We start from the raw sequence: 144,179 nt of genomic DNA on the forward strand, positions 1-144,179 counted from the left end.
ATTGCTTAAATCACCTTTCTTTCCCATTCTGACATTCAATTTGGAGTTCAGGAGATTGTCTTGACCAGGACCACACCCCTAAATGCATTGAAGCAACTTCCATGTGATTGGTTGATTAGATAATTGCATTAATGAGAAATTGAACTGGTGTTCCTAATAATCCTTTAGGTGAGTGTAGATCTACTGTGTCCTAAATCATTCATCCTCACTAGGATATGACTGAAGAATAACAAAGTATTGAATAATTCAATACAATACTCAAAGTATTGAGTATTGTATTGAATTGGTCGTCAGATTTACGGGCAAATTCCTACTCTAGTTGCATCGGGATAACCACGAAAAGGTCCGGCAAACGGAATTAAATGTATCGACCTGGGCATTGGACAACCGACACATTACCCACATGCCATTGCGTTACAATATGACATAACTGAGATCATATCGTCAAGTCCCGCCCTGTGCCTGGATCTCCACCCAGTCCCCCACCCACTTCCCGAACATTTGCTCAAAGTGGGATTACCTCTTGGTCTGTGTGCGCTTGAATGGTGTGTATGGAACTGACATGGTTAAAATGTATGGTCAGTGCTCAGCCAAGAGGCAGCTGTGGTTACTTTTCTGTTTGCAAGTGTGTACAGTGGCAAAGTTAACATATTGCTCTTTGATTGTGAGATGGTAATGGCAGAAATATTTCATAATAAATAAAAGCAGGTCATTTTAGCATGTGTATTGTGTGAAGATACATATTTTTTTCTATGTGACAAATATATACCATATCACTGGTATGAGCAAAAACGGCCCTTGTATCTGTCTTGTGGTTACATTTGAGCTGAACAGTTTCAGCAGTGGATGTAGCCAACACCCCACAGGCATCGACGCTACACTTGATAAGGTGTGGTATGGGTAAAGTGAATCCACATCCTGTCAAAATAACGAAACAAACGCTGAAAACCAGAATGTCTCCTCCGGTCTTGTTTCATACTTTTTTGTCTGTAAGTGCTACAAAGTAACAAAGAATGTCCTGTCAAGCTTTACCACTTGCTGTGTAACATGACTAGTATCTGGATTTCAATACAATTCCTTTGACGTTAAAGAGCCCATATGTAGAACGTTATATGCAGTATACATACAAAAACATATATTATAAGAAATTGTCCATAATTATCTGGATTAGTACTACATAAGTGCATACAAAAAAATTGTCAAAAGAAGACAGACCAACATTTGTTGCAAGATGGAAACGCGTCACTCTCATCAGGCAACATCACTGAGAAGTGACAATCTCTCCTCAAGCTCATAAATGAACAATGGCAGACGTGGGCAAGCAAAATCTACAAAGTTCACTTAATTTCTCTTTAAGTTAGAAAGTAAACCCCAATAATGAACCCAAAAACAACAACCTTTGATTTAGCAAATGTTTCTATGTATGGTTGAACATAATGTCCTCTAAGGGCATATCAGATATTTGCTCTTGTTGTAATCTTTCCAGGAGACCTTCAATTATTTGTATTATTATATTATTTTTTATTTAATTTAGTTGACTGATTAACACATTCTCAATAGCCACAACCCAGAAGCAAATAGGGGTTTCTTAAGGACAGGATATTTTTTCTACCTTGCTTGCACAGGGATTAGATTACTGGTCAGATGCTACAACTGTAAAAAAGTACTCCTGCCCATCCCTGGCATAACAGCTCCCTAATGCAGTGGTTCCCAACCAGGGGTACTAGGACCCCTAGGGGTACTTGGCCTCTCCATAGGGGGTACTTGAAAACACTCATGACACCATAGACTTACTAGTGAAATTAACATGAGGGGGTACTTCAGGGGTACTGAAAGCAGTGCAAAAACATTTTGGGGGTACAGTAACTGAAAAAGGTTGGGATACACTGCCCTAATGGATGTCAGAGTTGTTGTAGTGCAAACCAAACTACACCCTCTGAGAATTATTTTGTTTGAATTAGTGTTGTGTATGAATTAACAACACATAAAAATTTGACTGAATAAAATGCCCAGAATTGTTATTTAGGGCCCCTCTCCCCTAGCAGTCTGGGCTACTGTGGCTGTCGTGGGCCCTAAGGGACCTCTGGCCCAGGTGAGATGTGGCCTCTGGCCCAGGTCATATACAAGATGCTGAGGCTTCTTTTTATGATTTTTACCGTTTACCCCTATTAAAAACACCTTTTCCCTCTGGGTAAAATGCATGTTTTTTAATGACAGTGCAAAACTCAATGAACAATTATGGTATTTGTGTATTTTCAAGACACTTCAGCACCCTATCCAGACAATGTGGAGTTTATAAAATGATATGTGTAACATATCAATTTTTGTGAATTTATTTCAGTTGATATCATTCCTCCATTTCTCAATTTCATATTTTAATGTTGTTGTATCTGATATTTTCACATTGGAGCTGGAGTCAATTCAATATTTCCCATAGCTAAAAAACACCCTCAACGAGGGGGCCAACTGTCACGGTCGTGGGATGAAGAGGACACAGGCGCAGAGTAGAGGTAGGTAAGGTAATCCATGTTTAATACAAAATAAAGAAAGCAGGACTCCAACAAAACAAAAGGCAGCAACCAGTGACGTGGGTATTCCTTACACAGGATAAACAAAACCAAAATGAACCACGCCTTGGGGCCTACAAACTAAACTTAAATAGGGTCCCCAATTGGAGGCAATAACTAACACCTGCCTCCAATTGGGGAAACCAAAAAAAGGAGTAGAGGTGGCTAAAGGCCACCTCCTGTCCTGTCCTGGCTATGCCCCGAGCCCAGCGCAGAGATGGCTAGGGGCACAGCCAGGACGTGACACCAACTAGTTTTCAATATTCTAAAAACGTCAGAAAAAGGTTGACCGGATCTAGATGCATTTTGTCCATAAGGCCGTAAGGGCTACCAGAAAGTTTTTAGATGAAAATGTGACAGACAACATCTTGAGATGTTGAAAGACATTAGTCACCATTCCTGTGTGCTGTGACAATGTAAAAGCCTTTGACAGAATGTGGCACACTTTCAGCCAAGAACCTGGGTGTACATTTCAGAAAAATATGAAGTGGAAGAGAGTCCTAACACACCCCTTTAAGTACTTTAAGTAAGTAAAAATTATAATTATTATTAGGCCTATTGTACACACAATCTATATATTCTACTTGAAATGGCTACTGCTATCAAGCTAGCTAAAGCATGCACACAAGCTAGCTGATGCATACACATAAGCTAGCTCAAATTTGCTTACTACGATATGCAACTAAAAGTAAATACTCACAAGATGATACGGAGAGTCTTGAAGATACTGCACGCCAATCAATTTCCTTCCTTGGTAGGGCACACACGGAATATTTAATGTGGCATGTATCAGCTCAGTTAAGCAGAGTTGCGCGCGTAGACGCAATCAAATCTGAATCAGAAAGAGTTTCATTGCCAAGTAAGTTTCACAACAAACAAGGATTTTATTCTGGCCCATTTGTGCAACTACTTATACAAAATAAATTAAAGAAATAAAAACAAATAAGAACAGTAGACTGAGCATTAATAAATTACTAGAAAAATATGTAATTGTGCAAGATTTGTCCACTTGAGGATTGTGTATGTATGTGGGGAGGGGTTATAGTCAGTTTGGTACCGGGGTCATGTTCATGGGGCCTACTGCTGTAGGAAAGAAACTGTTCTTGTGGGGAGAGATTTTGGTCCTGATAGACCTCAGCCTTCTGCCAGAGGGGAGAGCTCAGAATAGGACATATCCAGGGTGAGAGGGATCAGCCCCAATCATTGACGTTCGCCACACCTGGAGGTGTTTAAGTCGTGAAGAGATGACAGATTGCTGCCAATCACCCTCTCTGCAGAGAGAATGACACTTACCTTTGAGCGGATGACACTTCCCGTCTGGCAGTGGCTGCAGCGTGCCCTTACCCCTGGCAGTGGCTGCAGCGTGCCCTTACCCCTGGCAGTGGCTGCAGCGTGCCCTTACCCCTGGCAGTGGCTGCAGCCTGCCCTTACCCCTGGCAGTGGCTGCAGCCTGCCCTTACCCCTGGCAGTGGCTGCAGCCTGCCCTTACCCCTGGCAGTGGCTGCAGCGTGCCAGACGGTGATTGAGGAGTGGCGGACTCGTCGCCATCAGAAATAAGTCTGATGAGGGTGGTGTCATCCGTAAACTTCAGGTGCTTGACATAACAGTGCAGCTGATGGGGTAGAGGGAGATAAGTAGGGGGGACAGGATGCAGCCTTGGCGTAGGTTCCAGGGGAGTCCAGATGCTGGAGGATGAAGTGAAGAGCCATGATGACCAGTTGGCTCTGTATGCAGACTGCAGCGGATCTAGTAGAGGGTTGGTGGTGGTTTTGATGTGGGACAGCACAAGGCACTCAAATGGCTTCATTACCACAGAGGTGAGGGCAACGGGTCTGTAGTCATTAAGTCTGGTGATCACTGACTTCTTGGGGACTGGGATGATGATGGAGTATCCAAAACAGGCCAGAATGCAGCATGTCTCCAGTGAGGTGTTAAAAATATCTGCATAAAGCTGATCTGCACTGTGCTTTAGGGTGGATGGGGAGACACCGCCAGGCCCTGCTGCTTTGCAGGTGTTCTATCTCTTGAATAGACTGTTAGTGTCCCCCGCCAGGATTGATAGACTTTGTTTCTAATTTAAAGTGCCATGACGCTGTTGAGGTGCTGACGCTCGCAGCCTTTCTGTGCTCTTTCATTCATTCCCATGCATTCTGTCTGCATATAAGCGCACATACCAGAGTACGTGGGCCATGTAAAATGGCCTTAAGTGTCTGCCTACACACGCACTGTACAGACAGTGACACAGAAGCCTGCGAACTAATTAGCTTTCATTCCACATCAAATGATATTCATAGTAATAATGTGATAACTATTTATTAAAAGGTATTCATAAATGTACGCTGCATCATTTATGAAAACAGCAATTGCTTGTATCAGCTCATGTCTCACATCAAATGCAAAACTGGTATGAATCAATATTCTGATGATTTAATATGTACATACAATACTTCTGTGGAATACTGTATTTTATTTTTATTTTATTCAGTTTGGGCCCGTAAAAATCAGTACAGGACAGTAGATTTCAGAACAAATGGCCCAATAGAGGCTGTGAGTTAAAAAGTTAGCTTTGGAACCTGTGTGATTTATTAAATTCAAGCCTTAACAGACTCCAAAAATAATTGGACGGTGACACATTTTCTTTCTTTTTTGTTATTGGCACTGTATTCCAGCACTTGACAATTTGAATTGATATTACTTTGTGGAAAATTTACAGACACAGTTTTCATTTCATCTAAGCCGAAGAACCTAATTCCATCACCCTAGGGACAAAAAGTTTTTTTTCAATGAAGAAAATTGACTTAAAGTTTTAATTGGCTTTACAGAATCCTTAATAGGCAGGTGTGCTTTTGTGGCATTAGTGATTGCACAACAGAGCTTTTAATGTCTAGTCTTAATTCTAGGCATTGCATTTGTGTCACCATTTGCTGGTGTCTGACAACATAAGTTACCCAAGGCTCCGACCATTCTTCAAGAGCTAAATGTGAGCCAAGAGTACCAGAGTGATGTCACACAAGAGCTACACCACGCACAATGAGAGCTACACCCCTGTCAATGAGAGCTACACCCCCTGTGAATGTGAGATACACCCGTCAATGAGAGGTACACCCCTGTCAACAAAGAGGAGCAAAGCGACGTCACTCAAGAGGTAAATCCCTGCATGTAAGAGCAGCAAAGCCATGGCACCTGAGTGCTGTGCCCCAGTCAACTGTGAATGTATACTGTGTTCAACTTTCCTATAAATAAAGTGTGCTAAACAATATATTGTCTTTGTGTGTATCCTGGGAATCAATCAGAACTCTGGTGTTGGTGACACGATGACTTGAAATTAATCGTAAAATTAATCCTCCCTTGAAAAAAGTAAAACAGTGCCCAAAGTCTGGGAACTATAATGATTTGGTGATGCATCTGCAAGAGAATGAGCAATTTTGACCATACATTTTTACTACCCCAGAGTAGAAAAAGGAAGCAATGCAAGCCACCCCCATTGTGACAACTCAACTTCCTCATACTTAGCAGAATAACAAAGTACTGGAGGTTGGGTGTGAGGTTTTTCCTAAACCCAAAGAATATAAAGAGACTGCATCAGTAACTTAGAGTGAAGACCAGCAAGCAGAGTTCATGGAGCCAAAACTAATCAAAGAGGGATACCTGGTAAAAAAGGTAGGGGGTGAAAGATGAAAATATATTACTGTCAAACAAACATAAGGCTAGTTAGTGTAGTCCTTTGTGTTTACTTTGACAGATGCTTTATACTTTTAATGTGCTGTGGATCGCTCAGTTATTAAAGAACAAATGGACTAACATTTGACAAGGTTTGCGACAATATCTATTGATGTCAAGTGTTATCATCAAATCAACTGGTGCTATGCCCTGCTTCATCCGTCAGTCATGAGCTAAATTAAACTAAACGTTAGTAAAGTACTTCCACTATTTTCTGTTCGGGTGAGGCTTGTTCACTCAACTCAGCGTAGACAAAGAGAGCAGATGGCAAAACAATTTCCTCAACAAACCACATTGTGTACTTTATCTATCAAGTCATTACCATAAAACAGATAATGAGCTGATTTTGAGACATATGCCAGATGAAGATAGCCTATTTTAAATTTCATAATCTAATTTGCGTAATCTTATCACCATCTAGTGAGTGGAGGATAATTCTGTAATTTCACTCACCAAATTTTTGGCATTTCAATCTTCATCTGTTCATTTCATGTGGTTTTATGTCTGTAAAATATAGTTGGATTACATTTGTAGGTTTAACTATGGGTATCCCCGTCTAATGACATTTATTTCAATGGCATATCTAACTTCCTGTTCTGCATATTTTTTCATTTGCTTTCTTTAGATTTTCTTCTAAAAGCAACTTCCTTTTTTATGAGGTTTGACCTACTCACTCACTTTTCTTAAGACTGTTTGCTGATTTGCTTATAGTAGCCTATGTGAGGAAATACAGTATGTATGTTATAAACAGTGGCAGACAAATATATTTGATAAGAGGCAATAAATTGTTACTGACATAATATTTTATCGTTTTGACCATTTTGCAATAAAGGATATTTATTGCTCATAGTACATTGTTTTCTGTACCTTCCCCAAAACTTCAGCATATTTCTTTAGCTGCTGGCACTCAATCTTTTAAACATAGTTAAAATTTCTCTTTAGAACTTTTATTTCTATGACTGATCAAAACTGTATTCCATGGCTCTCTTGTCCCTCTTCAGCAGACATGTGCAGAGCAATATGTGTTGCACATTGCAATAAAATCGCAATTATAAATTGCAATTCATAAAACATTGGGTAACACTTCAATAGTCAATTAATATATACATCACAGGCTCTCTACAGACAATTAATAACATGTCAATTATCTAATAACATCAATTAATTAACCTTAACCTAAAATCTCTTACGATCGCTACTCATAATCCTTTCCCTAAACCTAACCATAACAATCATTTAATTTATTTTTTGATAGTTTGTCAATGGTATGAATACCTATAAAGCATTTACAGATGGATACATATAAAGTGTGTGTGTGTGTATATTGTCTCTTAATTTTAACCCTTCTGTTCCTCACTGAGTGAGGAATTAAGAGACCACTTAAAAGGCTAATTGATAATTAGAAACCCCTTTTGCAATTATGCTAGCATTGCTGAAAACTGGTGTGCTGATTAAAGAAGAAATGAAACTGGCCTTCTTTAGACTAGTTCAGTATCTTCAGCATCGATTTCAGGCTCACAATGGTCAAAAAACCTTCTACCGAAACTCACCAGTCTATTCTTGGTCTGAGAAATGTAAGGCTATTCCAAGCAAGAAATGGAATAAAGAAATGCTGGTTATAGAAATGTAACCAGAATAGAAAGAGGAGTATGCGACACAGGTGCACCACTGAGCAAGGTAGGTAGGCCTGTAATTTTGGTTACCAATTATAATGACCCCTCATAATGAAGCATTCATGAATGATTTGTAAATATTCATGAATGATCTGCGCATCATGATCCTGTTTAGATATGGCTTCTTTTTTTACCTATAGAGTTTTAGCTGGCAACGGTGAATGACATGGTGGATTGTGTTCACCGACAATGTTTTCTGGAAGTATTCCTGAGCCCATGTTGTGATTTCCATTACAGTATCATTCCTGTATGTGATGCAGTGCCGTCTGAGGGCCAGAAGATCACAGGCATCCAGTATGGTTTTCAGGCCTTGACCCTTACGCACAGAGATTGTTCCAGATTCTCTGAATCTTTGGATGATATTATGCACTGTAGATGATGATAACTTCAAACTCATTGCAATTTTTCTCTGAGAAACTCTTTTCTGATATTGCGCCACTATTTTTCGCCGCAGCATTGGGGGAATTGGTGATCCTCTGCCCATCTTGACTTCTGAGAGACACTGCCACTCTGAGAGGCTCTTTTAATACCCAATCATGTTGCTAATTGACATAATAAGTTGCAAATTGGTCCGCCAGCTGTTCCTTATTTGTACATTTTACTTTTCCGGCCTCTTATTGCTACCTGTCCCAACTTTTTTGGAATGTGTAGCTCTCATGAAATCCAAAATGAGCCACTATTTGGCATGACATTACAAAATTTCTCACTTTCAACATTCGATATGTTATCTATATTCTATTGTGAATTAAATATAAGTTTATGAGATTTGTAAAATATTCTAAACTCACAATTTGTACAGTGTCCCAACTTTTTGGGAATCGGGTTTGTAGTATTTTGAGCATTTATCAATCATTATTGTTACATTTACTAATGTTAGTAAGCAATTCATAAACATTCTTTCATCAATATAATCTATTTTTGACTAACTCAATTTCACACCACAGCCATGTTGGAACGCTAAACGACCCAAGGCCGAGGTAGTTTGACTGCCTTACTGTAAGCAGCACAGTGTGATTGTCTCAGTTTAAAAATAGAAAGTGTCACACAGACACTTCTATCGTTAAGTTGTGTCATGTAGCCTCTGAGTAATCTACCATTCAATAGTTATATGTAACCTTACTACCGTTCAAAAGTTTGGGGCCACTTACAAATGTCCTAGTTGTTCTGCAGAATGAATTGTGTTGTGTCTTTCCTTTGTCCAAATTTTTGACACATTTTGAGATCTATTTGACACATTTAACCTGCGAATTAAGTGAGTAGAGGGCTGTTCAGTTCAGACAGTCAAATCTTGCGATGTGGACGAACACTATTTTTCTGTTTTCAGGAATGTTTATTCATGGTAAATAAACACATTTTGACTTCAACCTGTTGTATGATGGTATATGGAAAGTGCTTGAAAGTGTTTGTTTTGCTGATGATTACGGTCAAATCTGAGAGCACCAACTGGCTGGTTCATCCTGGGCGAGATGCCATACTAATTGACAAGGTACTATTGCGAAGTACCTGTTGCCAAAAATATAAGGTGTAAAGCACTTTAGAGAGCACCAGAATGTATAATGCATGTATTACTTTTGTTTCCTTTCTATCTGCTGAGTCAATCTGTTGTTTCAGCAAAAATCTGTCCCTGAAAATATGCACTCTGCGAAATGTAAGATGTGGAAAAGCTTCCATCAGAGCAACATCAGCGATCTTTTATTTGATTTCCCATGATATACTTCCACAAACGTTTTACACTTGACAATAACTTAGTCATAGCTATTTTGCCAAAACATATTACCAGCATTGTGAAGTTATATGATAGGTTATGAAAGGTTATAATTGTTTTTTGATAACAATACTCTCAAAATATAGACATCGAAAACATAAATATCCCCCATTAACTAGGCTATGTTTGACAAGCTGTTCACCTATTCCACCACCTGGCACTGTGCAAATGAATGGTCATGCAGTGAATACTTTTCCAAACTTTCCTAGAAAAATGTAAGAAAGGACAAAGATGCCCTAACATGTGCATAGGAGCCTCTGCTGCCTAACAGGCTAATGTTTGAGAAAGGTTAAAGGAACCCCGTCCATTTCTTTTCAATCAGCCAATAAAATTCAAACATCAAATATTATATTACCTGTAGCAGGAAGGTTATTACAACATATATCCTTCCTTACTAATTAGTTATCAGAAGGCAGCAGGTATGCCGCAGTCAGCACAATGGTTATGGCTTCGGACTTCTAACTGTGCCACGTGCACTTATGAATCCCCATACCATCACAGATGCTTGGTTTTGAACTGAGCGCTGGTAACAAGTCAATGGTCCCTCTTGTACTTGGCCCGGGGGATGCGGCATCCATGATTCCCAAAAATTATTTCCAGACCACAGGACTGTTTTGCACTTCACCTCAATCCATTTTAAATGAGCAAGGGCCAAGAGAAGGCGGTAGCGGTTCCAGATCTGGTTTATATATGGTTTCATCTTTGCATGGTAGATTTCTAACATGCGTTTGTAGATGCAGCATTGTACTCTGTTCACAGACAGTGGTTTTCAGAAGTGCTCCTGAGCCCATGCAGTGATGTCCACTACAGAATCTTGTCTGTTTTCAATGTGGTGATGCCTGAGGGCCCAAAGATCACGGCCATCCAATATTGAATTTCGGTCTTGTCCCTTGCATACAGAGATTTCGCTGGATACTCTGATATCTTTTAATGATATTATGTACCGTAGATGATGAGATTCCTAAACTATTTGCAATTTTATATTGAGACATTTTATTCTAAAATTGTTGCACTATTTGCCCGTGCAGTCTTTCAAAGTGGGGAACCCCTCCTAATCTTTACTTCTGAATGACTCATCCTTTCTGGAATGATCTTTTAATAACCAATCATGTTGCAGACCTGTTGCCAAATGACCTAATTAGTTGTGTGATATTCCATCAGGTTTAGTTTTTTAGCATTACACAACTTTTCCAGTCTTTTGTTCTGTCTGTCCCATGTTGTGGGAATCAAATTCAAAGTGGGCATTATATATTTCAAGAAACAATAACATTTCTCAATTTCAATCAATATATTTTCTATTGAATAAAGGGTTTAACTTATTTGCAAATAATTGCATTCTGTTTATATTTACATTTTACACAGCGTCCTAACTTTTTTGAAAACGGGGTTGTACTATAACATGTTTCAAATTGCATTGTATTTGCATTTTGGTAACAGTGTTACCCAGTTGTGGTTAACCTGTTGTAAAACCAAAAATGTCTTTGTTCAATTCCTATTTAAGCACTATGTGACCACATTCAATCAACATGTACAATGTTTCCATCTTTATTGTCCAGGGCACAGTTTTGAACTCTTGGAAGGCTGTGTGGGTCGTGTTGTCTGAAGATGGGGTGGAGTTTTTCAAGAAGAAGACAGACAGCACTCCCAAAGGAATGATCCCATTGAAGGGAGCTGTTCTGACCTGTCCCTGTCAGGACTTTAGCAAGAGGACGGTACTGACACATCACCTTTTGCTATTGAAGTTCAAGTCACTGTAATTACTGTAGTTCCAGCCAACACCAGACCTCACAGGTTCATCGACTAAACAGCAACCTCCCTGATTGAACATGGTCATGCAATTTAAAATTGCCATTCTTTTGCAGTTTGTTTTTAAGATCAACACGGCCAAGAACCAGGAGCATTTCTTCCAGGCCACCCACCTGGAGGAGAGAGAGTCCTGGGTGAAGGATATCAAGAGGGCCATCAGCTGTCTACAGGGAGGCAAAAGGTTTGCCAGAAAGTCCACACGCAGGTCCATTCGCCTCCCTGATACTGTCAACCTCAGGTGGGACTTATAACTTCACATACACAGCCACTATTATCCACAAATGCACTTACAGGATTAATGTAGAGCTTGGCCTGCCTTTTCACAGTGAGATTTATGTTCAAATGAGAGACCAGGAGGATGGGATAAAAGAGTTGAAGCTGGAGAAGGAGAAAAGGGTCTACAATCACTGTTTCACTGGTAAAGTAGAGCTATAATATATGTGGTGTTTGGTAAAAGTGGATGTAATTAAAATTGTATTTATCCAGGTCACACCCAAGACCTGGGTGTTACTGAGTTACAGAGTCTGAATGAGATGGATTAAACTGCTTTTGATTCTGTTTTTTGTTGCTGTGTGTTCAGGTGGCTGTGTGGTTGACTGGCTAATCAATAAGGACAAGGCCAGAAACCGGCCTGAGGCTCTGATGTTGGCTACAGGGCTCCTGAATGAAGGTTTCCTACAGCCTGCAGGGGACTTATCCAAAGATGGTGCAGAGGGAGGAGCAGAGTCCGCAGTCCTCGATGAACCAGATGCATTCTACTACTTTGTGAGCGGATGGGTTGATTGTTGTTGTTCTGGGCAGATAGCTGATAGTCATGTCTTTTTAAAGGAGTAAAGAAGTTGAGGAAACCTTTTGTGACATTTTGCAGGCCGACAGTGGCTTCTTCTGTGAAGGCTACTCCAGTGATGAAGATGGGATTTTAAAGGAGGAGTTCAGGGGTAATATCATAAAACAAGGCTGCTTACTCAAACAGGTAACTGGCAAGATGTGTAAACACGTATATAAAATGAAGGCCATGGGTCCTCAAACTGGTGTCTGTTATGAGGAGATAAGATATACAAATTAAATATGATTACTCGACAGTGTAATTTCTTCACCCGGGCAACACTGGCCTGGATGGTTCACAGGCGTATTGGTATCCATGGCATGCACCAATTACCTGTCCGAATACTTTTTGTTCCCCCAACATAAAACTAAAACTAAAATCATAATTTGCATGAACACACTTTTAAAACAAGAACTTGCGAATGTTTCCCTCTGCCCCATGGCAATATCGGTCAGTGAGTAGCACTTTCATTTTCAGAATTAAAACCAAAGACATTTCTTTTTATACAACTAGCCATAAGCTATTAATAGAATGTTTGCGAAGAAGGAAGTGAATGATCCCCGCGTCAGTAGGTCTGAGCAGGTTGCAGTTTGACACATGAAGTGCTCATGCTGTTGTGTTTCTTTACCCCAGGGTCATCGGAGGAAAAACTGGAAAGTGCGGAAGTTCATCCTCCGGGATGATCCTGCTTATATTCACTATTATGATCCGACCAAGGTACAGGACTACCTTTCCCATAAGTATCTATTAAAAAAAGCCCAATGTGACAATGTCTTTTCATCAATGTTTGTTTCATTGATCTGCACTTTTCTGTTGATCTTTTCCGTCCCCTTTCCCTCCCTTCTCCAACCTTTGTCTCTGTAGGGGGATGAGCACCTGCTTGGGTCTATCCACCTACGAGGGTCTGTCATCACAGCAGTGGAGTTTGTTCCTGATGGTGAGTTTATTACTCTGGGACACACAAAGAGCTGGCCAAGTCCCAGACTGACGCAGTGTGATTAGGACTAAGAGGTGCAATTGGTGTTTACTGTCAGAATTCCCTTTTTAACTCATTCTTCAAAACACATTTCTTTTCTATATTTTCTTGGCCAAGCCAAGAGGTATGATGTTGACGGAAATCTCTTTGAGATCATCACTTCAGACGAGAAGCATTATTTCCTTCAAGCAGCTACAGTTGAAGAGAGAAAAGAGTGGATCAAAGCCATCCAGATGGTGTCAAAAACTGGAAAATAATCCCAACTGGAGGCACACTTCTCATGGAGGGATACAGATTATGGATGGACACATACAAACCTTTGTGGCAGAGCTGGAAGTATTCAAATATTAAATACAGCCAAACATAAATTAATGATCCAAACTATGGTTGTATTCAATTTTAATTGTAGCTTTCTTAAATTATTTTTGTAGAATGATGATTTTCTGTACCAATCCAATACTCCCTCAGTTGACTTTCAACTTTTACTATGATGTGGTTAAACTCTAACCTTTAAGATTAATTTATGAGAGACAGACAGGCTATAAAAAACTTTGCAATGTTCTTTGTGTAGAAGGCTGTGAAGTTGTAATGATGTCTGGTGTGGCCTTCTGCTTTCTCATCCAGCTGCCTGTCAAAGATAGGACAGTTGTAAGAAACCAATCATTCCAGCCAGTTCCTATGACTGAACAACCACTCTGCCTCTAAGGACCCCTGTCACTCTGTGGTTTTCATGGATGTTCATATCCCATATCATTTGACATACACATGGTTGGTAATGAACACCAGTGTCTGTCAAAAACTCATGAGGTTTTCTATTAACTCTGTTCTACAGCAGAAGTATTCAACTGTTCCTTACAAGGTCTGGACTACTGAGAGTTCTGTTTTACCTGCAAATTAATTGCACCTATCTTGTTGTATAACTGGTTTTGGAGGCCAGAGTTGGATTGAACTGTCTCCACTCCTCAGCTATTGACACAGTTTTCAGTATATCAGGAATTCTTTAATATCAGTGCTGTTGTAGTCTGGCAAGGGACCGTTAAAACATTTTAATGGATTTGGTTGGATTAATTGGAATTGAAATGACATTTAGGGTAATTTTATATATTATCTTACATATTAAGATAGGTCTATCTAGGCCTGAAAATGTGCTTCTACCAAGCAAAGCTATTTAAAACCCAACAGTATTTCATAACAGGAATAAGGTATATTAATGGTAAACATTATTTGTTGCACACACATACAAAACAAAAATCTCCAGAAATGTTGTCAACTCTGTCTACTCCCATTAGAATTTTTGATCAGAAAAGAGCTGTCTGTATCTTAGGAAGAGATTTTGCAAGAGAGTACTAACATTAGTAAGACATAAAGATTGGTACAAGACATGAACAAATGGATGCCTCTCCAGGCCATATGGACAGTGGTAGAATACATACCAGTCCACAGGGAGAATGGCAAGGCAGAGCAAACCAACAGAAGCCCAGGAAAAAGGCACAATGAAATTGAGCCCTTTTAAAACCGTCTGGGAGATGTTTGAATTGAATCCCGTGTGGTCCAGTCAAGTTACCTTCCAACTAGATATCCAACCTGATGGATGTGACCTCCTCTGCATTACGTATTACAAATACAAACTGCCCAAGCAATTATGGCAGTGATAAGTGATGCGATGTTATACCTCATGGTATATGGTCACATTGCTGCAAAAGTGGGAGACAACGCAGACTGTTGAGTGAGATATCCTGCCATAACTGTGAGGAAAAAAAACAGGGAGACAAATCCATTCTAAGCCATTTAGTTTTTCAATATGTCAGGTAACTTTCAGAAATGCTCTCCATTATGATTAAATAAGTGCTGTGTCTACAATTAGTATTATTGTGAAATCATCAATGAATATAGTCAAATCATTTTCAAAAGTTGAATTATGGAAAATATTTTCTCAATGAATTTGCCAACATTATTTTACAGGCACATGTAGGATTTGCCTGTCATATGTACTACATGGAAGATGCATTGCCTGATTTCAATAAAAATGCAACATTCAGGACCTCCATTAAACCAACATGTCAAACCTGTCTCCTAAATACCATTGCTTTCCTCTCTACCTACTCTCCCACTCAAACTTAATCAGTCTTGCCTTGCAATGCCTGCTTGGCTGCGCCTTTTATGATTCAACACAAGAGGGCACTACATCTCAAAACAAGTTTTCACCAGTTAATCATCTCACATCACACATTGATAAACAAGATTACATCCAACAATTTCACACAGATTAATTACATGATACATAAAAATGTATGACCAGAAAGAAGGAAACAGGATGTGTTGGGACAAACTGTTCCAAATATAGCATGCACCTGACAAATAGCAGAACTGAAATGTTACAAATTGCTAGTACACTAAGCTTTCTTGCTCAATCTTCTTTGTACCATTTCTTTTCAATGTTTCTACCTTTGAATCATCAAATTACAAGTTGTCTAGATCAGAGTAAAACTAACAATTATTGACCTACAAGTAATTGGAGTTGCCAAACAACCCCAGGCAATACCTGTGAGACGGTGAACAATGCACAGCACTTGGCATTGACCAACAGCTTGGGTTAACTTCTCATCAAGGCTTAAATTCATTATCATTTTGATTGTCCAGGTTGCTTAGGCAATAGGTTTTGGAGTGTTGCTTATTAACTAAATGGGGTAAGTGTGGTCATGTTCGGATGGATGAATGTGATTATTTCATAACACATGCTTTCTTAATGCACTGCAAGAACATTTTGTAGAAATCTTGAATAACTTCAAATGTTTTGTACAGCTGTTTGAAGCTAGTTGTCCGGAACTGAAATGTGAATATGCGCCAAATGTAATAAAATGTACTGTAGTTCACTGGATTGGGGAGTGTTGGTTTGAATGTGAACTGTCATTGCTGCAATTTACCAAGCTCACATGTGGAGAAATATTTGGCATATGTTTTCCTTAACAATATAATGCATGTTTCTGACTCTTATCGATGCCACATACTCATTTAATACTAAAGCATTTTGCTGCCCTTCTCTAAAGTGCCTACATTACCAGTCTAAAGGACCAGGGGGAGACAAAATATGTGTCCCTGCAGGGATTATGGGCAATAACAGCAAGTCCTTCGGACACTACAATGTTAATGCAAACCACATTTAAAGAGTGGAGTGTGGGGGGGGGGGGGGGCTTAATACACAAGTGACCTTGTAAAACATCATCCCTCAGGTGCACAAATGAATTTAGTGTTGGGACAGATGTTGCCCCACTCCATCTCACTCTGCACTCAAGGCAGACAAGGAGCCCATTCCCTTTAATAACGGCTGGGTGCCAATAAAAAATAAAAAAAACACATCCTGATGAAATTGAAAAACCAAATGCCACAAAGGAATGGATTTACTCAACTGAAAAATCTGAATGTTGCACAGGCACAGGTCAGCTTTACGAGGGCGTGGGATAATGAAATGATCTGTTCAGAGAGGCCACAGGGAGGGAGATAACCAGGTTTCGGCTGATTCATGACATTACTCAGTGTTGTTCCCAATCAGTAGAAACTTCAGTCCATGTGTCCCAGGGTCCGGCACACAAAAAAGACCGAAAACATTGCAAGGACTACTTTTACCACACAGGTTGATACAGACCCAACAACCAGGAAACATGACTAAGGTGGCTTTTGAAATTAGCTAGGGGGCAACAGTTTCTTTTTTAACGTGATATAGGCTACAAGATTAAGTGTAGTATATGGATACATTTCACTCATTCAAAAAAGCCAATGTGAATGCAGACATATATATAGCTTTGTTGCCATACAATGCAAGTCAAATGCCTGTCAAGTCAATATAAGGAGGCATGCTAATCATAATGACGTTTCCAAAATGTAGGTTACAGTTCAATTCACCATCACAAAAAGCATTAGGATAAACAGTTGAACAAACAGCTAAAGACAAGGCTACTACACTGACATGCAGCAAAGTACAGATTCAACAATGGAAAGGCCAGTTCAGGAATACATTGTGATATGGCATGACATATTACTGTCGATTAAATTCAACCCACATCATTAATGCAAGCCTGCTATTACCAGGTTTCTAATATGTTCAGTGGCATTTTAAATAACAAAATGCAATAAGTTATTGAGAAACCTATATGAAGCATAGCTAATCAATATGGAGCAGGAGCATCATTTGTGATTTTGCGTACAGTATACCACAGTTTAGAACACAGCAAGGCACTAGATATTCATAATTGTACCAACATTTGCAAAGATAGAAAGGCATTTCAGTATCACCAGAGAAAAGTAGCAAGCTTTTGAAATAGCACCCAGCTCTCTCAGTAAACTGTTCTTAAGGCTACACTTAGAGAGGGCGATATGTGCCGTTTCGCTCTATAAGATGGATTTAGCCACTTGCAAATGGAAGGAATATTGTGAAATGGACATCACGACAAAACTAAACAGGCTGACCCTGATGCGGACAGCACATGCCAAATGTCTCTCAAACCTCAATCAGCTGGTTGAGTTCTGTAAGGAGGACTGGGCAAAAATCCCTCGAAAAATATGTCAGACTGATTAGTGGCTATAGAAGACGTTTATTCCAAGTCATCGCTGCTATTGGAGGTGCCACAAGGATTAGAGTAAAGGGGTTCACATGTCTTTGCACCCATGAAATCAGAGCTGTTGTTAATTAAACCCCACTTCTTTGTCTTTCATTTGGAATGTCTTCATTATGAATTGTGGTTTATGGGTTATACATTTATTTTAATATTTCATACAAATATAAGGACATTTTAGGGTTCACATATCTTCAAGCAAAACTGTATATATTAAGGGAAAAATATTAGAGCTGCAACTGCTGAGCAGAATTGACATTGTTATGGAAATTTTGAACTAAGGTACATTTCAGAGAATTTTGTCTCTGTACTCCCTCCTTTAAAAGTTCTGATCGATGAAATTGCCATCACAACACTTACATGGCAGAATGGATCTTGGAAATAATTTCACTCTGAATACCGATTTCATCTGAACATAGCGTATCTGGTCTCTATTCTCTGAGAGCTGAGTGGAATTTGTTACTCTTTTTAAAATTGTGGCTCAAGATTATGCACAGTAGACTGAGATTAATCGATTGAGGATGCTTAACAATCAAAAACAGTGAGATTATTAGCTCACAGAAACCACCTTGAATCAATATCCCACATACAATGCCTTTCACAAAACTTCTATTTTCCATTTTCCATTTGTTTCTGTTGATATGAAATAGGGTCTTACATTGAGTCTTGTGGTGCATATCCACCCATGCCACAGATATTAAGGTTACATGTCATCTGTGTATGCTCTAATGCTTAATGCCCTCCCTAATTTAAAGGTGTTGATATAACATGATCTATCAAATTGTTCGCCCGTAAGCACTAATTGCGCCTGAAAACAGCACCATTATTCATGACCAGTCATTGATTTGCTGTCAGAAGACGTATCTGGCCTTGAAGACCTGCAGGCCAGTCTGAAGAAGAACACAGACATATAATAACTTGAGCAGCGGATGAAGACTGTCATGAACATGTCTGGTTTTACTTGCCTAATATGGCTAAGAGGTGTTCTTAACAACACATCGCACTTAGCCAAGGTACATTGGCAATATATCACAAATGCCTGAGATGCCTTGTTCTTATAAACCGGTTATCAGAGCAAAATAAAGCATTCATATACCATGACTATAAGCCTATCCCCATTAAGGATCCAAACCAAATGTTTCCTCCTTCAGCCGTGGTTCAGCAGGAAGTAGCGAGGACTTGTAGGAGTTTAAGCTGCACTAGATAGAGTTTTTTCAGTAAAAACTAAATTAAAGCATTTCACAATTACTCACCTGTCAGAAAATAGTTCCGCACTGGAAAGGGAATTGGCTAAAAAGTAGCGGCACACTCCAAAAATTATGAATTGACATTCCATTGGCACAGAACTGTCTGTGTTCCTAAACAATCTTTAGAGGGCCTCATTAGCTTACACAACATGTATATAGGGGACATAACTTTTGTTTTGTCACTGAAAAAATCCTACCTTTAAATGCATTATTCCAGTTAGAATTAACAAAAGTAATTGTTATGACAAAAATGATATATTTTGTGTTTCCTATTAAACTATTGTCTTTTTTATTCTAATCATTACAACACATGCAATGTAAAAAAACAAAAACACACCTACCTAATATGTCACCAAGTCTTATCCAATATTATGAGAAAATAAGTCTATATAAACATCAAATATTCAATAAGTATGTTTTGCCAGATGTCCCCATTGTGTTCTCTGCCTACCTAGTAGCATAAACCGATTCCTGTTCGAATTAACAAAAGGTTTTCAATGGAAATCACACAAGCCATTGTTATTGCAAAAATGATATATTTTGTGTTTCCTATTAAACTATTGTCTTTTTTATTCTAATCATTACAACACATGCAATGTAAAAAAACAAAAACACACCTACCTAATATGTCACCAAGTTTTATCCAATATTATGAGAAAATAAGTCTATATAAACATCAAATATTCAATAAGTATGTTTTGCCAGATGTCCCCATTGTGTTCTCTGCCTACCTAGTAGCATAAACCGATTCCTGTTCGAATTAACAAAAGGTTTTCAATGGAAATCACACAAGCCATTGTTATTGCAAAAATTATATATTTTGTGTTTCCTATTAAACTATTGTCTTTTTTATTCTAATCATTACAACACATGCAATGTAAAAAAACAAAAACACACCTACCTAATATGTCACCAAGTCTTATCCAATATTATGAGAAAATAAGTCTATATAAACATCAAATATTCAATAAGTATGTTTTGCCAGATGTCCCCATTGTGTTCTCTGCCTACCTAGTAGCATAAACCGATTCCTGTTCGAATTAACAAAAGGTTTTCAATGGAAATCACACAAGCCATTGTTATTGCAAAAATTATATATTTTGTGTTTCCTATGAAACTATTGTCTTCATTACTCTAAACATTACAACGCATGCAAAGTAAACAAAAAACAAAAAAAACACCTACCTACTATGTCACCAAGTCTTATCCAATATTATGAGAAAATCAGTCTATAAAAACATCAGAAATTCAATAAGAATGTGTTGCCAGATGTCCCTATTGTGTTCTCTGTTTAAAATCTTTTAGTATGTTTTTGGACAAAAATCTCAGAAGTTTTAGAAAGCATCAGTTGCCCATAACTTACTTTAGGATGTATTGTTGTACGCACCCAAATTAACTTTGGGTGAATAAATGGTCCGAAACTCTTTCATTACACCATTACTGCAGAAGTATTATGGTCATTTTCTGTTGTTACCATGCATAGAATTCAACATGCAGCCCCTTTAATTAAGTGGCTGCAGTTAGGAAATGCTTTACCTGGATTTATAGGTATGAAACTAATTGTTTTGCCTATCCATGCCATGAGCCTTCCGTGTAGTAAGTTTCACTCCCCAGCTCAGAATTATGTTCTGCTCAGTAACTGTACATACAGTACTGAACTTCTAGGTGTCGATGGAAACCCATGAGATAAAAATAACATTGAAGTTGCTTTGACTTCCTGTCAGCTTCTTGTGTAATGTTTTAACATGGCAATATGCCATAACTGTCCAGAACACAGACTCAGTGGATTGATTTACCATTTAAACTTTACTCCATAACCAGCCTAAAGCACGATCAACATGTTTATAATGACTGAATTTAAACTTTACTCCATAACCAGCCTAAAGCACAATCAACATGTTTATAATGATTGAATTTAAGCGTTACTCCATAACCAGCCTAAAGCATGTTTATAATGACTGAATTAGTAATGGTCCTCCTCAATTTGAAACAACTGACTAGCTTCAAATTGAATCCATACTAAATGAATAGCAGAGACAATGTGGTTCATAATTCTCGTCTAATTGTTTAAAACTCAAATAACCAAGTGGTATTCATTTTTTAAATAATTGTTTTAATTATACAAGAGCGTTACAAACGGAAAAACAGCTTTGTGATAAATGGTCACGTTTTGCATGACATCAAGCCCCTACAAATAAACAGCGATGCAATAACAAAAAGAAACTTGAACGAGATTGTATTTCTGGTTTTCTGACTGACCAAAGCTCCTCAGAGGAAAAAGTCATCATCCAGAAGTACTTCAGGCTCTTCTAAATGAGGTCAACAGTGCAGGACACTTCCATTACAGCCTTATCCGTCTCTTATTTCTCAGGCCAGTTTATTTTCATTATGCCTTCACAGAGGAGACAACACAATTCTATAGTTCTGTATTGTTGTGAGATTCATTTGGTTGTAGTGACTGGAGCTGGGCCTGATCTATGGTCAGGATCCTACAAATGTATAGGCTGTAGCTGTCCTTGTGCCCCTTAGGAATAAGGGTATTTAATGTAGCAATGCCCACATATCCCTTCTTATATAAAAACAGAAAAATGTGAACTTAGTCTGACTAGGTAATACATGAGATTATTGGTTCTATTGGAAATGAATGAATGTCCGGTGTACCAAAGACCATTAATGCTGTAACTGTGATATCATCAAGTACCAGAACAAAATATGACATTTTTAACACCCTCAGAACCAAATGGCATACATGAATTAGATTGTATCATTATTTTTCCAAATGTTTCGCTCTGACACACAGCCTGAGATATAGAATAATCCATCCAGAGTCTTCAGAGGCAGTTGTCTTGTCACATAAACAATCACCAAATGGTTGAAGCTACAAATGAATTAATACATAACCCTGTTCCAATCCGTAGACTCCAGAACATGTTTAGTTTTGCTGTAGGATCCCTGCAAGTCATTCTGTCAACCAAAAGGTAAGGAGTAGTCGATGAAAATGGAAAACCACCCTCATTAACTGCACAGTTACAAATACAGTTCTTAAAAATAAACAGTAAGAGCAAAAATATAATAAAATCAATGATATATGCAATCACCAGGGGTACTCAGCTTTTACCCTATGAGGGCAGGAGTCTGCTGGTCTCCAGTTCCACCTCATCATTAATTGCGCCCACCTGTTGTCCCAGGTCTAAATAGGTCCCTGATTAGAGGGTTGAAAAGAAAGAAATATAGTGGAACTGGCTTTGAGGTCCAGAGTTGAGTTTGAGGGCAATAGAGTCTCTGGAACAAGATCGAGGTGTTTGTTTTGCTCTGGGATGCCCAGAAGCTGATCTACAAAGGTGCAAACACAATATTCTGCTCGAAAAGAGAGAAATAAATATATTGTTTGTTAAATTTTTTGTACACAAAATAAGCAATGCATAAAATACATAGAAGACATTTATTTTTGTGTGAAACTTTTATGCAAATTAACATTGAAGGCTGTCGCTAGTCTCCAGCACGGAACCAATCAGAAAACTATAAAAGTTGCTAGTAAAAGTCAACAAGAGAAAAAATCTATGTGTGTAAATGCATTTAACGAATAAAGGTAATTCTGTTGTGGTTAAAGGCTGTTATTGGGTTACACAACTTTGATTCTTTTTCTGCTTGCAATATCTGATATCGGAAATTGTTACCACCTGTCACTCTACCCCCCAACCACAAAAGCTACAGCAAAAATAAGGCAGAGCCAGAAGCTCAGTATAGTGACCCAGATATATGTCCCACTGGGGCAACGTGTGCTTTTTATTTTACAGGTTGATCTAAAGTCTGACAGTATCAAGAGACCCACCGTTGCATCTTGGTATAAACCTTGGTTAAATGTTGTCTATTTCACATAAGGTCACATAATAAAGTCCAGTGTTAGTGATTATAATATTTGTTTTTCTAAGCAACCTGACTAACAGTCTTGTATACTGTTTTAGTTGTCTCATTATGAGTTAACAAGCATTGTGTGCGCTAAAGCATTTTGAAATACATGATAAAATACATGATAAAAACAGTACAGACAACAGTATGTGTCCGTGGATGCTAATGGCTCTCATAGCGAGAGGAAAGTCAGTGATCTCCAGCTTGTAACTGACAGCCCACCTAAAGGCCCAGCGTCAGAGAGACTGAGACTGATGTCAGCAATAAGCAGTGCCCGTTAAAATGCCAAATTAACAGCTCCCAGTCTCACACAAAGGTGCTGCAGCTGATTAGCAATGCAGGCGACAAGCCCTATTAGCTGCCTAAACGCTAAATGATCATCCGTAGACTGACAAGGATCATCGCACCCAACCTCATTTAAAAACACAAGGGACAGGTTATCCGAGGTTTTGTGAGGTCACTGTTTACTTAATTAACACCACAATATAGTATTGTAACAAATGGATGTTAATTAGAGTACTTGCAGCGATAGTGCAACTAATGAAAAATGCAATGGAATATGCATTGATCATGGCGTGCAGCAAATAGGCCTTTCTAACTTGTTCTTGGTTGAAGCAAATAACTAGCAGTTGTCAATGCATAATGGACACAGGTGTTACCAGTTAGTTTGGCATCCAAGTGCTAACCAACCAGAAGAGCAACTGAGTAAACTTACAATGTAGAGCATGTAAAGTATAAACTGTACAATTAGCGATGGGTCGATAGACAATTTTAGTACTAATCGCGATGGAAAATACTCACAATTATGAAATTGTGGCGAATTTCCATTATCGGGATAATCGTAAATCAGGATAATCCTCACATGAGTGACTTGAAAAAGCTTTGACAGTCACTGAAGTTTCCCTGACTGCTTGCTTTGTTTTACAAGTGGAGCGCACATTTCATTAAATATTCCAATTGGACTCTTAATATCTCACCCGGCACAGCCAGAAGAGGACTGGTCACCCCTCTGAGCCTGGGTCCTCTCCAGGTTTCTTCCTAAAATTCAACCTTCTTAGGGAGTTTTTCCTAGCTACTGAAATTCAACACTACTGTTGTTTGCTCCTTGGGGTTTAAGGCCGGGTGTCTCTGTAAAAGCACTTTGTGACAACTGCTGTTGTAAAAACGGCTTTATAAATAAATTTGATTGTTTGATTGATATATTTATCCTAGAAGACATGCAGCTACCAGAGATGCCCGCAGGAAAAAAACTGTTAAAACATTCCAAATTGTAGAAAATATATATAAAGTTATTATAAAGAATCACCATGTCAAATAGGCCTATCCTTTTGTTGAGACAAATTCCTCTCTGTAATACGATTTACAATCAAAAGTCTTCAAACGTAGTGGCAGTTGGTTAGGTCGATTTATTCGGTTGCACGGGAGCAAGTCAACAGTATGTCAGAATCAGAAGATACACTAACTGCAGAATGGGTTGCTCTAAGTCTTATGGTTACAGGAGGCTTTATATACTCTTGACCAAGTGGTTGATTCTTTGTTTACGAAAGGTGTGAAAACTGGCACCAAATTCTAATGACATCTTCCTTTGTTTTCTCCAACAATGAAACAAAGAAAGCACTCCCACATTTACTCAATTAGTTTCACCCAAGACAAAGCTCTTGGTCTAGTTCTCAACCATCTCTTGATATACAGGAGAACATTTAGTGGTAACAGAATATCAATTACAATATACTCAAGATAACACCCTTGATAATTTCATTCAATGTAGGCTAGGTTAGCACACATTCAATTCTTACAGTTGATTATGATAATTCATTACAAGATAGGAAATAACTTTGATCAGGATACAGAAATTAGGCAATACATGATGACAACAATCAAGGCATACAATGTTGAAATGACATACCCCTTAAACTAGGCTTTTGTAAGAATGAGGGGGTATGAGACAGCCCAAAATCATGTTCTCAACATTTAGCTAATAAGTCACATAATGTGCATGGAAGTGCATGCACCCACAGGTCAATACCGGTCAGAAATGACCTCTATTTTCACACCTGATTCCCAGATAAGTGCCTTGAAAAATCTCTTGCCAGTCACCGAAGTGTTCCTAACTACTTGTTTTATTTAACTGGTGGAGTGTATATCTATATATATATATTTTTTTAGATTAGATTATACTTTATTGTTATTGAACAAGTGCAAGTACAGTACAACGAAATGCATTTAGCATCTAACCAGAAGTGCAAATAAAAGAGGGTAGAAAATGCACTTGCATCAAGTATAATGTTACAGATGCAACATACAGATATGCAAAGTATAGATTGCATTGAAGGCAAATGCAGTACAAATGGCAATTCTAAATGCCACTAAACATCCTCTGCAATGTATTGTGAATGAAGCTGACAACCATATACATTTAGAGATGACCATGTTATTATAGTATTTGTTAATTATTAAAGACCTTCTTTGATATTATTTTATGGTAATGGCTTTTTAATGCACAAGAACAATATTTATGTAATGAAAGATTATCTAATCAGCTGTTTTGAGCTCAAATCCAGATTTGTAATTGGGATTTTTATTAATCTGGATGAAATCGTAAATTGGGATAATTTTGGCCAGGATAATTGTGGCATGAAATTCTCATATCGTCCCACCCCTATGTACAATAATATAATATCTGTCCCAGGGTGCTGGTTGCTGTAACGAGGACGCGCATGGAGGACGCTCGCCATCCCCCCAACGTGGTATTCTAGCCTTCTAGTCACGCCGCTCCTCCTCCCACGGCACGGTCATGTCTTGTTATTGCACACACCTGGTGTCCATTCCCTCATTAGGTAACCTATATTAGTTCCTGTGTTTCTGGGTGTCTTTGTGTGGTATTGTTCTATGTCTTTCATATGTGGAGATAGGCACGTTTGAGCGTTTGTGCGCCGTGTTATAGCGTGCCTTTGATTTTGATCATTCAAGAATACAAGTTTTGTTTATCACCTCCATGCGTTTGGCTCAAAGTTTTTCTACACACTCCACTACACATGCGTTGTGACAGTTACACTGGTCTTTCTTTTAAAAACATTGTTTTTTTCTGCACTGAAGAAAGGGCATGTCCTACAATGTCAAAGTCAATGAGCTTCAGAATATTTTATGAATTTCTTCACTGGTTGTAAACGATAAATGATACTGCACTTGATAGAACATATGACCACTAAACAAGACCAGAAATGTAATTGTCTGTAAATAATTCATCCTTTTTTTTTAACCCCTTAGTAAATCATTAATCTCCCTGGTAAAGCCCTCTTCCTCTTAATCTTGGTCTTTATTGTGTTAAACGGCCTCTATCCCATGGCACAACAGAAAAACATTGGCTCTGACAGTGAAGGTCTATAGACTGTCAATATTGCAGTGTACACACCTTGCAAGATTTAGGTTGTTTATGAGTTGTGTCTGCATTATGTGAGAGGGTTTGCTCTATGTTTGGAAATGTAAACAATTAAAATGTAATTAGTATTTAGAAATGTCAACACTAAGGCCTGAATAATATTGAATGTGTCTTTTAGAATACAGTTAAACAGTTACACAATGTGACCATGACCTCTGCCCAAAACCCACCAAATCTGACCATTACTGATACAGACAAATTTAAATTAGCAAAATAGCTGATGTCAAAGTCAGCTAGCTGTAATTTCAACAACAAAAAAAGGACATGCATAATCAAACCAGTGACTGAATGAACCACATCACTCGCACATTAAACTCACCCAGTCTTTAAGACTAGACAAAAGGACCCCTTTCCCAGCAACAGAGTAAGTCTATTCCTAGACTCAAAGTCAAGTTCCTTGGAAAATGGGAATTCATTTTGAATGCTAGAGTAGGCTGAATCTGTGTCAGGGAAACCACCCATTTATCAACTAGAGTGGGAGCCTCTGATCCTCTAGAAAAGAATACAAATGTTGTTTCATATGTCCACAAGAGGGAGAGGAGCAAGACACATTGATTCTTCCGTAGGAGCACGTAGGTGGAAAGGACAGAACAGAAGGAAGGGGAGCAGCGAGATGGTGCATTGGGAGTGATGGACAGGACCGGTTCTTACAATAGCCTATGGAAAGTACTTGCCTGGCGACATGGGTTAGGCTTCATGATAAGCTTATGAACTGCTCAGATTGTTAATCCAAGAAGATTGCAATACATACCACCTTGTAAAGGTAAGTATTCTGGATAATCTTTCTGTTTCTAATGTACCAAAGCAGTGGTTTCTTTTTTTCTGAACACTTTATCTGACAGTCTGTAGTTCTTAACTAACCTTTTTCCATTTGGGTGAGAATGATATTATTCCCCTGGGAGGAGAATGAGTTGGAGGATGTTTTCTACACCAAGCTTACATTTAGCCTTGCAATGGAACTACATTAGGTTGACAAAAGCTCAGTGTCACATTGACGCTGAGGAGATGTGAATTTCTATGCTATTCAGCATTGCCTCCTCCAGGATTTGCAAAATACAATTTGCAGGGTTGTATTTTCTGGGGAAACAAAATGCCTGAAATGTAGCTGCTTTTGGGGATCAAAACAATATTGATTCTCCCACCTCTGTAGTGTCAACATGACAGGGAACATATGACGACCCAGTGGAGATCCATTCTTACCGTCTAATCATAGAAGAGCACCGACATGAAGTGATTCAGTTGAAACCTCATCGGGGAAAAGGATGCCATAGAACCAAAAAGCATCTAGGTTCAAAATGTTAGAATCTTCAAAAGCACTGATTGACCTAAATTAAATAGAATACAGCTAAACTAAAATCATAGTCAACACTTGGTGAATAAATGCTAAATGAATCAATGTACAGGTTTGGTATATAGGGTGAAGAGATTTAAAATATAACTATAGTAATAAAATAAGCCTTTTTTGCAATATTGCACACCTTCACATTCTAGCCTTAAGAGTATATGTCAGCCTGCAGTGGTTCTCTATCCACTGGCCACAAATCACTATGTTTATTTATGTAAATTGAAGTAACTTATTTTCCATCGTATAATGCCAGGTAATTGACCCTAAAGTTCCACTTTGATAGAGTGGAGTGGATAAGGGTCATTGATCTGAAGCACTGACTAATAATAAAACTGATGAGCAGAAAATAAATGATACACTGGTTTTCTGGCTCAACAACACCCATAAAAAGGAACATCATGTACCCAAAATACAATATGCCCCTTTAACAAAACACAGGTTTTGTTAACAATTATAATGAAATTGGGCATTTTCTGTAATTACTGCTAGTGTCTAAAGTGGGTATAAGGAGATTACAAGTCATTGTAAACTGATAGACGGACCGGCAACAAAGTCTTAATGGGGAATGTTAGTCACTGATTCATTTTGAAAAATATTATTTGAAACTGTATTTTAACTTAAAAATCCTATATATTGCCACTACACATTGCCACAACATAAAACATTCAAAGTAAAAACACTGAGGAGCACATGCAATCATTCACAAAAGGCCACTGCACACAAGATGGCACCAAACAAAATGCTATATTTACAGTATGCTTGTTAGTCCCCGCCTGCATTTTCACATCTGGAATCTTAATTTCCCTGGTGTCTGGTCTGTCTGTGTGTCATGCTGAGAACAATTGTGTTCCAGGTAAAGATGTTCTACTGGCTATCTGAGTGACCACTGTGATCTTCAATCCAGAAGACCCTCCCTGAAGACATTGCTTCTGCAAGAAAATGACACCATGACCCAGACACTTAATGGAATGTTTCCAGTAAGATGTTTACCCACCTTATAGATGGGAAACAAATTAAAACAAGGAAACTAAAGCATCTAAAGAATTCACCATGGGAGAGCCCAATATCAGCCGCTTGGCAGTGGTGTATGCTGAGACTCCTGACCACCTGCTGGAAGAGGACGGTGTGGAACTATTTACGGATACATACGACACGGACTACGGTGTTCCGGAAAACGAGATGCCTGACACAACACAGGGCACAGCCTTTTTCGTTGCCACCATTGTCATTGCCGTGGTGCTCATCTGTATTATGCTTGTATGTGGTGTCGGCAACATCCTGTTTATTGCTACTTTGGCACGGTACAAGAAACTGCGTAACCTCACCAACTTGCTCATCGCTAACCTAGCTATATCAGACTTCATAGTATCTGTGGTGTGCTGTCCCTTCCTAGTGGATTACTATGTGGTGAAACAGCTGTCATGGGACCACGGCCTGGTGATGTGTGCTTCAGTCAACTATCTCCGGACGGTCTCTCTGTACGTGTCCACTAATGCTCTACTTGCTATTGCTGTGGACAGGTGGGTGCTTCATCGCCGGTTATTTGTGTCTTTCTATACAACAGATGTTCGTGTTTACACTGATTGCCTTAGGGTGAGACTGTGCGCTTTTGCTACTCAAGTCAGCTTCTGATTGAATAAAAGTTCAACTAACGTCAGGAAGCCTTTAGAAGTTATATTCTACAAGAATCAATGGGGAAATATAATTATTTATAGGGGTCTGCAGCATCTCAAGATACTCCTACTTTCCCTCAAGGTGGTGATGCCAGTAACTGTCTGTGTGCCCCACTTGCAATAGAGAAATGCACACTGGGAATTTTTATTCCCATGCCCTGGTATTCTGGTGACATTTCCTCAGCTTTCCATATGTGTCTCCATACTAGCTAGCTAGCATCTTCAAGACACTGACACCAGTTAGCAAGTATACAAAAATTACTCTTTTGCCATACATTTTTTTTAAGCTCCACTCTTGAAGTTGATTAATTGCTAAGATGAGGGAAAAGTGCAGTTCAAAACTTTACTTCGTTCACGTGTTTCCACATGAAACATAAATAATGTTGAAATGATCAGTAAGGGGCATGGCTTTGGTCTTAAGTACCATTTGCTAAAATGGAAATCTCAGCATTCAATAAGTTGAAACACATTGGCAAAAAAAAATATTAGGCAAAATGTTACTTTTCCTAACCTTGGATAGATGTTCATTTTGTCTAATTGCCAAGTCTAATAAAATTCTATACAGTTTCTCTCCCCTACTTGTCAGCATTGGCTGTCCTAATTTATTTTGCTTTTTGTATCCAACAATGAGAGCAGGGAGGAGACTATGGATCAGTCTGTGTCCAGTGGTGCATGAGTGCATATGAGTGTACGTACGTCACACGCAATATCGATTTAGACTTAATTTGGATAAATGACATGTCTTGGCATAGAGATAGGGCATTTACAAATCAAATATTGACCACAGGAGACAGTTTCACTTTTGCCTTGTTAAGACCATAATACACCATATTCTCTGTCATCAGGTACATGGCCATCGTCCATCCTCTGAGGCCTCGTATGAAGTACCAGACAGCCTACTGCCTGATCACTGGGGTGTGGATTGTACCCATCCTTATCTCCATCCCCTCAGCCTACTTTGCCTCAGAGACCATGTACCCGCACAGCGGAGCCAGCACCTCTCAGAACACCCACAAGACATTCTGTGCTCAGATCTGGCCGGTGGACCAACAAGCATACTATCGCTCTTACTTCCTGTTTATCTTTGCCCTGGAGTTCCTGGGGCCCGTTTTCGTCATGGCGATATGTTACGCACAGATTTCGCGTGAGCTCTGGTTCAAGAGCGTCCCGGGTTTCCAGACAGAGCAGATTCGGAAAAGGATGCGCTGTAGGCGGAAGACAGTCATGGTCCTGATCGGGATCCTGACAGCATACATTCTATGCTGGGCGCCATATTACGGCTTTACTATCTTACGTGACTTCCACCCAACACTCATCTCCCGCCAGAAGAACTCTCTGGTGGCTTTTTACATCATTGAGTGCATTGCCATGAGTAACAGTATGATCAACACCTTCTGCTTTGTCAGCGTCAAGAACAACACGGTCAAATACCTAAAAAGGATTGTATTGCTACGCTGGAGGTCCAGCTACGCCGGCTACGCTCCCAGTAAGACAATGGATGAGACAGAAATGCGGACATCCTCTTTGCCCATCACAGAGGAATTTGAATGCATTCGTCTGAGGTGAATTGGAAGATGACATTTTGAAACTGCACTCTACTTTGTTGTTGGTAGGTGTGCAAAATAAATGGAAATAAAGCTATTGTAATGAACATGTTGAATAATGCAGTTTTTCTGAAGTACTGTCTGTAAATGTGTGATCATAATCTGCCAGCAGACATTGGCCAAAATGTGCCAAGCACTGTCCAAACTTAATTGGTCAATTTGAGGAGGTCTGTTTGAACCTCCTACCATGGGTGGATTAGAAAAAAATGACCCTCCCCCTTGTTCTACATACCTTTATATCATGAGTATGACCCCGTTTCCCTGAAGGAATACGTGCACAATCAAAATACGGAATTCAATCATGCCTTTCAAACCCAATAAAGGCTTCAGTATGTCTGCACCGTTTAAGTTACAGTGAAGAGTGGGACCTGAATCAATGTGTTGAGGGTTATTACTCTGAAGGCTGGTCTTCTGGACCGACTAAAGCCCCAGTTGGTATTGAAAGGTGTGATTGAATGTTATATCGTTATTATATAAGACCTCAGATTAAATGTATCTCCAATAAAATACTTTGAAAGACCTTTGAAAGGAAAAATGTGTACTTACCATCACGTTTTTGATTTGCACATTTACAATTGTTAAATTTGTAAGTAATAGTTACATCACAGGCCTTTGGACAATATCTATTACTATTCTGCCTAAAATGCAAAACACAAGATTTTTTTTTTTAACTACCATATCAAATTCATGGCAAATTCATGGCAATAAGAACAAATTACTATGGATATCTTGTATTCTTATTTTATTCATCTGTATCAATTGTACATACTTTGTACATTAAATACTTATATGTTGCAACTCATGTGGAAAGAAAAGAAAAATATTATTGATGCAACTAACTGCATTTTGATGTTCTTTGCATATAAAGATACATTTTATCAATTAAAAGGGATATTGTCTGATCTACATTTACAAAGCAGCTCCATAAACGTTGTTCTGTTAAAATTTTACGCATGCATGAGGTACAGTATTTTGTGGTGTTATACCATGTGCATTGTTATATTACTTGGACTAGCAGTAAATATATACATTTAGCAGTATTCTCTAGGGCAAGATCTGAATCAGTGAGAAAGATTTCTTATATTGCTCTTAACTGGAATGTCTGCTAAAGTAAGTGATACAAATTTTGTTTTCATGTTTTGTTGTTGTATTTTATCTGATTAAAATATAAATCCACAAGTATTTCAAAATCATTCTAATGAATCTGAGCTCAAAGAAACATCTCTCACCAATAGTTCCATGGGGGTGCTGCACTGAAGATTCATTATCCCAATTTACAATACCTGTAGCAATATTAACAATATCGATTATTAGTATCCCACAGGGCTTAGCTGGTGGAAGGAGAATCACAGCACAAGTGGTTAAATTTTTTTTTTTGAAAACTCAAGAATGTACCACATGGAGAATAAAACCATTGGATCTTTTGAAAATTATAAAACATCTCTGTTATTTAATTGTATTTATAAATCTAGAGAATATTACAGTTCTGCATATGTTCTTTACTGTGAGTGCAAACAGTTTATTAAACAAGACTAAACCTTTTTTGATTATTTGTGTTCTTGGCTGGATTACATACAATGAAATAAAGTCAGATGAGAAAAATATAGGGTGGTGGATATAGCAGTGAATCTTTGATCATCTATGGATGTTTCTACTAGGTTTGGTAATGTCAATGGCATCCTGAACACTACCATGTTTGGGGACATTCAAGACATATCTGATTATGCCGGCTAGCAAGACAATTGTGCATTGTTCATCTCACATAAGGGCCACACTAGCACCATCCTAGGAGCATATCGTCAAAGCAGTAGAGCTGTTATGCGAGTGTACTGTCTAACACCACAAATACATGCAGCGAAACTAAAATCCAACACATCAAAAAAAACATTATGCTGTCATGTAGAGAAATTACTTGGTGAAAAGGTAATGCACAATCCTTATTATGAATGGATTGTGTTGAAAATATGCCCAACTTTTTCATTGATGTCTGAGAAAGAAAAAAAAACTATCCAACACAGTCAGACAAAATGGCTAAGAATCAATCCAAGCTACGTTAATGTGATTGTTTATGTGTGTGACACTATGATAGAAAATGTCTAACAGGCTTTAATTAAAAACATTTCATCGAGAGCACAATTCTGTGGTTTGGATCTGGAGAGGCAATGCCCCGCGATTACAGATTGATTGCTTCTCTGCAAAGACACATAGCTGTGCCAGTTCTTCAAGCGCATCACCAAACACAATCAAAGCTTTCTTTAATTTATATTGAAAACAATGTTGATGAAATGTTTTGCAACTTGTTCATGTTGATGGCTTGGCAGCATGATAAAAGATGTAATGCACCTAATTACTGGTGTTATGACAGTGCTTGCATCTTCATCCCCCGATGACTCAACAAATGATGTTAAGTGTTGATAGTTTGACAGTGCCAGCATTAAAAGTCTGTGGTCAGTGATTACCTTGGGGTAATTAATCACATATATATATAGTGTGCAGATGTTAATGTATCATTCGTTGGAAAATAATTAAAGGATTTCTCCATGCGCCATGATCTTCTTTATGGCATTTGGGATCATCCAATTTCCATTCTGTCCATGAAATCATTGATCCATTCTTCCTTGTCTTTTGTAGTTAAAGACCACATTAAGGTAAATTGGTATATTTTTTGCTGTTTGTTAGCAAGCTTTCATTCTAACATGGCATCAGAAAGGAGAGCAATAAGGGTTCATCAATCGTGAACATGAAGTATCCCACAGTGTGAAAAAACTGCCCAAACAAACCATATCATTGGCTATTCGCAGTAACCTACTATTGTGCTATCTCTCTAAGGACACGTACACACCACATTTGGTTGGCTTTTCACTCACTTGTGAAAATGGTCCACTCACACAGCACAGCAGGACGAAGTGAGGATATGGCCTGGGAACATCTCTTGAGAAGCCTGTAGCATGTCGGGGGAAGTCTGGATGAGTAGGTTTATATCCTTCAATTTTGCAGACCCCAACAGAAAAGTATTACACAGGAGTAGCATCAGGTCTGAAGGAAGGTGAGAATCACTTTAATTGTTAAACTTAGTTTAAAAAAAGTGTACATATATACAGTACATTCAAATAACTACAGTCACTTCCCAAATGATTGGCTCCCTATTGAGCAAAATAATTAACACAGGTAATGAGCACCTCAGAACACCTCAGCCTCCTCAGTCCTGACAGAGGCAACCCGTTTTTGGGCCAAATTGTCCTTGTAAACCAAAATCTTAACAGTGCATGGGGTCCATACGTACATTCCATAAAAGTCTTTCAGGGGGCCAGTCATTGTGATACCTGCATTTTTAAGAAAATATATATACAACCCCGGATTAAGAGACCACTGCACCTTTATCTTTCCTTTTCAAATGAGTTGAAAAGGAAAGTTTTGAGTGAGGATCAGAAGAGTTCAATTTGAAGTGCTCTCTTAATTTTAACCCTTCTGTTCCTCACTCAAAACCTTCCTTTTCAACTTTTTTGGAAAGGAAAGATAAAGGTGCAGTGGTCTCAAATTTTTTTCCGGAGCTGTATTTGTTCTCTCTGAGCAATTATATTGAAAATAATAGAATTATCTCATATTTCTGAGAATGAAATACAGCTAATTCTTGTGTTTCTTGAGTCAACCCTTTTTATCTTTATCAACAGTGATAAAGATACAGTTTTGGAGGTGACTGTAACCTTAGAGACTCCTACGTAGTTTATGTTTTGATTGACTAAGCTAATGCATCTCATTTGGCATTTGCTTGTTTGTTTACTTTCTGATCTACAACACTACCTGAAATATAATGGATGCAATATTATATTATGCCATTATTGATATCATATTGAAGTAGAAAGCTTAAATGAAGATATGTGCACAATCTAATTAAAGAAGCAGACTTTCATACCATTTAAAATAGAACAAATTACAGTATATTAACATTTCTACATGCCAAGTTATATTTTCCAAATCAACATAACAGAGACAGTTTAGTCCAGTGAGGTAATGACAAGCATTATCCTGGTGAGACTGTTGCAAGTATGTTAAAACTGCATCCTTAATATGGGAGGATGTGCCAATTCTGCCAGTACTAGATAATGTTTGAACATAATCTCAAAGGTACACTAAGAGTATGGTAAGCACCTATTATCATCTAATGATAAATCATCTAAAAGACATTGTGGATGGGAGTTTGAGGCCCAGAGGTATTCAATCCTCCTCTCAGGGACTCTCAACTGTACCATGTATTTGACCTATTCCAAAGCTAGTAACTTCATTGGACTTGTAAGCTAATTATCAAGACCTTAATTAGTGAATCAGTTGTGCTTGTTCAGGGCTACAACAGAGTTTGTCTGAGGAGAGATTTGAAGACCTCTAATATATGTAGCCAACCCTGGTTTTTATGGTTGTGTGTTCATACATGGCCAGGCACTCTTTCTTTTATATAAGCCTTTTTGTTACCTTAAATACATTTGTAATTAATACCTAAATCTAAATGTAATGGGGAGAAACACAGGAAACAGAAACTGGCTTGATATTTAGTTTGAGGGGCATAATGATAATAATTCTGCCTGAACTGCATGATGGATGTGAGAGAATTGGAAAAGTTTTGACTTGCCAAAAGAAAAGGCGGATGGCCAGACATAGCAAAGAGACATTTTTATACCTCAAGAGATTGGCTCCTGTCTGTAAATACATCTTCACTGTGTAGCACAGCAGCTTCACTGTTAACACTACTGTCATCCCAGATTAATCAATTCTAAACCGTTTATTCTACCAGGCTTGGATTTGGCATGAAGCTGGTACAGTAACTAATTTATGCATTAGTTACTGTGGGAAGTAGGGGTGCTGGAGCCCCCCTGTCATAGCCTAGGCACCCGCTGACGGGATTCCCTCCATAACTTTTAGTTTATCTGTTAGTACAGCTCCGGAAAAAATAGAGACCACTGCACCTTTTACTTTCCTTTCCAAAGAAGTTGAATAGGAAGGTTTTGAGTGAGGAACAGAAGGGTTCAAATTAAGAGGCCACTGCAAATTGAACATTTCTGTTCCTCACTCTTTCGCAAACTTTCCTTTTCAACTTTTTTGGAAAGGAAAGAAAAAGCTGCAGTGGTCTCTTCTTTTTTTCCAGAGCTGTATACAAATACACCCATAATAATGACCTTGTTTTTCAACAGAGAGAAAAACATAATTGCTCCCACAAGATAATCATACCATAACAAAATAGATTTTTGTCATCTCCCCAAGCAGTATTTATATCTGTTGCATGGGTATTTACTGTTCTGTAATTTCTTATGAAAATGCTACATTTCTAAAATAACCTAAAATATATGAAAAACAATGAGTATTCATCGTTAAGCAACGAGTGATGCCTTGACAATGATGGTGTTCAGCAACCAATTTGAGGCCACTAACTACATTAGGGGCTGTTTCCATGGAAGACAGAGCTCCAGGCATTTGAGATAAGTAAGTTGGCTACCAAGGAAATGTTAAATTTCTGATACCTGTTGATTATCTAGGACGTATACTTTATTGCCATCAACAAATGTTCTGTTTTCTACTGTAATGGTAATGTTTACACTGTCCCACAGACAGATTTGTGCATTTTAGTTTTCCAAGTATTTGATACACTACCGACTTTGCAGGTTTTCCCACTGACAAGGCATGTAGAATTCTGTAATTTTTTATCACAGGTATTCTTCAACTGTGAGTGACGGAATCTAAAACAAAAATCCAGAAAATGGATGATCCAGATGGTCATTGGCAAACTTCAGACGAGCCTGGACATGTGCTGGCTTGAGCAGGGGGATCTTGCGTGCGCTGCAGGATTTTAATTAATGACGGCGTAGTGTGTTACTAATGGTTTTCTTTGAGACTGTGGTCCCAGCTCTCTTCAGGTCATTGACCAGGTCCTGCCATGTAGTTCTGGGCTGATCCCTCACCTTCCTCATGATCATTGATGCCCCACGAGGTGAGATCTTGCATGGAGCCCCAGACCGAGGGACATTGACCGTCATCTTGAACTTCTCCCATTTTCTAATAATTGCACCAACAGATGTTGCCTTCTCACCAAGCTGCTTGCCTATTGTCCTGTAGCCCATCCCAGCCTTGTGCAGGTCTACAATTTTATCCCTGATGTTCTTACAAAGCTCTCTGGTCTTGGCCATTGTGGAGAGGTTGGAGTCTGTTTGATTGAGTGTGTGGACAGGTGTCTTTTATACAAGTAACGAGTTCAAACAGGTGCAGTTAATACAGGTAATGAGTGGAGAACAGGAGGGCTTCTTAAAGAGAAACAAACAGGTCTGTGAAAGCCCGGAATTCTTACTGGTTGGTAGGTGATCAAATACTTATGTCATGCAATAAAATGCAAATTAATTATTTAAAAATCATACAATGTGATTTTCTGGATTTTTAGATTCCGTCTCTCACAGTTGAAGTGTACATATGATAAAAATTACAGACCTCTACATGCTTTGTAAGTAGGAAAACGTGCAAAATCGGCAGTGTATCAAATACTTGTTCTCCCCACTGTATGTTACTTATACAATACTGAAATTGCATAAGTATGCATTAATCTAGAGAAGGTGCTCTTAATAAAGATTGATGATTAATGTCACATAACAAAATACAGTGTTAAATATTAGCCTAGTCAAATAATTTGCAACTGACCTAAAAACCATCTAAGGTGATGTCAAATGGCCAGGGAGAATTTTTATTTTAATGAAATTCCCATTTAAACCATAACTTAAAAATAAAAACAAATATAAATAGTCTGATGAAATACAAAATGTCAATTACAGGCCTAACTAAAGACATTTTGTGAGATTCCATATAAATTGTACATTTTACATTATTTAATTATTTAATTCGTTAAAAGGACATAACATTACTATAGAGGTATGGATTTTATTTACAGTATATTTTAGAATCATATTCAAACTTCCATAGTGGTTGTTACAGTATTAAAGGGAAATTATGTCCATATAAAATACAAATGTATGTAAACAAAATACAAAAATATGTATAAAAATAATGTACATTTCCAAATAGTATCAATTTGGTGGATGACTCAGCTGCACCCCTGCATGCATGACTTCGATGCAATAATATTGTTTATGGAAATGTTCTGTTTATTTATGATCTACACAGAGCTGTAAACCTTCTGAGTAGTTTTCCTGTGGTAACCCATCATGTAGAGAAGATACAGAGGGACAAAATGGCAGCTGTGGGATTTCAGATCTATCATGATGGTGAAAGAAAGCCATTGTACAACAGTAGAGGCCTTATACTAACACTAAAGAATTTATTTTTAACAAAACAGAGCGTAATGTTCCCAGTTCTAACTGCCTGCAATGGGGGAACACTTTTTCTTCTCTGGACATGCCGCTTTTCTAGGGTCAGAAGTGCTGATGTAATACATTGCGGCATGTGCACCATTCAGCCTTTTAAAGGCAGAGAGCCGAGTAGATCTGCCGAGTTTGACATTGTGACTACCCACCACACAGGACAAAGCTCAAATGCATAAAAACACGCACACACACAAACCATCTGGTCAAAACACATACCATACACGTAAACACACACAGTCACACAGACATCTGGGTCTTCAGGTCATGTAAAAGCACATAGCAGAGATGTTGCCCCTGAGCAAGATGATTTATTTATGCGCTCCACCTCTGATATTGAAGAAAAACATAGATCTGCTGCAATGCCATGCAAGGTCACACACATATCCCAACATCAAAGTGTAAAATGTTGCCTGGGGCACAAGCATTATCCTGAAAGCCTCTGAGAAAATACTGTGTCTGGATCTTTTTTGCGATTCATGTAAACATTCACTGACTGACATATTTCAGGTGCAGATTTCCTCAAGGAAACACCGTCCCCATAAACTTAGCAGTTTATAGCCTTGAATCTGTTAATTCCATTATGGAGTAACACCAATCAATGTGTATAAGAATCAGGTTGTCAATGATATTGGTCAATGTATGCAGTATGCAGTACACATGATGAGAGCTATCTGCCATGCATATATAATATGTAACCTAATGTTTTAGGTGTTTAGCCAACATTGCCAATTTAGACCAGTAGGGTGTATAAAAATCAACAGGTTAAAAAAAACGTTGGCCCATTAATGTGTAGCTTATGGCTTTTAAGAAATAACAGCACAGCATGCTGTTTCTACTTTGTCATGTGGTAAACCTAGGCCATGGTCCAAAATTCCCCATAAATCAGAGATCTAGAAAAATCTTGATTGGAAACAAAGAGGCTCCTCATAATGGTCCATTTGACACAGCAATATTCTGCCTCGCCTGACCTTTGTTTTTTGTCTTTTTGCTCAGTCATCATTGGCATTGCTTTTGTAATGTCAGCCACAATGGATGACATACTCTCGAAGGCCTCACGCGCGCTGCTTGCATGGGAATATGCGCTGGGAGATTTTTTGGGGGGTCTATTTCGCAGCTGGCCAGGGCCGGAAGCTTTTAGTCTAACATGAGACAGCCGAGGGTGAGCACCCGAGTTTTCACACACTAAAGGTGCTACAGGGGAGAACGCACTCCGGGGATAACACCAACCGAGGCAGCGGGAGAGCGAACACCACCACCATGTACAAGACCAGTTACCTGCACGAGGTGCGCAAGGAGAAGTACGAGCGCTCCGACATATTCGAGGAGCCTTTGTCGCCTGACGCGTCGGCGGGCGCTTGTGCCATCCAGGGCTGGGAGAGCCTGCAGGAACTTAACAGCCGCTTTGCCCGATACATCAACCGGGCACGCGTGCTAGAGCAGCGCAATGCCGTGTTCCGCAAGCAGCTGGAGACGCTGCAGCGAATGGAGGAGGCCAGCGGGCTTGAGGAGGCCTTTACGGAACAGATAGATCTGAACAGGCAGCGCATCCGCGAGCTCTCTGCTGATCGTGCAAAACTTGAGCGTGAGCTCAAGGATGCATGCCGCATGCTGGACGAGTTCACCAACAAGTATGTGATGCGCATGCATTTCAAAGTGTGTGAATGCTTCTGTGTGTGCGTTTTTAAAGAAATGTATCGGTCAGAGAGAGAAATAGAGTCTACAGGCTGTCCACCTTGTGCCCCAAAACATCGTAGTGGTTCGGGGGTGTTAACGGATGCGCGTAGGAGCCTTTAGGAGGCAAAGGAAATGCCCGGAGAACAGCTATACTCGTAGCAATATGTGATTGTCCTTTCTAGCTTGAGTTATAGTCAACCTTTTATCTTACTTCTTTAAAATGCAGCATTATACATAATTACAATTATAATTAATAATATTCATAGACGGATCTTCGAATTTAGTCTTACAATATTTGCGAGGAAAGCAATCTCTAGCTTGTCTATCAATGTATGAATCCCAAAACTTAAGGTTGACAGCCCTTCAAGATCAATGTTGTGTGTTCTGAAAACTAAACAACTACCTCCAACTCTGGTTCAGCTGCTTATTTAAAGTGTCAGGCAAATATTCTCCAATTTTATTTATTAATACATCATAAAACTGCAATAATATGTTGGCCAGAAAATGTTAATCAAGACAGCCGGTCAACATGCTCCTTGTGTTTGTTTGGAGATTATGTAATCTGTAGTAATTGAAAAAAATCCATGATTGGAAATTATTGAAAATTGTGTGATTCAAGTGCATGTTAAATCACATGCTCGAAATGTATACTATTAAGGACAAAATATTAATTTTATTTTACATCTTCCTTTTATATGATGTTATCTTTGGCATTATTGCCAGACAATTGCATCTTCACCACAATGAGAACATAATGCTGTTTATTATTATTTAATAATGACTAAATTAGCATTATGGTTATATTGTTCATGGACACACCTGCCTCTCACCCAAAAACATGAACAGTATGGCTTTAAACTATATAACATATCAATGCATTATCCTACCCACGTAATTTATTACTTACAAACCGAACAAATGGATGAAGATCAATTAGATGAGTCCAATTTCATTACAATCTCTACAGCATCTCTATAGAAGGTGCGAGAACAGCAGTCTGTGCTGACTTTTACATTTCATGGGATCAAGGTCAATTCAATACAGAACCTGTTAATACTGGTAGTAGAAAAGCCTTATAGAACCAGACCAATCCATGTATGTGCTTAACACACAAACATTTTACATTTGAAATTCAAATTGTATGTATTATTATTATTATTTTTGTCCTGCATAGATACAGAAATGAATGTGAGTATCAAGAACAGCTGCGGGGTACATTGGAACAACTCAACAAGGTATGTTTGGAAGTTTGGTGAAATTGTTTATTTACTTAAAATACATAAAATGTGTCAGTTTCTCAGAGAAATATGTGTTATAGACCTATCCAAAAAACAATTTCTTTACAATTTATATGGACACTAAATATTATTTTATTTTTATTCCGGGAAAAAGCTGTCTTTCTCCAGGAAATATTTTAAACAGTGAAAAACAGTTTTTAGCACCTTTACCATGACCAAAAAACTGGGTGTGAACTGAATTGACAGTCAAAACAGTCAATTAATCTTTAAGTCTAGAACAACAAATACTTTAATAGATTTAGTATATGTTGCAGAACAGTCTTCAACAAGAGTTCCAGAAGTGTGACAATTGATCTTAAACCACAGAGTTGACAACATACAATCAAAACAGTTAATTTTTTTCACTTCTTAAGACAAAATTATTAATAAAAAAGATCCAGACAAATCTCAAAAAGGTTTGGAAAGAATTATGCTTTTAAGTCACAGAGGGATATTATAATATCCTTTTCAGTAATATTCATTATTATATAGAACTGAAATGATAATTAATCATATTAGAAATAGAAAGAAATATTTTGTTACAAAATTTCCCAAACAGATATGAAGCCTTGTAACATCGCCCATAATGTGCTTTGAAGCTCAAATAATGGAAAAAGTTTGAGATGCTGACAATACATTGGTGTTGTCCTAAAGTCCTGGACAAAAGAAGAAGCATACAATGTTTTAGACAAATTTGCAAAATAAGAATAATAAATGTACATATTGAGCTACAAGATGGTTTGGGAAAATGCCACTAGGCGCACCCCACTGAATTTTCAATGTTTTAAGTCATTTAAAGGGACACTGATAGTTTCAGGAGCCTTTCAAGTGTATTCCAAACTGAATTGGCAGTGGACTGGAGAGCCTTTTTCCATAGCTTCAGGCACACTTAAAATAGTTTCTCATATCTCTGCCTTTCTGGGTTAGCATAATCAAATTAATTGATCTCAGAGGCAGTGGAAAATGTTGAGAAATAGTGTAGCAGTGGAAATTGTTTTTTCCTCCCGTCTTTGGGTTTTATGTGGTGTTCAATTCCATACTAATAGCATTGTGATACTGTGTGAAAAGTTGAGAGAATATCAACTCACTCTAATTTCTTTCCTTTCATTTTCTGTCATCTTTTTATATTATTTTCTCATCTTTAATTTTGTAGTGTTTATTCTTCTCTCCTAGGAGGCTGACTATGCCCTGCTGAAGAACCTGGAGTTTCAGATCCAGTCTCAGTTCCTTCAGGATGACATCAACTCCACCAAAGACAGACACAGGAAGGTAAGAGGGCCACTGCACATCATGCAACCACCCCATCCAACATTCCCTACAACATCCCCTACAACATCACCTACATCATACCCTACAACATCACCTACAACACCCCCTACAACATCACCTGCAACATCACCTACAACATCTCCTACAACATCCCATGCAACATCACCTACAACATCACCATGCAACATCACCTTCAACATCCCCTACATCACCTACAACATCCCCTACCACATCACCTACAACATCCCCTACAACTTCACCTACAACACCCCCTACAACATCACCTGCAACATCACCTACAACATCTCCTACAACATCCCATGCAACATCACCTACAACATCACCATGCAACATCACCTTCAACATCCCCTACATCACCTACAACATCCCCTACCACATCACCTACAACATCCCCTACAACTTCACCTTCAACACCCCCTACAACATCACCTGCAACATCACCTTCAACATCCCCTACAACATCTCCTACAACATCCCCTACATCACCTACAACATCCCCTACCATATCACCAACAACACCCCGACAACATCCCCTACAACATCACCTTCAACATCCCCTACAACATGATCAACAACATCACCTACAACATCTCCTACAACATCACCTACAACATGATCAACAACATCCCCTACAACATCACCTTCAACATCCCCTACAACATCCCCTACAACATCACCTACCACATCACCTACAACATCCCCTACAACATCACCTTCAACATCCCCTACAACATCACCTACAACATCTCCTACAACATCACCTACAGCATCCCCTGCAACAAACATTAACACTTTATTTCCAATAAAGAGTTCCAATATTAAGTCTGTAGATCCTCAATAGATTATCTACTGACTATCAATTACATTTTTTCTATCCACTAGAACTAACCTTAACTTTTATACTAACCCTTACCCTAAACCTTATTCTAAACTTAACCCTAACCCTGACCTTAACACGCAGTTGCTTATCAAAAGACAGTAATACAGTCAATAGTTCAACAAACTATATATAGAACATATAGAGATGGAAATTATAACTCAAAATAAAGTGTAACCAGAAAAAACTTTTAGAAGAATTTTGATGTTTTGGCAAAATGTGTTGTCTTCTTTTTCCCTTCTATCCCAGAACATGGCGGAGATCCAGACATATGTAAACATCCTGCACCAGATCAATCAGGCGATCCCACTGATGCCCAATATGGCTGTGGGCATCTCTGAGGTAAGGTAATGTCATATCCCAGGCATGTGTCTGTGTCCAGGGGGACCAATTTAATTGTCAAAATACTTTTAGACCTCAATGTATTGTATGTTTGTGGACTGTGTCTGTGACTGGAAAATGTGTAGTGATGCATTCAAATATCCAATATGTTGGGGTGTGCTGACATTTCTGTACCACTACAGTAGCTTCTATAATAGGTTTCTTTCTGTGAGTTGTGACAGTTAATCCCTTCCAACTCTGTCTGTCATGTTTCCCACATGCAGAAAGTATGTTGATGCTGTCAGTAAATGGTTTGCTTATCAGTCTTTAAAGTTATTCTGTGACTTTCTATCCATTTGTTTAGTTTGTGGTACAACTGTCCTCCCTCTGAGTGATCTTTATTATAACAGGCTGTCTGTGTTATAACAGGCAATCTGTGTTATAATAGGCCCGCTGTGTTATAACTGCCCTCCTATGTTATAACAGGCCCACTGTGTTATAACTGTCCTCCTATGTTATAACAGGCTGTCTGTGTTATAACAGGCACTCTGTGTTATAAGAGGTCTGCTGTGTTATAACTGTCCTTTTGCATTATAACTGGCCTTCTGTGTTATAACAGGCCTACTGTGTTGTAACTGCCCCTCTATGTTATAACTGGCCTCTTATATGCTGTCTGATACTTGCAGTTGATCCAGCGGTCAAGGCTTTTGCCTCCGGTGCATAAAATAGTTTAGCAAAAGCTCTAAGCTCTATCTTTCCCCACTGTCTCTATAAATAAAGACTAAATGCCTATATTTCCAAACCTGTTTCCAAAAAAGTTGGGACACCGCTTAAAATGTAAATAAAAACAGAATGCAATGATGTGCAAATCATTTAAACCCTATATTCAATAGAAAATAGTACAAAGACAACATCTCAAATGTAGAAATTGAGTAATTATTTTGTTTCTTGAAAAATATGTGCCTATTTTGAATTTGATGCCAGTAACACATTTGAAAAAAGTTGTGACAGACGCAACAAAAAACTGGAGTTAAAATTCTGCCATGTAAAGAATAAACCATACAAACAAGATCCAGAACCACTGCCACCTCTGAGCTCAAGCTCTTTTAAGATGGACTGAGGTGCAAAACAGTCTTGTGGTCTGATGAATCAAAATGTGAAATTATTTTTGGTAATCATGGATGCCACATCCTCCGGGCTAAAGAGGACAGGGACCATCTGGCTTGTAATCAGCACACAGTTCAAAAGCCAGCAACCATGATAGTATGAGGGTGCATTAGTGCACATGGCATGGGTGACTTGCACATCTGCGAAGACACAATTAATGCTGAACAGTATATACAGGTTTTGAAGCAACATATGCTGCCATTCAGATGACATCTTTTTCAGGGAAGGCCTTGCTTATTTCAGCAAGACAATGCCAAAACACATTCTGCATGTATTACAACAGCATGGCTCCATAGTAGTCCAGTCCAGTCTAAACTGGCATGCCTGGAATCCAGACACGCATTGAAAACATTTGGTGCATTATGAAATTACAAATACAACAAAGGAGACCCCGAACTGTTGAGCAGCTGAAATCCCATATCAAGCAAGAATGAGAATACATTTCAAAAACACAGCAATTGATCTCCTCAGTTCCCAAATGCTTATTGTTAAAAGACGAGGTGATGCAACACAGTGGTAAACATGCCCGGTCCCCAATTCTTTGATGTCTTTGTTGTCTTTGTATAATTTTCAATTACATATAGGAATAAATGATTCGCACATCATTGAAATCTGTTTTTATTAGCATTTTACACAGTGTCACAACTTTTTGGGTTGTACTGTATATTAAATATATAGCTTTTCCTTTGGGCCTGCCCTAAATGAATCAAACTTCTAAAAATTTGGTTGATTTCAAGTGATTTACATTTGGGTGTAAACTTAAAAACAGCCATTGATGTTATGCCACCATGCACTTTATTGTAAATTACAAGGGTGGCAAAATGTTTGACCACAACTGTATGTATCGTAACTGGCTTCTTTGTGAAGGAGCAGGAGAAGCAGCTGGCCCAGAGAAGAGTTCCAGCCCTGCAGAGTCAACTGGAGGAGTACAAGAGTGCCCTCTGCCAGCTCCAAGCACAGAAAAAGCGTCTGCAAACCGAGGTAAGTTTCCGTCCCCATGACGATTTGACTCGTTACCAAATCCAAATCAACCACTAGGCTCTTCCCCCTATGCAGATAAGTGAATTTGGAACTTAAGTTATACAGGTTGTAGTGTATAAGTTGGCCAATAGGTGCCAGTCATCACCTTCAGATGTGATTGCATACAATGAAATGAGCCCCTTATTTGCTGCTGAGCAGTACAGCCGCCTTACTGTGAGATGGGATTAGGATCGTGGTCACAGCGGACCGACAGTGCACAGGGGATCCAGAAAGGGCCATGGTAATTCCTCTCAGCGCTGATAGGGGTGGGCTGGTGAAATTCAGAAAGAGAGCTGCCACGTTGCGCTCTAGCGGGCAGGCTGCGTCCCTCATTGTGTGCCCACCAGTGATAACTTGACAGTTTAGCAAGCTGTGTGATGAGAATCCATGCGATACGGTGAGATGTGCTTAGAGGAAATGTCTCATTTTTCACATATCCCGCACCTGCTGTGAAGTTGCTGCAACGAGGGAAGCCTATGGTTGTGAAATGAATGGGAGGGTAGGAAATTGCGGTAGAAATATCGGTATACATGATAAAGCATATGAGAGCATAAAGTGTATGATGAAGCATGTGGTAAAACGGCATACTACATACTACATTGGAATCCAATACTAGCTTGCCTTTGAGGCTCAACAGGTTCGGTGTTGGTTGGTTCCTAGGAGGTGATGTTGGAGGGCTGTTCTTCCCTCGGGTCTAAATATTAAATTTTTTATTATAGAATACATTTTATTTGGCTGTTTAGACATTTATACTATAAACATACTATCAAAAAAATAATAAATGCTTGCTAAGGTTACGGTTAGGTTTAGGTTTTGATTATATGTTAGCGTAAGAGTTAGGGACAGGGTTTAACGGTTAAGTTTAGGGATAGAATGAGATTTAAGGTCACAATAAGTAGTTAATTGAATGTAAAAGCTTGCTAAATGTAAGGTTAGGGTAAGGTTAAGAATATGTTTTAGGGTTACGGAAAGGGTTTAGTTTAGCGATACGATGAGGTTTAAGGTTAGGATTAGGGTTAGTAGATAGTGAATTGATGTGTCTTCTCTTTAGATGTGCCTGTAAAGCATCCACATATTGACAGGAGCTAGAGGGGTGTGTACACTGGTTCTGAAACATCTTGTCAAACTGAACTGACAGGCATCTACCTGTGTTCCTCCAATAGAAACTTGTAATGGGGACAGACACAGGGAACGGACCCAGAGGGTTTGTGCAGGGCCCTGGGTGGCGTTTTATTAACAAAACTATGGGGGAGAGGGGGTGAGGTGAGGGAGAAATCCAACTTTAAAGACAAACCCCTCCCGGTGTCAGGAATGGGTGCGGGGGGGGTTATAGCACTGGCGGCTGCTCCAGCACCCTCCATCTCCTGGCATTCTTCTTCCTCATCTTCATCATCCTTATCCTCTCTCTTGAAGATTTGTCTGTTCCATCTCCTGCTCTGCCTCTGGACTCTGCCACAAACTGCTCCCAGGGAGTCCTTAAATGCCTCCTCTGATGAGGTCCCATATACAGGGTTTGGGTCCTTTAACTAAAACCTTAACTCTTCCTAAAACATTTGAATGTCTTAGATGGACATGAAAACAGACTCAATGCCAAACTTAAACTGATCCAAAAGTAAATAAGTGTTTTGTCTCAAAATTATGAATCTATTGAATAATTTACTAAAAAAATCCCTCCCTATCCATTTTGCTTTGTCCTAACAGGTTTTTACTTACCCCCGAATTATGCTTTGCACTTTCTTGTTTTTTTGTAGCTTATATCTCATAGCTGTTTGTTTTCTCTCGTAACGTGTTTAAATGGTGGTTTATAAGTTCAAAAGTACATTTGTATTTTAAACTGTGTGAAATCTCAGTATTTTACATGAATAAATTATCTTATCTTTCTCATAAGTGTCGAAAGATTGCTCAATGGTCATTTCTGTAAATGAGATGTTTTCACAGTCAGTTTACCTGTGAAATAATAATTAATACCGTAGATTCTCCAGCACCTCGACTCAAATTCAGTATCATATTACATGGATGTGATACTGGGGATCTAATATGGTGGTTATTCTGTAAAGAATGTTGATGCGTGCCATTCCTGTCTACTTAAGGAACTGGTCTTGTCTACTGAAACAAAAATTGGGAGCTGGGAGCACCTTGGTTAGTGCTAAATTAAAAGTTTAAAGCAGGAAAAGTATCTAGTCTGTACCCCCTATAGGTAAGACACCCCTGCATGTCCGTGTTTGGGTGAGTACTGAGCGCGTATTGACATTATAATGTTAACTGTATTTCAGAGCCGTCATAGATAACCTCTCTTCCAAACTCATGTCCTGACAGGTTTACAATAGAATGACATAATGAAATAATTCTAAAATGTATATTGATACGGTAAAGATAAAGAAAAATGTCTTTCACACACTCTGTTGCATCAGACATCAGTGTTGGAGAATTCCATTAAGAGCACACAGGAGAGCTATGATGATGAGATCCAGCTGTACAATGAGAAGATTGAGTCCCTGAGGAAGGACATCGAGGAGGCAGAGAAGTCCCTGGAGAAGTACACCAATGAGTGTCGCCACTTGGCCATGTACCAGACCTCCCTGGAAAATGAGCTGGAAAGATACAAAAGGATCATCGAGAACGAGGACAACAGGTAATTACCAACTACAACACAAAGATCCGGCTCCTGTTTTCTGGATAACGTGTAGACAGCACTACTCTAGGTAACACTTTAGAGTATTGACCCTAGCATATACTTTAGGTAACACTTCAATGTATTGACTAGCATATGTCAGTAACACTTCCGTGCATTGATTTTGGGATATGCTGTACTTAGGGTAGCCCTTCAATGTACTGACACTGACATTTCATGTAAAATAATCTATCACCCACATGGTGGCACTGTTGGATATTGTATTTTTGTGATATTTTCTTCCACACAGATTTGTTCAATAGTGCTTCAATCTACCCTCTGTGTTTTTTCTTTGTAACATAATATTTGTTTATTCCCTATTTCATATAAGATAATCCTTCTTTTTACTTCCCTCTTAATGTACCATATCCTTTTATTTATACTTAAGCCACACATCTTTTCAGTCTCAAAAGTCTGGAAAACAACAGTCCCTTTGTACAAATGTGTCCAGTAGCAGCACAAGCAAGCATGCACCATTGAAACTGATGACTCTTCCACAGGTTGAATTCAGCCATAATCGGGACTCCGATTACCTTGTTCACTACAAATTACCGCTACACCCACAAACCCATGGTGTCCAGCAGGGGCAGAGGTGAGGAAATGCTACCCATCCTTCCAAGCTGCTTCACACCGATTGTCTCAGAACATGCTGTGTAGACACACCCCACTGATGACCCAGCCATTACGGCTATTACCGCGCTAGCCAGGGCATACGGTGTGTTTCCCACCCAGACACAGAGACAATGAAACCACAAACAATCCATTCTCCTGAGACGTGTTCGTGGCAGATAATGTTGACCATGGTTGTGCAACATCCAGAAGTTCAATCTGAGTGTTATTTTTTTTTCAGACATCACCCAAGCCATCCAGGACATCACCAGTGTCAAGCCTCGCCAGAAGAACCTGGCTAAGAAGGTCATGAAGAAGAAGGAGATCAACCCCAAAGACGTGATGGACAGTGGCCCAGAGGAGAGAGACGGGGGAGTAGAAGCCACGGACGATGTGAAGCAGGGGGCGGGGGAGGAGGAAGTCGAGGGGGAGGTGAAGAAGGAGCAGACCAACCCCCTGTACACAGGCACGTCCCCCGAGGACGTCCCCGACGGAGCTCAGATCAGCAAGGCCTTCGACACGCTCTGCAACATCGTCAGAGACAGAATGAGAAGGTACAAGAAGCCAGAGCCCATAGCGGACTTCTACACCAAGGGCCGCTACGTGCTGGTGACCGGTGACAGCAGCTACCTCCACCCCCACTTCTGCACCTCCACCCCGTCCGCTGGACACGTCTTAGTCACCATCTGCGACAGCGCGGTCTCTCCTTACGACCCCTTCGGCCCTTCGCCCAGCCCCCCGTATCCCCAGCCCATGCCAGCCCCTCTCCCACTTACCCCCACCTTACCCTCTGACGGAGAGGAAGGAAAGGGTGAGGATAAGGGCGGGAAAGGTGGCAGTAAAGGGAAATCTAGGAATGGAGACCCGAAGCCTAGTTCTATGGACCCTACTCCTCCCCCACAGCCCAACCCCACTCCAGCTCCATGTCCTCACCCCAAAGACCCCAAAGGTCCCAGTAACCCATCTGGACCCAAGGGGGGTAAAGATGACAGTTACCACAGGGGCTCTTCTCCCATGCCTTCCCCTCGTGGGGCCAGCAGCATGCCCCCTGACTCCATGAGTTACGAGAAGGTGGAGATGGTGGAGTCGGTGGAGAAGATATCCAAGGACCGCAAGACCAAGGGGTACGAGGAGACAGCCATGCTGGTGGAGACCATGATTGAGAAGACAACCAAGAAGAGACACTGACTTTGAGATAAGATTTGAACTTGACCATAAGAGCTGGTCACACTCCTCACAAGTTCCACCTCACTGTATGCCAGCATGAACAAACGCCTTATAGAGACCACTATAAGACTGCTAAACTAAATACACCTTTTATAAGACCAACAGAGACTGTCCTCACATTGATGCCTGCTAGAGGCTCCTTGCACATTCCTGATGCTGATAGTTCACTCACACTCTCTGGCTTTGCGTTCAGCAAGTGTTAGCTGGCTCCATAATGCTGCTATTGTTTTTTTTACCTATGCCGATATGTTTCGCCTTTACTGTCTGAAAACTCGAAGTACAAACATTGAAACTAGAAACCCACTCATCCAAAAAACAACAAAAAAACCTGACTTTGATGTGTGATAAAAGTCAAAAATTGCCATTTATGAATTGATTATATGCTACTGCCCTCATGGATTTTTGCCACCCTTTCAAACCAAACTTTGCCCCAACCTCTACCCAAGAGTTCATTTGTTCAATTGGATGCCATCGACTGCCCTTAACACAGTCTTGCTGTGTATAGAATTGCTTTAATAATTAAAAAGAATCAAAGTTTCAAAAGGCTCAACAGTCTTCTGTCTGTGTGTTTTGATTTTGATGCTGGTGGTATGACACAGCTGCTGCTTTGGAAAACCCTGTCCCTGATAATTTTCACTGTGTCATTTCATTACCTGGAAAAATACCAATTGTGAAAACAAAAAAGATTGAACGATTGATATTATACAAATTGAATATTAAGGGGTGTTTCATATTTATTCTACTTAGATGCCAGGGTAGAGACAATGGGTGCGTAATTTTCAACTGTTTATCGTGTTGGAGTTGTTTGATACTACAGTAATATTTTTTGCACATACCAGATGTCTCTCAGTTTGGAGGGAAAGTTACTTTAAACTGAGGGGGGGGGGGGGGGGGGGGGGGTGGCTTGAACCCCTGCCCACTTCCTATGAGACTCAACAAGTGCTCTTTTTGCCCATCGTTCCTCGCATGGATGATCCACCTGTGCAATTTTGGCTCATGCCTCTCTGAAGGTCTGAGCATGGCCCTGACCGGAAGTGAACTGGAGGTGCAAACAGGACTCTCCAAACTTTGCATATTCCTTTCCACATTAAAGGCAGATTACTACCTAGTTGAGTCTAAAGAGTTCTTTACTGTAACATATTGTTGGTTCTATGTTCATTGAAGAACATAGAGAGTCGAGAGTATGTTGGGAGGGCACTTGTTGTAATTCTCTTTGAGAATCTCCTGTCTCGTCTGGTCTATTTGGTTGAAACGCATAGGACAAGAAAGTCTCCAGGCACTCACAGGTGTGCTTCATTTAAAGGGAGATGTTTGGCTTTTCCCAGCTGAAGATTTATTTCTTCCAAAATGCAATTAACTGGAAAACACAGTTCTAATGATCCCTACTGTTTTTTATGACACAGATGAAAACAAACAAAAAAATTGGAGGAATGAATCTAGGTTACCAACTGCACTTTAGAACAGACAAATCTGAAAGACAATGTATATATATACACTCACCTAAAGGATTATTAGGAACACCATACTAATATTGTGTTTGACCCCCTTTCGCCTTCAGAACTGCCTTAATTCTATGTGGCATTGATTCAACAAGGTGCTGAAAGCATTCTTTAGAAATGTTGGCCCATATTTATAGGATAGCATCTTGCAGTTGATGGAGATTTGTGGGATGCACATCCAGAGCACGAAGCTCCCGTTCCACCACATCCCAAAGATGCTCTATTGGGTTGAGATCTGGTGACTGTGGGGGCCATTTCAGTACAGTGAACCAATTTGAAATGATTTGAGCTTTGTGACATGGTGCATTATCCTGCTGGAAGTAGCCATCAGAGGATGGGTACATGGTGGTCATAAAGGGATGGACTTGCTCAGAAACAATGCTCAGGTAGGCCGTGGCATTTAAACAATGCCCAATTGGCACTAAGGGGCCTTAAGTGTGCCAAGAAAACATCCCCCACACCATTACACCACCACCACCAGCCTGCACAGTGGTAACAAGGCATGATGGATCCATGTTCTCATTCTGTTTACGCCAAATTCTGACTCTACCATCTGAATGTCTCAACAGAAATCAAGATTCATCAGACCAGGCAACATTCTTCCAGTCTTCAACTGTCCAATTTCGGTGAGCTTGTGCAAATTGTAGCCTCTTTTTCCTATTTATAGTGGAGATGAGTGGTACCCGGTGGGGTCTTCTGCTGTTGTAGCCCATCCGCCTCAAGGTTGTGCGCGTTGTGGCTTCACAAATGCTTTGCTGCATACCTCGGTTGTAACGAGTGGTTATTTCAGTCAAAGTTGCTCTTCTATCAGCTTGAATCAGTCGGCCCATTCTCCTCTGACCTCTAGCATCAACAAGGCATTTTCGCCCACAGGACTGCCGCATACTGGATGTTTTTCCCTTTTCACACCATTCTTTGTAAACCCTAGAAATGGTTGTGCGTGAAAATTCCAGTAACTAAGCAGATTGTGAAATACTCAGACCGACCCGTCTGGCACCAACAACCATGCCACGCTCAAAATTGCTTAAATCACCTTTCTTTCCCATTCTGACATTCAGTTTGGAGTTCAGGAGATTGTCTTGACCAGGACCACACCCCTAAATGCATTGAAGCAACTGCCATGTGATTGGATGATTAGATAATTGCATTAATGAGAAATTGAACAGGTGTTCCTAATAATCCTTTAGGTGAGTATATATATATATATATATATATATATATATATATATATATATATATATATATATATATATATATATATATATATATATATATATATATATATATATATATATATATATATATATATATATATATATATCAATAAGTGGGCACAGTATTAAAAAATGCCATCACTAGACTTAAAATGTGGTGTTGTCCACTTGTTACTTCAACAGAATGGATCAATGGTTTATCATGAAGATCTAATATCTCTATTTTTCTGTTGATTGTCAACTTCAGACATTGCAGTCGTCCCTGAAAGACAGTTACATTAAAACCAAGTGAACACAAGGGGTTTTTAAAATAATTCTTGGTTGGACTTTGGCAACTTTAAAGCTAGGTAAGACAGGTTTTTTGCGACCACATTCAGTGTGTGCTGTAAATAAGGTGTGGTGTGTAACAGGCACTTACCTTTTTGATCCAGGGTAGCATACCCAACATAATCAGACTATAATCAAGCAATGGGGACAATCAAAGCTCCAATACAGACATTTCTTAAATATCATGCCAAGCAGGCCTGCCCCTTTGTTCATGCACTGTCAGGCAAACACCAGGCTCAAAGAAATGGCCAGTTGGTCCTTGGGGTGAGGGCTTTACGATGTGTTTGTTCTGGGGTTGTTGGAAGTAAATCTCATGGTTGCCTGCTATGTTGTCTGCTAGGTATAAATTTGTCTGCACAGGGACAGACAAGAGATAAAGAGAACTTAAAGGGAGAGGGTGTGTTTGCATGTGACAGCAAGAGAGATCTGGGAGATAAAGACAGGGACAAGCTGACAGTGTTTTCGAAGCGTATTCTCTGTCTTTTTACATTGTTTTTGATTTATATGTCCCTGTTCTTTGTGGCTGTAGAGTGAACAGATAAGTGCTAGTTATTGCATAGGCTTTAGTTGTATGACTCTAAGAGCTGTGAAAGAACTTACCTTAGAAAGAGGAACTGAAGTACAGAGGCAAGCACAAAGGGGTCTGACCTCATCTCTATTCCCGGTCGTTTCTTCCTCATTCAAATGATGAAGAGACTAAGATGTTTCTGGGACCTGTCTGTGCATTGCAGAGTGGTGCAAATCACTCAAGTGCTTTATCAAACAGCCGAATACATTTATTTTAGCATATGTCAAATGTTATTCTGCGATACGCTCTGTGGACCACAGGTGGCAATATGAATCACACATTCTTCGTGTTGTTTATATAGAAACAGTTGGTTGTCACAAAAATATAAACAGAAAGAAGTATCACTGCTCTGTTTGCAAGATAATTAACTTTAAGTAGAATGACACAGAAAATCATTTACAGTCACAAGCTGTGAAACAGTTGTTTTATCAGAGGTAGAGGGGAAGCAGGGACACTATATTGGATATATATTCTATATGTACATTTTTTTGTAAAGTGTAAAAAACATAGACAGAAAGCCAGATGGGATCTTTTTTGTTTTCTATATAGAACAGATTATTTGAAGCTTATATTTGTCAATTACAAGAAACATTCAGTGGAGGTCTAATAGAGACAGAAAAAAACCAAAAGCCGAGAGAAGAGTGGGATGGAAGAGAAGAGGTAGCCAGAGAGAATGGAGAAAGGAGGTGGAGAAAGTGCCAGAAGGCAGGAGAAAGGAGGTGGAGAAAGTGCCAGAGGGCAGGAGAAAGGAGGTGGAGAAAGTGCCAGAGGGCAGGAGAAACAGTGAGGGAGAGAGGAAAATACATGACCGAGGGAGAATGGAAAGTCAGATGACGACGGGGGGGACGAGGAAAAAGAGCAATGGAGAGTGAGAGAAAGACAGAAGGAGAGAGAAAGGCAGAAGGAGAGAGAAAGGCAGAAGGAGAGAGAAAGACAGAAGGAGAGAGAAAGACAGAAGGAGAGAGAAAGACAGAAGGAGAGAGAAAGACAGAAGGAGAGAGAAAGACAGAAGGAGAGAGAAAGACAGAAGGAGAGAGAAAGACAGAAGGAGAGAGAAAGACAGAAGGAGAGAGAAAGGCAGAAGGAGAGAGAAAGGCAGAAGGAGAGAGAAAGACAGAAGGAGAGAGAAAGACAGAAGGAGAGAGAAAGACAGAAGGAGAGAGAAAGACAGAAGGAGAGAGAAAGAGCGGCCCGGACCGCACCGTGTTTACTGAGCCACGTCAGCTAGTTTTTACTCAGCAGGCTCTTCAGACTCCTCTCCACAGCCTCGTCTAACTCCTCCTCCAGCTCCTCCTTTTTGGACATGGCTAATTTGGACTGGTAGTCACGTACTATCTGGTCTATATAAGGGGCACTTTGAGTTCCGTGCAGCATGAGGGTCCACTCCTTCAGGGCTCCTCTCTGTGGCTTGTCTCCTTGGAAGCCCACCTCTAAGATCCAGGTCCCGCGGGGATCCTCTCCCCAGGTGTGAGTGGTCATGAAGGGCCACTTGTCGAAGCCCACCTTAGCGTCGTCATCCCGAGGTCTGCGGCTGAGCAGGATGGATTTCGTCCCCATGGGGGAGGTCATGTTGATGATGAGATCGCCGCGGCGACTGCCGTTGACGGTGACCACGGCCTGAACGTGCTCCAGGTAACGGACAAAGTTGTCCTTGCCCTGACAGGAGTCAGTGGAGATGGTCAGGATGAGCCTTTCACCCGACTGGATCTTACTGCAGAGAGTAGGGCGGAGCGGAGAAAAGGGTTAGGACAGGGGAAAGCAGAAGAACAGTCAAGATGTGCATATAGGAGGCTGACAGAAAAGACGAGAGGTGAAAAGGGAGGGTCAGAAAACTTAATAGATATAGGGGTTGGAGAAAGAAAAAGGAGAGGAAGAAATACAAAGGAGAAAGTAGAGAAAAAGGATGGGAGGATATAAAGACATAGTAAGTTATAGGGGGGAGACTAGATGGAGGAAGAAACTGAGGGACAGAGAGATTGACATATTTGTTACAACATTGTACTGCATGTATGTTTTCTATGCTGTTAAAGCCCTTTAAATTGAAAATTGTAAAAGGAGAGAGGGAGGAGAGAAAGAGAGAGAGAGACAGAGAGGGATAAAAAGCTAAATTAAAAGAGAAATAAGCATTATCTGGATTCAAGTCATCTCCCTGAGGCCACAGGTGCCCTTGTACCCAATTCAACTGACGGTTCTGCGTCTGGGTGCAGAGTATTTCCCACTGCCTAATCTCTCTAGTTGTGTTCCACCTCTGCCTTCACAGCTCCTGCTATTACCTGACCTACTTAGAAGCAGACCCTGACAGAGTGCCGCTGCGGTCCCAAGTTCAGCTCCCTCACAAAAAACAACAATCACATGCTCGGTTTCCCATCAAATGTCTCTACAAATATGGTGTGGATCTTTCGGTTAGGTGTACGCAAGCTGCCTGCTTACGCTACCTCATTCACTACTAGACACTGAGATTAATTTACTACATCAAAATAAAACAGTTACATGTCATCCAGTAATATGCCGTTATATGAGCTATTTTCTTGAAAAGTGTATCCCTTAAGGAAAAATCACTGCCTGTGTCTGAGGCAACATGGTGGAAAACATCTTTAACTCTTGTCAGATAGACTAGTTAAACATAATACACGTAGTATTTAATCTTTTTTCAGCAAGCAACTGTTATGAAAATGTGAATGACTTGAGTGGTGTTTGACATGTGTAGAACAGTACAAATCCATGGAGACACCCTGAGGCCAGCAACATACACTGATGCCTTGGAAAGAACAATAATATGACAGATCCTGCCTCAATTTATTTACTAAAATATAGTTCAGACAATTATTCTTATGTTCAAGAGCATTCCATGCTAGGGTTGTGGGTTCTATTCCCACAGGGGTCGAGTACAAAACAAACAAAGGAAGATCTTTTACTTTTTTTATTTTTTTAACCTTTATTTAACCAGGAAAATACTCGTTGAGATTAAAAATCTATTTTTCAAGAGTGTCCTGGCCAAGACAGGCAGCAGTACAACCATACATACAACACAGAATACACAAGAACATAAAACAACTAAATTAGCAAATCCATCAACCACAAATCCTTAAAATATCATGCAGAACAACTACAGCCAGATGTGGCTTCTTCCAAGTCAATTAATATCCTCTTAAAAGCAACCAATGGGACAAGCTTATTAAGTTTCAAATGTTTCTGTAACTTGTTCCATGCAGAGGGAGCAGAAAACTTAAACGCCTTTTTTCCCAGCTCAGTTCTAACATTTGGTACAGACAGAAGGAAAAGATCCTGGGAACGAAGATTGTAAGTCCCAATATTATTTGCACTGATGTAGGTCAGAAGGTAGGATGGAAGAAGACCTTATATAAATGTATGCAATCACAAAAAAAGCTGGATAAGAGCGTCTTTGAAATGACAAATTTAAAGGAACAAATCTGTCTAGGCTTTGATTAAATCTATTCTTACTGTGCTATATGAAGTTAAGGACAGAAAAGTTTGACAATGTTCAGTATTCTATCCTCAAGCATGGTTTCGTTAGGTTTAGTCTCATTTAAGCTGGTGGCAGCCCAGTTGTCACTCAAATTGGTATTTCAAAGCGCTTGGTTTAATAGTTAAACAGGTAAATAACTGCACATTTCATTAATTTGGACAACTCTAATAATGTTAATTCCAGTCTGGGAAAGAGGTGAATAATTGCTTGTCTTAAAAAAAGACTCAATGGGACTTCAAGAACAACTGTGTTATTTCACCCAAAAATGAATGAATAATGAATGACTAATCCCTTTAAGGGCTGTTATAATATAATACACAATGGAGCACAGAGCTGTACTTGGGTATACTGGCCACAAACCCCCAAGGTTCCTAACTGCTATTACAACCCAAAGAAATAGCAACAGCAAAAAGTTGTTTTGTGTCATTCCTGTGGTGTCTTTCAGCTGTAGATTTGGTTGAGGTAGTTCGTTTTCCACAGTATAAATCGAGCTTGTGTGGCGCCACCCCATGGACCACTGTCACACCAACGCACCCAACAAAGAATGCTGGTAGCTTCCGGAATCATCTGGCGGTGGCCAGCGGGGCCAGCCAGCCACTACACACCTGCCTCCTAATGGGACTGAGGTATTTGAGGGCTCCCGGGAGCAGCTCAGGGCAGAGGCCAGCAGAAGCAATGTGACACCAGGAACAGTTCCAATACGCATGATGAGGAAGAGGAGATGGAGGGTGCTTGGGCTGCCCAAAGTACCACCGTTGCTCCCAAACCACCACCGGGAAGCCGCCACAGAAACTGAGCGGCCTCCCCATAAAAAGGGGTTTATCTTTTGAGTTTGATTTCTGCCAACACACACTTTCGTTAATAAAATGCCCACCAGGGGCCTGAACACACCCTCTGTGTCTGTTCCCTGTGTCTCTTCCCGTTACACTAGCCACTGTTTGGGGTTTCACTAGATTCTAAAACCAGAAAGTCAGATTCAACCACCACAAAGCCACAATTCAATACCAAAATATAGCCAGTACGTTGTGTTCATAGGAGCTTAACTACTGTGTGGTAAAAAATGTGTTAATGAGAACACTAATGAGAACTGTAATATTTCTGAATATACGGTTTCATATTTAAGATCGACTTGTGAAAAACAGCCATTTGACATGCAAAAACACAATCTTCACGTGAAACTGGGCAAGCTGAGCTAAACTACTGGGAAGTCGATGTGGGTACTGTCAAGTGATTGAAAACTGAGTAGTTCGAGTCAGGGGCCCCATTTCTGGGTCGTTACTGCTTCCGCTAATATGCTGAGAAAAGACGTCGGATGTGGATGTGGTTATATTACAGGTGATTTAAGGGGTTTTAGAGCAAAACACTGTAATGCGTTAGCATGGAAATAAGTATTTTACTGCTCTGACATACATTTCTTGAGTTTACAGAAAAATAGCTATTTTCTGACAAAGTACATATAACACGTTATCATGTACTATTACAGTATTCAGTATCTCACAATATAAAGACAAACAGCGTGAAAATAAAATGTTCTATGAATGTTTTTCAGGTCTATAAGTTACATGTATATGTGCAGAAAATATATCCTGTACTTCCAGTACCCATAATGCCTTTCAGCCAGGTGGCCCAGCTGGGAAATTAATATGTGGAACTGGGACCCTCATCGCTGGCCTGTCTTTGCCATTGCAGTGTCACTGGATCACATCAGATGGATGGTACACTGATATGTGCCTTGTGTGTGTGTATGTGTTCCTATCTATGTTAGTCTCAGTCTGTCTCTGTCTGCTTCTGTCTGTGCATGTATGTCTGTCTGTGTGTATGTGTCTGTCTGTTGTGCATGTGTCTGTCTGTGTGTGGGAGTCTGTCTGTCTGTGCATGAATGTCTCTGTCTGTCTGTCTGTGTGTCTGTGAATGTATGTCTGTGTTTCTGTGCATGTATGTCTGTGTCTGTCTGTCTGCGTGTGTCTGTCTGTCTGTGTCTGTGCATGTATGTCTGTGTCTGTCTGTGTGCGTGTGTCTGTCTGTGTGTCTGTGCATGTATGCCTGTATCTGTCTGTGTGTCTGTCTGTCTGTCTGTCTGTGTGTCTGTCTCTGTCTGTCTGTGTCTGTCTGTCTGTGTCTTGTCTGTGTGTCTCTCTGTCTGTGTGCATGTGTCTGTCTGTCTGTCTGTGTCTGTCTGTGTGTCTGCTTACGTGTGTCTGTCTGTCTGTCTGTGTCTGTGTGTACACAAGTATGTAATATGAGACCCTGCATGCGTCTGGGCTCACAAATGTGTACATAAATTCAATTTCTTTCTCCAAACTGTTTTCCCTAAGTAGCAAATACTGGCATCTCATCACATAATGTTTAGCAATAATTAATCCCTATGGTCGTAAACCACACAAAGGAGACGAGAACAGAGTCATCAGAAGGGAGAGACCAGTCCAACCAAGGGCAAAACCCCCAAATCCCACTAAAGTGGCCAGACTTTTGTCCAAAGGAGTTGGGCTGAACATAAGCAGCAGATAATTGGGTTCCTTCATTTTCTAAGAGCCAAAAGTCACCAAAATGTCCTTTCATTACATAGAAAATATGAAACTACCCACTTTTCAAAATCTCTTTCAAAGGCTTATGGGTTAGATTTATAGTTTTGTGGTTAGTATAAAGGTTACAAAAAGAGATTTGGGAAAATAGGTTTTTGAACAAAAAAAGGAAAGTTCTAATAAGTTGTGAAAACAAGGTGTGTGTATGTGTGTATGCGTGCTACACTCTCCACTATCAGAAGGGCTATCCAGATCTATTGTATTATAAATACCTCTCTTTAAACCAGGATAGCTGCTCTGTGATTTTAGACGTTGACAAGACAGTATAGATCCTATAGTGCCACAGTCAGATAAAAAAATGCTTCCTACTTCAAACGGGGACCATTCTGGCATCTGTGCCATCTTTCCCCTAAGAAAACTGCGTCAGTTGTACGGGGTATTGCAGTAATGATATACAGTATATTTCATTTAATTTATATTATGTTATTTCACAAGAGAGACATTCTTACTTACAGCAATGACCTGGGAACAATTCGGGTTAAATGTCAGGCGTTCTGTACCTTGTTGGGTGTTAGAAACAGCAACCTCTCAATATCTTGTGATTTTTGCAGCATGCAGTAAATGGATGAGCCGCTGGCATTGAATTGAACGCTCAGATGAAGTCTTATCAGGTATTAAACAGATGTCGCTAAAGGGCAACAATAAACTACTAAATATATAATCATGACATCTGTCCACATGGGTAGCTACACTACATTCGCCGACAATAATAACTACATTTCATGACCCAAGCTATGAAATCAGATTAAAGTCCTGATAAAACAACACATCACAACACAAAAACAAACACACACACAGGCACAAACTCTGAAGACACAAACCTAACTACAGCTTTTAGTAATGTCACATAATACAGTTTTCTGTATAATGAAATGCATATTTTCAAAAATGAAACATGCACATTATTAGATGGTCAGCAGGGATTTCCTTGTCTTACTGAGCTGTTGCGACTCCCTCAGGCTGGCCAGGTGCCCGCAATAAGCAAACTGATTGTTAGCCAATATCAGTGACCTAACAAACATCTTGGTTTGACCTCCACGTGAAAAAGAGGAATGGCTTGGCCATGTCTTCATCTTCAGCTGTCCTGAGCCCATTTGATGTCATTGCATTGAAACAGGGTGGTAGGTCAGATTGGAGATCACAGATTGTTGAACAGGGAAAGGAAGAAGACAAACTACTGAATCCATAATAGGTATCATGACACTAAAGACATAAACATCTACTATGGTTGAAGATGACCATGGCACTGTTTCTGACACAAACCATCTACAGATGAACATGGTACTGTGTCTGACTCTAACCATCTACAGATGAACATGGTACTGTCTGACACAAACCATCTACAGATGAACATGGTACTGTGTCTGACACAAACCATCTACAGATGACCATGGCACTGTGTCTGACTCTAACCATCTACAGATGACCATGGCACTGTGTCTGACTCTAACCATCTACAAATGACCATGGCACTGTGTCTGACTCTAACCATCTACAGATGACCATGGCACTGTGTCTGACTCTAACCATCTACAGATGAACATGGCACTGTGTCTGACTCTAACCATCTACAGATAAACATGGCACTGTGTCTGACTCTAACCATCTACAGATGACCATGGCACTGTGTCTGACTCTAACCATCTACAGATGAACATGGCACTGTGTCTGACTCTAACCATCTACAGATAAACATGGCACTGTGTCTGACTCTAACCATCTACAGATGACCATGGCACTGTGTCTGACTCTAACCATCTACAGATGAACATGGCACTGTGTCTGACTCTAACCATCTACAAATGACCATGGCACTGTGTCTGACTCTAACCATCTACAGATGACCATGGCACTGTGTCTGACTCTAACCATCTACAGATGGACATGGCACTGTGTCTGACTCTAACCATCTACAGATGACCATGGCACTGTGTCTGACTCTAACCATCTACAGATGAACATGGCACTGTGTCTGACTCTAACCATCTACAGATGACCATGGCACTGTGTCTGACTCTAACCATCTACAGATGACCATGGCACTGTGTCTGACTCTAACCATCTACAGATGAACATGGCACTGTGTCTGACTCTAACCATCTACAGATGACCATGGCACTGTGTCTGACTCTAACCATCTATAGATGAACATGGCACTGTGTCTGACTCTAACCATCTACAGATGAACATGGCACTGTGTCTGACTCTAACCATCTACAGATGACCATGGCACTGTGTCTGACTCTAACCATCTACAGATGGACATGGCACTGTGTCTGACTCTAACCATCTACAGATGACCATGGCACTGTGTCTGACTCTAACCATCTACAGATGAACATGGCACTGTGTCTGACTCTAACCATCTACAGATGACCATGGCACTGTGTCTGACTCTAACCATCTACAGATGACCATGGCACTGTGTCTGACTCTAACCATCTACAGATGAACATGGCACTGTGTCTGACTCTAACCATCTACAGATGACCATGGCACTGTGTCTGACTCTAACCATCTATAGATGAACATGGCACTGTGTCTGACTCTAACCATCTACAGATGAACATGGCACTGTGTCTGACTCTAACCATCTACAGATGACCATGGCACTGTGTCTGACTCTAACCATCTACAGATGACCATGGCACTGTGTCTGACTCTAACCATCTACAGATGAACATGGCACTGTGTCTGACTCTAACCATCTACAGATGACCATGGCACTGTGTCTGACTCTAACCATCTATAGATGAACATGGCACTGTGTCTGACTCTAACCATCTACAGATGACCATGGCACTGTGTCTGACTCTAACCATCTACAAATGAACATGGCACTGTGTCTGACTCTAACCATCTACAGATAAACATGGCACTGTGTCTGACTCTAACCATCTACAGATGACCATGGCACTGTGTCTGACTCTAACCATCTATAGACGACCATGGCACTGTGTCTGACTCTAACCATCTACAAACGAGCTGAGCACATTTCACCCTGTGTCTATTCAGCAGAGGTGTTCAGGCCACTAAGGGCAGGCTCTCTTTGTATCCTTTTTCTGTGCTTAAGAAAAAAGCCTTTCCACACTAATGAATGTTGGTGATTTCTGGGACACTGTTCCCCATGGCTTTGTGTTGTTCTGCTCCAAGCCTGCCTCTTCTACCGTGGACTTACAGGCTGTCATTACAGAAGCATAGATACAAGCCTTATCTTTACACACACACACACACACACACAGCACTGACTGTCTATGACATGACTGGGCTCCTCTGATGGAGACATGCTGGCACACACACACACACACACACACACACACCCTTTATGTGGATGAGGCGTGGGATAATTGCCATTCTGCCACGTTGCGGTGGCCGTCACTACTGTGGACCACTGATTAGGACGGACAATTAAAGGGTTGATATCCTGTTGGAGGGTCGGCACAGGGGAACTTGGCAAATCACACACACAAACAAAAATCCGCCAACACCTCCACTCACTGCCAGACGATGTCCTTAAACACCCGCCACTACGTCCTACACACAGTGTTGCTAGGGTAAGATGTGGCAAGCAATGTGATTTAATTGTCCACCACTGTTAAATCAGGAGTGGAACTGTGGCTCTGTCTCCATCCGTTTTGTAAGTTAGTACTTTATTACTTCAGATTCAGACACAATTGGCTTAATTTGAACAAAATGGTTGAATGATGCCTCTTGCCATAAAGATCAGCCATTTACTGTTCCACTTTAAATGGTGCACAGCTTAATAAATGTTTCCAATAGCTGCCATAAGGCTCTCATAGGTGCTACATACATGTGTTACAAAGTACATTTAAATGTATTCCACGCTTTATGAGGGTTCATAATTGTGGCATTACTGTTTCATGCCCCACCATGTTATACAGTGGTTTTTGTATTTATTTTTTATTATGAAGAGTGTTATAGTAACCTTTTAATAATAGCATTTATAACCTTGTAACCATGCATCTTGTGCTTTATAAAGGAAGCTATAAGAACAGCCTAGTAAAAGACATATAATCCATATTAAATGAAGGCTTCTCAAAGCATGTTTAGCCTGGTATTTATGAAAGAGGATTTGATGTGGGGGACCACTAATATGTAAAATGTGATGTAATCATGACTGGATGTGATGTAATCATGACTTTTGGGGGGTGTTCATAAATGTTAGTGTTTCTTGGGGTAATGTGACTAATATGAAGTACATTTAGAGTGTGCACCATCCTGCCGAACAACCTGTCATTCTACAAATGTTTCGCACTAATTCAATATAATATATGCCAACACATTTATCCAAAGCAACTTTCAGTAACAAAATGTTTACCCAGGTATGTCATATCTCACAAAGTATACTATGTCATGGATTCTTTGCAAGACATTTCTGTATGTGCATTATGAAGGATTCATGAAACATTTATAAGTTGAACATCAAGCAGGATTGCGATGAACTTAAAGTACTCACAAGCACTGTTTCAATTGGCCACAGGGAGGGGTGCTAAATCATCAGACCTTCTGTGTGTGTCTGTGTGTATGTGTGTTTGTGTGTGTGTGTCTTTGTGTGCATGTGTGTCTGTGTGCATGTGTGTCTGTGTGTATGTGTATATGTTAGGAAAATGAGTAAGAACAGACGAACGGGAAGATATGCAGACGGAACCACTAGCTATGGATCCTTTCTTTAGGCCATACCCCACACAGCACTGACAAGCTGAAGCCACTGTAATCAGCATCAGAGCACATTGTAAGCCACAGGCTTACTCTGAAGACAAAAAGAGCTGAGAAAATAGATCTATAACTGCTGGGACAGGACACAGTCAGGTACCATAGCGGACATAGCTGCAAACAAATACATCAAAACGTCACATAAATGGCATTATAAATTCTAGTCACTTCAGAGATTTTCTCGGTATGAACAGAATACAATCACTTACTGGACTTCCTGCAATGATCCAGCCACGCAGTGAAAACGTTCCGGGACAGTCTTCCACTCCTTGGCCATCTTGACCATGCCACCAGCATCCAACACTCCGTATCCAAACAGGTGGTTAAACTCCAGGCCCACACCGTTCCTCCGCCACTGGTGCAGATCGTCATGCAACTGGTTCCTCTTGGAGGTCAGCACGGACAGATGTTGCATGTCTCTCCACGTCAGGTCAGGACTTGGGAGATGTGAGAAGGAAAGAGAGGGAAACGAGGTAACAGATGTGTTAGATCTGGTGGACACAGCCCAGCTGACATTTCTAAGGTGTTTTTCTAATCCACTCTTGTTTAAGTACAGAGTTTTACCTTCGTCTATCAATATTATACAAAAAAGCAGTAAAAACTACCCTCTTTGGCATTAGCTTAAGGAAAACATTCCCCTAACCCTTAGGAAACAGGAAACAAGAACATTATTTTAACAAAACCATGAAATGTGTCTAATATATCAGTATGTTAAGTTCTGAGTACATGGCAGCCACATTCTAGAAAAGTTGAATTTGACAATAAGGGATTGGATTGAGGAAACCAATTCCTTCCACAAAATTCAAGGTTATTTAAAAACTTAAATGACTTTAAAGGAATGCTCTTGAATGTTATTTCTTGTTTAGAGATGATAGCTTTAGCATTTTGTAAGACATTTCATCACAGCAGTTTTTTACATGTGGTTGACTCGCTTGAATGCTCTAATCGATAAATCAATCTGAGCATCTAAAAATGACTACAATTTAAAATAACTATCATAAATGGGGCGGAATATAAAAACATTGCAATTGATCTGTTCTAAATAATATTGCCAATTAAGCTATAATTACTATATGTCTACAACCCTGAATAGGAAAATAGAACATAGAGAATCAAGCAAATCATGTGTATCATCTCCCCTTGTAGGTTACTAATCATACAAACATTTAATAGATGAGTGTGAATGGATTCTGGTGCACTTCCTAAATCAACCTGATAATGCTTCAGATGTGTGAACATAAAAGGGTCTCTACATTGGTACAGCCGGCAGCACATTTCATTTGTTCCATGGAACAACGGCTTTGTTCAGTCAGTGAATCCTGACACAACACAGTTCAAGTGTGTTTGTCCAGTTAAAAGGGACTCGGCACTTATCACACACCAGCTTCGTACCCCCAGCCAAAGCTATCATGAGCCGCCCCTGACACTAACATCATTACTGTGTGCTACGCAAACAGCTCCTGTTTAGACAGTCCTGGTCTGCGCCACTGGCTAATGGCATAGAGAAGATAATCACCAGCCCTTAATATGACTAAATGACTGAGTTAAAAGGATTGGAAACAATCAGGGTGAGGAGTGTGTAAAATCAAGAACCCTTGTACGTTCCACTTGTTTTTAGACAGAAGGTTTGAAATATTACTATTTTACTAATATAGTACTTTTCTAGAATTATACAGGACTATATTCCTGCATGCGCCAATTGACTTAACTAGCGGATTTCACATGTTCTAGTCCATGAGGACCAAATATAGCAAAGTTTTCATGTAAAAAAAAACAATTTATGGGAATGTTGGGGTCTTAGCACCCCCCAAAAAGGTGTATTATGCATCAATTAAAGGCTAAGGTGTTTCTCTGGTTGACTCGTCAGTATCATGACATATAAATCCCAGCTGGCCAAGCTGGGAGAATCATCAAGCTTCTTACATCATCAGCTAGCAATGAGTCACTCATGTTCATGTATATGAGCTCCTCTGTATATAATAAAACTTTGAGTCTTCAATACACATAAAGCTTGTTTTTCAGCAGTATACTGAAATATAGAATAAAGAACCCATGTCGGTCCAAATAAAATTGTTATCATTTATATGAGACTTTGTAATAACTAGGCAAGATTACAGAGTCCCCCCTTTTTTCATAGTGTGGGTGTGCAGGCCTAGTAGCTAATTTGATAAATAAGTGGTTCTGAGAAGACATGAAACGGTCAGAAAAGAAGCAAAATGGAGGAAGATTATTAGACCCTCAAACTAAAAAGTTGAAAAATACAAATGTCTGCTAAATTACTAAAATAAAAAAGAGAAATTTCCAGTTGTGCGAGTACATACTTGGCCTCCAACGCTAAGGCAAACACTCCGGCTGCTTCAGGAGCTGCTGCTGATGTTCCGGAGTGACGAAGGGTACAGTTTCCATACAGGTCAGTGGTGGCCTGCAAAAATACAACCATGGAAACAGTAGTCATATTAATCAGCTAACAACATTCAACAAGAGGGGAACATATGAGAGGAGAATAGTACTTTGCAATTAAACTGAATAGTGGAGACTACAAGAATGCTAATTATTCTGCAAACGTGATTCATAATGTGAAGTTTAATTACAGATAACCATTGGTCATATCTAATTAGTCAGAGAGAAAGAAGCCCCAGAGGAAATTCCTGGCACACTCAACTGTCCTGGCCGTCTAGCGAAAGTCAAATACAGTTATCATGTCAAAGCGACATCTGATAATAATCAATACACTGGAAACCCACATTTATTTGTCAGAATATTCCCTTTACTAAGCACTGAGTAGCTTTACTGAATGATCAAGTGGCAGGAGAAGACTGCAAAGATTGATTGGAAGTACCATTTTTACAAACATCAACAAGAGATGGTCCCTCTATAAATATTGAAGTAGCCGACATGCCCTGTTTCAGGTAGCCAAGATGCCGTTACAGATCTCTCTCTCTCTCTTTGTTTTTGTCTCAAACGGGGGGAAATAATCTCGGTAGATTGCATGATTGTACATCCACATGATGTTCGAAGACAATTTGCAAAGGTGGATAAAGAATGTTCATGACCTGATGCTGTCAGACACTTCTAACTTTGCCAGCATGTTCCTTAGAACTCTCCTGTTTATTTCGGGATTTATGATCATTTCAAACTAGCACAGAGGCCCTATCAGATGGACCAAAAATACAGATAATTCTATTATAACACTTCATCTGTTGTGGGAATTGATTAACTTATTATAGGAAATGAATAGATACAATCCATATTCATTACAAACAACTGTAGATATTTGTTATATTATGAAAAATATACTGAAAATAACAAGATTTAGGAAAATAGGGCATCTTGGAGACCATAATCATAACGCTGTTTTACAAAATTAACTAAAACTTTGTCTAAACTGTGTTTTCGCTAATTTAGGTTTAATGTTTGGTGTAGAATTTGGTATTATACACAATGTAAAGTGTGAATGGAAGTTACCTTTTTAGTTTTTTGTCCGATAATCATCCGTTTACATCCCAATAGAGACCTCTCTAAATTCTAACCCTAACTCTAATTCACAAAATGATCTAAAACAATATCTTAACTCTATTTTTCCAGCTGTATAGTGATTGGTGATTTAGAACATGCTATGACATAGCATGAGAAGTGTAAATGTAAACAACATCATTTTAATGTTCTCAGATAATCATACCTTTACAACCCAATAGGACCTCTCTTAAATGTCCCTAAATGCACAAAGCAGACAATGCAGCAAAAACAACAATAGGTAACATTTCCAACCTGGTAACCTATTTACTAGACACTTGTATCTATAAGATATTACAGTATGAGTCAATATTACTGTGGACTTTTGATGTTATGGATCCTGCAAATTACCCTTGAAATTGTTCAATTCATTCATATTGAACAACCCCTGACCTCTGTGAAAAATATGAAAGCTTAACAGTTGAGACTGGTGCTTTGGATACGTCAACAGTGGGCTATTTCTGAAGAAATGGGTGAAGTGGCTAAGCTAAAATGTCATTAAATAGTTATCAAGAATTCTATAGATTTCTGGCCTTATCTTGGCCTTAGATAAAGATACAGGTAAGCTACTTCAGCAACTCCTTCAAGATTAGTTCCCAGGTGACATATTCGAAGCAATAGTCTCAACTTGCGGGTTGGTTTTCAGGATCTATAACTAAATAATTCCTCCGTAATATTATCTGATCTGGTACCAACCTATAGATATTAGTGTGATGTTGTTGGATTTTATACTCCCATATAATGAATTTGTAGATTTGTTACATTATCTTGGGTATTGAACAGGTTAAAGGTAAGCTTCTTTTGCCATTACTTCCAAATGTCGCCAATTGTTGTTTTTGCAGCATTGCCAGTTTTTTTCTAGTCAGGGTTATTTATGGTAATTGCCCTATTGGAATGATAAGACATGGTTCTAACAGCAATGAAGGTATGTTTTTGTCCTCTACACTTCAAATACCATCTCATAGAATGTTCAAAAATAGCTATTAACATCAATTTAGTTTTGTGAATTAGGGTTAGGTTAATTAGTTTTAGTTTAATTGTATTACAGATTTCTAGTTTTAATGGTTTGTAGTTTACAGGGCATCATTACAAATAGACAGGAGAGATATGTAATCTTACAAGGAAGTTTCTTTGGTCATATGTGTATTTTTTCATCTAAAGCTGTAATGGCCCATTGACATGAATGAGAAAGTCCAGAGTGCAAAGAGGCCCTATAAATATTGAAGTAGCCGAGATGCCCTACCGAGTAGCCGAGATGCCCTATAGGTAGCCAAGATGCCCTGTTGGTACCCAAGATGCCCTGTTTCAGGTAGCCAAGATGTCGTTACAGATCTCTTTTCTCTCTCTCTCTCTCTCTCTCTCTCTCTCTCTCTGTCTCTCTCTGTCTCTCTCTGTCTCTCTCTGTCTCTCTCTGTCTCTCAATTTCATTCAGAGCCCTATCTATGGCCTAGATGATTCATACATTGTCTTGTGATAACTCTGCCTGCCGACACAATTCCCTGGGTAAATTCAAAAATAACAACAAAGCAGACAGTTATAGCTGTAGTCTGTCTGTACTCTGTCATTGTTCCTGTCACTCACTCCAAACCACTATTAGAGTTCAGATGCCAGTCAATGGAAAAACACATCAACAGCGACCTCTCCTGGGAGGTGGCGATCAGGGTACTCTGAATTACCTACATCTGGGATTACTGATTGCTTTGTGTCTCCTTCTATTTAAGCATAGAAAGCACCTGCCAGCTGTCTCCAATGAGCAGCTACTGGGATAGAACACCGCCCCTCTCAATTGATTCACTTCAGGCATCATTATGCATGTATATAGTTGTGAACGGTAGTCTTAATGTGTGTTAATTCTCTCCCCCAATTAGTGTAGTCCAGACAATATAGCCTTCAGGTAGCCGACTTTGTAAATTTAGTTTCCACCTGTTTGGACTATCATTTTGTTTTGGATGACAATAAAAAAAAAAGATATAAACAAAAGAAAAATGACAAATCAATAGAAAAATTTACTTCATTCAGCCTCCAGTCTTCAACTGTCCTGCTTGCTTTCACCATGGGAAATACAACCCCATCTCCCAAAAAGTTGGAATGCTGCATAAAATGCTAATAAAATCAGAATGTCTTGCTGAAATAAGCATGGCCTTCCCTGAAAAAGACGTTGTCTGGATGCCAGCATATGTTGCTTCAAAACCTGTATTATTCAGCATTAATTGCGCATTCACAGATGTGCACATCACCCATGCCATGTGCACTAATGCACCCCCATACCATCACGGATGTTGGCTTTTGAACTGCACACTGATAACAAGCTGGGTGGTCCATTTCCTTTTTAGCCTGGAGGACATGGTGTCCATAAATAATTTCACATTTTGGTTTGTCATACCACAGGTCAGTTTTCCACTTCGTCTCAGTCCATCTTAGATGAGCTCGGGCCCAGAGAACGTGGTGGTGTTTCTGGATCTTGTTTATGTCGGATTTCTTCTTTGCATGGTAGAGTTGGTTTTCTTTTATTGATATTAGAATATGAGATCCCCAAACATTTTACAAGTTTACATTGAGAAACGTTATTCTTAAATTGTTGCACTATTTGTCCCTACACTGAGTGGTAAACCTCTCCCCATCTTTACTTCTTTTTATACCCAATCATGTTGCTGACCTGTTGTCAATTAATCTAATTTGTCATGAGATTTTCTACCAGGTTCTTTTTTGTATTACACAACTTTTCAAATCTTTTGATGCCCCAGTCCCAGCTGTTTTTGAAACGTGTTGCTAGCATCAAATTCAAAGTGGGCATATATTTTTCAAGGAACAATAACATTTTTCAGTTTCAACATTTGATACATTGTCATTGTACTATTTTCTATTGAATATAGAATTATATCTGTTTTCTATGTAATGTAGCGTCCCAACTTTTTTGGAAAGGGGGTTCAATCACACCACATACAATCCACAGGCAAGGAAAACTGGTCAAATATAGCGTAAAGTCTATAGTAAATCTTGCTTCCTGTTATTTCTGATTGTATGTCCTGTTTTACTGTAAGCAGAGATGAAGGAGATGCCAAATCCTCCCTGTCTTTGCTTTATTATTCACAAAGAGTAGACAATGAGTTGGGTTATATCGCGGACAGTAAATAGTGAGCTGTCTTTGCCTGTGTCTGAAGGAAAAGCAGATATTTCAAGTGCTCCGGATGTTGATAAACTGTGTTAGACATTGACAAACACATGATCATATCAGTCACCTCAGTCTCCTCCTGATCTCCTCTCCTAGTGCAATCATAGGCTTATAATTTATAACCTGGCTTGTATTGTTGTTGCTGGGCTGAGATACTCTACATTTATGGAATGCAACATTTTCATCTCTGGCAATTGCTCAAACAAAAGAGGATAGAACAATCAATCCATCATAGAGAATGCCTGCATGCAAGGACAGGTATTCAGAATTCAGTGAATAAGGAATATCTTGTAACGGCACAGAACAATGAAGAGTTGTCTGAAAAGACGGTGCCATTACACAACCTTGACTTTGTGGGGTTCGATTCAAGGATGGAAATGGATTACAAATAGATCGGGAAGATGGCACGGATCAGAACACTCAGTTTGCAGAGTACTGAGGATAACAATGAGATTAACTTGGTCAACATGCACAGTCGCGCTATCTCTCCTCTTCACTCACCACTCCTGCCTCCGGGTTCCTCTTGCGGCCGTTGCTGAAGGTGGACGCGAGGGTGGAAGAGCAGCTCTCGTCATACAGGGCCGTGCGACCATCGTTGATGGCCGAGTTGATGGAGATGGTCCACATGCTGGAGGCGTAGCCGTCGCAGTTACAGTCGTCATAGCTACCACCGTCTCCAGAGGCCCACACGTAGATACTGCCTTTTCCACCTCTCCCCTACAAGACAACACATCAACCGGCTTCAGGATTGCGGTGTAGGGTCGGAACAGTGGAAGTGGTGGTGTTAGTGGCAACAGTTCAGCGGCTGCGGTGCAGTGGTTGTAAGGCTAGTTCCCCGCATTTTACACAGGTCCAATTATCAGATTGCTAAGTTTGATGAGTACAATCGTGCCAATTTAACATTGCCTGACCATCAATAGAACTGCTACCATGACCACTACATTGCTACTTCTGTAAAAAAAAAAAAAAGCTTTCTGCAGGCACTCATATTCCAAGGCTTTTATTACATAAACTGTAGCTATTGTCAATAACCACCTCAGAATGAATATAATAACCACAGATGTATATGTTCTTTGAATACATTGAGAAACATAATCTCTAGTCTAGATTGCAGACTAGACAAACACTTCAGTTTGTAACTTAAGGCTGTTTTTTTCTTCCCACACTGCTACGAGACTTCTTAGTTTAATGATAACTCTAATCATCCGTTGCTGCCAATCAGTTATATGAAGAATGAAAGCGAGAGGCAGTGGGGGTTTGGAGAGTCGTGCAAAGGAAAGATTTTTGAGAGATAAATAACTCTGGGAGAGTGAATGAAGGCTGGGTCTGTTTAACGTTTCTATATTGTGATTTCTAATCCTGCTACTACTTAGAATATACTGTTTAATACAAACAAAATAATAAGGACCAAATATTTGCATCCGATAGGAATGTATAATCTAATGCACAACTGTGTTGTTTCGCAGCCCTTTAGATGTTTGTAATGGTACAGCACATCCCCTAGGCTGATGATTAGCTCTTGTCAGACAGGTGATCTCCAAAGACAGCTGTATTCCAGGTCAGTGGTGTGCAACGACTTGCTGATTACATTCCAACATTTAAATGTGTTTTGAAATGTCACATACCCAGAGTTGGGGAATAACTGATTACACAATTACAGTAACTAATCGGTTACACGAAAAAAATATGTAATCGGATTACAGATACTTTTGAGAAACAATATGTTTACTTTTAAGATTACTTTGAAATGCAGATGCTATTTCTACAAATAAATATGTAACTTAATTTCCAGAATTTTATGTTTTCTCATTCGCTTGTTTGTCAATGACCATTCACAGTCGCTGTAAAGGCGCGAGATAAAACGTTATCATTATGCCCTTATAGCGAAATAAGGAACATTAACTATTACTTTAACATTAACATTAACTTGAACTGAATGGCCCACCAACGTTGTGCATTTCACGCTTGGCGTTTCAACAATCAATTTATATTCAAAGATGAAAAGGGCAGGAACATAACAGTTCAATGGAAGTTGTGTTTGCCAAAGATGAAGGTGCTGCCTGCCAAAGAATCCACCTCGAACTTGAAGGTAAGGATAATCATTGGCTGGTGTGTTTGTGCCGCAGCCAGCTATTGTCATTAATTACAGACGGTCTTGCTCCACAAAACAAGTTGAAAAGCTATCTAAACAGGTTGGCTAGCTGGCTAGCTAGCTAATTCAACCGGTTATCTTGCTTGTTAATCTGTTGAGATGTATGTATCTGTAAAATCGTGGAGGATGACAAACCCTGTTTACCTGTTTGGCTAATAAGCTAGCTGTCTACAGTAGTATTAGCCGGCTAGCTAACCTGGCTATGTTTCTGAATTTGCTTGCCAACTACTGTATTAAAGCTCGACACAGTCATTATTATCACCTGGTATGCTCCGCTGCTCTTTTGGTTTTAATCCTGTAGGCTGTCAGTTTTAACAAGTGCACAATGGCATGTTTATTAATGCAGCACTGTAGTTTAGCGTTTGTTTATGTTTTAATAGGCAGGTCTTCACAATTGAAACTTACTTGGCAAAGATAGCTAGATAGATTTCAAAAAAGGTTTCACTCGGTTAGTAATTTAAGATGCTGTCATGACCAGGATTGTATATTGTACTATGGATTTATAAATTAACCTATTCAGCAGTAGTGTCGTGATAACGTTCTAGCTTACACCAGCTTTTCCGTATTTTCTAAAAGCGGAACCACGCTCAAAAAGCATTTCTTTATATTCTGTCAGAATGAATAGGAGTACAGTCTAAACTTATCTTAATAAAATATTATGCTATTAAATAATAAATGCAGTCATCTACACTCAATGCAGTCAACCTTTTATGCACTGTATTTTATTACAGTGAAAGCCATAAAATTGGCATAGTAATGACTTTCTGAGCTTGTTTCTTTCAGATGATGCATAGCAATCAGCCAGATGACATGGAGGTGACATGGAGGAGTGCAGAAATGAACAGCCATCATTGGGTGGCCCAGAAGGACCATTCCATATACCTTTAAAACAAGCAAAACTCCAACCAGGACAACCACATATCTCACAAAGCTGTGTTAATAATCTGGTGTTTGACTTCATCATAGAGGATATGCAACCATTTTCATTGGTAGAGATGCCTTCATTCCGCAAGCTGGTTGAGGGAATCCGTGGGGGAAGAAAAGTAATGTGCAGAAAGACTTTGATGCAACAAATTTAAAGTGAATTTGAGTCCATGAAAGCAGCTCTCTCAACCAAACTCCAGAGCATCAAATCAGTCTGCACCACAGCAGACATCTGGTCTACTCACAACAGGAGTTTCTTTGGCATGACATGTCACTGGATTGAGGAGGAAACCTTGGAGAGGAAGTCAGCTGCCTTGGCTTGTGTGAGAATAAGAGGACGCCGTAACTACAATGTGATTGCTGCCAAGTTAAGTGAGATACATGCTGACTTTAAAATTCAGCATAAAGTGAGGGCCACGATGACCGACAATGGAAGCAATTTTGTGAAGGCATTCTGTGAGTTAAGTGCTAGTGAAGATTAGCAAGGTGAGATGGATGGTGGAGTCAGGTTTGAAGATGTGGGTGCTATTCTTGAGGAGGTTGAGCAAGACCCTAACTTTTTTCTCCCTCCACATCAACGTTGTGGGGCACATTCCCTCGACCTCATTGCTACAAATGAGGTAGACAAAGCTGCATCACAAGGTCCATCTCGAAAATTGTACAGAAGTGCAGTGTCAAAATGTTCCAGCAATTAGAACAAAGCACACCGGTCCACATTAGCTTCAGAGGCCACAGAGGATATCGCAAGCATGAAAGTGGCTGTGCCAGTTGTTACAAGATGGAGCTTAGAGTACCGTACCATCTCCAAGATCATCGCTCTCACAGAGGACCAGCTGAGGCAAATCTGTGAAGACCTGTGTGTAACCACACTACATCCTCGTGTGATTGCTTTCCTCAAGGAGTTTACAGCAGTTCTACAGCCACTTGCATTCTGTATTGATCTTCTCCAGGGGGAGAAGTGCTTTCTGATCCCGACAAGCCTAAGCGTAAAGTCTAAGCTCTCAGAAAAAATACCTCATGCAACATTCTCTGCACACATAATCATTGAGGCTATAGACCACAGGTTTGGACATATGCCAAGCAGCCACGAAGCAAAAATGGCAACTGCCACCTTGCCAAAGTTCAGACTGTGTTGGCTCAAACCTGGACAGAGTGAGGAGATTCGGAATATGTTACTTCAAGAAGCTGCTGCTATGGAGAACACTGACTTTCAAGAGGTTGCTGAGAAAGCACAAACCGAGTCTGACGAGTCAGATAACTTCTTTGTATTTGGAGGTGTAAAAAGGGCCAGTACCACTGAAGAGGATGAGGTGAGGAAGTACCTAGAAGACACAGACAAGTCTCTGGACTCGTTTAAATCATTCCCAATAGTCCGGAAACTATTTAAGTATAACACAACACTCCACTCCAGTTCCCCAGTGGAACGCCTTTTCAGCTATGGTGGAAACCTGTTTACCCCTCAGCGAAGCAGGATGACTGATACACATCTAGAGCATGTTCTCTTGCTGAGATACAACAGCAAATTCTGTCTTCAAACATCTAAGTAGGCTAATATTCTGTTTCAGAATTGGCTTAATGCAATACATCATCTGACTTTTAGGTTTTGAGTTCATGGACATAATGTGAATTGCACATAGCTGCACTTACGTTGACTACAAAGGCACAAAAAAGTTGCTGTATGTTATTGTCAAACAACAAATTTAAAAAAATGATCTACTTAATAATTTTGATAATATTTAGCCTCAGTCTCCATAACGGGATGCATCCTCTAACCCCCAAAACGGTATGTGTCCTCTAACCCACTACAGGTGCTGGTCATAAAATTAGAATATCACCAAAGAGTTGATTTATTTCAGTAATTCCATTCCAAAAGTGAAACTTGTATAATGTATACATTCATTCCACACCGACTGATATATTTCAAGTGTTTATTTCTTTTAATTATGATGATTATAACTGACAACTAATGAAAACCCCAAATTCAGTATCTCAGAAAATGTGAATATTGTGAAAAGGTTCAATATCGAAGACACCTGGTGCCACACTCTAATCAGCGAATTAACCCAAAACACCTGCAAAAGCCTTTAAATGGTCTCTCAGTCTAGTTCTGTAGTCTACACAATCATGGGGAAGACTGCTGACTTGACAGCTGTCCAAAAGACGACCATTGACACCTTGCACAAGGAGGGCAAGACACAAAAGGCCATAGCTAAATAGGCTGGCTGTTCACAGAGCTCTGTGTCCAAGCACATTAATAGAGAGGTGAAGGGAAGGAAAAGATGTGGTAGAAAAAAGTGTACAAGAAACAGGGATAACCGTACCCTGGAGAGGATTGTGAAACAAAACCCATTCAAAAATGTGGGGGAGATTCACAAAGAGTGGACTGCAGCTGGACTCAGTGCTTCAAGAACCACCACGCACAGACGTATGCAAGACATGGGTTTCAGCTGTCGCATTCCTTGTGTCAAGCCACTCTTAAACAAGACACAGCGTCAGAAGCGTCTCGTCTAGGCTAAAGACAAAAAGGACTGGACTGCTGCTGAGTGGTCCATTTATGTTCTCTGATGAAAGTACATTTTGCATTTCCTTTGGAAATCAAGGTCCCAGAGTCTGGAGGAAGAGAGGATCCACGTTGCTTGAAGTGTACATTTTCCAGTCAGTGATGGTTTGGGGTGTCATGTCATCTGCTGGTGTTGGTCCACTGTGTTTTTTGAGGTCCAAGGTCAACGCAGCCGTCTACCAGGAAGTTTTAGGGCACTTCATGCTTCCTGCTGCTGACCAACTTTATGGAGAAGCAGATTTCATTTTCCAACAGGACTTGGCACCTGCACACAGTGCCAAAGCTACCAGTACCTGGTTTAAGGACCACGGTATCCCTGTTCTTAATTGGCCAGCAAACTCGTCTGACCTTAACCCTAGAGAAAATCTATGGGGTATTGTGAAGAGGAAGATGTGATACGCCAGACCCAACAATGCAGAAGAGCTGAAGGCCACTATCAGAGCAACCTGGGCTCTCATAACACCTGAGCAGTGCCACAGACTGATCGACTCCATGCCACGCAGCATTGCTGCAGTAATTCAGAAAAAAAGGAGCCCCAACTAAGTAATGAGTGCTGTACATGCTCATACTTTTCATGTTCATACTTTTCAGTTGGCCAACATTTCTAAAAGTCCTTTTTTTGTATTGGGTTTAAGTAATATTCAAATTTTCTGAGATACTGAATTTTGGATTTTCATTAGTTGTCAGTTATAATCAACACAATTAAAAGAAATAAACATTTGAAATATATCAGTCTGTGTGTAATGAATTAATATAATATACAAGTTTCACTTTTTGAATGGAATTACTGCAATAAATCAACTTTTTGATGATATTCTAATTTTATGACCAGCACCTGTATATGCTTTACACCTGTGCTCGTAGTGGCCACCAGTTCACCAATAACAGTATGCCATCATTGACTTAAATGGGAGTGAACTTTCTATTCCTTATTTTTGACTGATTTTCTTGTTTTACATGTCCTATTGTTGTTTCAGAACAGTTGCACTGAAGCAAATTTTTGTGGAGATTGATACAGTATGGATAAATTGTTTATTTATTTAGTCATTAACCAGGTTATGTACACAAACGTTGTGTAATTCATGTTGTTCAATTGCTTATAAACGTTTTTCTTCTAATGCAGTTGAAGTGTCATCTAAAGTAATCCAAAAGTTACATTACTGATTACAAATGTGCACAGGTAATTTGTAACTGTAACTGATTACATTTTAAAAGTAACCTACCCAACCCTGCACATACCATCATTTTCTTTCACTTACAGATGTGAGATTTAGAACGCAAGTAGCATACAGGTATTACTACTAGGCCTGGGTCTTCTATCAATAATGTTTTATGGCAATAAATGTACTGTATGTAAAAAAAAACAAATAATGTGTATTTTACTGTTGGTGTCACAAACCAACCATAACCAAGCTTATGTTTTGTCAACATAACATTTACTTATTAGCTCCAGTTGTTGAGTTAATACTGTGCACGAATGTGGGAGGAAGGAAGTCTTAGTTATTCAAATCTGAGCTGTCTGCTATTAGCCCTTCATGCTGGATGCTATTTCCCTTTCTGCTCTCCTCTTCATGTCTGCATGGCCACTGAGCTGATAGGAGTAGATACGGAGAGGCAATCTGCTGGAAAAGCCACTGAGCTTCACCCTCAGCATCAGAGCCAGGGTCAGTTTCAATTCCTGTCATTGCAAGATATGTACTTTTTCCTCGGGTGTAAAATGTTTTAATCTAATGGAACTCTGCTGAACCCAGTCCCAATTTAACCAGAATTAGCCTACCGGTTAATTATAGTTAAGGGTTGAGAAAGGGGAAATTGGTTTAAAGTCCAGCTAAATGGAACACAGTCTTCCAAGAGGGCATTCTCTAAATTCAATCATATGGTATTATTAATGCATTATATTGTTCCAATCCATCTTTGCTCTCTCTCTTTATTTCTCTATGTATCTCTCTCTCATTGCGACTCTCGGCCATAACAGGCACATACGATTCAGATACACCATGTGAATTGGAAAAGAGCCAACAACATATCCAGACCACAAAACTGTCTTGGGATGACAAATAGGGTGAGAGGAAACACTTAACATCTGACTCCAGTCGAAGATTTAGCACATCCACACCAGAAGCAGACGGTGTCTGCATCTTAAAACCTTATTTCGCCATGGAGGATCTAGGTAAACCAGAGTTACGTACGTGTCTCTTGCCACATCTGTTTAAGCTTTTCCATTTAAATTGCGAAGTGGCATTTGAAATATGTGCATGGCTTCTCTCTCCAGCGATCACCCGGTGAAGCGCTCATATTTGTAAAATTCAGTGTGATATATTTCTAAAATCCACGGCAATTTGCAAAAAAAGTGCCACCTCTCTTAAGATGCAAACTAATAGACTTGTTTAGAGTGGAGAGATTGTACCAGAGCAGGGATGACAAGTGTTCCTCAGCTATAGGAGAGAATTAAAAACACATGCATGGCTGTTTAATGGAAAAAAGCCTAATTGAATGATTCTCATCTCGGTTTGTGGAAAAGAAAGTGCTTCTTTTGTTGTTGTACAAGCTACGCCGTGCCTAGCCTAAGGTAATGGTGTGTATATAAGTGATCATTAGCCTGACAGTCTGAGTGGAATACTGAGTGGCTGTGTTCCTTAGCCAGGCTTTGGATCACGTTTTGCACCTACTCAGCAAGGCCAAAGGAGATCGGATCAGAGCGGACCAGACCACCCCTTGCATGTGGTATTTCGATTATTCAAGCAGCTAATTGCCAGCGGCACCAGCAGTATGCTGACTGTGTGTGATGTTGTGTAAAAGCAAGGCCATTCTTTTTCCTCTGTGAGTTAAGGCTCATGCTGTGAGCTTAAAAAAAAATTACCCAGTCACTCTTCAATGTAACCCTGCTATCATATCGAGTCATGCCACAGTTGTGTGTGTGTGTTTACCTTGTTGACTCCATCAGCCATGGCCTGAAGAGTGAGCTCTCGGGGGCCATCTACCGTCTTGCCGTCATCGGTGGGCCCCCAGCTGGCACTATAGATGTCAATGATCTGGGGCATGTGGCTGATGGAGGACGCCTCGATGATGTCTGTCATGAAGGGCTGGTCCAGCATGCGGATCCCTGGGGGAGGAGGAGAGGTGGAGTGGGCATGTGGAAGACACACACTGTTGACACGCCATTGAAATTCTAAGCATTTCCGTATGCCGTTAACTGGGACTGGTTCACCATTTTCTAGCATGATGTCCGATGGTATCTCACCCCGAAAGTAAGTCGTGGGCTGGTAGAAATGTGGTTAGCTTGAAATTCATGGGTGTTATTGGGCTATGTGAAATTAGTTACCTGAAATCAAGTGAAGTTAACACATTTGGTTAGTTGTTCAGGAAGACGCATGTTCGCATGCCCCTATCACCATCCTAGGTGTATCACTTGTGGTGACTGTAGTAAGCTGACATTTGTCAAACTGTTTAAATATAACTGAATCATAGATTTAAATACATTCCTGGCCCAAATGCTCCTTTCAGGGTGAAGAACCACCTAACATGGTACTGTAACATACTGAACTACTCCTTTAAGTACTTGATAGCAAAATCAACTGTGTACCCACCAGTTCATTTGAGTATCATTACATGTAGAGTTTGTGTAGCGTTGCCATGACAACATATGTTGCTGGTGCCAAGCAGAAGGAGAGAGGGCTGATGGGTAATTTATCCACATCAAAATAGGCTGAGGTAATAGGTGTTGGTGCTAATCTTTACTCTGTATAATGTACAGGCACTGTTTTCTTTGTTACAAAAGCAGCATCCTTCCTCTGCAAATACATTAGATAGATACCCATCTGAAATTGTACTGTATATCAGCAACCTGTGATGAATTTATTAGTAGAAGTACTGTATATACTGAATCAATATATATCATTAAAGCCTTTTTAAATGTGTTTTTTCTTTCAACCTTGATGGATATCAATTGGTTCAGGATTCTATTAATATCATACATAATGAAGAAGTGCCTGCATTGGAAATTGTAATTTCATGCAAAGCAAAGTGTTAAGAGCTTGTAGATAAACTAGACAACATATTGAACTGATGCCAGGGTTTTGGATGAGTGTGGACAAATCACATTTTCTTGGCTTCTACATTACATTGCTGCTCCAGGAGCCAAATCAAAGTTGGAAATCAGTAAGCTGTGGGACTATTGGATGTGCAGAATGGTTTCGATTAATGTTGTCATTTTACTTCTCACATTTATTTAATGGAATCGAAAGTGTATTTTGGTAACACTTTATTTAAAGCCCATATGCGTAACACATTATGCAGTACTGCTGTACTCATAATGCAATATAATACAGTAATAATGCAGTATAAGAAAAGTTATAGACATTCGTAATGACTCATGAAGACTTGTGATGTTGTATACATAATGACCTATAATGTACAGAAACATAGTGCTTCACAATTACTGGGAAATCTTTCCTCAAGGATCATACAGCATTATAATTATTAACACTGTAATAAGACATGACTATAACATTATAAAGTGGCCATTGGCCCTCCAACAATGGGCTAGGCGGAGAACGGGCCGTTTACTACCTAAGAAATGCACATGCAGTCACAGAAGGTCTCACATTAAATAGAAAATGGTGCCATTTGCTACATATGCCCTCGGAAAGGCAAACCTTTCTGAGTTAGCTAAATAGCATATATTTTCTATTAATACAACTGTCTTGGGGTCCTCTGTTGCTTATTTGTTATGTTTTTCTGCTCTGGGATCAAATCCAACTTGGACATGTAAATGCTTACACAATGTATGTTAGATTGATTCGGATAAAACAGACGTGCAGGTCTTTGACTTTGCGTTCTTTCTTAGACACTTTATGTGAATGTATTTTGAGTGCCAAATTGCCAGCTGTTTGTTTTGTGTGGCAATGAATGTTATGTTATTCAACTTGTTGAATAAAGCAGAGAATGAAAGATATTGTGTTGTGTCAATATGAAATGTGCAGAACGTTTCACTTGACTGAATGCAGACAATGGCCACTTTATAATGTCATGGTAATGTCTTATGTTTGTGTGATTAGACATTTCATCACTTTACCCAAAGCAATCAAAGATTACTTTATAGTGGCTTATAAGTATGCTATAACACACCCAGAAAAAGATTATGATGCATTGCTTACTGACCACATCATTCAGATTAATCACAGTGTTGATAATTATAAGGCTGTATGATCCTTGACGAAAGATTTCCCAGTAATTGTGAAGCATTATGCTTCAGTACATTATAGGTCATTATAATTAAACATATAATGCATTATGAGTATTTGTATAGAACAATACAAGTCTTCATGAGTCTTTGTGTGTCTATCTGTTACCACATTATACAGCATTATTGTACTCATAATGCAATATAATATAGTAATAACACAGTATAAGCATAGTTATAGACACTCATGAAGGCTCAAGAAGACTTGTGATGTTGTATACAAATATTCACAAGGCATTATGTGTTACGCTTGTGGGCTTTAAATAAAGTGTTACCAAAATATGCTTGTGATTCCATTAAATGAATGTAAATGTGAGAAGTAAAATGACAACATTAATCGAAACAATTCCACACATCCAATATATCAACAAGGACATTCATTTAATTATTGATGAATACCACTAACGTTAATATTATAATGATAACTGTCAGTTCTACACACGTTTGAATATTAATGTGATCACTTGTAGGCCTTCTGTTGCTTCTACCTTTTCTTTGCTAACATAGTGGGGACATACCTGCCACCTTGGAGTTGTATGCCACTCCCACTCCGCAGATGTTGTTGTTGGCGGCTGCAGACACCTCACCAGCACACCTTGTTCCATGACTACACACAGAAACACACCAGTAGACAGCACACGGGATGAAGTAGGAAAATATTTTGGGAATCGATTGGTATCTTGTCAATGTTTTGTCACAGCTATTGCAGACTTTGTGAATTCTGTGTAAATCTATTGTGTCTGACCAGAATAGGATTACCGGTTTCAAAATGCATGGCATTTTGGGGCAGAAATCAATACGAATTAGCATAAAGAATCCTTCATTGTGTCACATTAGCTACGGGCAGTATACTCACATAGCAAACACCCAATTGCTATTAATAATGTGCAGACAAACATCCAACTCCATAGGAAGGGCAGCAGTGTTACAATAGCTACTATACACAGGGAAACGCTTTTGCTTTCATTTGATAATGTCATGATATGTTAAGCCTTTCTGTAATTCCTTAGCGCTTGTACTGTGTAATTCATGCAATCTTCCCCTGAAAGAATGGTTCTTCATCAGGAGGCAGGTGCAGGTGTTTGACAAGCGGGAGCCTGTTCTGGAAACCGAGTAAATATGAAGGCCCAACATCTCTTATGACCCAACAAGTCAAAGTCAAAGAGAGTAGAGCAAATTATGAAAAATATATTAATAATGAGTTAATAAAGATGATGGCTTGTACATTAATTTACTGTAATTTGAAGTTAATATGCAGATGTACAGCTGAGTTCCTTCTAGACAGTATTTGCATCTTTTGAATGTATGGCGATGGTTATAGAGTCATTTGGTATTCTTGAAGGAATAAGTCATTTTGACTACATATACTATACATGTATTCTCCCTCTCTATTCTCCATTCCCTGCTCTCTTTGTCCCTCACTCTATTCTGCTCCCTCTCTTCTCTCTCTCTGTACTGCTTCTTCTCATCAGTTAGTCTAGTTCAACATCTAGAATATCCTCTGGATGCTCTCTCACATCTTATCATACACAACTTGCCGCACACGCACACAAAAATGCACACACACACACACACAGACCGGGAGAGTAGCGACCTTGAAACACTTAACGCTCATAATGCACAAAACCCTCTATTCCCTCTCCCCCCAACGTGTGGCTAGGCTATTGCTACGCAGACTAAATCTGGAACCGCTAATTCAATACTGTAGAGGTATGTGATCTAGGTGGGGGGGTACAGTGCATTTGCATTACGCTCAGACCTTGTTGCCCACTTTGGGAGACTGGATTTTCCACTACTTAACAAATGTATGCATCACAATGGGCGTGTGGCTGAATAATTGCCAGTCGCATGCACTGGTTGGGTGCTTTATTCTTCAGCTGCCTGCATGGTCGTTAGAAAGCTAGGATTGTTATTTGGTATTCTGTTGTCAGGTCCCAGTTTTAGGTGTTGATAGTGGGATTGAGCAATACTTGCATGCACTTGGGAATTTCCAGAAGGGGCTCGATGATGCACATTCTTTTTGTTTTAACAAAGTTCTGAGCGATTTAAAATGTAACGGGCCACGTGAGATTCAAGGCTAAATTTGCGGTCTCACGACTCAGACGACCTGACCTGTGTGTTTGTACTGCCTGACTACTTTCTTTCACTTTCAGTGTCTTGGTGTTCTTGCTCCTCTTTCTATCTCCATCTTACTCTCTTGTTTTGCTGTCTGTTTTTCCTTTTTTGTCCTTCTTTTCTTTCATCCTCCATCCCATCGTTGAATGATAGCTCATTGGGTGTGATTATTTGTATTAAATTAAATATGATATGTGGATTATATGAATTAGAATTACAATATAAAATAGCATTGAATCAAGCAGTAAATCAAATTAAGTAGAATTGGATACAATTTCTGGCTTCTTTATTAAACTGGTTATCGACTTTTGATCAAAGTCTGGCAACATAATATTTGTCTCTAGGTTATATTGCTTGCTCCTTGTGGTTTCAGGGTGTGTGTTTTGTTAAAGGCCAGGTGTTTTGTAAAAGCACTTTATGACAAGTCCTGATGTAAAAAGTGTTTTAGAAATACATTTGGTCATACTGGACCTATTTTAAAGGTGTAAACCACCCGAAACGAGTTGTGAAAAGTACTTGTAGCTATGAAGTGATACTACACAATTGCACTTAAGTTATTTGGGTGTCACTAGGTTGTACTGAACCTATCTAAAATTTTTAAGATGTGGTCTGCACCTTTGAAAAGGTATGACATGGGTATCTGCTGCCTGTGTTTGGCACAGGGGTTGGTCTCTGAAACAGTTCAAAACAGTGGACGTATGATATATTGACATACAGTGGGGCAAAAAAGTATTTAGTCAGCCACCAATTGTTCTCCCACTTAAAAAGATGAGAGAGGCCTGTAATTTTCATCGTAGGTACACTTCAACTATGAGAGACAAAATGAGAAACAAAATTCCAGAAAATCTCATTGTAGGATTTTTTATGAATTCATTGGTAAATTATGGTGGAAAATAGGTATTTGGTCAATAACAAAAGTTCATCTCAATACTTTGTTATAATAGCATTCATGAGTCTCGTTTTCTCTGAAAAGTAATGTCTTGAAGGTTACTTCCATGAAGTGTTAATGAAAAATGTTTAATGTACCGCATATTAGTGTACTTCATTATTTTAACACATATAATTCAATGTTAAAATATATGACATGGATTGTATTATGATATTGTGAGAAGCTATATATTTCATAAACATATTCAGGGCACATATGTGAATATATACATATATTCTACATATACTGTACGTACATATATGTTTTACATTAGTTTTCCGTGTAGGGGAAGTGGGGAGGGCCAGAGGATAACAATGGAGGATAACAATGTGATGACAAGAGAACCATTCCGAGCAGAATCAGAATTGACTTTGCTGTGTACACTTAATTTACCAATAATTCTACTTGGCATAAAAGTGCTGCTAGTGGGAAACATACACAGACAGAATATAAAACATCAACTTTAGTTGCTGTATAAAATACACAAGCGGTGAGGATATGTGATGAAGGGATATGGGCGGTAAAAGTATGGCTTGTACATTAATTTACTGTAATTTGAAGTTAATATGCAGATGTACAGCTGAGTTCCTTCTAGACAGTATTTGCATCTTTTAAATGTATGGCGATGGTTATAGATTTGAAAGCAGTACAGTACAGCTACTTAATACCGGTTAAGTAGCTGTACTGTACTGCTACCAGTTAGCCTTTGTGGGGCAGATAATGGAGAGACAGAAACTGCAGCCATTTCAGTCGTTCAGTATTCTTAAGAGCAAGTTTTAGTTCATAAAAATAAATCAATGTATATCATGCTGAACAAGCATGTAAGCAAAATATCTAGCCCTGCTGCCAAAGCAACAGAAGATACATTATTTGACAGGGCAAAATAATTTGGCTTGGTTTTCAAACTATAGCCAAGCTGTGTGGAATGAGAAGTGCAAATAGTGCCGAGTGTAACTATCCCTGGTCATTGGTCAAAAACAGCCTTATCAAGCTTTTACCAAATGTATCAATTTAAAAGAAGATTAGGAAATTCCTAGAATTTCTGATTTCTATTTTCATAGGATGGTTGAGGTGCAGCATTCAAAAGGACATACTAGGGAGGTGTGTTCCTGGCTGGGCTTCCCACAGGGCAGCTGCAGTGAGCCCTTTCTGCCCTCCCAGCATGCTTTGCCACAGACAGTCTGCTATTTATAAACAACCAGCTAATTGGCCACCAAACCCTGAGCTTACACAGCAGTATCAACACTACACAACACACATACGCACACATATGTGAGAAGAGCAGTGAGGGTGGATGGAGTTTTCTGTTTAATGGTCTATCCTTCAGGTGCCATTGGCAGCAGTGGGTCATGCTATATGAAGAAGCGATGGAAGAGATATACAGCGCAATTGGACACAAGGTCACCACTATAAGCACTGCAGTCAGGGCAGAGTGGACTTTCACCTATCTGACCTCCGTATTTCTACTGATCTCTCAAAGCATAGATACAGGTACATCACCAGGTACAAGGTACATCACCAGAAAGAGAGGAAAATATTCATGTTGGCAAACTCATCCACATAAAGATGATTTAATATAAACTCTATCTAAAGCTTTTCACATAAGGAGTATTTGTCAGCCAATGTTAAAGGCACTGTGTAGATTTCTTTCTAAGCAATGACTGTCTCCCCCTCCCATTCCCTTACCAAACAAACCGAAATATTATTAGCTAGTCTATGTGGAAAATGGGCACGTTTAGGTTAGATGGAGGTTAGTAGTGGTTGTCTAAAACCAGTCTGAGAAGGCCACAAGTGAAAGCAAACTGATAGACACACTGGCGAAAATGTTTCACTGGGGAATATACAGTGAGGGAAAAAATTTTTTATCCCCTGCTGATTTTGTACTTTTGCCCACTGAGAAAGAAATTATCAGTCTATAATTTTAATGGTAGATTTATTTGAACAGTGAGAGACAGAATAACAACAAAACAATCCAGAAAAACGCATTTCAAAAATTTTCTAAATTCATTTGCATTTTAATGAGTGAAATAAGTATTTCATCCCCTCTCAATCAGAAAAATGTCTGGCTCCCTGGTGTCTTTTATACAGTTAACCAGCTGAAATTAGGAGCACACTCTTAAAGGGAGTGCTCCTAATCTCAGTTTGTTACCTGTATAAAAGACACCTGTCCACAGAAGCAATCAATCAGATTCCAAACTCTCCACCATGGCCAAGACCAAAGAGCTGTCCAAGGATGTCAGGGACAAGATTGTAGACCTACACAAAGCTGGAATGGGTTACAAGACCACCGCCAAGCAGCTTGGTGAGAAGGTGACAACAGTTGGTGTGATTATTCGCAAACTGAAGAAACACAAAAGAACTGTCAATCTCCCTTGGTCTGGGGCTCCATGCAAGATCTCACCTCGTGGAGTTGCAATGATCATGAGAATGGTGAGGAATCAGCCCAGAACGACACAGGAGGATATTCGAGCTCTTTGGCATCAACTCAACTCGTGTTTGGAGGAGGAGGAATGCTGCCTATGATCCCAAGAACACCATCCCCACCGTCAAACATGGAGGTGGAAACATTATGCTTTGGGGGTGTTTCTCTGCTAAGGGGACAGGACAACTTCACCGCATCAAAGGGACGATGGGCGGCGCCATGTACCATCAAATCTTGGATGAGAACCTCCTTCCCTCAGCTAGAGCATTGAAAAAGGGTCGTGGATGGGTATTCCAGCATGGCAATGTCCCAAAACACACGGCCAAGGCAACAAAGGAGTTGCTCAAAAAGAAGCACATTAAGGTCCTGGAGTGCCCTAGCCAGTCTCCAGACCTTAATCCTATAGAAAATCAGATGAGGGAGGTGAAGGTTCGAGTTGCCAAAGTCAGCCTTGAAACCTTAATGACTTGGAGAAGATATGCAAAGAGGAGTAGGACAAATCCCTCCTGATTTAGAGTGCAAAACTGGTGGCCAACTACAAGAAACGTCTGACCTCTGTGATTGCCAACAAGGGTTTTGCCACCAAGTACTAAGTCATGTTTTGCAAAGGGGTCAAATACTTATTTCAAAATTATAGACTGATAATTTCTTTGTCAGTGGCAAATGTACAAAATTAGCAGGGGATAAAAATAAATATTCCCTCACTGTATTAGGCACAATTTTGTAGAAAAACAATATTTGAAACGTTAACTTAAAACATTCCTGCAGATACAGCAGGAGTACAGCAAAACATTACAAATTTAACATTAACAAGACATGTAACAATAAATTGTGTTTTAAATAAAAAAAAACAATGTCTTTTAACCCCCAGTCTACTCAGAGTACCCCATCTAGATATACTGTAATATTGATCTGTTTCCTTATTAACAGCCCTGGGACATGTGTTGTGGACAATAACACTACAGGAGTAATGCTATTACTGTTAGTGCTCAAAGACTGAATAAAGACAAAATCAACACAAACCTGGAGACCAGATAGCATAGGCAAAAATATCTTAACTTACTCCTCTGCAAACATATACTGTTATACAGTCAGGCATGCAAGGATAACTTTAGAGGAAGGCAAGCTGGCCAGTTTGTCTTTACCTGTTAAACCAGTCATCTGTGTAGCGGGGATATGGGTATGGGTCATTGCTGCTGAAGTCATAGCTGGCCTCAGCATTCTGAAATGAAAGAACAAAAAGTGTTAAAATCAGGCAAGATACGAGTCACAATAGGAAAAACAAAACAGGAAAACAAGCATTCCTTACTCGTCCAAATCTTGTGTTCTCTCCATTAAATAATGGGTTGGGACACCATATTGCCATAGCACATTCTCCCTAAATTAGGCAATGAAATGCTTTGTTTCAGTCCTACAGAATAATTTTTTTGTTCCAAATATACTAACCACCAGAGGCCAAGTTATCTTGGAAAATCTAGGTGGAATACTCATGCCATCAAGACTACAGTGTTGTATGTTTAGTCCATTAAAAGAATACGGTAATATATTATTCTTTGTGCACAAAAAAAGCTAGCCGATTCAGTGATTGTACTTCTCGTTTATGTAAATACTGTATTAACATTTTATATATCCAGCCCAAAATGGGAGGTTTAAAGAAATAATTCATTATTTCCAATAATTATTGGAAGGAGTAGGAAAACCTTGCAGCTGTCTGGTATTATCCCTTGAAATGGTAGCAATTCATGTGGTATTTTGGTTGCAAGGAACTTTTAATAAGCAGGTGCATGAAGAGTCCTATTAGGAGCCTTTTAATAAATACTGAATAATAATGCTGTAGGGTTGTTTTCATGTCTCTGGTACTGTGGGCATTACATCATGAAATTATTAGATGAAAGTGTATCAAGGTGTTTGGAAGTCAGTGGATTATCCCTGTGTTTTGGAGTGCATTGCTCCACTCAATGTCAAAAAACAGTATCTCTGTGAAATGTTCTGGGTCTTCAAGCAGGACAACCATGACAAACTTATTACAAAAGCAGTTGCTGTCTTTAATTTCTAAAGAGTTCTAATGTGACGTTAATATATAGCCACTACAGGGAACCAAGCTGAGACACTGACACACCAATTACTCCTGCTATTTAATTCAACACGGCCAAAAGTAATAGGAGTGGAATTAACCGTGGAGAAAAGCAGGACAAAACAGATGCAGAAAACAGATGCACCTGTCGGCAACTCATCAACCCAGCCTGAGTAATCAGCAAATGGCTTGCTCTGGAGAGAAGCTACACACATACATTTGCATAGGCACACATACACAAACACACACACACGCACAAACAAACATGAAAATCTACATATCCACAACCCTTTATATTAATCTGTAAAAAAAATCTCATACTCTCTCTTTCTCTCTTTAGACATCTCACACATTTCTTTCACACCTGGTTCTCTTTGAGTTGACAATTGTAGAAGATTCTTCTAAGGATTTCTCTTTAATTATTCTTCTCACCCAAGAATTATCCACTAGCCACCTGCAATAGGTCTCTTGTCACTGTCTTTCCAATATTTACTTTCAGTATTTATTTCTGTTTATACCATATGTGGGTGATTACAAAACCGGTCTACATTTCTGTTCCACTCCCTATTTAGTCAGCCACCAATTGTGCAAGTTCTCCCACTTAAAAAGATGAAAGAGGCCTGTAATTTTCATCGTAGGTACACTTCAACTATGAGAGACAAAATGAGAAAAAGAAATCCAGAAAATCACATTGTAGGATTTTTAATGAATTCATTGGTAAATTCCTCGGTAAAATAAGTATTTGGTCACCTACAAACATTACTGGCTCTCACAGACGTGTAACTTCTTCTTTAAGAGGCTCCTGTGTCCTCCACTCATTACCTGTATTAATGGCACCTGTTTGAACTTGTTATCAGTATAAAAGACACCTGTCCACAACCTCAAACAGTCACACTCCAAACTCCATTATGGCCAAGACCAAAGAGCTGTCAAAGGACACCAGAAACAAAATTGTAGACCTGCACCAGGCTGGGAAGACTGAATCTGCAATAGGTAAGCAGCTTGGTGTGAAGAAATCTACTGTGGGAGCAATTATAAGAAAATGGAAGACATACAAGACCACTGATAATCTCCCTCAATCCGGAGCTCCACGCATGATCTCACCCCGTGGGGTCAAAATGATCACAAGAACAGTGAGCAAAAACCCCAGAAACACACAGGGGGACCTAGTGAATGACCTGCAGAGAGCTGGGACCAAAGTAACAAAGGCTACCATCAGTAACACACTACGCCGCCAGGGACTCAAATCCTGCAGTGCCAGACGTGTCCCCCTGCTTAAGCCAGTACACGTCCAGGCCCGTCTGAGGTAAAATTAATGAATTCATTAAAAATTAAAAAAGTGGGAGCACAATTGGTGGCTGACTAAATACTTTTATGCCCCACTGTATTGCAGTCAGTGTTTATATTGAGAGGCTGCTGTTCCATACTGCTACATTTCATGTTTGAGGTAAAACAGTTAATGTTGTGTTGTATATTGCATTTGTTGCTCATCTTCATCAACCAAAATAATTCTGGTGGGGAATGTGTGAGGATACAGCCCTCTTTAGTACCAATGATTGAGATAGTTTTGTCCTCTGTTAACAAAGAAATCCCCTATCATGTTGCCAAAATAAAGACAAGGGAGAATTTAATACCAAACATAACCTCATTAGATTCAAAAGTAATTCAATAAATTTTACATTCATACAATCAACACTGAAAGTACTACAGATTTGTAAAATCTTAACTAAACAGAAAACAGAGCTTAGAGACTTACAGAGGACAATAGCAATAATATTTCTCAAAATGAAATGTTATAGTTTTTGAAATGAGGTTTAAAATAAAGTATTCATATTTTGACAGTTTGCTTTGTAAGTACAGCATCTCATTCATAACATACTTCTCTCTCACATATTGGTCATATACAGTGGGGAGAACAAGTATTTCATACACTGCTGATTTTGCAGGTTTTCCTACTCACAAAGCATGTAGAGGTCTGTAATTTTTATCATAGGTACACTTCAACTGTGTGAGACGGAATATAAAAAAAAGGTATGTGATCTTGGCCAACAACCTCCTTCCCTCAGTAAGAGCATTGAAGATGGGTCGTGGCTGGGTCTTCCAGCATGACAACGACCCGAAACACACAGCCAGGGCAACTAAGGAGTGGCTCCGTAAGAAGCATCTCAAGGTCCTGGAGTGGCCTAGCCAGTCTCCAGACCTGAACCCAATAGAAAATCTTTGGAGGGAGCCCAGCCACAGCCCCGAAACCTGAAGGATCTGGAGAAGGTCTGTATGGAGGAGTGGGCCAAAATCCCTGCTGCAGTGTGTGCAAACCTGGTCAAGAACTAGAGGAAACGTATGTTCTCTTTAATTGCAAACAAAGGTTTCTGTACCAAATATATAGTTCTGCTTTTCTGATGTATCAAATAATTATGTCATGCAATAAAATGCAAATTAATTACTTAAAAATCATACAATGTGATTTTCAGGATTTTTTGGATTCTGTCACTCACAGCAAAATCAGCAGTGTATCAAATACTTGTTCTCCCCACTATAAGCCCCAATCTCTCTAATCACAGTTCCTATGCAATTCTTTATTTGTGCTGACAGTAGCATTTGTGAATAGTGGAGTTTTGACAGAGTTTTGCCTAGACACCAGAGAGACGCCTGTGAGTGTTGCCATGATCATTAGGTGGCAAACACATTAGATCAGTCAGTGGGACGACAGCCAGTTCAGACCAACCAAGGCAACGGCTGGCATTTACCTAACGAGGATACAGGGATGACTCAGTGAGGAACAAAGAGATGCCAGACACTACCGTCTTTTTGCTCTGTGGTATCAGACGGTAATTACAGAAACGTGGAGCAAGTAACAAGGTGAAGGGAATGACCTCCAGTAGTAGTATGAGGTTGAGAGGGGTTGAAGGGGTTGTTACCTCTGTATATAGGGATGGTTGAGGCTCAGGGTCGGTGTTTAGGCTAATCGTTTGTTTAGGCTTATTTTCATGCTACTGAAACAGCGAAACATTTCAAAGGGATCGGGATGTTATGTACACATGTTAACTCAAAATGGTAGTGGGATTAAAAGGTCTCCAAGATAGTATGATAGCACAAAAAACTCTGATATTATTTTAGGCAAGTTAACTGAGAATAATTTCTCATTTACAAGTATGACCTGTTAAAAGTCTTGAAGACTGCAAGACATCACTCAGTTCCACAAATAAAGAAAATCTCATTTATTTTGGTCTGGAGATTGTGTTGCTATTTTACTTGTGTTTGCTAGAGAACTGAAACATTTTCACCTTTAAAATACAGTAAATTCATTCTAAGAAGCCACATGGACAGGAGGGCAATGATACTTGCCTTAATTTTGTTGCATTATCAAGTCTAGTATGTTGGTCTGAGCGATGTACAAGAGGCACTACACAAATTAGTTCCAGCCCTCCCTTACTTCCAGTGCCCATGGAAGACTTTCTTGAGTGCAGCACTACAGATCTGTCATGGCAAAGGTATAACACTCTCTTCCAGAGGTCTATAAGAGGCATTTTCAAACTACGGAAGTGTGGCCAAACGCAATACGGAAGCAAACCTTGCTGGGTGATCCTCTTGGTACCCTAGGCCCTCTAGCCTCTTATTGTAGACTGTTTGTTAACAATCTTGGTTTTGTCTTTGATAGCTCCTTCAAACTCAATAAGCAAATTAGTCTAGCAGTGAAATCTAGCTTCTTTCAGCTAAGACTTTTGGCAAAAGTTAAGGTTTATCTTCCTCCGAGGGATTTTAAGAAAGTTGTCCATGCATTTATTAAGTCTCGACTGGATTACTGAAATTCTTTGTACCTGGGGGTAGATCAGAAAACCCTAAATCGGCTCCAGTTAGTACAAAATGCCACCACTCAACGTTTAACCGGTATAAGAAAACGGTAGCACATAACACCAATCTTGGCCTCCCTCCATTGGCTTCCTGTTTGTTTCAGGATTGATTTAAAGATTTTAATGCTTGTCTTTAAGGTTTTAAATGGATTGGCCCCTTAATATCTGTCTGAACTTTTACATCGTCATTCTCCAGCCCGAGCACTGAGGTCAGCTAACCAGTTACTTCTAGTTGTCCCAAAAGCCAGGCTAAAAACTAGAGGGGATTGAGCTTTCGCAGTGAGTGGTCCCATCCTCTGGAATAGCCAACCACTGCATATTCGAAATGCCCAGAATATAAACACTTTTAAGTCATTGCTATCTGTCTTTCCTTTCTTAGCTGAGTTGGCCTTAACATTTTTGTGCTGCTATTTTGTCTGTGTCTTATGTGTATCTACGTAATTTTTTACCTGTACATTTCATATATTTTGTATACTTTGTTATTTTGTCCTGTACAGCACTTTGGTCAATGACAGTTGTTTTTATATGCTTTATAAATAAAGTTGACATTGACATTAGAATTTGTGTATAATCCTGGTTATCTGAAGGAGGGATTGGGGTACAACATGTATGCACGCACCTCTCTCTTTACCTACTTCAACTCAGCCAAGTGTTTTATAAGAAATTCTAACATTTGGGGGTACGAACATGTTCTATATGCATTTAGCCCCAACCTAAGATCCAGAGGTCAATGTTGTAATATTTGTTTATCAGACAGAGTGTGTGCAAATGATTGTGCAATGGATGGAGTGGCAACATGAAAATGCAGATAACCCTGATCTCCTGCCGGTCGTTGTTAACGTGCTAACAGCACACCCTGCAGATGCACCACTTAAATACTGTCTGCTGTCCCGTTTCACAAAACATTCTGAGCCAATGAGCAGACAGTCGATTGCATTTCATTTAGAACAATAAACAAGATTTAAGAGGGTGATTTATGAGGTCAATTACAATGGGAGCTCCCTGCAGATTATGTGCAATGGTAATGGTAAAAATAATTTACCGTATTAAAATGATTTCCTACTAGGTGTCATAGAATGTGGCATCCCTACACACACAATTCATTTGTATAAATGTGCACTCTTGGGCATACTAATGCTTACCAATGAACAGTTTGCAATGTTTGCAGTCTTCAGGGAAATAAGAAGAAATAAAACAACAGATTCAGTCCAGGAAGAGAGGGAAGATGAACTAATTGACCTCATTAGCATTTTACAAACACATACACACACACACACACACAAAAACATAGACACGACACACAACCACTCTAAATTAAACCTCAACTGAACGGTGATTATCTTCTGTGTGGTGAATGGCATATTCAGTGACTTACACTGTAGTTTAATGATGGTTGGGGAAATCATCTTTGTGTTCCAGAGGATCAGCATGATAAAATAAATAATACACACAGAATCTATGCACACACACATTCCAAACATTACACACATCCACTACAAAAACATGACCACACAAACAAGACTGCAACACACGCAGAAACACAGATGAAGACAGAAAGTTGTGATCCCCTGCAGCAACACAAAGATGAGATGATTTCCCCCCAATCATCAGCAGGAATACAGTATAACCCACACACAGGAAGTGTGTAGCTCTATGTGAGTTTGAGATCCTTACACAGCATGATCCATCAGCCTAGTGGAGCATGTTACTCCTGCATCGCCCCCACTACCACGCTCACAGGGGTCTATTTTTGGGCTAAGACTCATCCCGTTAACAGGCACACAAAGACACACACACACACACACACACACATACTGGCATTACGCACAAACAGCAGAGCTTATGACCGCTTGAAGCTATAAAGACATCCACACAGTCTCAGGCTCTAAGAAATCAAGTTTCATTTCCTGTTTTGAAATTATTCAATTATTTTCCATTATCCTTACAGGAAACTGTTCACATTTAATCATCTCACACCTAGCCTTCTTTGAAGCCCTGGCATCATTAGAAGATGTGAGCGGACAGAAAAGTGTATGTGATGTGTGCGTTTAGACGATTCAATTCACACTTCTCTTCTGCCTGTGGCAGCCTGTACCACTTTGACTCTTCCTCCTATGTGCAATCTGTCTAAACAATTTGATGTTAGTTTTTACCTGTACTGAAACCCTAAATAACACATTTCCAGATTAAGGAAGCATTCTGGGTGTTTCAGAGTATTTAAATTATGTTGTTGATATTTATAACATTAGATTCAATTAGATATACATTCAAACACACTTCAAACACCAGATCATTCATTCTGTAATTTTTCCCCCCTGTATTCATTACACAATCAGTGTTTTAAGTCTTTCTTTTTGTGTCTCTAATGAAGTACACATTTCTGGATTGTGGTCTTAGGAAAGACATGACTGGTTTCCTGCACCTGCATTCAGCTTCCTGTTGTTGTATTTGCTAATCCAAGTTTATCTTTTTAAAAGGCTAATTGATCATTACAAAACCCTTTTTGAATAATGTTACCACAGCTGGCAACTGTTGTGCTGATTAAAGAAGCAATAAAACTGCCATTCTTTAAGCTAGATGGGTATCTGGAGCATCAGCAATTGTAGATTTGATTAAAGCCTCAAAATGTCAGTCCACTGTGAAATGAAGGCTATTGCTAGCGAGAAACCGCAAAGAAACTGAAAAGCCCCGTTGCACAACTGTGAAAGTGGACGAATAGTTGCTCAAACGAGTGTCTAGTTTGAGCAACAGATGCCTCACAGGTCCACAAATTGCAGCTTCATTAAATAGTACCCGCAAAACACCTGTTTCAACATCAACAGTGAAGTGGCAACTCTGGGATGCTGGCTGTCTAAGCAGAGTTGCAAAGAAAAAGCCATGTCAGACTGGCTAATTTAGGAAAAGATTAAGATGGGCAAAAGAACACAGACACTGGACAGAGGAAGATCGGAAAAAAGTGTTATGGACTGAAGCATAAGTTTGAGGTGTTCGGATTACAAAGAAGAATACGTGTCAGACAGAGACCAAATGAAAAGATGCTGGAGGAGAGCTTGATGCCATCCGCCAAGCATGGTGGAGGCAACGTGATGGTCTGGGGGTGCTTTGGTGGTGGTAAAGTAGGAGATATGTACAGGGTTGAAGGGATCTTGAAGAAAGAAAGCAATTTTGCAACGCTATCCCATACCCTGTGGAGGACACTTGATTGGAGCAAATTTCCTCCTACAACAGGGCAATGACCCAAATCTCAGCTCCAAACTATGCAGGAACTATTTAGGGAAGAAGCAGTCAGCTGTTATTCTGTCTATAATGGAGTAGCCAGCACAGTCACTGGATTTCAACCCTACTGAGCTGTTTTGGAAGCAGCTTGACCGTTTGGTATGTCAAAAGGAAGCATGGGGTGACATTTCATCATGTTGCCTCTACAAATTGACAACTAGAATGCCAAAGATCTGAAAGGCTGTGCTGCGAATGATGTATTCTTTGACAAAAGGAAAGTTGTCAAAAATAATTATTATATATTTATTTCCTATTAATTTTGCAATATTTACATTTCATGTATGTTTTCAGTGACCCTAAACTCTTGAGCAGTTCTGACTGTCTGACTGACTCCTGCGTGGGGGAGGGCATTCACAGCGGACTGTCGCATGGGGGAGGACATTCACAGCGGACTACCACGTAGAGGAGGGCATTCACAGTGGGCTGTCGCATGGGGGAGGGCATTCACAGCGGACTACCACGTAGAGGAGGGCATTCACAGTGGGCTGTCGCATGGGGGAGGGCATTCACAGCGAACTACCACATAGGGGAGGCCATTCACAGCAGACTGCCGTGTGGGGGAGGGCATTCACAGATGACTGCCACGTGTGGGAGGGCATTCACAGATGACTGCCGCGTGGGGGGGCATTCACATGCGACTGCCGCATGGAGGAGGGCATTCACAGTGGACTGCCATGTGGGGGAGGGCATTCACAGACAACAGTCACGTGGGGAAGGGCAGACGACTACTCAGACAGCTCCATTTAGCCATTTCCTTTTCTGTGGGGGCTGTGTGGGCTGAGGTGGTGGAAGGCCTCTTGTGTTGAGACAAACATATTTATTCTTCAAAGCACCTCACAATCTATAGCAAGACAGAATTGAAATTATCCTTTATATACTATTGCTGTGAAATGAATGTTGCATTCATGTATTTATTTGTTATTGGACAATAAAAAAACATTGGAATTATTAAATAGTAACATAGGTAATACATTTTGTACTGTGGGTTCCTTAATTCTTCTTCTTTTCCATCAATCTGGCCGACAAAACTGCCAGTCCATGGTGGTGTTGTTATCAGTATTCTAGAGTTAGAGCCTCACATTATGCGGCGCTAGCTACTCTGGCATTATCTGTGCTAGTGACAGATCGGCCTGCCATCCTGCCTGCCATACTGCTGTGCTCATTAACATTAAACAGCCTGGCTGGCGGACTGCCTGTCTTCCCGTCCTCCAAGGGTACAAGGAGACTTGCCAACCATGAAGGAAACTTGGAATACACCTTCCCCTGGCACCACCTCCGGCACTCAACAACCACCTCATGGGAACCGCCACATCAAGGGCTGATTTTATTTAAAAATGTCCATACAGGAAATGAGGGCATAGAATTGTGAAATCAAAACCAGGATTAAGTACTTACGTAGTTCGATGCCAGATCTGGGTGGAGATAGTCAATCCCTGAAACATAATTTAAACAGACATTAGGGAGGTAATGATTAAAAATAAAACATGTTCACACTACAGCTCTTGAGGGGATGTTTTAGCTTTTATAAGAAAACCTAAACCTAAATTAAAATTACACATTTTATAAGCAGAACAAAAACAGCTAATAGGTACATATTTGTGGAATTTATTTGAAATAAATATATTTTATTAAGAACATGAAAATACCCTTGTCATGATGCACAATAATAAATGGCATTGGTAAGAGAATTGGCATTCTCATACCTTTCAATAGATTTAGTTAATATGCACACAGTATTGAATCAGGAAATGCTTATATGTGATGACTTGGGATAATGTTTATTTGCTTAAGTGAGACTAAGTCTTTATGTTTATTGGCTATATACATTGCCTTCACGTGATGAGGTGTTTTTTGGTTTTAGTTCGTAACTTACTGTAGAAGTTGGAATATACATTATTCAGAGATGGCAGATTCAAGCTAGAAAGTGGCACAGAGATATTCTCCCCATCACAAGCTCTTACAGAGATAGCTTTTTTGTTTAATCTGCCACCAAGGTTTCTGTAATACACTACAGCACACAGCGTTGAGCCAATTTGTTTTCATTCAGTTTGCAAATTACTTATTTATTCCCATGGGTTTTTTGTCCACAAGTTAAAACATTGCAATTCTTTATAACTGTTGCAATATCTAGCCAAACAAGAAACCAGGCAAGCCTAGTTCAGCCGGTCCGCAATAAAAAGTGTTTGAACCCAGGTTGCCCAAGTGAAAGGAATAATCTTAAGAATTTAGTAATTGCTAGCAACACTGAAGATGAACTTTCCATGCCAGAAACAGTCGCAATATAATCGTATACAGTTTCAGCAAAGGCTTACTATAACATAACTACTGTATTTTAAGCCAGCAAATGTGTTTGTCTATCCTGACCCAAAACGCATACACGAATGCGTACTTCGAAAATTCACCAGGAACAGTCGTAATATAACCCTAAACGGCCAGCGAAGTTTTCGTCTATATGGAACAATTCGTAATGCGTACTTGGTTTTGCCTGCGAGGAGATACGAACTCGGGACCTATAGTTTGCAGGTCTGCTTCTCTAACCACTACATTATTTAACAAGGTATAGTCAGTCAGTCACTCAGTCACTCAGTAAGAGATATTCACTCACACGGTCTGGCGAATAGCACTAAATGGCTTTTTTATCCAAATGGCATAACCCTACTCTGGTCAGTAGGCCACAAATCACAGAAAAGCTTAATAGTGAGTGAGCACACAGTAGATAATTCCAATACAATAGATGGGTGAAAAATTAGTGAAGACCATATGGCCCTGGGACAGAATAAGTTTGATACCACTAATATAAAGGCATTTGCTCCATAACTACACTCCCACTGATGACAGCTCTTTTGTTTTGGGGGTTTTCCTTTCAGATTTTAAATCATGATTGTGCAGATGTTAGCACCTTTTGAATTAATAGCAATGAATCCATCCAATGTGTACCAGTACACTTGTAATGTTATGAGAAATGTATGTTGAGGAAGAGTGGAAGTGTATTCGACGAAGAGGGGCGCCTGGCCCAACCAAGTCTCCAACACACCCTTGGTGATTTTAATCAGGTTTCCTGCATAACATGTGTTTCTCCAAAGTCCTGGAACACCAGGTGTGGGCCATCATCCTCACCTGGAGAAGTGTGAAACTCTGAGTGAACCGGAATGTAACTAAATGCATGATATTGTGGATATTTATCTGTAGTGTTTGGATTTCCCCTGTTCCCCATAAAGAGCAGAATGGTCTGATAGGCTTTATTGTACCATATGTACCATCATTTTACAAGAACATTGTAGAATGTTTGTCCATGTTACATGTCTGACAACAACTGGCAGCAACGCCCAGTACACTTTTGCATTAATTAAGTGGGACAGTTCCTGTCCTTTGTGTTCATTGTGTTTGCCAAGATAAAGTAATGCTACTGACTATATATCAGGGTGTGTTTTAGATATGTCTGCATTTAGGATAAATAGCCATTTCTCCAAAATGTTCTTTTAGTTTGTCATCGTTAAAGAAACCTCCCAACACGTTGTGCTGTAGCTTGCTATTTACCCAAATACTTGTTCTGTATTGCAACTGTATGACTGGATTGGAATCAATTGTATTACTTCAATGTGAATTACGACGCCTTTACTTGTTCATCTTCATATGCAAGTTTGTAGAGCTACTAATAGTGACACACATATATACTTCGACCAGACTTGTCATCCCTGAGTTTTGGGTCTCTAGATAGACCCAGGAACACATGTCATTTTAGGCTCATAATGAAAGGAGTAGCTAACCTTTACTAAGGACTTCCTACATAGTATGGTCATTTATGATAACATTTATGTGTGAGTGTACAGTTGTCAGACTACACATCTTCAACAGGTAGGTTCTTAGTCTATACACTCTAACATGAATATTTTATGCAATGTATCCCACTGTTTCCTGTTGAGGAGTGAGTGATATATTTTTCATAGACAAAAAAACATTTATGTGAGACGTGATACTGTGAGCTACAGAGAAGGGGGCAGCAGGGTCTACTCCACTGATGAATCAGCAGACATATTCATGAAAGGTATCAAAATGTTTCCATAATCTGAAAGACTACAACTGAAATTTGGGAATTTCTTTGTTTATGTTCTCATCCGAAAGCTAGATAGTATGTTAAATAATGTTACGCATGACAGTGACTTCATCTAGATTAAACCATACGTTTGATCTGGAGTAGGCAAAAAAAAAATGTTGTAGACAAGTACACACGTCTATTGGCTGATTTAGTCATCTGAAGTGCAGGTAATTGTTTAAAAAAGTTATTACATTTAATAAATGTGTGTTATCTCCAGAAACAGGTTGGCACATGCAGAAATCCATACTCTCACTACAAGGAATGGATATGCTCGGATCTTGTACATTTACATAGTAGGACCATACATTTTCACCCAACATCATTTAATACAAATGATTCTGAGCTTGTTTTTTTACTAGATGACTACTGCATATGGTACTTCTTACGAGCCATACACTGAAACATCAATCCCAAATGGGAGGTTCAGAAAAGAATCTGTTTCTTTTACATTATTTGGAATTCCATTTTCCGGATGTACGGCTCCAGAACATAATGAAGCGCTCAGCCAATGACATTATACATTAGTAACAGGATGAATTATTACCATGGTTACACAATTTCAACCTACCATCGTCCATGATGGCTATGGTGATGCCTGTCCCAGTGTATCCCAGGTCCCAAGCCTCTGCCACGTTGAGGTCCAGTCCAGGGGTCCCGTCAGCCTGGCCTGTGTTAATCTAATCAGTCACACAAACAACACGGAGACCAGCCATGACGCAGGACGCACAGCCGAGAGGCCATCGGAGAATTAATCATATTGGAGGAAGATAGGATGGAGGAGGGAGGAAGGAGGATGAGGAGGAGGTGAGCTGGGGAGCGCGGGTGGGCGGGAGGGGGATTGCAAATGTTACGTTAGGCACATTGCTGGGATTCTATCCGACAATCTGACAAGCGGAATAAAAGTAGGCACATTGCCCCAGGCGCAAAGTCCCACTTGCCAGTCCAGGGTAAACACTGAGGGAGGAGGCTGACACAAACAGAGATATGAGTTGGCGTGAGCAATATTTAATGGCCTAATGAAAGGACATCATCTACATAGGCAGAGCAGCTGCAGTGAATGTCTGGGATCAGTGCAATCTAACAAATGCTGGGCTAAAAAGTGACACAGCAATGGTTAAATAGTGAACAGAACACATTATTTCTGACCTAACTGTTCCATTAAGCCTATTATTGACCCCCTCTTACATTACCTTATTACTGTTAAGTGTTCCTGGTAATGTACATTTGAACCTAGACCCCAGTGACATGATGAGCTAAATGCATTAGTACATACGTACACACCTGACTTTCAGGCCATTTCAAAATCATGGCTTGGAAAATTCATCACAGACTTAGAGGTTTTCATTCGTGGCTATGGTACATTCTGTCAGGATCCACCAGGGAGAAGTGGATATGTATTGTCAGGAGAATCCGCAATGCTCTGCTATTTTAGCAAAGTGTCTGACTAAACCGTTTGAGCTGTTGCTTGTAAACACTTAACTCTAAAGAAACATATTTCTCAATGATGCCGTCTGTTACAGACCTCCCTCTTCTCCTGTCTGTGCTCTGACTGTCCTAAATTAATGTGTTGCCCTTCATTTCCCTTCAGAACTTTGGTTATTAGATTATCTACATTAGGAAATGTTCAATCCTCCTAAATATGTACAGGGCCCCACCTGAACAGAAGTCAATAGATGATGCTACTCTCATGGGTATTATTATTACTATACCGCCAAGCACAACTTTGCAAAAGGCCTGGATCATTGTAGTATTGCCTGTGTCCACAATGCCTTCCGCTTATTATTGTCAAACCTCTATTGAAACTCCCTAATGAGCAGGGCTTCAAACATGACCTGACTGGGTACACTGGGTTAGAATATATTAAATCCCCTTCTGTTGAGGACGCCTAGTACTGTCTCTAATAAAAATTATCACCTCAAGATAGACAAAAACTGCAACCACCGCTAGTTCAGCAATTGTCTGAGGTGATCCAGGAAACACCTGTTATTGTACAAAGCGATGGCCCCCAGAATGCTACAGCCTCGCCCCTGTAATTTGCTAATCCTTGTGAAGACAAGGAATCGATGCACTCAGTCAAACAGGAGAGCTAAGGCAAGATTTTACCAACAGAAATTTGCAGCCATGAGAAAATGAATATTCTATGGAAAATCCAAGGAAAATACAACTGTTACTGTCAGTTGCCTGAACTGCTCAAATCTGAGAACATTATGACAAAGTTGGAATTGTTGACAACTTTGAAAATCTTTTTGTCAGTTTTGACCATGCATTTGATATGCCACACCAATACATGCTAACAGTATAACCGCCCCCCACCCCCCATCCCTGTAGAATTCTCCCTCCAAGCACCCTGTGTTTCTTCTTTCATCCAGTACTGGTGAACATGGTGTGGAAAGAGCTGCACAACCTGGGCCCTTACAAATCAGCTAGGCTCAATGATCTGGACAACTTTTTTTTCTGAAGCTGTCTGCCTCCATCTTCTCTGACCGCTATTGCCTGCCAGTTGAACTTCCCATTAAAAACTTCAGAAATCCCCCAGAATTGGAAAGCCGCTGCCATCATTCCACCACCATGTTAGACAAGCTAGTTCCTAATTGTTATCAGCCTCAATCTCACCCTGCCTGTCTGAAGTTTTAAAATTGCTTTTCATCAAACAGCAAACCTGACAGTTTGAGTACTATAGTGTTCTCGCTGCCTGGAGTCTAGCTTCATAGCTTGCCTTGGGCGTACCTTAGCAACACTGAAGATTACAAACAACTTACGTATTTGCTTTAGTCAACAAGCAACATTGTTCTGCTGATATGTATTGATTTGACAAAATTCATTTTATTCCATCACCCATATAATCCTAATAATAATATTGTCCTTACTCATGGTAACTCTCTTCTCCACCTTTATGCTGAAAATATTATCCTTTATGCTTTTGTTGTGATTTCAGTATAAAGAAGGCCTATAAGAAACTGCTACAAGAAAAGAAGGGAACAAATCCCAACGCCTTTCTACATAGCATAGCATTCTCCTTCCCATAGCATCTTGCCTTTCTGTGGTTTTAAATACATTCAATGCGGCTTTTATAAAGTTTTTTATACGATAATAATTAATGATTTTGGTAATTGGTGTTGGTGATTGGTAATTGGTGCGTAACAAGGGCCGGAAAAATGAATTAATATGAAGAAATATTTTGTAAAAATACAAAGGATGGCTATCAAAATATTCAACCCAATGTGATAAAACATCAAACATCCTGCCATTTCGTAATCTAGCTAAGTAACCAACCAGCTCTGGAAAAAGATTCAGTGACCCCAAAAATGATGTAGTTGTTTTTAACCCAGCATTTTTAGAGTGCAACTTATACTGTGTAATGTAGGGTTTTTGAAAGGTGAGGTAATATGAGCATTTCAAGAATGATGACTACTCACCAGATACCACTGTTTGCTGAACAGGGGGTCGGTCATTTTTATATCAATTTCGTTGATGCTTCTGTAGCCTCGCTTCTGTCTTCCAAAGCCCTCCTGGTCCAAAACATTCTTTACCTGAGTAAAGAAAATGGAAATATCTCACCATGAGCACTTTATATTAAGACTAATCTCAGAATATTGAATTAGAATTTTTGGGATATCATGAACAATATATTATTACCCGAGTAGATAAAATCTTGAATGCTGATTGACTGAAAGATGAGTATATTTATATGTATAAGTATATGTGACCGTATACCAAGGGAATGACCTCAAACAACATTTTACTAGTTCAACTGCATTGGTAACTGGTTGAGAATAGCAATAACGGACCTTCGGGGGATGGGAAGCGTTGTTCCTGATAACAGCTCCCAACCGTGGTATATTGGCCATATAGCACACCTCCTTTTGCCTAATTTATTACTTATAATCCACTCATGGACCTCCCTGGGGGTTCATAGGTCTAAGGCACCCTTTTGTAGCACCAAGCTGACCACCACAGCTTAGGGTCCCCTTGATGCACACTGGCCAGCATCACAGGGTTGGGAATCATGCTCTACAGATTCCCTCCAGAGGCTTGGGCACCTTGCAGTGCTAACGGACGTCAGGTGAGTGAGCATGCCCTCACATGCATTGACCCGCCAGACTGCCAGGTTGAAAGAGCAGTGTGGAACAAAGCCGATTGGCTTGCTGCGATCTTCAGCTGTTGTTGCAATGAGACACGCCAGGGATACAACTGGACTGAAAGGGGGTAAATAAGGGGAGTGTATGTACAGTACACTAATAATGAAATGAAATAGAAATACTTAAGACAGAAATAACTTTTGGAATTAAAAGATATTGGTACATAGGAACTGCCCATATGTGTTAGAGCACATTCCTAAACCCCTCTCATATCCAGCGGTGTCTGTAGTGCAGGCAGGTGGAAGGATATCACATGGATCAATATGCTAATTCCATCTGTCCTCAGGCCCTGGGCCGTGGGTCCCAGCTGTACAACACACACACACAGGAATTCTAAAGAGCCTGTTTAAGAGGGTGTCCTATCAGATAAGAAAGGCCACAATGAACTTGACAAATTTCACTTTGGGATGGAAACAAATAGCTGATTAAAGGTCAGAGAACACTTTTAAATGAAAAATATTAGTATACAGTATTAAGTAATGAAGGAGCATTATGTAGAATCCAGACCGGCTTCTGTTGTCAAAAATAAAAGCAACACCCTCCCTCTTTCCATCGCTGTCATTAATAGCTGTGGACCTTTCAAGTATTTCGTTTTTACAGCTTTTCAAAGCAGGTGGACTAAAAGTTAGAGCAAAACAATAGTGTGAGTGGGAGGAAGGGGAGAGCAAAGATTTTTAGGTGAACTGTGCTTCCTGGTATTCCTCTCCTGTCCACTTTGAAAATAAATTCTACACACTGCTCCTTAAAGTCCATCGATGCCACTAGAAAAAATTTAAGCAGTCAAGCATAAAAAGCAGATCTATTTTCATGTTCCTGAAGTATAAAAGAAATGCACAACTCAAACATCAACACACACGACGACACAAGTCGAATCATTTACCGTACAGCACAATGCTCAGCGTAAACATTGAAAAGTAAAGAACATGCAGAGTCTAAAAACATCCTAAACAATATGGATACATGAACACACAACCTGGAACAATAATTCATTGGTAAAGTACCAGACCAAAGCCTTCATCTATCACCTCCTTCCCTCTTCAACTACAATGAGGAAGGGCAAACCAAGTTAACACTATAGCATTGAAAGATGGATCAGACAGCAACCAGAGCCAATGGGGTGGTTGTAGATTATGCTTCATTCTCTCTACAGCCAAGGATACAGCCTAATTTACAGACTGGATTATGGCTCTTTATCTCTCTATCTAGAAGTCATTAGGGAGAGAAAAGGACCTTGCTCTACTTTCCACCAGCTGCTCAAGAACACAGTATGTTTAGAAAGTCTTCCTCAGAATGATTGCTACAGTTCACAGTGCCATCTTAAGATGAGCTCTATAAATGTACACTATCTCTTTCCAGCTAAGATAAGAGATCAGCCTTTAACTCTGCTCTTTGCAAGGCTTTAAAAGGAAAAAAGCTCATAACACACATCTCTCATATTTACAGAAGTTTACCAAAGCAAATTGCCTCAGTTGTATTTTCTAAGAAAACACAAAATACTAACTCTTTCTAAAAATTCTGATGTTCTGATTGTTTTCTTTAAGTTCTTGTTATTTATGGTATTAATGTTTATTTGCATTTATTCAAATGTTATATAGTGTTTCTATGAGCAAAGAGGGGTATGGAAGAAGGCTAAGTCATTAAAATAAAACCGCGGGAGCAAAAGCAAATGAGACATTGATCAGTGCGTGTATAGATGCCTGAACGGAGAGGTGACATTTGTTAATGCTAATTAAACAATTGTGCAGGATGACCGGCCAAAACACAACAGCAGGATTAGAAACAATTAAATGGTACTTTGTGTTATAAAGGTGGTATTATAGACATCCGCCCAGCAAGGAACAAGTCACCATGTCAGAAATGAAAGGGCGACTGGAAGCAGCAGTCTCGTAGATCTTCCATCCTATCACATCCACAACTGCCTAGTAGATGCCCATGTTCAGCAGGGATTGAGAACTAGTCTAACAGTGATCAACAAAATGTAGCCCTGTAGAGTTGAACCGCCTCCGAAGGGGTTTGGTACATGACAAATTCACCATTGTATTTCACCCTAATGGACATAAATTGATGTGAACTGAACAGGATAGAGAAGAGAAAACCTAAAATTACACTGCCAGAAAAGGGACTTTAACGTAAAATTGGTCGCTGCAGCCATCTATGGCCGGGCAATAATCATTGCACACTCCGATTATTTATCCACTCCAAGAATATGAGCCTTTTTTCATGTCAGAGTTATTTCACAGAAATGGGAACAACCGGTTGTCTGTCTACAGATAGTAGGGTATTCCTTGACTACACTATTTAATGTTGATATAGTCAGTTGAAAGCCATTACCATGCAGAGTTATGCAAAAAGGCTATTAGCAATCTGTTGAAATAAAGGAGGTCTGTTCTCTGTAGAAAAATTAGGTTGTAAAACTCATGTACTGGAGACACTTTCAATGTCACCATCCGTATTCTTCCGAAAGATATATGAAATCTAAAGAATTGGCCAAAAAGTTGATTTTCAATATTTAATTTGGGACATACATTTGCTCAAATCAGTCTGAATTCTATGCTGAGGTACACTTTTGGATCTAAGGAATGCTCCCTCTGATTTCTCTTGAGTCCTTTTGAATCTTGTTGAATTTTGATTCCTAGCTGTCCCTTTCCAAAGTCCACTTGGTTGTGCTGAAGATCTAGCTTCTGCCTGATGATTCCTGCTGTCACTTTCCTGCTACCACAGCTCACCTGGTAGTCTCTGTCCTTGTCCTCCTGGCTGTGAAGCTGATCTGGATTCGGCTTAAAGACTGGACACAGCCCTTTGTACTTAGTGACTAAAGCACCAGCACTGTGTTACTGTGTCTGTTCCGTGTTTTTCCCTTTTACAATATAAAGACGATAAATTGTCTTGCATTCTTTGCAAAAAAGAAACACAATTATAATACGCAGACATTTCTTCTCATCTCTAAATTAAATCTGCTGTCGTTTTGAGGGCATTCCTATGTGCAATCCTACGTTTGGTGCCAATTTGCTTTTGGCATTAAATCTAAGCCTTTTTCACGTTTCCATACGAAAAAAGGTTTCAAAACCAATTTGTAACTAATGTTAGATGTATACTGTGTCAAAATAGTTCCATTTCTGTTTCCAGCAAATAATTGTTGCAATATGTAGGGCTGTCAAAATAAATGCATTAACACATGCAACTAATTAAAAATGCCATTCATTTTTATTTCTTTTTTTGAGCCTCGGAACCATATTTAGTGCTTGACTTGAATCTACCTGTTTAGTTTTATATTGTTGCTTGGCTAAACTTGGCTAGATGTTAATTTTGTCATCAAATTTCCACTAAACATATAATAATCCCATAACTACTGGATCAGTGAAATAGTTTACAATAAAACAATGACTTTTTAACATAATGCACTGATTTTTAAACAGAAAAATGTTTATTTAGTACCACATTTGAACGTATTCTAGAATTGTGATTAATCGCGATAAACTAGTGATGTAAATGCGATTAACCGCGATAAAATGTTTTAATCATATGACAGCTTTTGACTTTGTGACCCACCAACCCTTGTTATCTGTCATCTTGCGTAGTGATTTAGTTTTTTTTTTTTTTTATATGTTTTATCATCTAACCTACTGGTAACACCCTAGCGAGGCCACTGTGGTGGTAGACAGCCTTCTTGCCCCTAGTGGAAAAAATGTACTGCAATTAACTTAGGTCCTGGGAACCTGCAGTAGATGGGTTCTGACTGATAGACACACAAGAGGCATAACTAACAGTTTCAATATGACTTTCAATACTGTGGAAGACAATGAGATAAAGAAGGAATTTAAGAACACAAACTTCCATCAGCGTTGCAATACTATTGAATGCAAGGACTAAACTATTCCATTTTGTATGTACTTAATGTATGTCCATTGAGGATCTAGCCTCAAATTTGAACCATTGTTTTGCTGTCACGCGGGAGATGGGCCCGTTTCCATGGGAACCATTATGTGTGTGCGTGTGCGCATATACATAAGGGAATTAGCCTAATGCAGATGTGTGTGTGCGTTGTGTAAGTATGCAAGTGTGTGGGTGTGTGCATCGGTGTGTGTGTCCTACCCTGCGATCCTTCTCCAGACGCTGTCTATTGTGAAGGCTGCGTTTGGTCCTCCTCGGAGCGGTGTCCAGTGGGTAGAAGTGAAAAAGTCCCTCTCCAAAGGGAAGCTGGGAAAGAGGAAAAACAATGGAATTAGTGTGTGACAGAAAAAGAGGAGAATGAAGGAGGTAGAGAAAGAAAATACATGGTGGAATGAAAGAAAGGGGTTGATGGAGGCAGGGTGATGGGGGGAGGAGACAGGTGACAGAGGAAATATAAACCAATGGGCATTAAGATGTGTATATATATATATATATATATATATATATTTACACCTTTTCCACAGAACGTGTAATATATATATATATATATATATATATATATATATATATATATATATATATATAGAGAGAGAGAGAGAGAGAGAGAGAGAGAGAGAGAGAGAGAGAGAGAGAGAGAGAGAGAGAGAGAGAGAGAGAGAGAGAGAGAGAGAGAGAGAGAGAGAGAGAGAGAGAGAGAGAGAGAGAGAGAGAGAGAGAAAGTAAAGGTGAGTGACAGGAGACAGAGAGAATAGAGAGCAGAGATGAGAGAGTGAGAGCCATACAGAGTCAGCATCCCTCCATTCTGTGGAAAAGGTGTAAATCCCCATGCCACAGCAATGCACAGTTTCTATTTTAAGACTGGAGTGCACTGGTGGAATCAAAAGGAAGAAATCACAGGGAAGAAATGAGATGCATGGTACGATATGTGCCCAGGGCTCCCTAGTCAGATTAAAGACCACCATACACTTTAATAAAGGCTGGGGGCCAGGTCACTGTTTTCAACGAAACGATCCATGGGAATCAGTACTGCTAATGCAATAGTAATGTATGATTACCAGGCTTCACTAGACATGGAACAGTGTGGAAAGACTGCCTATGAATAGACAATATATTCAACACAATATTTCAGGCTTCCCTTTTCACTGGATCTATTTTGTACAGAAAATGCTGGTGATTCAGAGGATATTGGCTTAATACGGTGTGGGTTTGTATGTATGTCTGTGTGTGTGTGTCAGATCGTTTCTTTAATAAATTGAGCATGAATAACAGATAATTCAAGCTACGCACATATATTGTTTAATTGCGCGTGTGCTGTGGAGACAAATATAGCCGGCGATTATATAATCTGGAGACAGTGAATGTGTGAAGCAGTGACGGACGGTATGATAGTGTCTATGAAGATTAGGACGAGCAGGCAGACACTTTCCAGCAACCATTCAGAGATAAAACCTCTGGCAAAACAACATACATTCAGGAGCCAATGATCATAATCATATCAAACTAAACTGCACATCAAATCTTGAGTAGCCAAGAGGAACAGGTTATGAATGCAAAGGTGAACATCGTAATTCCCGACACTACAGTACCCTCGTTTTTCATGCCATGCATCAGTGCCTTGCTCTCCAGCCAATTGCACCGTGGCTCTTATTCTGAAATCTGACAGGGCAGTTGAGTCAGCAGGATAATGTTCCTTGTTCAGACACCAACTGCTCCTTAGGATGCTTGATGTGTGGTGACAGGGCCTGCATTCATTGGGCTGTTTAATAAGTGGTTTGATAAATAGATAGCTGATCAAATCCCCCATCTGAAGAGAAAGCCTTCTGCTGGTTTCTGATCTAATACTCTCAATCTGCTATGAGGAGATATTTGATGAACACACTTGATTAACTTGATCAACTAGGTTCATCATGCTGAACTGGAAGATGTTTAGACTCTGTTGTGTATGGAATAAACATAGACTGTGCAATCCTACTTGAGCCATTGACATGAACTCCAAAACAAAGCACCACCTTGAGCACTATAGCAATAGAACATGTAGTGCAATATAAGTTCAATAGGAATGGTCCTTAGCCTCAAAGACAAACTCAGGCTTTCATATAGCAAGTGAAATAAACTTTAGTAACCAAGTAGGTACACATACTGGCAGGTATATTGACATAGGCTTATATATCTGAATTGACAACAAATGTACATTTTAGGCCAGCCTTTCCCAAAATAGAGTTTGCTATCCTCATGTTGGGCAGCCTGATCTGAAAATTATGTTTGGTTCATGTTAGAACCGGGTTAACTTGATTAACCTCCTGTTGGTGTGCAATTGTGGTTTGGGTTTTGGTTTTCTTCCCATCTGGCTTAAAAAAATAAATATATGAGCTATTAAATATTATGACCCAGGTCCTGAACATTTAGACTATCAGGAACATACAGTGCGTGTGTCCTGCTTCCTTCAGAACCCTTTATAACAGTGGACAAGATGAGGCAGTAAATTAGACTGGAGGGAATATAACAATAAATTATGAGTTTCTTTTCTATACCGAAATGTCCAATTATTGCCTGGTTATCTCCCTGATGTTGTCTTGAACTTCCCAGAAGATGTTGAGAAGTTGTCTTTCTGACTATGAAAATACCTCTAAGAAATGATTAAGTCAAGTGGGTACTCCCTTTTGATTGAAAATGTATCCAATCAGTATTGTAATTAACTGTGGATCAAAGCATCTGCTTAATGATTTCGAAAAAAGTACAGATTAAAACATTGCAAATCAATCATTAGTACATTTTTGACAGCCTGTCATAGCTCCAATATGAAAAGTAAACAAAGTTCAGGAAGCCTTGGTTTAGGCTGAGGTAACATCACCACTACTGTTCACCAATGAAAGTGAGATTTAAATTATTTCTTGAGTGGGGGCAGCACTTAGGGATGATCTCAATGGACCTGATGCTACAATTCATGTATTTAGAACAGATTTTTAGATTTCCTAAAATAAGGGGGCAAGTAAATAGATTGTCTTTATGGAAAGTGCATTTTTTTCTGATGAAGTAGCCTATAGGCCCTATTTCAAATTCTGTAACATAGCAGACATTAAGGCTGACGTCATTTATGTATCAACTATACGCTTAATAAAGCAACACAAGACTAGATATTAGCCTATGTATATGAATATATATATATAATACATTAGAGTATATATACATGTATTATTATCTATATGAACCTAATTCATGGTAGTATAAAATCATAGAGTAGTATAGTCGCATTCAAATATATTAAAATGTAAAATGTATTAACATGTTTTACTATCAAAACAAGTTTTTATAATAGCATAACTAATAGTTTTTCTATTCTAGGCAAAATCAATTAGCATTTTTTTTTTTTTGCAATGTTCACAGATACAAATTAAGCAATAGGCCTAATACAATATCGAATGGACAACACATTTGTATACAAAATACTAGTTGTTTAAAATACAAAATATTAACATGTCTTACCTTCCGAGCGCTGTGATACCCGTGCTCTGTAGCAAGTTGGTGCGCTTCATCATGTACACCTTCATGCAACTGAACCAAGAGATGATTAGTAAATATCCCTTCCTCCGTGGCTAGTGTCGCAAGAACCATCGCGTTTATTAAAATCAATCCCACTGTTGTCCCATATCTGAGAGATCCGAGCATCATGTCTGGCTTGTATCAAGGGTGCCTGTTGGAGTGAATTCTGCGGGCTTGACGCTCCTCTGAAGAAATGTCTTAATCAGACCTTTTGGGGATTCATCTCCTCGGCTGCGGAGGGCAAGTGGAAGATGAACCGTCCTTCAGGTTTAAGCGTCTCTTTATTGTGGGCGATGCTAGGAGACGATGGGTGGTTGTGTTTGGGACCAAACCTGCATCCTCAGCTCACTCTCCTCCGTCGTCTATCATTTATCAGCTCCTCTATTCGGGTCCTCTCAGCGTGACGTTCCACCAATCGGCTCCAGCGGGTGTGTCCTCTCGCTCTCACTCTCTCTGGTTTGTGTTCTGGGGTGTCTTGGCCAGCGCTTGACTTGGGATGGAATAAGTGTAGGGACTGATAAATCGGGGCATTAGACTATGTTCATCAAAATTAGGGTGTTAATAAGGCATGCCTAAAAAGGAACCGGAACGCTGTTTTCCTAAAATTCGAATTACCTGAACGCCGTTCCGCACCGTTCCGCACCGTTCCAGTCCGTGGTCTTGGCGGAAAGGAGCGTGGCGCTTCTCGCGCAGAAGGAGACTTTCAGGCCCCTAGGGAATTATTTATCTGGCCGCGGTGACGAATGGCTAACCACAATAACAAGGAAAGCCCTAAGTAGATACACCTACAGTAACTAAGCCAACATTGTACTCCTCAAATGACATTGGTGATTCCCGCTTACTAGACCTAATCGTGTGTTGAAAAAATAGCTGTGTCCATGTCCAGCACAGAGCTTAGATTACAAATTATCTTCGTCTTTGTGTTATTATCAATTGGCATTGCATATTGCATTGGTTCCTCAATTATTGTATGCACAAGCATGGGTGTAGAATTGGGGGGGGGGGGGGGGGGGGTCAATGTGATGCCCCTGGAAAAGAGTGAAAATCCTGGGATCCATTGACCCTGACCCCAATATACAATACAAACCTATGCCTTTGTCCACAAGGGTGTATACTCCAGCTCTTAACCGAATGGACAATTTTCTCATATTCGACTGCAGTGTCTGATATTGTGGTATAACTGAGAAGAGTTGTGGTCATTGGGCAGCTGTTTTTTAAAGAGAGTATTCATGAACAGTGGAAACTCAATCAATCAAATTGATTTTATATAGCCTTTTTTCAGATCCGCAGTTGTCATAAAGTGCTTTTACAGAACCCGAAACAACAAAGAAAAAGCAACAACCCAGTTGATGCGTACTGGCCAGGAAACCTCCCTCGTAGAGTCAAGACTGTGAGGGGCGGCCCGTCCTGTTCTGGCTGTGTCGGGTGAAGACAGTGAGAGTACATCGACTTTTGTGCCACGTCAGTGTGTGTTTGCAAGTTCTGATGACAAGCAAGTCAATGACCTCCTAAGGTAAAACATGATGAACATTACTGCGGCTGAGCAGCAGAGAGGGAGGAATGAAAAACGTGGATTGTCATAGAAACGACTCTAATGCGCAGAGAAAATTAAACAAAGAAAAAATGAGGTACATATTTGGGTTTTAAAAATCAGACCCCCAATGTTATTGTAGACATGTGGTGGGGATTTGTAGATGGGTGTCGGCTATAGATGTGGTAAAGAGGTGAATGGAACAATGGAAATGTAATAGAAATTTTAAAAAATGCATGGGGAAAAGATGCCTAATCTCTTAATTGCCCCCAAGCTAAATATGAATAGTTTTAGGCTATTGTATTAATGTGTATATTAACTATGTTGAGAGAGAAATCAGAGTATGATGCTTGTATGGATTTCAACTGCAATTTAAGTCAATTCCAAATCAACTGCATTACAGCTAAATGCAATTTGACTACCACCACATGTTCTGTATGTTAGCTATGCTACTTGCTTATTTCCAATCATTGTGTGGAGGAGCAGGGTGATAATAGAAGGCATGGCTTAAAACAAATCCTAAAGATATTCATGGGAACATATCTTTATATCTGGAACAAAAAAATACCAAGTACTGTACACGATTCTGAGCAATAAAAATATTGTTTGAGTCAAACCTGCTATTGAAAGGACTCATCACTGAGTGTCTGGCTCCACTGTGATCTATGGTAGAACAAATCTTTGCCGGCTGTTGACTCTTTAGATCTTTCCAGGTTGTTGACTCCTTAGATCTTTGCAGTTCATTGACTCTTTCAGGAGCAGGGCTTTTTTGGCCTTGCAATGAAATCAACAGGAGAAACAAGACGGTGTTAAGACTTGACTGCCTCTTCACAACAAAAGCAAAGTACTCTAATCTTAATACATTGTTTAGCATATTATTCCACAGCAGTTTCGTATAATTTAACAGTAAACACTCCCATTCAAGTGGGACCAGTCTGCGTAATAACCATTTGATCTCAAACAGTTAAAATATACACTCACCTAAAGGATTATTAGGAACACCTGTTCAATTTCTCAATAATGCAATTATCTAATCAACCAATCACATGGCAGGTGCTTCAATGCATTTAGGGGTGTTGTCCTGGTCAAGACAATCTCCTGAACTCCAAACTGAATGGGAAAGAAAGGTGATTTAAGCAATTTTGAGCATGGCATGGTTGTTGCTCAGTTACTGGGATTTTCACACACAACCATTTCTAGGGTTTACAAAGAATGGTGTGAAAAGGGAAAAACATCCAGTATGCGGCAGTCCTGTGGGAAAAAATGCCTTGTTGATACTAGAGGTCAGAGGAGAATGGGCCGACTGATTCAAGCTGATAGAAGAGCAACTTTGACTGAAATAACCACTCGTTACAACCGAGGTATGCAACAAAGCATTTGTGAAGCCACAACACGCACAACCTTGAGGTGGATGGGCTACAACAGCAGAAGACCCCAACGGGTACCACTCATCTCCACTACAAATAGGAAAAAGAGGCTACAATTTGAACAAGCTCACCAAAATTGGACAGTTGAAAACTGGAAGAATGTTGCCTGGGTCTGATGAGTCTCGATTTCTGTTGAGACATTCAGATGGTAAAGTCAGAATTTGGCGTAAACAGAATGAGAACATGGATCCATCATGCCTTGTTACCACTGTGCACTTAGTGCCAATTGGGCATCGTTTAAATGCCACGGCCTACCTGAGCATTGTTTCTGACCATGTCCATCCCTTTATGACCACCATGTACCCATCCTCTGATGGCTACTTCCAGCAGGATAATGCACCATGTCACAAAGCTCGAATCATTTCAAATTGGTTTCTTGAACATGACAATGAGTTCACTGTATTGAAATGGCCCCCACAGTCACCAGATCTTAAACCAATAGAGCATCTTTGGGATGTGGTGGAACGGGAGCTTCGTGCCCTGAATGAGCATCCCACAAATCTCCATCTACTGCAAGATGCTATCCTATCAATATGAGCCAACATTTCTAAAGAATGCTTTCAGCACCTTGTTGAATCAATGCCACGTAGAAATAAGGCAGTTCTGAAGGCAAAAGGGGGTCAAACACAGTATTAGTATGGTGTTCCTAATAATCCTTTAGGTGAGTGTATATATATATATATATATATATATATATATATACACAGTACAGGCCAAAAGTTTGGACACACCTTCTCATTCAATGCGTTTCCTTTATTTTCATTACTATTTACATTGTAGATTCTCACTGAAGGCATCAAAACTATGAATGAACACGTGGAATTATGTACTTAACAAAAAAGTGTGAAATAATGGAAATTCCTCAAAGTAGCCACCCTTTGCTTTTTTGATAGCGCTGCAAACCCTTGGTGTTCTCTCAATGAGCTTCATGAGGTAGTCACCTGAAATGGTTTTCACTTCACAAGTGTGCCTTGTCAGGGTTAATTAGTGAAATCCTTTCCCTTATTAATGGGGTTGGGACCATCAGTTGTGTTGTGCACTGTACATTCAAACACATTTGTTCCTGGAAAACCTATACATTATTATGGTACTTAGAAACTGGCCTTATATCCTAAAGAAGTGCATTCAGTAGGTCCTTGAAAGGCCTTTTTATTTAAGAGGATCTGCTTCAGCTGTCTGAGTGTCCATCCTGCCTGAAGACTTCCTCAAACCTGCTGTCTTACAATTGCCAGACTATGATTTAATTTAGCCAGACAAGGAAAATCCTCCTTAGATCTTTTTGCTTGGTCTCCTCAGTGATTGATGTTCACTCCCATGTTGACTGGCACATCTGCTGGTGCCGCAAGTCACAAACTACACACCTGGGAGGAAGAAACCAGTGTGAACAACATTTTCGGCACTGTAAAAAAATAAGTGGGTTCAATGTACAGTTGTAACCACAAAATGTTGTTTATTAAATGTTGAGCAAACTTACAATCCTCTCGCAGCTGTCTGCCTTATAATTGTACGTTCAGTCAACCACCATGCCATTTTGTAAAGCATCCACAAACATAGCTGGAATATTTTCAAATGGTATTTAACTGGGCACTTTGTGTTTATTTGCTCATTAAAATGAATTATAACAAGTAATAATAAAATAAAAAAATATTTATTGTGTTGTAATTGATACTAAAGACTATTGGAGAAACTGGGAAATTTGAAGAAAACGCAGTGGCCGATTCTTTTCGTAATTTCTTTTTAACAAATCATGGTTTAATTTGAACATTTTGTAAGAACCTTTGTCAATAAACATTATATGAACTGTTGGTTATCATCATGTTAATTATGGAGGTTCCTAACAGCAATCCAAAACATGATATTTGGGCATGATGACTCCAAAAGCAGGTCTGGACTGCAGGCAGGCCGGTTTTGCACCCAGAGTCTACTATGGAGCCATGCTGTTGTAATATGTGTGCAGAATGTGGTTTGGCTTTGTAAGCTGAAAAAAGCAAGGCCTTCCCTGAAAAAGACATTGTCTGGATGGCAGCATTTGTTGCTCAAAAACCTGTATATATTGTTCAGCATTAATGCTGCCTTCGCAGATGTGCAAGTCAGCCATGCCATGTGCACTAATGCACCCCCATACCATCACGGATGATGGCTTTAGAACGGTGCACTGATAACGGTGCAACAGACATCTCCAGTGTTTGTGCTTGTCCTTGTTCTTATGAACTGTCGTCTTTGAAGTTTTTAGGATGGAAGCCACCTGATTCTCACTATCCCTCTGCCAGTAAAGCCACAATTTAACCCTTCTTTTCCTCACTCAAAGCTTTTCTTTTCAACTCTTTTGTCATGCTGAATAGTTTTTCCCCATTCAAATTACCTTTGAGGTGCTACTTGCACTGTTTTTGCCATCCAGCTGGTCCTATTGCAAGAGGATAGTGATGACCACAGCAGTGGTTTTTATACTTTTCCTCGTTAAATCAGATTTGGTTCAGTTAATCACCTAATCAGTACCTCATTAAGTGAAATGAGGTGTGCCTGTGTTGGAATTTAACAGACACTGGAATGGAATGGCTGCCATACATGTAGAGATGGTGATTTAAGAAAAATTAGGAGTGGTCTCTTAATTTTTTCCAGAGCTGTATACAGTAAGGAGTTAAACTGCAATTTGGGAAGTGGGAGAGTTTTCATTTCTACAGTACTTTCCGGTTGCAACTAAAATGTTTAACTGCTGGCTAGTGGAAGAACGGGAGCTCAGTTCCCCTAGGTCTCATTCTTTAAACCCTGAATGCAGTATGTTACAGGTGAAGGTTTCGCTAACAAAGCTATCCAGCTACATTAGGTTTGTAGTGGTTGCTGGCAACCCCTGTTATTGCCAAATCAATCATAAAATTGTACAACACTGTGGAAAGTATGGAAGTATCCTAGCTAGGTACGGAATGCTATCCAACTCACTACTGTATGTTTTTTTGTCATTGTCCCTCCTGGTACAGTTGGTTTAGACTGCCAGAACCTGTTAATCTTTAGTAATACTTGTTTTCATTGCATTCAGTCTACTGTGGTCCAGAATAATAGATCTGCATGTTTTTATGTAGATAAAGTATTAATCTATGTGTAGCTAAAAGAACATAAAAATGTATCTCTTTGTCCAGTTCTCAGTCCTCCAGCAACCTTTGAGAATATCACTTTTACCTTGAAAAGCACAATTGGAACAAGGACAAAAATACAGTATCTGCTAACTTCTATGTTTGATCAAGCAATTGACAAATCAAAAAGGCCAGTCATCTGTACAAAACATCACGCCATTTATATTTAGATCAGACAGCTCCCTCTGGGATATTATCAGTGACCCTAAGATAATACAAGTACTCAGATCCTCTAAAGAAAGTGTCAGCTGTATGGAATGTAGAAAAATAAATGAATTAAAACAAATAAGAGTTGATGCTCCTGTTGTTAATCTTTTAGCATATGAACTGTTCTTTGTGTCTGTCGGCATGTGAACCCAGACAAGGGGACTTAGTGTAGAGTGGAGGATCATGGGTATCACATCTGCATTGATTACGGGTGCCACAAGTGTCACAGGAAGTGCACTTTTGATTGCTTCTCTCTTTTTCTGTCTCTGTCTTTGCACCCATTTGGATATCTGAGGTCTGCTGTGGTATGTGGACAGGAAAAGTCAGAGTTTTCAATACACATCTTCAGGTTGGAAAGGTAAGCCCCTCAGATAACATCTGACAATGACACAGTCATTTGCTACTGCAGTATCCTGGATCAACAACAGAACAGGAGCCACCACTGGTTGTCTCATTGTATGAATCAAATGACCATAATTAGCTGTACGCATCATACAGTTCGCCAAAAGTTGCTGGGGTATTTGTCCGTGCCCATCGCTATGCAACAACATCACAACAACCATTATTCAGAAACACAATCTTATAATTCCAAGAATACCAGGCCGGGATTTACCCCTCCAAACGCAGTGTATGACAGAAGGGAGCATGACATATTTGTCCTATCAGACTGAGTTATTGGGCTCATCACTTTCATCAGTCAAGGTTTCCAGGCAGCTGAGAGCAGAAGGGCAAACGGTTATCCTGGGCTCACTGCTCTGTGACAAAGAAGCAGTCGGCTGAAAACAGCAGGATGATTTCTCATGGAACACTGAACTAGATTAAATTAAAACCATCTCTCTCTCCTTGTCCCTTCTCTTTGGCTTTGTCCCTTTTATTCTCTCACCGCCTAGCGATTCGTCCTCTTCACTCCGCCCCCACCCTCCTGTCCATCTCCCTCTGTCCTTTGGAAACTAAATTGTTGTGATATCATGTCAGTGCTATTTATAATCCTCACTGCAGGTCAGAGATAAACTGAGGGGTGGGAGATGACTTTGTCCAGCAGGTGACCTGCTGGTTTGTTGTCATTGCCTGCTGGGACCTAATTTGTGATCACCTCGGCGAAGATGTTTTGATTCATAAGGATTAAAATGATTTGTGGTTATGATATCTACAGCTACGATGATTCAGCTGAAAACCATTGCCGTGTAAAAGATGAAATGTAGTCAATGACATTTTAAAACCTCCTGTCACCAAAACTGATGATTTATTATTATTTGTGCGAAATACAGTGTTTCATTCAAAACTTGCACATTGTGGCAAAACAGGTGCAGTATATTTTGAATGATTTGTGTAATTGTTGCACCAAAGAAATACAATACAGATACTTGTCTGTAAACATAATGTCATTTTCTCCAGCAGGTAGCAAGATCAACCTGGTGACTTCAGTTTTTCTTCCTGAGAGTGAACAAAACTCCACCACTGCATTTGTTTCATGCTATCATGCCTTCCTATTAATCAGTGGAAATGAAATGTACGTTTCCATGCATACCAGGGTTTCACATAAATACGGTCCTGCATTGGGAATAAAAACTTCTGTTGTCTCATATACAATCTTCATTATTAATGATCTCTGGCAAACAACCATGAACGCATCCCAGCATCAGTGTTGTTCTTACCCAGAGAGAGAGAGTAGGAGAGAGAGGAGATATTAACAAGGAGGGAGATGGGAGAAAGACAGAAGACAGAAGAGCCACTGGAAAATGTGGAGGAAAAGACCAGTTCTGGTATGTCTGTATTCCTGTAGTCAGTGGGCAAGTGGCTAAACCACCCCAGACATCAACTATTATTTGTTTTGAGGCTAATTTATTAATTATTCATTGTGTTCCTTAATGAACAAACTGCCACAGAAAAAAACCTGAGCTGCAAATCAAGAGGCGGATTAATTAAGAGCCATCTGCAGCTGTGTGTGTGTGTGTGTGTGTTTGTGTGTGTGTGTGTGATAGCGAGAGAGAGAGGAAGAAAGGAAGACAGAGAGGAAGACATGGAGGGCGGGAGAGAGGGAGATGAGATAAAGGGATTATGCAGAGAAATTAAAGTGTAGTTTCAATGTTATACAGAAGATCCCAAATTATAAAAGCACTGATACTTTATATTCTGAGCATTTATGTCAAATGTATTTACAGAGCCTTCAGAAAATATTCAGACATTTTAACTTAATTTTTTGTCTGTTAGATTCCATTTGCATTTATTTAAATGTATTATTTTGGCATCAGTCTGTACTCAATACTCACTAAATGTTTTAATAAATTTGTGCCAGTTTAATGAAGATAACAAATACAAATATTGCATGTTTCTCATATCATAAGTATTCAGAGGCTTCTTTTCGTAGTCCTTTACTAGCTTTGCAAACCTGGATTCGGGCAGTTTCTCTCAATTTATATTGTAGATCCTCTCAACCTCTGTCAGATTGAATGGGGCACGTTTGTGAACTGCGATCTTCAGGTCTCCCTACAGTTGTTCAAAGGGTTGGGGTTTTCGCAAGATGTAGCATTTGGCACTCAGGCCTAATAGTTCGATTTTGTTCTCGTAAGACCAGATAATATTTTTCCGCATGCTCTGTCCATAAGAGAGCATGTCATATTCCTTTAACTCTGGAGTGGCATCCATCTAGCCACTCTAACATGACAGCCTGATTGGCCTCTCAGCTGAAAAAATCTGAAGCTCTGTTACAGTGGCCATTGGTTTCTGGGTGAAGGCCATTCTTGCCAGTTATCAAGTTTGGCTGAAAGGCAAGCTCTAGGAAGAGTCTTGGAGGTTCCTAACTTGGTCCATTTCAAAATGATGGAGCCCATTGTGCTCCTGGGAACCTTCAATGCATTTCAGATATATAATCCTTGACACAAATCTCAGAGGTCTACCAACACTTCATAGGATATTATGGCTTGGTTGTTGCTCAGACATGCACTGTGACTTGTGGGGCATTATGTTTAGGGCCTTGTAGACAGGTGTGTGCCTTTGTAAATCTGATCCATTCTATTGAATTTGCCACAAATTTGAGAGACATCTCAAGGATGATCAAAGGACACAGGATGCATCTGAGCTCAATGTGTCACGGCAAAGCGTCTGACTTATGTACTATATAAAACATGCATAATAAATGTTATTTTTTTATAAACTGACACAAACATCTAAAAATATATTTTCTGTCTGGTCATTATTGGATATTAGGTGTAGATTGATGGCAAACAAATGTAATTAATCATAAATGATGTCCATCTAACGTAACATAAAATAAGGAAAAAGTGAGCTGAAACAGTAACTTGGAATTAAATCATTAAAAACCATTGAAGATGTTGCTAACCATGGTCATCAGAGTAGGGCTGTTAGACTTCCGTTTTAATGGGGCCCACTTTGCCAAACTCGAACCCCTCAGAGTCTGAACACAAGGGACAGCCGTAGTTCACCAGGTTTTTTTCTCAGATACAGTAGGTCACTAACCACAGGCCTTATGGCCAATTATCATTGTCAGGAGAGATCCAAGGTGTCTCTCGTCAGGAGAGATAATACATGTGTCTCTCCCATGTATGTGACATCCTAGTAGAGGTCTTGACCTTTTGCAAAGGACACATTTCTTGACAACTACAGGAGAAGTGCACCTGACCTGTGACAGACCCTGGTTTGGGCTCTCTGACAAGGCATGTTATATCTAGCCTACGCCATGAAGCTTAACAATATACGAAGAAAGGACAGGTACATGTACAGTGGGGAGAACAAGTTTTTGATACACTGCCGATTTTGTAGGTTTTCCCACTTACAAAGCATGTAGAAGTCTGTAATTTTTATCATAGGCATTCTTCAACTGTGAGTGACGGAATCTAAAACAAAAATCCAGAAAATCACATTGTATGATTTTTAAGTAATTAATTAGCTTTTTATTGCATGACATAAGTATTTGGTACATCAGAAAATCAGAACTATATATTTAGTACAGAAACCTTTGTTTGCAATTACAGAGATCATACGTTTCCTGTAATTCTTGACCAGGATTGCACACACTGCAGCAGGGATTTTGGCCCACTAAATACAGACCTTCTCCAGATCCTTCAGGTTTCGGGGCTGTCGCTGGGCAATACAGACTTTCAGCTCCCTCCAAAGATTTTCTATTGGGTTCAGGTCTGGAGACTGGCTGGGCCACTCCAGGACCTTGAGATGCTTCATACCGAGCCACTCCTTAGTTGCCCTGGCTGTGTGTTTCGGGTCATTGTCATGCTGGAAGACCCAGCCACGACCCATCTTCAATACTCTTACTGAGGGAAGGAGGATGTTGGCCAAGATCTCGCGATACATGGCCCCATCCATCCTCCCCTCAATACAGTGCAGTCGTCCTGTCCCCTTTGCAGAAAAGCATCCCCAAAGAATGATGTTTCCACCTCCATGCTTCACGATTGGGATGATGTTCTTGGGGTTGTACTCATCCTTCTTCTTCCTCCAAACACGGCGAGTGGCGTTTAGACCAAAAAGCTCTATTTTTGTCTCATCAGACCACATGACCTCCTCCCATTCCTCATCTGGATCATCCAGATGGTCATTGGCAAACTTCAGACAGGCCTGGACATGCGCTGGCTTGAGCAGGGGGACCTTGCGTGCAATGTAGGATTTTAATCCATGATGGCATAATGTGTTACTAATGGTTTTCTTTGAGCCTGTGGTCCCAGCTCTCTTCAGGTAATTGACCAGGTCCTGCCATGTAGTTCTGGGCTGATCCCTCACCTTCCTCATGATCATTGATGCCCTACGAGGTGAGATCTTGCATGGAGCCCCAGACCGAGGGACATTGACCGTCATCTTGAACTTCTCCCATTTTCTAATAATTGCGCCAACAGTTGTTGCCTTCTCAACAAGCTGCTTGCCTATTGTCCTGTAGCCCATCCCAGCCTTGTGCAGGTCTACAATTTTATCCCTGATGTCCTTACACAGCTCTCTGGTCTTGGCCATTGTGGAGAGGTTGGAGTCTGTTTGATTGAGTGTGTGGACAGGTGTCTTTTATACAGGTAACGAGTTTAAACAGGTGCAGTTAATACAGGTAATGAGTGGAGAACAGGGCTTCTTAAAGAAAAACTAACAGGTCTGTGAGAGCTGGAATTCTTACTGGTTGGTAGGTGATCAAATACTTATGTCATGCAATAAAATGCTAATTAATTATTTTAAAATCAAACAATGTGATTTTCTGGATTTAACGGTTGAAGTGTACCTATGATAAAAATTACAGAGCTCTACATGCTTTGTAAGTAGGAAAACCAGCAAAATTGGCAGTGTATCAAATACTGGTTCTCCCCACTATATGTATATACTTCCCTAAAGGCCTAGTCTGGAAGCCTATATAGGATATTTATTGTTTGATTGAAACCAAAAAAGTAGGCACACTTGATATTGTGCACCCCTCAGACAATATAGGTTGAGAGACAGCAGTGTACAGAAATTCTCCTGTCATTAATGAATACAGCTACAGACCTCTGCATCAACAGAAGGCCTAGGGTGGTCCAGCCGTCTAAGTCACTTGTGCTCATGTATCTATTGACTGCAATTTGTTGTGTAATCCTACGCAACCACCCATGTCTTTTGGTAATATGCACAGTTGTGATAGTTGCATAAATTACACACAATGGAAGCCTTATCATTAGCAGAAGGAAATGTCTCTCATCATAGCAAACATGGGATTGATCGTAGCAAAGTACATTGTATAGGCTCTATCAATGGATACATTGTTGAAATCACCTTACACTTTGTTGAATGTGAATGCGTTACCATGTAAAGCTTGCTACTGCATCTCTAATGGCTGTTACCCACTGAAAAAGTGCTGCAAGTAAGATAGGAGCCTTTGAAGGCTGGTAGGCAATCGATTACAACATTTCATCTGAATACATTGCATTGCAATTATAAAGGTTTGGGTAAAGGTTAAATGTAACCTTTAACTTCAAGTTTATTAGATTTATTTAGTGAGACCAAATCACTTTCGTCAGCAATTATTTCACTGGCAGATTGTGTTGACTACTGCTTCGTCTATCGGTCAATCCCATATTGGTTTTGACTGTTCCACACAGGCCACAAGATCAGCTGAATGCCACCTGCCAAGCCCTGACATTTAGGCGTGTGTGTGTGTGTGTGTGTTTGTGTGAATACTGTATGTGTGTGCCCTTTTGCGCCTAAGCCACAAAGCAAGTGCCACCTGCGTCTACTTAGTACACAAATAAATATGATTCTGCGTGCTATTAGAATGATTAAGGAGCGAAACAAAACCAAATAAAGAGCACGGTCTGGACACGTTCTATTTACATTAGCCAAAGCCTTGTCATTAGCTTATATACACACTGTAGAGACTGCCAAGAGACTCATTGTTAATGGGAGAGAGCTCTGAAGAAGGTACTGTAGGAAGTGGAGAAACGGTAGACAAGGAGATGACGTTAGTACTGGATCACGCAATCAGCAGCATGTGCCGCACCGTGTGTGTGCGTGCGTGTGTGTGTGTCTGGGTCCTGCTAGTCTTTCCATTTTAAAAGGACATTAGGCCTGATGGTAATGGTATCTCTGAGCTTTCCATCCTCTCCAATACCACCACATGGAGCAACAGCACAGTCCATTAGGAGAGTAAACAGCAGGTATATTTTTCATAGACAGGGGTCAAGGATTACGGTCAGTATTCTAGTTAGTTCTCTGTGATGGTGCTGTAAATATGATGATAACAGACTTTTAGTTGATTTAATTTTCAGAAATACAAAATAATGACGTCAAGATGCATAAAGACTTAGTGAAATATATGCTAGTCTAAGGCATTGATTAATTCTAACCATAATAATGTTTACATGGTGTCTTTCTTTACAACATGCATCCTAGCCCGCTTCGAATTTTGACAACTAAAATTACATTGGATATATAAAATCTACACACCCCTGTTAGAATGCCAGGTTTTTGTGATGTAAAAGAATGAGACAAAGATAAATCATGTCAGAACTTTTCCCGCCTTTAATGTGACCTATAACGTGAACAATTCAATTGAAAAACAAACTGAAATCTTTGAGGGGGAAACATTTAAAATGTAAAAGTTAAAATAAACTCACAATAACATGGTTGCATAAGTGTGCACACCCTCTTATAACTGGTGATGTGGCTGTGTTCAGAAGCCGGGCTCGGATGTTTTTCTTTGTAAGAAAAGGCTTCCGTCTCGCCACCCTACCCCATAGCCCAATCATATGAAGAATACGGGAGATTGTTGTCACATGTAGCACACAGCCAGTACTTGCCAGAAATTCCTGCAGTTTCTTTAATGTTGCTGTAGGCCTCTTGGAAGCCTCCCTGACCAGTTTTCTTCTCGTCTTTTCATAAATTTTGGGGGGACGTCCAATTCTTGGTAATGTCTCTGTTGTGCCATATTTTCTCCACTTGATGATGGCTGTCTTCACTGTGTTCCATGGTATATCTAATGCTTTGGAAATTCTTTTGTACCCTTCTCCTGACTGATATCTTTCAACAATGAGATCCCTCTGATGCTTTGGAAGCTCTCTGCGGACCATGGCCTTTGCTCTGAGATGCAACTAAGAAAATGTCAGGAAGATCCTACTAGAACAGCTGAACTTTATTTGTGATTAATCAGAGTCACTTTAAATGATGGCAGGTGTGTAATGACTTCTATTTAACATGTAATTGGTTAATTCTGAACACAGCGACATCCCTAGTTATAAGAAAGTGTGCACACTTATGAAAACAGGTTATTGTAAGGTTTTCATTTTTCCCCCTTGAAAATGTCAGTTTGTTTTTCAATTGAATTGTTCGCATTATAGGTCACATTAAAAGTGGAAAAAGTTCTGATATGATTTATCTTTGTCTTATTGTTTTACATCACAAAACCCTAGCATTTTAATAGGGGTGTGTAGACTTTATATATCCACTGTATGTTTCTAAGGGTTAAGGTTTGATTTACCAATACACCAATACAATACACAAATACACATAATATACACACAAAACAGTATAACATCAAAGATTTTCTCTGTTACAGTATATATAAGGAAATTAGTCAATTGAAATAAAGTGTATGGACATCCGGGACTAGTGTGGTTACACGTGGTATGAGGTTGTAATGCTGGTTGGATGTACATTTTGTTAAATTTTTTGAAATAATGTTAATGGTGGCTTATGGTAGACAATTGAACATTAACTTCTCTGGCAACAGCTTGGGTGGACATTCCTGTAGTCAGCACACCAATCGCACACTCCTTCAAAGCTTGAGAGGAGAGAGGCCTTTTATTGTCCTCAGCAGAAGGTGCCATTTGTAATGATCATGCTGTCACACCCAGCAGACCATCCATTATTGATGGCAACCCTGGAGAAAGTAACTGCTTTTTTGAATGGCAGAATAACCAAATGTTAACCTTCTCAGCTCTGAGATTCAAGCACCGCTTAATAACCCTGTCAGCCCTGTAAACACCGGATGGCAGATTTGATTGAATTAATACAATGTTAAAATGTACTGTATGTACAGGACTTACCACAAGTGAAACATCGTTATCTAATGTAGCCATGCGGGAAAAACACCTGTGTGTTTTTCCATTACATCGTGTCCCCTAGCTTTCTTTGATTATTCATGGACTCTGTGCATTTTTAGCTTCCAGTCACCACCCTCTGTCCATCTGCCCCACAGTCTGATGGAAACATGAGAGACGAACCGTTTTTTAACACAAGAGGCTGTTCGCAGGAAGGTGAAAATCTACACACTGATCCGCTGGATCACTGTTGGATCATTGCTGCATCACAGCTGGTCACTGTGTCTCTGGGGTTCAAGGATCTGCCTGGCCAGGCCCCAGGCTATAGATTGTAGTAAACAACAAAATGTTATAGAGTGCACATATAAATAGTGGCTTTATGAATGACCTTTGCACTTTTTGATCGTAGCTTGAGTCCTATATTGACAATGAACATAAGTATTTTGGCCATTTTCCAACTACTTACATTGTTATAATTCTCTATGTGTAAAGCATGCTTGCCAATCTCCCAGGTTGCAATATATCGTATTATAATGGGTCCTTGATTTAAAATGATGAACTTTGGTCTGCATTATCCAGAGAAACAAATAACAGAGAAAATAAAGCAACAATGAACTGTATTGGCTATTTTCAGTCCAGCATTTGTTAGACTAAATCCATCCAATAGACCATTTAAGATTCATCATCGCTTTGTTAAACGGCCACCCAAACACAGAGGGGTGTAGTGGTACTCCAAGCAAACCCTACATTATCCATTAAGAACAGGCCAATAAAACTTGAGACTGAACTGTGCCTGAAAATGTTGAATAAGAATCCCATTGCTCACTCTCTCACTGAGATGGGAAGGATACACAGGCCAATCAATACAAGGACCATTAGGCTTTACAAACCCAGCTCATAAACTGCCATACAGCAGACTCTGTAAATGAACAACAGAATACCTGTTTGTGTGTTTGTATGTGTGTGTGCCCCTGCGTTTGTGCGCGTGTGCATGTGTCTTGTTTCTTGTGCCTGTTCGTCAGTTTGTGCCTAGCCGTCACCAAGGAAGTGACATCAGACATCTCTGTGAGATGAGAGCCTGTTTCTACTGATGACTAGCTGTATGGACAACACGCTCAATGCAGTATAGAGATAAGGAACTAATGAAACGTCTTACCGTATTAGTAAGAAAAACAAATACTTAAATGAAATAAAGGAATCCATATTGAATTCTGTTTCAGAAATGAAACAACTCTGGTTACTATTAAGGGGTGAAAATAGCATTTGACACCTATCCATCACTTTCCAAGGTTCAGAGAAGTCATTATGTCCCAGCTAATTAAGTTATGGATTCTATAGGCAGCACATTTGAAGGATGCAAACAATTTATAAACAGCCTTGAAGTCAGTTCAGACCTTTCCCATACGCATGCATATTAATGTTGAAAACAAAGCAGAGCTTAGGAATTTCCAAGTGGATGATAACAATTAGGAGTGTACTATACTGACCATTCTCATAACTCAGTGTTCTGTCTCTCATTGCTGCCTACAATTCTCTGCCCTGGCTCTCTCATCTGTTACACTGGATCATTCACTCAGTCATTGCTTCTCCAAGTAGGCTGGGAAATTAAATATCAGTCACATCCACACACACACACACCACTTTCTTCCTCTCACAGACAGAGGAATAGTCACATGCTCAATTTTGTTTCAGAACTTAATTGCCTTCCTTAGCCTCACAGCTTTTACACTGGGTATTTGGTTGTCATGACGAATACTAGATCTACACTGAGCACAGCGAAAATATAGAGCACAGCGAAACCAAAATAAATACCACTGGAGAGACAGGGCTGATTTCTAATGGAAACATGCCACGTCCCCACAGCTAAGTGGACGGATATTATGAACTATTTCTTTCTGCTCTTCCATCTACCCGGTGAACTGTAAAGCCTTTTAAGGAGGAGGTACAGGAGCGAGGAGGAAGGGTAAAACCAATGCACCAGCGTAGCCTTCCTCCCACCACTGCAGTGACACCCATAACTAACACACTGATCTAGTGACATTCAGATTGTCAAATGTGAGGGAATGGTTTAGGTTCAGTGTCAACGCGATCATGCACATTCATGGATAATTCATTAAATGTTGAGTTCAGTGAGAGGTCAGGGTAGTGGTGCTTTCAAGTAGAAAGTACTGCCTAGTGGTCTTTGAAATATTGACTTTGTTTTTTCTGTATCCTAGACCTGAAGAAAACAATCCCACGACAAATGTATTTTTAAGTTAGTGTACATATAATATTATTCAGGCTTCCTCTTACTCTCCATGGCTTTAGCTATGAGTATAAATAAAGCTATGTTAACTCAGGGGTTCTGCATATCTGCCAGGTCCAACATCATTCAGTGTGACAAGGCGGGATAGTTGCACTTTAGCCTCAAATAAGGAATGGACTAAAAATCTGAATTAAATGGAGTACAAATCATTCAAAAATGTGCTAACCTGAAGAGCCTGACATGAAGTCCTTTTAAACCTGCCTGGTTGGTTTGAACCTGCCTGGTTGATATCTAAATAATAATATTGTACTTAGAGAAGTAAATATAAATACTGTATGTCAGGAATACATATGACGAAATATATATGATTTTCTGTTGCCAACAGACTTTAGAGTCACTAGTATTTTCACAGTATATAAAGCAAAAGTCACCTACTGGGGTGAGCAGTCCTTCAAACTGCACTGTAATAAGTCCAGTTCTCAGCAGTATTGTATAAGGACTGTTTCACTTAAGTTACATTGAGAGATTTACTGAGTTTTTACTAAGTTTGGAGGCCGATCATTTGCAGTTCAGGGCCCAACTCTGTGGAACGCTTTACCACCTTCCCTGCGTAACATTACCGTGTTCAGTGTTTTTAAAGCGCAGTTGAAAACACATCTGTTCAGACAGGCTTTTAACACGTAATCTCTGACTCGACTGCTCATTTTATATATTTTATGTGTATGTATGTGTATGTGTGTGTATATGCGTATGCGGGTGTATGTGTATATATATGTACACATACATTTTTCTTCATTTATCTTATATTTTTATATGTTTTAATATTTTTTATATTCTGTTGTCTACTGAAGCTTTTAATGGAAAGCGCCTTGTGCACCTTTTGGCTGTTGTAAGGCGCTTTACAAATAAAATTTGATTGATTGATTGATTAAGTTTAATCTGAGAATCGATATTTTCATGAAACTATTTCTCCCGCTTCTCAAGGTCACAGACATACAGTATAGTCTCACTGAAGCCATGTTTTTGTTCTTTCTAAGGATCAGATACACACATCCTATTTATATGTACACTGTATATCTGGGTGCAAAGAAAAAAAGTTCATTGGTATTTATTGTATTTATTTACGATCAGACCTGGAAGTTCTCTAGTCCAGGACAGGACCTGTCTCAGACTCAAGTCCTATTTTTCATAAGCCATGACTCAACTCAGACTGAATCAGTGGTTACTCGGACTCAGTAAACATATTTATCTTTCTATATGCGGACATATCAAAAATAATGGCAAAGGTTTGTTAGCCATATCAGTTTAGCCTTACAGACATGTAACATCATAAGGAGTTGTTTTTCATTATGTGCTTTAAAGCATTAAATTAAATTATGTATCAACTATAAGAAAAGGCTATTATTTAATCTAGTATTTAATAAAGCCCATTTGTTACACAAACAGTTTCAAATGAAGAGTCACTGCGAGCTCATGGTCTGTCATGGTCCGTCTGGCTTTTTATGCCATTCAACCCTGTTTCCAGTGCTGAACATTGGTTGGAAACATTCCCAGAGCAAGATGTTGAGACAAATACATATGAATTTCATATAGATGTGAAAACAAGTGTTCTAATATAACAACAATTTAAACTGATATTGGAGATAATCTGTCTTGCCCTTCCACACAGTCACCACAGAGGAAACAAATATACTTTGGAGGAGTTTAGAGTTGGATCTGCAACCAAGTGACCAATATTATGAGGGGATTGTGTATCAGGTAGTGAAATGGTGCCTTTTCTGAGATCAGATCCCAGGAGTGATGTGTGTTCCCTTGAAAGGAAAATGTCATGCTCCTTTTTCTTTTCATATGTGATACATCCTGTCCTACAGGAGAAAGGATAGATTACAACAGAACATGATTAACTTACACTACCAAAACACCTAAATGGGGGCCTCTTCATTGCATTTTGGATACACATACTGTTAATAGAATAAAAAGTAAGCAGTAAGTATGTTCCGAATGTTGTCTTCGCAAATGACATCAGTTATCACTATTCTATTGCTTGTTTTAAAAATACTAAACAGACAAACTCTGATCCATATATAATTATAAAGAAAAATTTACATTAATTTTCACCACAGGCATTTCTTCATGATATGCTCTTCTCCAAACTCCCCTCAATCAGATGCAGGCATTCCCCTAAGTGGCTCTCAGACTTCTCTATTTCCATGGCAGACAAACATGCTCCTGTTAAACAATGTTGTTTAAAATAGAACCAATTCATGATTTTCAAAAGAACTTTCAAATCTCATTATGATGTGAAGGCCCAGGCTAAATCTCAATTTGTGCTTTTGATTGGGCTTGATTTTGAGGAAAGGTTTACGCGCTGAAGCTTTGGAATTCCTACCCCTCCCTCCCAAATCAAATTAGATCATACTCTGGCATCTTTACAAAGAAAGAATTGGCTTTTGATGCTTCTAATCAGCATTTTATCTTGGCAGGCAGAACGTTTGGTTTATTAGACCCTGGTCAGTCAATTGGGTTAATTCTCCTCTCCTAGCTTCCAGATGGAAGATCAGTCAACATCTAGCGAATATTTCTTTTAATTTCTTCAACATTCTCCTTGTGATGTGGTAAATGCCTTGCTTAAGATGGATGTAAAAAAAATCCCCAGGGGCATATTGCTAAATCCATTTATGCAAAAATTTTAGAATCCCTCCAAAAATATTAAACTTAGATCCATGTTAACTATTATTCTAAATGCACATCAATCTGATTTTATACATGATGACAGCACCATCTCCACAACTTTTATAAGTACACGCAGGAAAACTGTGCCACACTTATAAGCCCTATGTTTTATGCTTTTACTTGCATGGATGAATGAGCAATCTGCCTTAATTTCCTCGCAGAAGCAATTTATTGAACTAAAATTGGTACTTGATGCTGGTGAAATATCGATACACTCTACCATTCAAATGTTTTAGAACACCCCCATTTTTCCAGTTTTTACTGAAAGGTTTATTGAATGTCCAGTGAATGGGTTAACAACATACAACTGTTCTGCAACAATATAAGTAGATTAAGCCTTGAAAGCTGATGCAAACAATTCCTACAGGTGTCCCAATTTTTGTTGATTACGTACAAATACTCTGTCTGTACAAAAGCAGCGTTGGAACAGGTTGTGTTGCTACACCCTCTTAAGCATTATTTTGACAGTATTCTACGGCAAGAAGTATTTTACTGCTATCATAATGGTGAGAACAGGGCAATTAAAAAGGAAGACAGACAGATCATTATTACCCTTAAAAGTGTAGGTCATTCCTTTAGAGAAATTGCAAAGAAAGCCAAGGTTTCAATGAGTACAGTGTCCGACGCTATCAAAAATGCACTTGGAAAAAGAAGGAAAACCTGACAAGAAGAGGTCTCAACAGAAATAGAAGACATGTTTCTGAGAGTCAACAAGTTGCATGATTGGTGGCTCACAGGACAACACTGGTCAAATTAAACAAGTCTCAGATGCAACATTGAAGAACAGACTTCGAGCTGCAGGTTTGACAGGTTGAGTCACATTATGAAAGCCATTGCTAAGAACGCAAAATAAGAAAAAGAGGCATGCTTCGGTTCATCACATAGGGTTTTTGTATGCCGTCAAATAGGCGAAAGGGGGGTTCCTCATTGTGTGACACCAATTGTTAACCCATTAGATCCCAATATAATTCTAGAATGCAGCTGTAGACAACTGAGGATTCTCAAAATAAATCATATTTTCTCACACATTTCAAACAAACTGATATAACTGACATCGGTACCAACAAGAACAAACATCTAAGTTTGCATAAAATGAAAAACTGCCGCTTTTTGATGAGAGTGAGACCTTGTCCACATGTACACTGGAAATCCTGTCCATTCAAGCACTGCTTCAAAAAATATCTGTTCACATGAAAATGCAAAAACGCACTGTCAAGAACATGCCAAACCAACAGATGGCGATATAACCCTAACCTTAAAGCCATGTTGGCCAATCAGAAGCCTGAAAAAATATATTACCGGTTCCTGTAGGCACGTGTGTTGGATGTAGCAGTGACCTCCGTAGCGCATTCTGACACCTCTGTTCCTCAATATAGTAGGACAGTCCCTGTACATTTATGTGTAAACATTTAAAAAGTCCTGTTAGCCAGATTAAAACCAGCACTATTTTGGCTACGTCCACCATTGCACAAAATCGCTTCATACAAACAAAGGATATAACAGTGCACACTCTGACGTCAAACAAATGAGATACCGGCTCACACTCTGACGCTACGAGCCAAGAACTCTGTTTTCCCTGTTGACACATCAGCAATGAAATATTTTCTCCCTGGAAGAAGTTTTTCAAAAGGTCAGTTTTCGGTAACCTAAAACGCAGTGTCGATGTGGACGAAAGGCAAAACCGCATAGAAAAACACACTGTTTAAAAATACCCATGTATGTGTGGACAAGGCCTGAAACAGCAATCATTTGAGGTTCCCATATTTAATCGGATCATAGGAACGTCATCACACAACACTCAAATCTCAAGACATTTGAATTTTTATAGATCATAAGTGCAAGTGTGTGGCACATCTTTCGGCAGATTCAGGACATTATAATGATGAATCAATCAACTTTTTTATAGTCTGAAAGACAAACTGAACTGGACAAGAAATTAGTTGTCTAGTTAGCTATTGCAGTTTCCATTTTTGAATGAAATCAAAAGAAAGGCAAGAAAGCATTATACAAATTAGCCAACTACACTGCTAACGGCAACACTTTACATTACAAGCAATAATCATTTGAGCTCTACAGCTCATGAACATTAGTTATTATGACAGGTTTGCTATTGCCATCTAAAATATATTAACAACATTTCAGAGCATCAAATATGGACAACACCAAACATATATCCTCAGTTCATTTGTTACTCACATCGACATCATTATTGCTTTCAAACAGCAGGGACATTTCCAACTTTGTATCACCAAACAACAAAGAAACAGTCTCCTCTAACATAAAAATTCATGGCCACTTTTGTGCTAGCATTTTGAGAAAATAAATGAATAAAACTAAAAAAGTGAAATAACAGCATACCCTTACTCCAGTGTATTATTCATGACAGCATCCACAGGAATACAGTTACAGGTTTTTATCAGGAAGACTTTGTGATATTTATCCAAATATTATTGTTAAATAAACACGTCCGTCTGCGGTATAATTTAAAGGAAGTCCGTCGTTGGCCACTATGAGTTCTAAATTAAACATGGAGGAGAAGACGTGATTGTCTGGGGCTCTTTTGCTGGATCCAATGTGGGTAATATGCACAGATTGGCACCCTGGACCAAAACGCTACCACAGAATTTTGCAGGGCCATGGAATACCCTCTGGAATCTGCCTAATTGCTCAGGGGTTCATCCTAAAGCAAGATAATGACCAAAACATACCTCCAGGCTATGTCAGAACTACCTTAGAAGAAAACGACAACACAGTAGGCTTCAAATCACGAAATGGCCCACATAGTCTCCAGACCTTATCAGGCTGGTTTGGGATGAACTGGGCAGACATTAAACTGTATGAATTTCAATACAAACTGGAAAAATGGAGGTGTTCTAAAACTTATTATTATTTTCCTAAAGAAATTAAAATGTATCTGATGATTTATGTGTATGTAAATTGGATGGTTTCCTTGACAACCTTCTCACCACCTGTGAACATCCTGGTATTTAGATTAGATTCACCTCATTGTCATTGAACAAGTACAGTACAATGAAATGCAGTTAGCATCTATAAACTTCCTGGCATGCTGATTAAAGATAGTCTTTACTTAAATTCCTTCCTTTTTTCAAGGATCACTAACTTTGTAAAAGACACCATTGGTTTCAGCATAATCCCATCTGCTAAAATAACAGTTAAAACATTTATAATCTATAATAATTTATTTGCAGTGTACATCATGTTTTTATGAAATGCCTTTTCATATCTCAACTCTATAATATACATTTATTCTCTATAGTCTTCCATTGAAGTAAGTGTTCTACTACTACTTTATAGAGAGTCTATTATGGCCAAATAGCCAATGGTTTTCATTCAAATGTTCTTACTGTTTAACATTTTCAGCATATTACCACTGACCTTTGGTCCTTAGTGATCTCATTACCTCTAGCCAAAAGGACTGTTGATGCAGTTTCCAAGTTAATTGCTCAAATAAAAGAATAGATATATATTATAAATTATAAAATATATTTATATAGACAGGAGAGTCTTTCATAGTTTCTGGCTCTGACCTGTTTCCTTTCCACAAAGCACTCACCTTTAAACCACACCCCCTAATGCTAATTCCCTGAATCATTATGGTAACCATAGAGATGTTTCATAATAGATAGAATTGGTTGAGCACAGGGTTCATGTCTGAATGCAGTTTATTCAGGTGTGACATAGTTAACTGTTCATCATGGAAACCAATTTAATGGATTAGCAAGTAAAAAGGCCACTACACAATTGAAACCCTCCCACTGACACAAGAAACCATAGACCCACATTCACTCAAATGCACTCGAGGTGAGAAATCATTACCGTCATTGTAACAGCTATGACGTTCCCGAAACACTGGAAATGGAAAGAAGTGTTAGTTGTTGATGTCACTGGAAAGCTTATCTATACATGCCATTTTACATTATGGGAAATACATGCTCTCCCAATAAAAGGCTCTTAATGGTGAAAGTGGATAGTGAACTATTGTTTCCTATGACAATGCTGAAAGCATTTTATCCAATAACACACAAGATGTTACAGAGTAGACGTCCCATGCTATAGTATTATTGAAAATAAAACACTGGTCTTTATGCATTATGATATTTAGCCACAATGATATTTATTAAAAACGTGTAAATCATTCTCCCAAGCAGCTACCCTTCAATAATGTATAATGTACTTCAGCAGTCCCCCCTATCTTTGAGTATTGCTGTGTGTATCTCCTACGTCAGCAAAAGATTCATTTTACTGGGGAAAGTCGGGGAATGTAATTATGTGCACAAGCGATAATTCCCACCTGGACCATGTGAACTAGAAACTAGTGAGAGTAGTTACACTTGACTCTTAGGAGAAGGGAGGTGTTGGCATTTATGTTTGTGATGAACACTAGCATCAGAGGAGCAGTTTCAAGTAAGTCATGTCCACTTGTTATTCAGTTTTGGGGTTTAATGACTGAGAAAATCACGGAAGTACTAATTTACTTCTTTAAACTACATTACAGTTTTGTTAATCTCAGCCACTGTACCAGCATGGTAATTTATGAAAATGTTTTTGATGATCTATTTAGCATTTCACAAATGCTTTTTAATTTCAATATGTATAGGAAATAATTGTATGTTCAAAGATTGCTCACATTTTTTAAATACCAATTCAAATTGCAAAACAACTACATATTATAAACAATATAAAACAACTACATCAGTAAAACAACAACACAATTAAAATTATTTGAAAAATTAAATGGGCATTTTTGCTACCATCTTTACATTGAAATACAAACAAATGTCTCTTTTTTATTTGTCGGAATACTTCGGAAATGTAATTCTCCCTTTTGTTTTGTTATTTATTCAAATGTATTTTTAAAAACTGTAAACTATGGGTTTTTTATATTTGCAATTTGTGACATTTGCAATTGACTTTTCAAATAACAAAACTCAAAAATATTGATTCCAAACCTTTTTTGGGCTTGATGTGTAATATGTTGTTTAAATGTGCATAATCCATATGTAGTATCACTATCATACCTCATTTGTCACACCATCAAAACTGTTTTAAGGGTTTTAAGGAAATGGAGCACATATATTGGCACATTTTTACGGGACCGGACTCAACAACACCAATTTTATGACCAGTGGCCAAAAATCTCAGAATGAATCTTAAATGTTGTGTTGCTTAGACCTTCACATATTAGACGTCACCTATTTTGCAAATCAAAATGTGCATTTGGATACAGGGTGGGTGTAATGCTTTAGCTGTGTTGTTCTAAAAATAAAATAAAATGGAAAGAATAAAGCAATAGTATGAAATAATATTACACACTTGTTAGAGAACCACACATCAGGAGGTGTTGACTTGAATGGTCTGTGTTTAAAATTATGCTATCAGTCCTCAGTGGGAAACCTAATGAAATCATAGGATTATTGAATGTAGAATGGACAATAACAATAAAGTCAGCATTCAATGATGGCACTAGCCATTATTGTCATAATAACTAGTAATAAGATATATTTTGAATACAATTTCTATGACAACGTTGTACTAGTAATAGGTCCATTCTATGAATTATATTTCTCTATATTTCTCTCTCTTTTTGATTGGATATCAAATTTCTGCAGAAGAATTATGAGGAATAGTGGCAATACCTGGTCCAGAAGGTCTCCCTTGATTACGTTCTTTCGTCCCATTTGCATAAGCATTTTGTGTAATCCCATGACGAATGGATGAGGCAGGTATTACAGTATTCATAAAATGGGGAGAGATCTGCTGGATCAGACTGGGTTCATTCTCAACAGGAACTCTTTTTCAATCACAAATATTTTTAAATATATTGTGAACCTTATTGTTACATCTACTGAAGCTGAAAAAGCCTTATTTGGTGCCCTACAGACATTTTACTTCCCCCAGAACTGTTATTTCTGTATACCAATAATAAAGGCAGCCAGGTCCTTTTAACATCTACATCTAATCACCTAAGATTTTGAAAAAAAAATTAAGGGACTTACCTAAATGTATTTTCTATATTTTGTTGATGCATGGATGCTATTTTGGGAGCAGGTGGTTGAGGAAACACAGTGTTAAAAGAGATTTGTGCTGACATATTTGGTCATCCATGCATGAGCAGTGGACAAGGCCTGTCTACACACAAACACACACACACACGTAGACAAACACACACAGGAAAAGTGATTGAGAGAAACAAACAGATAGAGAAGGTAGGGGTAAAAAGAACGAGAGAGAAGATAGATAAGAAACAAAACACACTCACCGTATTTAAAAATCTGTTTATCAGCAGTGTATCCACAAAGTAACCAACAAATAGAGTCCTTGTCCTACCATTGTCCTGAGTAAACATCTGTTCTTCTGGGACAAAGGCCAGGATGTTTGCCCTTCCAGAGAAATGAGCAGTTTCGTCAACAATAATGTTCTCCCCTGGTTGTCTCTGGCCCAGGAACTAATGTGTTTCACTTGAAATGTTCTGGCCTACTGCTTTAATCTTTTTCTCATTCCAGCATCAATTCCATCCAATTTGCAACAAGTGAGGCTTTCATCAAAGGAAGGTATTACTCAGTTCTTCTCTTTTTAACGTACTGCGAGTGTTTTTTTATGTTTTGGGATTTACTTATTTATCTAAGCATCTAGGTCAATATTTCAGCCTTACATGAGTTCAGACACAGTCTATCTTTTGACTCATTTGAAATAAAACGTGTTACAATGTCTAGATGTTTCATTTCATAAGCCTACAAATTTGATGTTTGATCTTTGTGAGATTATTTTGTCTCTGCACGTGGATGGATTGATAACTCTCACTGACTCAAGGCATCATGATGTGGGTCTGGAAAGCCAGAGACACGTTTCAATTTCCTCTCTCACACTGTGAGAGACTCAGATGCTATCCAGAGAAGAGGCCATTGATTTAGCTGCAATACTCTGCAGTAATTGGGTGGTGGTGTAGGTATGGCAGTGTACATACTTCAGGTGTGAGCAGGGTTGCTGCCGCTACACACACACACCAACACACACGACACATGCACAAAGAAAAACACACACACACCCAGAGAGATTCTCCCATCTCTCTTTGTCACTGCAGCCCTACCAGTCACCATGGCAACTCCCCAAAGCTAATGTTGGTTAACTGGAGAATGGACATAGGGCCAGAGGAGACACTTGCTTTGACATGCATGCATTTGGGTCTTTCTATAAAGGGGACAAAGTAGAAATAGCAATGTGGGAGAGAGTAAACTTTTCCAGCAGGGGTGGCAGATTGAGAGAGTTATCAGGTATTTTTCTATACCTTTTGAAAAAAAAATTGTAGTGTAAATAGGCCCAAATCTACCAACAAATCATCTCCCACAACACCTTCCTCCACATGTCTTGTATATCCAAGCACCAATCAGTACATTGTAAAATGTTTGTGTCACAGCTGAGATTTCATTAAATCTCTTTTAATCTAATCTATTTGCTGATTAGTGTCTTCTTTTGTGCCATAACTCTGCATATTTTTATTTGCTATAATTAAAATATGACAAATACTTTACTTACTCCCTTAGAACTCCCATAGTTTTTGTGCCAAGCTCATGACCTGTACAACAAATTCAGACCAGTAAGTTCATCTCTGTAGGATTTCCAACTGCACACATTGTTACATACTCACTCGAGACTGGTGCACCAGCCCGCGTGCCGATTGTTTTTGTGGTTTTCCTGGAGCCTGGGCCCTCACATGTCCCGGATATAAAAGCAAGGGACGATGCACTGCTTACATAGTATTGTGTTGTCTGTGTTGTCTGTCTGTATTTTGTGTCTTTTTTTGAATGTGTGAAATTATGCATTAGGAATAAAGAGGCGGTGCAGAAATGATGCTATTAATGACAGTATTCACCAATGACAGTATTCACCAATGACAGTATTCACTTAATGACATTAATGACTGATCTGCTCATGAAAAAAAAAATCTCTGTAGGGTGCCATTCAATACTTAAAAAGTTTTTGCAAAGAGAAAAAACTGAAAGTTAAAATTAAACACTTTTCAAATGAGAACACTTTCAGTATGTACATTTCCTAATACCATATATAAATAAGCAGTTCTCAAATGGATATTGTCAAATGTCAGCATAATAATAAACCTTCATTTCCCAACCCATGGGATCCCACATCGCATTAATTGTTAATATTCCTCTTGTTGGCAGAGAAAGAATTTTGCATTTTTGAAGTAAATTGTCTCAATATTAAAGTCCTGTTTGTTACGTGTCTTCATATGATACCAGGAGTAGCATCCCAAATAAATGAAACAAAAATGTATTATAAACAGTCAGCATATCTTTTATATAGGTGAATAAGTAAAAGGTTATTCACTGTTCCAATACTTACAGGGGGCACTCTATGTTAAATTCCTTACCTAAATAGGTTGCTTTAATTCTGAAACCTCAAACAACCACTTCAGCAGAGTGGGGGGGAGTGACGTACGTTCTGTTTTGTTATGGGAATACATTGCTAGTGATGCAGCAGGTCAAGAGCGTCTGGCCAGGCACCTGTGTCTTTGATCACTGCCTGTGTCTCTCTTCAACTGTGCTGCTGCTACATATCGAAGAACCTCCAGCTGTGTCGCTGGAATGACCTCTGTCAGAGTAAACTGCTACACATGATAGAAATCACCCGTCACAATAATGTTGTTTATGCTAGCTACTGCATTGCCAAACAGAGTTTATATTTTACATGTATGTTTGAATTTATAACAATGTTTTCTTATGCAGATGTTTCACAATATTGTTTGTTATTTATTTCAGGGCACCAAAAGCTTGACAGGAATTATTTGTGAAGGCATAAGAGAGCTGTCTGTGTCTAATTGGAAAAAGAGTATTAAAACCACTGAACTTTGCTAAATGTGACAGATACTAGCAGAGCTACTGAGGCTAGTGTACAGTACATTGCAAGGTGTAAACCATTAGTTATGGCTTTGGCATATGTGGCTGCCACAGGAATTAGATAATATCGCTGATGATGTAGCTGCTGAGGGCAGCAGTTGAATGAACTCTGAAGTGTAAAGAAACATAATTCCTGCTAAAGTACAAGCAAATCCCTCAAAATCCATTGGAGAGCACCTCATAGTTGACACCAAACATGTAAAATGCAAATGGCAAATGCAAACATACTGGCATAGTTAATAGTGAGTTGGTCAGATTGCACATAGAGTCTTTTACTATTTAACAGAATATCCTTAACTGCCTTCCTAATTTTCAAACATGAAGTTTATTAGACTGTAACATGCACCACTATTGTAAAACCACTCATATACCTGTGCAGTTATAAATACTTTCCCTTGGTGACATTTTCGGCATGAAGGAAACATAAACAGGTTTGTATTGATCTGGACAGAGAGGCAGAGACTATTGATTTTTGCTTGTAACAGCCCTCTCTCCTCCATTGGTTAGCCTTCAGTGTACATTCATTTTGGCCAAACGAATAAACAGCATGAATAATGAAAAAGTAAGAATTTATAAATAAACTAATATCTAGAATCACGATCTGTTATTATATTTTTTGTTTAAGTTAGTTTCAAGAACATTGATATGTTGCTTCATCACATTTCTTCCTAGCTGTAACAATCAGTAACAATTATGCAGAAACGGATATGGAGGATTCACAGCCAATCAAATAAAGATGGGACAAATACAAATGTCCATCACTTCCTGGGAAAGACAGTCTCAGCGCATATTAAGTATGAAGGCCGTTGTATGCAAAAGCATGAACAACCACCATATGTGTGTGTCTGTCTGTCTGCCTTGGTACATGTGCATGCATGTTTCAAAAGTGAGTCATGCTGAGCTATTAGTGATTTAAAATGAGCTCATAAAGCATTTATTTCTATTTCTGGTCTTGTCACTTTAATGTCATGCAATTGATTTGCCTTTGGGTGAAGATTGTGTTTCTTGATTATTACACTCATTGTAAACTAACCGTTACCACAATTTCCTTGTGTTTCAAGCATATTAAAAACAAAACATTTGGTTAATTGGAGTTGTCCAATAATGTACAAGTGGCTTGCGATCGGCCTGTTGGAATCCACTCATCTAGAACCTTTAAAATCTCAACAGCCCATTACTGCGGCGGTTATTGTGAGTACGGCTTACAGTTGATTCATTCAACTCATTGGATGTCCTTACTCTGTCTGGGTAATAACACGTTACTTTGCAAGGCAATATAATGTGACTGTAATGTGACTAATGTGAAGGTGAGATGTGGCCTGTAAACCAGTTTCCTAACATCACTAGGCCCAACAAAAAAGATATAAGTACATAGGTAATGTATTAGAATAAATAATATGGCTAACACCCACACCCTGCAAACATAGAACTCTTACTAAATTGCTATTTTTGAGGAAGGAAATGTTTAAGTTAAATTACAGTTAATTATTAGTCATATTTCATAGCAATGAAGCCACTAGTCAGTGAGGCCTGCTTTAAAACCAATGACTGTAAAAAAATATGGACAAATGTATTACATTTCACCATGAACAGTCTGTTTAAGACATTGCATTCATGTCTCATCAATACATACTGTATGATTTGCAGCTTGAGCTAGTCCAGTACAGTACTTTGCTGGCTAGCTAAATGCTGCCCCCTTAATATGAATAGTATCTCAATTTGGCCAACAGCAGACTGCCATTGGTAACTCAATTTAAATAAATATTTTTGTGTAATTGGTTCAAGGACACGTACTTTATTGTGTACTGAAAGCAATTATTGATAAATTCATCCACAAATTTTGACCCCGACTATTAACAAACTCCCATTAATGTGAATATGTACTGTGGACTTTAAAAACAGAGTGCTCCACTTACACAATGCACTTATTATTTTTAGCTTCCTACTGGATCATATTATGCTGAATGGATACATATGCATATACATACAGTACAAGTCAAAAGTTTGGACACACTCACTCACTCCAATGGGTGTATATACAAATGCAACTTAGATTAAATAGTGAAATATTATGCAAGTTTACAAAATCACAACATTATTACTCAGTAAGTATTCATTCACACTAGGTCCACATTGATTCACCTTCTTAATTTTTGGGACCATTTGATCCACTTTTGGCTCCAAACGTTCAGGTTTTCTATTAAACAATTCCTATGTTATATAGTGGTTTGCACCATTCAGTGTAAACCAACATATACCACCCTAATGGTGGTTTGTACATTGCAGTGCAGCCTCTGTAGTACTGCTGGGGGAGTCTTTTTTGAAACCCATCCACATTTGTACCACCTGGAGTTTCTGATCTGTTGTACAGTTGTTGTTGTTGTTGTTGTTGTTGTTTATTTATTCCCTTTTACATTCTTCCACTGCAGAGGTTTTCCTTGAATACCAGACTATTTGTGATTGCTGAGCTCACCTGTACTTACCTTCTGTTAATGATGTTCCAAA

General features: G+C 39.5%; 4 protein-coding genes across 6 annotated transcripts; 3 read left to right on the forward strand and 1 right to left on the reverse strand.

Annotated features, from left to right (window-relative positions):
- The first annotated feature begins 6,081 nt into the window (after window positions 1-6,081).
- On the forward strand, window positions 6,082-16,211 carry plek (pleckstrin). 2 transcript variants are annotated; one of them, XM_010870137.4, is made up of 9 exons: window positions 6,082-6,227; window positions 11,282-11,437; window positions 11,588-11,769; window positions 11,858-11,949; window positions 12,112-12,296; window positions 12,400-12,504; window positions 12,991-13,074; window positions 13,222-13,294; window positions 13,451-16,211. In XM_010870137.4, exons 1-9 carry the CDS (start codon window positions 6,186-6,188, stop codon window positions 13,588-13,590), a joined length of 1,059 nt encoding a protein of 352 aa, XP_010868439.1. In that variant the 5' UTR covers window positions 6,082-6,185; the 3' UTR covers window positions 13,591-16,211. The 2 variants fall into 2 exon arrangements, with proteins under 2 accessions (XP_010868439.1, XP_010868440.1); XM_010870138.4 differs by having other exon boundaries at window positions 13,456-13,547.
- Window positions 16,212-28,933: 12,722 nt separating this feature from the next.
- On the forward strand, window positions 28,934-31,519 carry prokr1b (prokineticin receptor 1b). Its single transcript, XM_010870190.3, has 2 exons — window positions 28,934-29,403; window positions 30,402-31,519. Exons 1-2 carry the CDS (start codon window positions 28,934-28,936, stop codon window positions 31,120-31,122), a joined length of 1,191 nt encoding a protein of 396 aa, XP_010868492.1. The 3' UTR covers window positions 31,123-31,519.
- An 8,050-nt stretch (window positions 31,520-39,569) lies between these two features.
- Window positions 39,570-50,936, forward strand: LOC105010664 (filensin). 2 transcript variants are annotated; one of them, XM_010870139.2, is made up of 8 exons: window positions 39,570-40,143; window positions 41,364-41,424; window positions 42,640-42,735; window positions 43,883-43,975; window positions 45,989-46,102; window positions 48,553-48,773; window positions 49,313-49,404; window positions 49,663-50,936. In XM_010870139.2, the coding sequence occupies exons 1-8, from the start codon at window positions 39,773-39,775 to the stop codon at window positions 50,607-50,609; spliced, it is 1,995 nt and encodes a 664-aa protein (XP_010868441.1). In that variant the 5' UTR covers window positions 39,570-39,772; the 3' UTR covers window positions 50,610-50,936. The 2 variants fall into 2 exon arrangements, with proteins under 2 accessions (XP_010868441.1, XP_010868442.1); XM_010870140.2 differs by having other exon boundaries at window positions 45,995-46,102.
- A 4,415-nt stretch (window positions 50,937-55,351) lies between these two features.
- Window positions 55,352-113,083, reverse strand: pcsk2 (proprotein convertase subtilisin/kexin type 2). The gene is made up of 12 exons (XM_020047685.2): window positions 112,898-113,083; window positions 109,616-109,720; window positions 104,801-104,914; window positions 101,953-102,061; window positions 98,684-98,721; window positions 89,233-89,309; window positions 83,141-83,229; window positions 80,308-80,483; window positions 72,246-72,461; window positions 67,381-67,481; window positions 65,269-65,496; window positions 55,352-55,967 (listed from the first exon to the last, which is right to left on the reverse strand). Exons 1-12 carry the CDS (start codon window positions 113,081-113,083, stop codon window positions 55,481-55,483), a joined length of 1,926 nt encoding a protein of 641 aa, XP_019903244.1. The 3' UTR covers window positions 55,352-55,480.
- Window positions 113,084-144,179: the final 31,096 nt, after the last annotated feature.

This window comes from Esox lucius, chromosome 6, assembly GCF_011004845.1.
Source record: "Esox lucius isolate fEsoLuc1 chromosome 6, fEsoLuc1.pri, whole genome shotgun sequence".
NCBI classification, from domain to species: domain Eukaryota; kingdom Metazoa; phylum Chordata; class Actinopteri; order Esociformes; family Esocidae; genus Esox; species Esox lucius.

Coding starts and splice junctions, on each gene's coding strand:
- plek (XM_010870137.4), top strand. CDS start 6,186: ATGGAGCCAAAACTAATCAAAGAGGGATACCTGGTAAAAAAG. Junction 11,438..11,587: donor AGGACTTTAGCAAGAGGACG/GTACTGACACAT, acceptor ATTCTTTTGCAG/TTTGTTTTTAAGATCAACAC. Junction 11,950..12,111: donor CTACAATCACTGTTTCACTG/GTAAAGTAGAGC, acceptor CTGTGTGTTCAG/GTGGCTGTGTGGTTGACTGG.
- prokr1b (XM_010870190.3), top strand. CDS start 28,934: ATGGGAGAGCCCAATATCAGCCGCTTGGCAGTGGTGTATGCTGAGACT. Junction 29,404..30,401: donor CTTGCTATTGCTGTGGACAG/GTGGGTGCTTCA, acceptor CTCTGTCATCAG/GTACATGGCCATCGTCCATC.
- LOC105010664 (XM_010870139.2), top strand. CDS start 39,773: ATGTACAAGACCAGTTACCTGCACGAGGTGCGCAAGGAGAAGTACGAG. Junction 40,144..41,363: donor CTGGACGAGTTCACCAACAA/GTATGTGATGCG, acceptor TGTCCTGCATAG/ATACAGAAATGAATGTGAGT. Junction 48,774..49,312: donor ATCGAGAACGAGGACAACAG/GTAATTACCAAC, acceptor ACTCTTCCACAG/GTTGAATTCAGCCATAATCG.
- pcsk2 (XM_020047685.2), bottom strand. CDS start 113,083: ATGATGCTCGGATCTCTCAGATATGGGACAACAGTGGGATTGATTTTA. Junction 89,310..98,683: donor CAGATCTGGCATCGAACTAC/GTAAGTACTTAA, acceptor CTTTCATTTCAG/AATGCTGAGGCCAGCTATGA. Junction 83,230..89,232: donor ACAGATGACTGGTTTAACAG/GTAAAGACAAAC, acceptor TTCTGTGTGTAG/TCATGGAACAAGGTGTGCTG.